At 34.7% G+C, this 144,179-nt stretch overlaps 1 protein-coding gene across 1 annotated transcript; it reads left to right on the forward strand.

Moving 5' to 3' along the window:
- The first annotated feature begins 21,526 nt into the window (after nt 1-21,526).
- ATG3 (autophagy 3 (APG3)) lies at nt 21,527-71,763 on the forward strand. Its single transcript, XM_089787512.1, has 9 exons — nt 21,527-21,715; nt 27,415-27,485; nt 53,625-53,741; nt 53,879-54,042; nt 55,488-55,573; nt 56,157-56,208; nt 62,602-62,667; nt 70,840-70,967; nt 71,309-71,763. Exons 1-9 carry the CDS (start codon nt 21,543-21,545, stop codon nt 71,406-71,408), a joined length of 957 nt encoding a protein of 318 aa, XP_089643638.1. The 5' UTR covers nt 21,527-21,542; the 3' UTR covers nt 71,409-71,763.
- The last annotated feature ends 72,416 nt before the right edge of the window (nt 71,764-144,179 follow it).

Here is a 144,179-nt window from a genome sequence, read left to right on the forward strand (position 1 = left end):
TGAGAGTTGATAAAAACACTAGCAAAATTGTATGAAAAGTCCTCCACTTCAAACAAGGTATTTCTCATGAAGTATTTATTTAATATGAAAATGGCAAAAGGTGGATCTATTTCAGATCATTTAAATGAATTTAATATTGTTGCTAGTCAATTATCTTCTGTAGGTATTAATTTTGATGAAGAAATTAGGGCTCTCTTGATTTTGTGTTCTTTGCCTAAAAGCTTGAATGGCTTGGTAATGGTTGTGAGTAATTCCATTTATGAATCTAATACTCTAAAATATGATAATGTGATTAGTGTTATTTTGAGTGAAGAAACTCATAGGAAATCCTCAGGTGGATCTACATTAGAAAGTGCTTTGAATGCACAAAGCAAAGGTAGAATGGCTGAGAGACGAAGCAATTTCAAAAATCGTGGGAAATCGAGAGGAAAGTCAAAAGGGAAGAGGTCTTAATCAAGAGGACCAAATGACTACTGGTATTGTGGGAAACCTGGGCATAAGAAGAAAGATTGTTGGACTCAAAATTAAAATGAAGGAGAAAAGCAAGATGGAGACAAGGAGGAAAATATGGTAAGTAACAAATCTGAAGAGGATGCTTTGCTTCTGTCTTTAGAAAGTGTTGATGATTCATGGGTTTTAGATTTTGGTGCTTCATTTCATGCTACACCTCATAGAGGTTATTTTATTGATTATGTCCAAGGGGATTTTGGGCTTATTTATTTGGGGGATAATGAACCCTGTTAGATTGTTGGAAAGGGAAAAGTTAAGATTAAGTTGCAAAATGGGAATCATTGGCTACTACATGAGGTAAGACATGTTCCAAGGTTGAGTAGGAATTTAATTTCAGTAGGGCAACTCGGTGATGAGGGTTGTGTAGTTACTTTTAATGATAAAAATTGGAAGGTTTCAAAAGGTTCCCTTGTAGTAGCTAGAGGTGTGAAAGTAGGCATATTATATCTTTGTACAAGTCATATTGTTCCTTCTACTTTAATTGTTTCAAAGAAAAATGAATGTTCAGGAACAATTGTTGCAGTTGAGTAGGGAGAACAAATTGTTGCTGTAGATTCTGATATAGCGTTGTGGCACAACAGACTTGGGCACATGAGTGAGAAAGGTATGAAATTACTTCATTCAAAGAAAGTTATACCAGATTTGAAATGTGTTAATATGGATTTCTATGAAAGTTGTGTGTATGAAAAACAAAAGAGAGTGAGTTTTGTGAAGATTGAGAAGGAAAATAAAAGAGAGAAATTAGAGCTTGTGCATATAGATGTATGGGGATCAGCTCAAGTATCTTCCCTCAATGGCTCTCATTATTATGTTACATTTATTGATGATGCAACTAGAAAAGTATGGGTTTTTTTTCTTAGACAAAAATCTGGTGTATTTCAAACTTTTAAGAAATAGAAATGCTTGGCTAAAAATGAGACTGATAAGAAATTAAAATGTCTCTGATCTAATAATGGTGGTGATTATTGTAGTCATGAATTTGAAGATTATTGCTCCACTAATGGTATTTGTAGATAGAAAACTATTCCAAGGACTCCACACGAAAATGGAGTGGTTGAACACATGAATAGGACTATAATGGAGCGTGCAAGGAGCGTGAGGTTGCATGTTGGGTTGCCCTTACACATGTGGGCAAAGGCTATCAATACTATTGTATATTTGATCAATAGACGTCCCTCTAATCCTTTGGTTTGTGGTATTTTAAAGGAAGCATGGACTAGTAAGAAGGTGAGTTATTCTTTTCTCACAACCTTCAGTTGTGAAGCATTTGTTATATATATTCTGAAAATAGAACCAAGTTGGAAGCTAAGTCAAAGAAATGTGTATTTGTTGGATATGGCATTGATGAATTTGGTTATAGGATTTGGAATTTTGAAAATCGTAAAATTGTAAGAAGCAGGGATATCATATTCAATGAGAAAGTGTTGTACAGAGATCTGTTGTAGCAGCATGAGAAGAAAGAAGATGATTGTGTAGTGTTGGATGATACTCCAAAAGATGATGTTCTAGCAATTTCTCATGATGTGCAACAGCCGCAACAACAAATACCACACACTAGTGAATGCTAGATGGTCAACAAAGCTAATTAGACCTCTAGAAATATTTTCTCCCTCTTTGCATTCTATTTTACTAACCAATGTTGGTGAACTTGAATGTTATGATGAAGCTGTGTAGGTGGATACTAAGATTTAGTGGGAGACTATAATGAAAGATGAAATGGACTCTTTGCTGAAAAATAAGACTTGTGATTTATGCAAGTTGCCTATAGGTAAAAGGGCTTTACAAAATAAGTGGGTTTATAGGTTAAAAGAAGAGGATGGAGGTAAGAAAAGATTTAAAGCCGGGATAGTTGTAAAAGGATTTGTACAGAAAAAAGGCATTGATTTTGATGAGATATTCTCTCTTGTTGCTAAACGACTTCTATCCATATTGTTTTAAGTATTGTGGCTGCTAAAGATTTACATTTGAAGTAGCTTGCTATTAAAATAACCTTTCTTCATGGTGATTTGGATGAAGAGATATATATGGCATAGCCATAGGATTTAAGGTCAAAGGTGAGGAGAACCTAGTGTGTAGATTGAAGAAAAGTTTATATGGCTCGAAGCAAGCACCCTGGAAATGCTATCTAAAATTTGACAGTTTTATGCATAAGTATGGATATAATAGGTGTCATTCAGATCAATATGTTTACTTTAAGAGGTTGGATGATGGTAGCTACATTATTTTATGTTTGTATGTTGATGATATGCTTGTAGCTGGGTCTAACATGGATCACATTAAGGGGCTGAAATGTTAGTTAGCACATGCATTTGCTATGAAGGATTTGGGGGTAGCAAAACAAATCCTTGGTATGAATATTTGCAGAGATAGGAAGAACAGGAAATTGACGCTATCTCTAGCTGATTATATTGAGAAGGTGTTGCAATGTTTCTCTATGGGGAATGCTAAAGTTGTTAGCACACCTTTACCTGCTCATTTGAAGTTGACTTAGGAGATGTGTCCAAAGACACAAGAAGAGGAGGATAAAATGTCCAAGCTACCCTATGCTTGAGCTATAGAAAGCTTGATGTATGTTATGGTATGTTCAAGGCCAGATATTGCACATGTAGTGGGAGTCATTAGCAGGTATATGAGTCATCCAGGAATTGAGCATTGGAATGCAATCAAATGGATTCTCAGATATTTGAGAGGAACATCCAGTAAGAGTTTACACTTTAGGGGCTCTACTACTAACTTATAAGGCTATGTTGACTCAGATTTGGTAGGGGATATTGATACCAGGTGGAGTACTACTAGTTATGTATTTACTATTGGTGGGGTAGTCGTGAGTTAGGTTTCTAGGTTATAGAAGGTTAATGCTTTATCCACTACAGAGGCAGAGTATGTTGCTGCTACAAAGGCAGCCAAGGAGATGATATGGCTTCAATTCTTCTTGGAATAATTAGGACACCCTTAGAGGGGTAATTATTTGTTTATAGATAGTCAGAGTGTCATTCATATTGCAAAGAATTCAACTTTGCATTAAAAAACAAAACACATATAGTTGCGGTACCATTTCGTTCAGTTAATTTTGGATGATGGATAGTTAAAGCTAGACAAGATACATACAAATGACAATCTAGTAGATATGTTTACAAAGGTAGTGACAAGGGAGAAATTGAATTCCTCTTCAGCTTCAGTTGGTCTTCTAGACTAAATAGGAATAAAAGAACAACAATGTCTAGGGTGGTTTGATCTAGTGGGAGCCCCATGTGGTAGTGGTATTACTACAGGATCAATCTCCAAGTGGGAGATTGTTTTCTAGTGTGGATTCTGATCAGTCCACAAGTGGGAGATTGTTAGTTTGTGGTGACTAATCAGGGAAGTATTGTACATACTTAAAAAAATTTGGGCTACTATTTGCCAATTGGCTATTGTTTATATTTGCCAATTTAAGGCCAACATGTTGTAACTAATTTTAACCCTAAAGTGGCATAAATACTTGTGTAAAAGGGCTTAGTATTAGGGATTGTTTTATAAGGTGTGATGTGAAATTGCTTCTTGCAGCGGTATTGAGTTGTAAGGGATTACGAATTATAATCAAGTTGTAATTACTGGATCACAATAATATTGGACTTGTTGTTTGGTGGACGTAGCCTAGGGTTTGGGTGAACCATGTTAAATCTTGGTGTCTTGTGTTCTTTTCTGTGTGATATATTATTTTATGATATTGTTTATATTTGCATGTAATTGTTATTTCTATCTATGGTTAAATCCTAACAATAGCTATCAAAGTTTCACTTCTTATCTTATCTTTCTCACCCGCCATAAATAGAAATGTTCTCACCTTGTTTCTCAAGTAAGGTGCTAGATTATTCAACAATCTCTTGAATTCTTCTTTATCATCAATCTTGCATATTATTCTTATCATAGACTTTTGAAGTTCTATGTCCTCTTCTCGAGTTGGTGCCTTCTTCTCAATAAGTCTATCGTAGAATTTCTAGTTTACTGTGCCTTCAATATCCTTGAGTTTCAAATTATTAGCTATTATGTATCTCATAGTTGAGATATCTATCTGATCTTTCTTAAAATTATCATACAAGTCATAAAATTTGTTCATTTGAACAAAGTTGCCTTCATTAGCAATGGTTGAATTAATCTTCTCTATCTTTGGCTTCTAGTGTTGCCAAGTTTTTCTAGTTAACTGTTTATAAGTAGTTACCTTCTCTATCTATTTACCTTCTTGTTGCTATTCTTCTTCTTCACTAGATTCAACAATTGTTAACAATGTATTTTATCTCTTTCCTAGTCTAATGGCTTGTTGCTTGACCCTTTTAGTCTTGGTGGTCACAACTTCCACTAATCTCTCTGATTTCCTCTTCGGCTCACTTGGTTTACATCTGATACTGTTGCATAAAGAATTCTTTGTTCTGAAGATGTCTCTGCAATAAATATTGATAAAGGTTGCACATTCAATATACCTTGCTTCATAGTCTACTTGACTGCTTGTGACTCACTCTCAATCATACTAGTCTCTAATAAAACTTTATTCATTATTGTTTCTATCTTCTAGTGAGATGCCCTCACCAAGGATTCCTGATGAGCTAATTGATTAATCTCATCGTAAGTTCCAAATCTATACTCATCTTGGTCCTTCTCAGATTTCAACAATAAATCAATGTATCCAATTGCTATATCATCACTCAATTCATAACCTAAGGGATCAAGGAATGTTTCCCGAGGTTCTACTACTTGAATATAAGTAAAATCTTTATCAACCATAACATGAATATCTTCTTTAAATCTATCTATAATTGTAAGTGCAATTCTAAATCTTTGTCTCATCTCATTATAAAATATTTTCATTATCAAGTTCCCACTATCCAATATTTTATCTGTTGGATGTCTTCTACACACTTATGTGATCTTCTCCATTGTACACCTCTCACTAATCATAATCTTTGTGACTGACAAATATGGAAATCTCTTAAGTACATGAAATAATATATGATTGATCAGTGATTGAAATCTAAACACACCATTCTTGGTCCTTTTGATTTTCTCTAGGTTCTCAAGTTGCATTCTTAGAATTTTACTAAGGCTAACTTGTTCCTTTTCAACACATATATTGTAGGTTGCATAGATGAATTTGATTGACAATTCATCAATCTTAGAACTTGCACATAAAGAGTAGGCAATGATTCTACATAGGAATCTTATATCATCTTGTTTAATGGTGTTGATCACCGTGGCCTTCCCATTATAAACTACTTTGGTGTAACTCTCAACTTTCTTCTTAACCAATTTCTCACCTATAGGTAGACTGCCTTGTTTGCTAAGGCTAGTAACAAAGACAATGAGGAAAAAAGAAATGTAGTTAGTGAACTTTGAGAAGAACTCAATGAGGCATTTATAAAAGGATTAGACATCTCAAAAGAAGAGCTAGAAGATGATGGGACAAGAAGATCAAAGTCAATTATTGAGTTTGATTCAATTAAGTTGAATTAAGCTTGCTCACGACACCATAATTTGAAAACTTCATCTAGAGATGGAACTAGAGGTAGCAAAGTTGGGAAAAGGTTTATTGTGATAAGTTTAGATTGTATCTAAGCTCGCTTGTAATTTGGAGCTTATCTAAACTAGTTATGAAGGAATTAAGAGTTAATGTTATTATAGGGAAAGTTAATTTTGTAGCAGAAGATGAAAACTATATTTTTACAAAGAATTTCATGGAGTGAAGTTTTGTGGAGTATTGTCATGATGGAAGGAGGCTATGATAAACTTTGGACAACATCTAAAGATCAGATAGAAGATCTTGAGTAGATATTTGATTTCAAATGTAATTGACAACTTTTTTGTGTTTGCAAAGTACACAATTAATGCAAGTTTGAATTGAAGGAATAAAATAGAGTACAAACTTGATTACCACTTCATTGTGATTATATCAGAAGCATAGAGCACCATGAAGCAACTTGATAAGGCGATTTCGAAGCAAACCCTATTTTTGGAAAGAGGTATTTTATTGTTTACCTCCAAAATTTATTTGATAAAGGTTCATATTTGATAGAAGCATGGATATGTTAGTAATTCATAATATTGAGAATGAGGAGAGATTGAAATTGAAGGTTGTTTCTATGAAATGCGTAGAAGGAAACCCTATTTCAGCATTATCCATTACTCTGAACAATGTAGTGTATTTGGGAGATATAGGAAGTTATCTTACTAGTAAGTTTGAATCTATTGGGAGTGAGTATATGAAGAAGGATATGGAACTAGTCTTTGACCACGATAGGGTAGATATGTTCCACACTTCAAAAGAATTTAATGAGTCACTTAAAACTTCATAAAAAGAATGAGGATAGGGCAACCTAGCATTCAAGTTAATAACCTCAATAATTTTCACTTTGACAGTTCTTGCACATAGTCATTTGTTGTGGCACATCACATCCCTGCCCATACCTTCAATGATGCCTTTACCTACCAATTTACCCTCAAATAGTAAGTCTACATTACCACCAATACCATAAGAGAAAATTGTTTCCTATTTGGATTGCTCATCATCATCTGCTCCCTGCATTTGTAAAATATGATTAGAGGAAACTACAGTTCTCTATCTGAACTACAATAATATAGCTGCTTGCAAAATGAAAAAAATGATACGATTGTGATATTTACTATATTTACTAATTTAGGAGGACTCTGTGACATATCCAATGAGCCAGACTTGTCATGCCCAACTTTCTCACTTTTCATTCCCATTTCCATGGGCGCATCTTCACCAATCGTGTCAACACCCAAACTGATATTTGAAAATGTTGTTTCTTGTATGCTACAATCGTATACAAAGACACCAAGTGAAGAATTTTTTAGCACACTTTGAAATATGTAGATCTCGGTATAATGTGGAAAGGGAATTACATTTTTGGGAGTATCGAGTAGTATAGATTGTGGAGTCTTCGATTAGAGGGACCTTATAGTTCCATGTAGTCTCGTCACTATGTCCTACCCCCAAAAAATAAAAAAAATGCTTTCTCAAATTACACTAACTCAAAACCAATCTTCCTTTGTGCATTAATCAAAATTACATTACATACATCTCATCTGGGGCCTCTATCATGGATGGAGTGTTAAAGGAAATCCCAGAATTGTCAACCTGCATTACATATATTGAAACAACATAGGTATTAAATGTTATGGATGTCACTATGAACGGTCCACACACTAAACTAAAGTCTCTAATAATCATTATATTTATGTAAATATACTACTTCTTCAAGATTTTGAACTGTACTTTACTCTCCTACACACCCCTAAACATCACCATTACCATTAAGAGTGGGTTATAATGAAATTCACAATACTCAATGTAGTACACTAAATACATATGTGCCAAATAATGCATAATCTACAACAACCTAATAATACTTAGCCTATCTTCAATATCATTTTTATCAACCAAATTTTCTTGTCGGTGCTTTCCTAACATTGACTTACTACCACTCCTGCATTTCACCAATGTTGATTTAACATTCTGGCATGCAAAAGCTAATAATGCAAGGACATACCCATCTTCAGAGTCAACTATTGTTACAACAATGTGTTTCTTGGTGAACGACTAACATAGAATAAAACATTTGTTCTGATTTTGTAGATATCAAACGAAAATGTTGACAACCACAAAACACATGAGTGGTAAAAATAAAAAATAACAATAATACTTTATTCAATCTTATAGAGATAAAAATATAATATTTTTTGTTACTTGTTATTCAATATTACTGAGATAGAAAAATTATATTACGTTAGTCGAGCTTACAAAGACAAAAAACTATATTTTATTGTCCTTAAAGACAATAAATTATATTTTATTGTCCTTAAAGACAATAATTATTTTAGCTCTTACAACTGTTCTTTTCCTTCTACTAGACTTATTCCATCATCCACAAGATCATTGCGTGCAACTCTTGTCACCTAAATTGAGGAAGATAGTGGCACATCTGTTAAAATTTCAACAACACCATCTACACAACTTGTATTGGTTAAAGATGGAGAACCCTGCCAGTGGTACATTTAATGAATATCAACAGATTACTCTAAAGTGGTTGAATTTTTTGAGCGGATTTTTGGCATAAAGAACAAACTATTATATCAGATTAATCATACCATGTAATCTCTTCTCTTCACCAATGCTATGACCCTTTTCAATCTCTCCTTCCTCAACTCATCACTCCTATAGTAACATATTTCCTCTTCAATCTTGGCCAGACCCTCTTCTAGAAAGATTTCAACTGAGGAGACTTTGCACAATGTTGTAAATGCCTTCTTTGGGCTTCAAACCTCATCCTCATCTGGTAATCAACACTTATTTCCCTCTTAGAGATGTATCCTATTAATTTTGACTCATAACAACATCGCTTGCTATTTCTTACAAAAGGTTGCCTAGGACCAGGTGCCTAAATAAATGAGAGACTGTGAATTTACATCCTATGCATGTTCATCCTTGCAATGTTCAAAAACTTCTTTCACCCATCAACATAACAAATTCCAACAAGGCAACAATATATCCTCCTTTGAGTAGACTTTTCAATTTTGTATTGACCCCCTCTACATGAATGAAACTGTAACACAAATATAAACATTACCATACAAACAATACTTATAGTGTGTAACTATAAAATGTATGAGTTCCATCTTTATATGAATTACATCATTTATCAACAATGAATACAACTCTTGAACCTTAGTACAAGTCTGGGACTTGTCACCACCAAAACCACTATCAAATTTGCCAATGACATCACAATCTCTGCCACTTTCAATTATAATTCTCCCCACTACCTCCAAGACCAATTGCAACATCTCCCACTACTTCCCTCAATGGAAAAATTACCGCTCTAAGTGTGTCACTTTCTATCTAAGATTAACTGTAAGTCTATGGAACTATCCACACACCATTTATTTGAACTATACGATGTCAAAATGACTATAAATGACAATGACTTTAATTGTCAGGCTCACATGGCCATCTTTGGAAAACCTGGGAGAAGTTCTCGACACAACAACCTTACCTTGCTCTCTTGAGAAGGAGAATAAAATGAATTAGACATTTTGAACACTATTTTCTGTACTCATATGATAATCTTTTTTTTGGGTGTATTCAAAGCACTACATCTTACCAGCATCTTTTTCATAACTACATGAGGCGTCACTCTTTTTCTTGGTGTAGAGAACCTCTTTTGTATCCACATAAGGCTTCACTCTTTCCTCAATGTAGGGTGCCTCAAGTGAAGCACTAATTGCTTTTAATTTATCGCTTAATTTTAACATCATATAGAGTCTGCAATAATATAACAAAATTGTTACTATAACCAAAACTTCCTAATACATTTAGCGCTCTCAGTATCCTAAAACTTTCATGATGTTGTGCTTTGAACTTAACACACTACAAATTGTTGCTTCAATACTTTTCAATTTGACAGTCCTCGCACATAGTCATTTGTTGTGGGACATCACATCCCTACCCATACCTTCAATGATGCCTTTACCTACCGATTTACCTTCACATAGTAAGTCTACATTACCACCAATACTATAAGAGAAAACCGTTTCCTTTTTGGATTGCTCATCATCATCTGTTCCTTGCATTTGTAAAATATGATTAGAGGAAATTGGGGTTCTCTGTTTTAACTACAATAATATAGCTACTCACAAAATGAAAAAGAAATGATATAACTATGACATTTACTGATTTAGGAAGACTCTATGACATATCCAATGAACCAGACTCATCATGCCCAACTTTCTCACTTTTCATTCCCATTTCCATGGGTGCATCCTCACCAATCGTGTCAACACCCAAACTAATATTTGAAAATGTTGTTTCTTGTATGCCACAATCATGTACAAAGACACCAAGTGAAGAATTTGTTGGCACACTTTGAAATATGTAGATCTCGATACAATGCGGAGAGGGAATTACATTTTTGGGAGTATCGAGTAGTACAGAATGTGGATTCTCCGATTGGAGGGACCTTGTAGTTCCATGTAGTCTCATCACTATGTCCTGCCCCCAAAATTTTTTTAAAATGCTTTCTCAACTTACACTAACTCAAAACCAATCTTCCTTTGTGCATTAATCAAAATTACATTACATACATCTCATCTGGGGCCTCTATCATGGATGGAGTGTTAAAGGAAACCCCAGGACTATCAACCTATGTTACATATAGTGAAACAACATAGGTATTAAATGTTATGGATGCCACTATGAACAATCCATACACTAAACTAAAGTCTCTACCAATCATTATATTTATGTAAATATACCGCTTCTTTGAGATGTTGAACTGTACTATGCTCTCCTCCACACCCCTAAACACCACCATTACCATTAAGAGTGGGTTATAATGAAATTCACAATACTCAATGTGGTACACTAAAAACATATGTGCCAAATAATGCATAATCTACAACAACCTAATAATACTTACCCTATCTTCAATCTCATTTTTATCAACCAACATTTCTTGTCGGTGCTTTCCTAACATTGAATTACTACCATTCCTACATTTCACCAATGTCGATTTAACATCCTAGCATGCAGAAGCTGAGAGTGCAAGGACATACCCATCTTCACAATCAACTATTGTTGCAACAATGTCTTTCTTGACAGACGAATGGCATAGAATAAAACATTTATTCTGATTTTGTAGATATCAAACCAAAATGTTGACAACCACAAAACACATTTGTGGTAAAAATAAATAATAATAATAATACTTTATTCAATCATATAGAGATAAAAATATAATATTTTTTGTTCCTAGTTATTCAATATTATAGAGACAGAAAAATAATGTTATGTTAGTCGACTTTACAAAGACAAAAAAGTACATTTTATTGTCCTTAAAGACAATATTTAGTTTAGCTCTTACAGAGGTTCTTTTCCTTCTACCAAACTTATTCCATCATCCACAAGATTGTTGCGTGCAACTCTTGTCACCTAAACTAAGGAAGATAGTGGCACATTTGTTAAAATTTCAACAACACCATCTGCACAACCTATATTGGTTAAAGATGGAGAGCCTTGCCAATGGTACATTTAATGAATATCAATAGGTTACTCTAAAGTGGTTGAATCTTTTGAGTGGATTTTTGGTGTAAAGAACAAACTATTATATCAAATTGATCATACCATGTAATCTCTTCTCTTCACCAATGCTATGACCCTTTTCAATCTCTCCTTCCTCAACTCATCACTCTTTTAGTAACACATTCCCTCTTCAATATTGGCCAATCCCTCTTCTAGAAGGACTTCAACTGAGGAGACCTTGCGCAATTTACATATGCGATGTTGTAAATGCCTTCTTTGGGCTTTAGACCTCATCCTTGTCTGGTAATCAACACTTATCCTTCTCTTAAAGATGTATCCTATTGATTTTGACTCATAGCAACGTCGCTTGCTATTTCTTACAAAAGGTCACCCAGGGCTAGGTGCCTGAATAAATGAGAGATTGTGAATTTACATCCTATGCATGTTCATCCTTGCAATGTCTGAAAACTTCTTTCACCCATCAACATAACAAATTCCAACAAGGAAACAATATATCCTCCTTTGAGCGGACTTTTGAATTCTGTATTGACCCCCCCCCCACACAAACGAAACCATAACACAAATATAAACATTACCATACAAAAAAAACTTATAGCGTATAACTATAAAGTGTACGAGTACCATCTTCGTATGGATTACATCATTTATCAACAATGAATACAAATCTTGAACCTTAGTACAAGTTTGGGACTTGTCACCACCAAAACCACTATCGAATTCGCCAATGACATCATAATCTCTGCCGCTCTCAATTATAATTCTCCCACTGTGTCCAAGACCAATTGCAACATCTCCCATTGCTTCCCTCGATGGAAAAAATACTGTTCTAAGTGTGTCACTTTCTATCTAAGATTAAATATAAGTCTATGGAACTATCCATAAACCATTTATTTGAACTATATGATATCAAAATGACTATAAATGACAATGACTTTAATTGTTAGACTCACATGGCCATCTCTGGAAAACCTGGGAGAAGTCCTCCACACAACAACCTTGCTCTCGTAAGAAGGAGAATAAAATGAATTAGACATTTTGAACACTATTTTCTGTACTCATATGATAATTTTTTTTTTGGTGTATTCAAAGCAATACATCTTACCAACATCTTTTTCATATCTACATAAGGCGCCACTCTTTCCTTAGTGTAGAGCACCTCTTTTGTATCCACATAAGGCTTCACTCTTTCCCCAGTATAGGGTGCCTCAAGTGAAGCACTGATTTTTTTTAATATATTGCTTAATTTCAACATCATATAGAGTCTGCAATAATATAACATAACTATTACTGTAACCACAACTTCCTGATACATTTAGCGCCCTCAGTATCTTAACACTTTCATGATGTTGTGCTTTGAACTTAACACACTAAAAATTATTGGTTCATTGTTTAAAACATTAAATATGGAGAGAATGGGTTGACACAAGAGTCCTCTAGTTTGTTTTTATTTTGTGATCTCATAACTACTCTATCACCGAGGATATGCAATAGAAGATCCAAATTGCTATTGATTTAAGATTAAAAGATGAACCTTTAAAGTTAAACTTTTTATAACTAGTTATATCTTCTATTTAGAAAAGGTAATATTAAGATTATAAGATGGGAATCTAATAGTTATATGAAAATATAACCAATAATTCAAATGATTAAAGTACACAAAATTAGAACAACATACATAAAGATTTAATACAATTCATCCAATTTTGAGTTACATCCACCAAATAGAGAGTCCAATATTATTATCCAACAAAGAGAAAATTATAGTTTTGATAAATTTTACATTACATCACTACTTATTTACAACCCTTTGAGTGGTCTACTAGTATCTCTTCATAATTAAATCTTAAAAATAAATTATGAGTCAACTCAGGGAAATGCTTAACGAATCAACCCAGCTTGACAAGTGTATAATACTTGCATGATCAGTTGCCACAAACCATTAGGTAATTCTAAGGATGAATCTTTGACATTTTCTTGATCTCAACAAATGACAATGATGGGGTATGGTTTGACTCATTCCTTAAACTAGGTGTCGAGTTGTTATAAATGTTTGATGAGAAAATAGGAGATAGAGATCAAGACTTAGTTTAATCCAACCTTCAAATTATCTAGTCTAAACAAAAAATTAAACAAGAAAGAAAAGGTTTCCTATGTGTTTGGAATTCAGTATAACCCTCTTATCATTTTGAGGGTGTCAAATAGAAGACTTTGTTTGTACACATTGAGATAATGAGATCATGAATTGAAAGTGAAGATCAAAGATAGATGGTAATATAAAAATAGGGCACTTGAGATCAAAATTCAACCAAGTAATTAGGCAAATATAAGAAATAGTTGTGGTAGAACGCATATACCGTTGTAGCATTTTATTTGTAATTTTGATAGGTTAATGTAGTAAGTTACAATGTTAAATGTGGTGATGCACTAGTAATTGTGATAGTGAAATAGGAAATTGTAATGGGATCTGGTGTATATTGTGGTCAAGCATAGCAAGGTACAACAAACTTTTGGTAATTGCGATAAAATACTAAGTCTCAATTTTTTGATGTTTCAAAAATCTTTCTTTTGAGATTAAGACTTCAAAAAAAATAAAATGTAAATGAAATGAAGGATGATACGAAAAGGGGACATTTATTTGATAATTTTTTATAAAAATTTCAAAGCTTCTTTTGCTAAGCTACTTAGAGATCAAGATGTTGTCACTTTTCATTTTTTGAACCTTTTTTTGAGACCAAAGATGCCATCACTTTTCAGTCTCAACCTTCTGCCAACCATTGAGGAAGGATCTTAGTGTTGATCATCTAGATCTGACACAGTGCAAGGCAAGAGAATCCCTAAAGGAGATGTTCTAGCGCCCAACAAATAACCACACATCGAAAACACAATAACAAGGCAAGATCCGATACAAAATCAGAACTCTTTATTCATAAAACAACTGATTACATGCAATATGCTCGACTGTAAGGCCTTCTGGGTTAGGGCCAAATACAAACAATAATTACAATATTAGTTCTATAAGATCCACTTACAAACCCAATCCCAACTAGTCCAGATCTACAATTGGATAAGAACACCAAGAAGAATCCACACTTGTACCCTCAAGTCCACTAAGTAATCCTCTAGTTCTCAAGTCGTAGCCCTAGCTCTTCAAAATTTGCATCCTCTTCTCCAAGCTAGATGACCACCTTTTTCCATATTGACTAGAGACTCCAGAAAACCCCTTACTTATATCCAACTAAACCACAAGTCAACTTAGTTCATTACAAACTAAATTAAATCCATTACATTAAATATATGTTGAGCCACAAGTCAGCTACAACACAAATTGAATACCCGAACATAAATTAAATGTCAAAAGTCAGCTTACAAACAACTCGACACTAAAAATTGAGTGTCAGTTAAACCAAGATGAACGCCAGTAAATTCCCAAGCATTACTGAGCTCACCGTGCAAATTGAGCACCATAGACCATGTTGAGTTCCAAAGACCATGTCGAGCTCCAAAGACCATGCCGAGAAACATAGTGTATGTTGAGATCCCAAGAATAAATTGTGCCCAATAGTGACTGAGCACCACTCCTTTGGTGACCGAGTCCACAACTTCAAAACCAAATACCTCCAACATGTAGGATTGTAAGAAAGCCTAGGATGCTCCTATATCAAAAACCCCAGGTTCAAAAAGATGTTCTAGTAGCTGGAAGAACATCTTCTGGGATTCAACACATAAATCCCAACTTGGTTCTTCACATAAATATCGTCCAAGTCTTCAACTTGTACACTCTCCCCCTTGTTCTTCTTCTGCTTCTTCACATCCATCTTTGGTGTGCTACAGGTCTAATTTCCACGTTGATCTCTACCCTTCTTAGAATCTTTCAACTCAAATTAGTTGCCAATACTTAGGTTCCTCCTATCAAGCTCTTCATTCTATAAAGGAATCAGGGAAAACTTCCTACCACCTTTGTCAATAGTAAACACGTTCTTGATACAATTATGCACAACCCTGCAATCATACTGACAAGCTCTACCAAGGAACACGTGACAACTATTCATGTCCACAATATCACACAACACTTGATCCTTGTATTGCCCAATCTAGAAATCAACAAGGCATTGCTCCCTCACTTCCAAAGCATGTTCACCATGTAACCATCCAATCCTATAAGGATAAGGATGTCTCATTCTCTTCAAACCAAGTTTACGAACCATCTCCTCAACAACAAGGTTATCAATACTACCACCATCCACAATCACCTTGTAGACTTTACCCTTAGACTTACAATAAATCCTAAACAAACTAGTCCTTTGACAAGAATCCAATATCTTTTGACCAAACAGTACTCGTGGAGCCAATAAACTCTCTCCTTGCTCAAGTTGCTTATCGTGGACTACAATCTCATTCACAACAACATCTATCCTACCATGCAAACATTCAAAAGATCTACGTCCTTCTTTCCCACATTTGAAACAATTACCTCTAAACCCACTCCACCTGTCCTCCTCTTCTGATCAACAGGTTTTGGTTTGACTTCTGTACTTGGTTTATCTTGTGCTAAGCTATCCTACTCCTTCCATTTAGCATTACCTTGACTTTTCCTCTTCAACTTATCTTCTGCCTTCAAGGAATACAGATAAGCATCCTCGATTGAAGAAATATTCCACATACCAACCTCATCCTAATATATTGAATCTCAAACCATTAATGTACCAAGCTATCTTTTCCTTTGACAATTCTTTATGACTAGATCGAATAGTCAACTTGTAGAACTCCTTGTTATAATCTTTCACAGTCATATATTTATACTTTAGATTTTGTAACCTTTTAAACAACTCAAGTTCATAATCAATAGGAATGAACTTAGCCTTCAATTTAGTCACCATCAATTTCCATCTAGAGGTCTTCATTTCACCTTCTTCCTCTCTGTCTCTTTGCAATTCTTTCCACCAAAGAGCAACAAGTCCTTTCAACTTAGTTTATGTCAACCTTACTTTGAGTGGATCTTTAATATCCTAGAGCTCAAAGTAGTCTTCCAATTCACCAATCCAATTAATTAGGTCTTCAAAAGTCAAAGTACCCTAGAAATTAGAAACCTCCATTTTATGCTTCAGCTTCAACTAAGATCTAGGTCTAGCAAATTGACCAGCCCTAGTTCTAATAGGTCTCTCCACACAATCAGTTTTGTCCTCGCCACTAGATTTAGCAACTTCAAAGTATTCAACAACTTCCTCATAGCCATCTTCAGTACCTACATGCCTAGGTACACCACCTAAAACACTCACAATTTTGACAATCATGTCACTTTTCATCAATGCAATCTTAGATCTGAATTATGCTCTAATCTTCTCTGAGATCCTTTCTTCCACAACATCACTAAGATCATCAATTGCCCTAGGGTCCAATCTTCTTGGAGGCATCTTCCAAAATTTTCACAAACCTAAAGCAATAGATCCATCAATCTAGAAGATCAATCAATTCAACTAGATCAACCTTCTTTATAGATCCTCATGTAAATTGCCCCAACTTTGGCGATCTGTCAACACACTTAGAAAAACCTAGCTCTGATACCACCTAACATAGTGCAAGGCAGAAGAATCTCCAAAGGAGATGTCATAGCCCCCAACAAATAACTGCACAATGAAAACACAACAACAAGGCAAGATCTGATACCAAATCACAACTCTTTATTCATAAAACAACTAATTACATGCAATATGCTTGACTGTAAGGCCTTTCGGATTAGGGCCACATACAAATAACAATTGCAATATTAGTTTTGCAAGATCCAACAAGATCCACTTACAAAGCTAATCCCAACTAGTCCAGATCCACAAGTGGATAAAAACACCAAGAAGAATCCATACTTGTACCCTTAGGTCCACCAAGTAATTCTCTGTTTCTCAAGCCATAACCTTAGTTCTTCAAAATTTGCATCCTCTTCTCCAAGCTAAATGACCACCTTTTCCATACTGACTAAAGACTCCACAAAATCCCTTATACCCAACTAAGCCACAAGTCAACCCAGTTCATTACAAACTAAATTAAATTTCTTACATTAAATATATGTTGAGCCATAAGTTGGCTACAACACAAATTAAATACCCAAACATAAATTAAATGCCAAAAGTTAGCTCACAGACAACTTGACACCAACATGAATCAAGACCAAATCAAGTGTCAGCAAAACCAAGCCAAACTCCAGTAAATTGTCAAGCATTTACTGAGCTCATAGTGCAAACTGAGCATCATAGACCATGCCGAGCTCCAAAGACCATGTTAAGCTCCCAAGCATAAACTGTGCCCAATAGCGTCTGATCATCACTCCTTTGGTGACTGAGTCCACAACTTCAAAATCGAATACCTCCAACATGCAGGATTGCAAGAAAGCCTAGGATGCTCTTGCATCAAGATCGATTCATTAATGTTGTATTTAGTTAATCATTTTCATACCGTTGGTTGTTTTGAAGAATTTTTTTTTGAGATTCCAATTTCAAAGAAATTAAATGAGTATAAAATTAACAATGATAATGAAAAACCACTCTTTATTTGATACTACTTTTGTTATATTTTTTCGAGACATATTTTCCATGATCTGCTAAACAAGAGAACAGAGTAACACAAAGTTCAAATAAATGATGATTTGTAACTTGAAATGCAACAATCTTTTCAAAATTTTAAAATACATTAGAAACTTTTACATACCCAAACACCCTAGGTCTTCGGGAATGCCAAAAGAACTGTCAAAGGTCTTTGATAATGCAAGGATCTGCGAGACGCCACAGGATCTTCAAGAAATCGTGCTAACAAATCATCCAAAAAACTATAACCATGAGAATTTTGCACCCTAGAAGCCCACAAACTTTTAATTTAGTGATGTGTGTTTGCTAGACCACACCTCTCGGTCGTTTATCTACTCGTCAAACTTATGATTGTTGGTCATCAACTTACCATTCAAATTAACAAACAAACAATCATAGTCACAACAATTATTCATTTAACCGCACAGTCACAACAAATAGTCACTTAACTGTTGTTAGTCAACAATTAGTTGTTTCATGTTACAGTTAAACAAGCATTTTCTCATAGATGTTGCACCATTATGAACTAACAAATAGACTGACACTAGAAAAGAACTAATGTACAATGAACTTTTTAATCCCTACCAAGGCAAGAATACTTATGCATTTGTGTCAATCCAAATTCAATCCAAATAGGACATTAACACTAACCAATCAAATTCAAGAATTTAAAAGATTATATGAGATTTCAAATGTTTATATCTTCTTTTAATTTTTCATTCTTTTATAAATCACATTTTTTATTCATTCTATTGGTACATACTATTTTTGGTGGGGGAGAAAATTAATTTTCTTCAACAAAAAATACAAATATTTTCTAACAACTTGCTCTTGCATTAATGAATGTACTAATTATAACTTTATCTTTTTCACATTTGTGACAAGTTGATAAGATTGTATTTTTTCAATCATTTTATCTTCCACCTCACACAACATGTCTTATCAATATTAATTATCACAATCTATTAAATATTTTTAATTTCTTATTTTAAATATATTTATTATTAGTTTTACATTGATGTTTATTTTTGACTATTTGATATAACTTGTTCCTAAAACTTCATGTAATGCATAAGTTCAAATTATATATATATGTCTTTTTAATATAATTTCAATATGTTATATTTTATATTTGAATTTATAATCCAAGAATTTAAAAGATTATATGAGATTTCAAATGTTTATATCTTTTTCTAATTTTTCATTATTTTATAAATCACATTTTTCATTCATTCTATTGGTACATACTATTTTTGGTGGGGGAGAAAATTAATTTTCTTCAACAAAAAATACAAATATTTTCTAACAACTTCCTCTTGCATTAATGAATGTATTAATTATAACTTTATCTTTTTCACATTTTTGACAAGTTGATAAGATTTTATTTTTCCAATCATTTTATTTTCCACCTCACACAACATGTCTAATCAATATTAATTATCACAATCTATTAAATATTTCTAATGTTAAATTATTACTATTATTTTACTTTTATAAAAATAAATTAAATAATATTATTTTTTAATTATATTTTATAATAGTGTTTGTAATATGTATAATTGATAAGTGTTACAATTTTTAAATTATATTATTTATTATTATTAATATTTTTTATTTAAACAATTTATCATTTAATTTAAATACATTTAAAACTTATATATATATTTTAAATATTAAATTAATAATTATATTTTATATCAAAAAACATACTAAAGAAATAATCACAAAATATAAATAATTCAATTCTAAAAGATATATAAATTATTATTATGTTTTTATAAACCATGTATTAAAATTAAATAGTTATATTTTATTTCTTATTTATTACATTATATTTATTCATCAACATCAAATTTCTATGTATTACATCTATTTATTATTTACAAATGTACATATTAAATTATATAGATATTATTTCATATTAAAAATTACTTAATTTTATAAAAAATTTAGAAATACAAAACATCAAATAGTAAATTTTCTCTAATTGTGTAAAATTAAACAATTAGTTTTACTTATAAAATATTTTTATATTTCAATACATTTCATTTTTTCTTATAGAAATGTGAGTTTTATATAAAAATTAAATTCTTAGTTTTGTTGATTAAAATATAATATATTTTAATTATTTATTATAACTATGATTTTATTTTGACTACTTGTTTTATTAAGAAAAATAATTATATTTAATTCTCTCTCTCTCACACACACAACTTATGTTGGTATCACTCTATATTACTATTTTATCTCTCTTCTTCTTCCTCTTTTATATTATTTGTCCTTTCTTTCCGTTGCATATATGTTTATGTTGTTATTGGTATATATCGTTATTTATCTCTATCTATATTTCTATCCTATTTTTTGTCCAATGCCAATGATTAAAAATAGTGTGAGTTTCATTTGATAATCAAGATGAGAATAATACATAGTTAGGGGAGTTATTCCAACTTCGTATGGTTGTCTAGTAGCATGCATGTTATGCTTAAAGATATAATGTGATACTCCAAATGCTTCATCACTTATTCAAATTCTATAATTCAAATATTGGTATGGATATATTTCCTCATTGCATATAATTTAAGTTGTCAATGTAGAAGGTGCAAATTTGTCTAAAGCATATGTATTGATCGTAGTATGATATTAAGTACTTAGTGCCATATTGGGGACTTTGGCCTCTTATTCTTGAGCTTAAATGCCCAAAGATATAATAATATAGCACGAAAACTTAACAAAATAATATGAGCCATCCTATCAGATCACAAGCGCATTTCTATGACGAGAATTTAACAACAAAATATGAGCAATCCTATTAGATCACAAGTGCATTTCTAGGCAAAAATTAATACATTTATAATGTTAATTTAGATTCTCACTCATCTACACCTCTACAACTATTATGCATTAGACATGAACTATGACGCATTGCATCTCTTATTTATGTATGGATATTAACACTTAGCCATAGACAATATGTCTTGGAGATTAGCTTGTCTCAATTAAAAATATCAACAATATACTTTTAAACATGTAATACCTAACATTGACAATATCATTCGAATATGATGTAGAAGACATGCTGACACCCGTTTGAGAATCTTGGATGGCAAGTTAACCGCCACATCAATAGATTCTAACCCAAAAAAATTGTTTATTTAGTTTTCCACACAAGAAAATAATAAAAGAAGAAGAAATCACACGTATGCCCGAATGTGCGGTGGAAGGCGCCAAGAAAGTAGTCTCCCGCGGTAAAAAGGAAAGTGAATTAAAGAAATATACGAAATGCTGTGCGTTCATTTCCAAGAAAGTAAAGGCAGCTGAAGCATAAAGGGCGAGGTTATGAGAGAATCGGGAGAAGGCTACCGTGTTGAATGGAAAGAAAAATGGCGCTGTCACAGAGATTACACTCGGCATTTAGGGGAGCGGTGGAAAGAATAACAGCGCCTCGTACAGTTTCGGCCTTCAAAGGGAAGGGCGTTCTTTCTGTGGATGAGTTCGTGCAGGCGGGAGACAATTTGGTCGCCAAATGCCCTACCTGGTCTTGGTATCTTCTTTCTGCCCTTAATTAACTTTTGTTTTACTGAATTTTGCATGTTCTTACTTCGGGGTATTCTATTTTCTTGGCTTAGATGCCATGGCTAAGAGGCATCTCTTCTGTTAAATACAATACCGAGTTTTCCTAGAATTTTAAATTAAGGATTACCTTTGGAAACTCCTTTCCTCTGTTTTTGGGCTGTCTCGTTCGAATGGTATTGTAAGCTACGACTTTACCACCCTACGCAGGGTTAGATTTATACCAGCTGCGCATGTTTTTCTCTTGGAAGTATTATCCACTCTCTTGACCACAAAGACACTTTTTTCTGATTCATGGGAACCCTACTACCCCAAGGGGAGTTTCAGTGAGTTCCAGCTGGTATGTGGAAAATAATTGCATCCCCACAGAAGGGCCTGGAAGTCTTGCACTTGTTTGGAATGACCGCAAGGTGGGGTTATAGCACCCAAATAACAAGGAATTGGTACAAAGACTCGTACTAATACATATGTTGGAAGCAAGCATTGGAAGCGAGGAGTTGAAAACACAAAGATGTTGGTAATAAGTGTGGAGAGTGGGATCTGCAACGATTCGTTTCAATAGGAAATTGCTGAAAATAGGGAAACAGCACGGTTTGACATTCAAAAATGATGAAAGCCTAAAAGCAGTGTCTTGGGTTATTGTGTGTCAGTAACGGTTGAGTTGGAGAGGCATTGGAAACCATTACAAGTTTGAAATCTTTTCTAGTTTGACTATGAGTTCCCGCTCTTGGTAAATAAACGGAAAAAAGTCTTATTTTGAGTACTAGAATCTTTTGCCATGTTATCATGGTGTATTAGTCTTTGTCCGAGCTGGGTTGAAATCTCTAACTACGCTCGGAAGTTCCATCCAATTTCAAACAAAAGTTTCACTCAGTTTAGACTGCGGTCTGATGGGGAAATTTTCTGTCTGGTATACAGTCAAGGTTTTTGTTCCAGAAAAAAATGTAAGAGGTCTTGACATTTATTTTAGGAATGGAAAAAGGCAAACAGGTTGTAGTCTTTATGAATTTTGGCAGATTGGTTAGCCTTCATATTTCAGTATCTTAAGTTAAAATGAAAGCTTTACCAAATAAAATTACATAACTGATCAAACATGATTATTGAAATTCTTGATCCATTACACATATTTCTTGAAAACGGTGGTATCGAAAGAAACATCACCAATTAAACAAGATTAGTTAAATCTTCTATTAACATTGAACTAATAATGAAGCTGAAAGGTAGATGTTTGATTGGTAAAGCATGCCTACATTGTTAAATGCTGCCAACGGCCTCTTCTTTCAAGCTGGTTTATTCTTCCAACTTTATTGCCTGCTCTTCCTCACGTTTTGTACTTTTCTTGTTTTCTGCAGGTGGGTTTGGCTATTTTTGTTGTTGTTGTTGTTGTGTTGAGTGTATAGATGGGTTGTTTGTGAGTTAGGTCAGGTTAGTTTTACTTCAGAAAACATATAAAACTAAATGGCAAATGACAATAGATAGTTCAGAAATAAAAATCAATAGGATAATTTGTTTTATTCGTACTATATTGTGAAATACTGACAGTGGCCTCTTGATTCAGGGCTCTTTGTTACTTCCAAATCTAGCTTTCCTCAATGATCTGTTTTTTTTTTTTTTAAAGGATGGCATGGTTAGATTGTTTTGTCCTTTCATTTTAGTGCATGATTGGGTTTACCGTTTACTATTTGATGAATTAGGTAGGTTAATATTACATTAGATAGAAATATATCCAAATGTAAAATGGTAGTAGATAATTCCATTCATTGAGTTTCAATAGCAAAATTTGTGTTTTCCTGCTACATTGACAGATTTTTTTAGGGCCCTCTTAATCCAGTGCTCCTCGATTCTTACATATTTATTGCTTACGCTTCTTAATGTTTTCTATATCTGTTTTAATGGTTACTTTAGTGCTGATTTGGTTCAGTTGGTTTGTTTTCCCATTTTTAATTCTTATTTTAGTGCTAATTTGGTTCAGCTGGTTCATTTCCCTATTCACTGAGTCAGGACAGGTTCATGTTACTTTACTGAGGGAAAAAATGCCATGCAAATGGCAATGAACAATTCATACCACAATAATAAATGGAGATTTGAGCTTTTTCCATCCTATACCTTTCTTCCTGTGCATTCTTTTGCAATTCTTGTTGATTCTTCGTACCCTACCACTTGCACTCCTTTATGTTCCCCATTGTTGTTCTTCTATTGTGCCAAGGATTTTCTGGTTGGATTTATTGCCTTTAACTTCTAATGCATAGATGGGATGTTAGGTGAGCTAAGGTGGGTTACTTGAAAGAATTAAAGCCAGATGGAAACTATCATATAGTTCAGAATAGCTTCAGTAGTAAATTATATCTTATTGCTTTGGCTAGTTCTCAGGCAAGATTGTATACCACCTTTAACACTATGTGGCCTAAGCCTGGCCACATTTTCTACAATTAAGTTCTGGTGTATACCACCTTTAACACTATATGGCCTAAGCTTGGCCACATTTTTCACAACTAAAATCTGGTTCTCTTTGAACGTACAACAGTAAATTTGATTCACACACATAAATTCACTTTGTTAAAATGGGAATCAAACATGGTCATGCTCGTATGAGTGTATTCTATCATCATGATTCATGATATTTTTTGTACCTAGAATACATCCAATTTTGTTGTTGTGTAGTGCAAATTTTCTAGTCAAATGAAAGTCATATGTTGCCTAGTGAGCTGTTTGTTGGAGCCTTGCTTCATATGGTAGCGAGTCTTGTACTTTTGAGCTTTGAGTGTCTTTGCATAGCTGATTGGAGGAGCTTTTCCATGCATAATATGAGGCAAGAACAAATCTTGGATTTAAAAGAAAAAGTTTTGTTTGTACCTGGAATACATCCAATTTTGTTGTTGTGTAGTGCAAATTTTCTAGTCAAATGAAAGTCATATGTTGCCTGGTGAGTTGTTTGTTGGAGCCTTGCTTCATATGGTAGTGAGTCTTGTACTTTTGAGCTTTGACTGTCTTTGCATAGCTGATTGGAGGAGCTTTTCCATGCATAATATGAGGCAAGAACAAATCTTGGATTTAAAAGAAAAAGTGAACGTGAGTAAAGAATGAATATGGGGATATCTAGTGCCTTGGAGTTGTGCCATAAAGGTTTATTGGAAAAAAAAATTGTTTTAAGTGAAAAAATGGCAATTTGATGGATTAAAACTTTTTTTATGGCCATAAAGTTGAAAAGATTAGAAGTGTGTGGAAAGGCCCTTGGAGGTTGTTAAGTTTTTGTAGATTTGTCGTTGCTGTAACTTGTAATAGCACTTATGACTTCTCTGTGTGTTTCAAGTTACTATTCCAATGAATATATATGTGATATAAAGAGGCATGTCTCTTGTAAAGGCATGTTTCTTGTTAATATATTAACTCACATTAGTTATTGTTTTAACATATATCACAAATAATATTTTCTCAATGTATTATTATGATTATATAATAAATAAATATATACATATATGTATTATTATGATTTAAATTTATAATAATAATCTTATATATATGTGTATATATATATTTATAGATATAAGATTATTATATAATCATAATAATACATTGAGAAAATATTATTTGTGATATATATATACACACTAATAATAGTGAAGGATAGATATCAATTGTTTAAGGCCGATAATCCATTTGATTTCATTGATTGGTAGAATTTGATCATTAACACTCCCTCTTAGCCAGGGAGGATAACCACGAGAGATATTACACCATTGGTAATATTAAGAATGATAAATTTTAAGGATATCTTTGATCAAAAGATCTCCACCATTTTGATATCAATTTTGATGTCATGAGTATTGGCGTCTTGTATCAACACATGATATTCGCCAAATACTTTGACTTATGGCCTACGGAATATCAACGTGTGATATAAGGTAATGGCCTCCTAAATATCATGTCACATGATATTCACCAAATACCTATGATATATTTGTACAAACAACTCATAGACTGTCAATTTAATGACATCTAACACTTAGTTGTTGATTTACAAGATATAATCCATCATGATTTGTTTCAACATTTATATAAAATGTATATCATGATTTAAGTTATTGTATGATTGTCACCTTCTAATTACTTTTGCAATACAAGTGATGATCATTCGAAAGTCTTCACTTCCTTATGATGTGCATAGAGGGCAGGCCCATTAACATCATGTAGTCACACATATGACATCAAAAGTTTACATGAAGTCACCACCGATACCGTCATGTAGTGTTTGTCATGACATCCACCATTAACCATATCAGAGAATAATGTTTTCACCTCAAACTTATCTCTCATAGAGAGGTTTGTATTACGAGGGATTTCAGTTGGAATTTACCCTCCACAAAGAAACACGAACCTTTCGATATCCTCATCAAGGTTACTTCTGATGAAGTGTCAAAACTCCCTCTAAACCTTGCATAAACTTTTGAGCTCCTCACTCAAAGTTACCTCTAATGAAGTTTGAGATGGCAGACACCCTCTAGTTAACTGAAACATATCCTCTAAATGCTCTCTCTCCTTGTCCGAAATTGGCTTGCTTCAAAAGACTCTCACATATGCACAACATCAAATTGTAGTTCACTCCCTCTTGCTGGGAGATCCTTCTTGTCTCAACCTTTTCCTTGTACTCTTTGATGTTACCATCACCTATGGAGACTTCACTTGAACTCAACTTGTATCATGTGTAGTATCCCCACTCTTGTAATTCAGTGTACACTTAATTTGTACCTCAAATTTCAAACCAGTCACACTAAACATTGTTGTTCAGATTTGGATCATCATTCTTATCATAGGTCTCTCAATTCCAAAGCAATAGCATGGGAGTCACATTATACAATAGTATGCATATTCTTTTTTTGTCTTTGCTTTGAACTCGAAAGCGTGAGTGTTTGATGGCTATTCAGTTTGTCTTTTTTCAAGAGGAAAGACATTGTGTCCATACGAGTGTCAAAAAGTCAGTTTTTTTTCAGTTGGTTAGATTTCCAAGATTTTTAGTTTTGTTTGTGAGGGAGCTTCTCCTTATAACTTGAAGAAGGTTTATCCTTACACACTGTTCTATTTTGTGTTGTTTTTAAGGAGATAAATTGAAGCACAAACAATACCATTAATGCAAGTTACAATAAGAAAATGTTTCTTATCTATTTTTTCATTATTTTTATTCTATCTCTTGCTTTCGTTTTTGCAAGGGATTTTTTTCTGCTTGTTCACATTTCATTGTTTTCTCTGTTAAATACAAAGAATTGAGCTCGCTAGAACTTGAAACTCCAGAAAAAAAAAGAAGATTAGCAATATGCTGGTAATTCCATCTCTAGGACGTATCCCCAATCAAGATGGTTGTTGTAATTTTTGCTGAGTAACTTTGGTATCTCAGTGCATGGAGATCAAAGTCTTTGAATTTTTGGGCCCTTTGTGTTCTCATTTCTAGGTCTATTCAAAATTTTGTTTTCACGAGTATTGCTATGAGAATTTTCTGTTTCTATTTGTGAAATTTATATTTAATGTTTAGTGTTATTATATTCCTTTTATTGGAAGCAATTTTTTTTCAAATTTATAATTCACTCATTTAGTGGCCATTTAATGTAATTTTCTTTTTTTCCTTTGTTGAATGATATCCACAATCAATTATAGAACTATGATGTTGTGGTATGACAGGGAATCAGGTGATCCAAGCAAAAGGAAGCCATTTTTACCACTTGGCAAGCAGTATTTAATAACTAGAAATGGTGAGAAATTTCTAAATAATACTTTTTGAATGATATTATTTTTCATTATCATCATACCTTAAAATATGGTTTAACATGTTTATAACTGTGGAGGAAGTGTTGGGAAATTTTGTGTAGAATAGGGACAGTATGGCAATCTCAAGGAATCAGAAACGTAATAAATTTCATCTGGAGTTCTTAAAACCTTTCAAAACTTTTGGAACAAGTTTCTCCTTTCATGAAACTAAATAGAAAAAAACAATTACCGTATTCATTTTTCTACTTTGTGTCAGCATCACTGAGCTTACTGTTACAAATTTTTCTGTGTTTGCTGCCTGCTGTTTTCTATGTGCTTATTTTCTTGTGTTAACAATGATTCAAGCGTCATACTTAAGCATTAAAGTTACATTTGGTAGGAGACCAGTACTGGCTCTGGTATGAGAGATTGGTATGAGTTCTGTACATCAATATGAGAGTGAGAGAGAGAGAGAGAGAGAGAGAGAGAGAGAGAGAGAGAGCACCTTTATAGTTTTTGACATATATAGTATGGCATTTATTATGTAGAGAGAGAGAGAGAGAGAGAGAGAGAGAGAGAGAGAGAGAGAGCACCTTTATATAATAAAATATCCTGTTCGCTTAATGTCGTTCTCTGTATCATATTATGATATATATAATATGGCATTTATTATGTAATACTTATAGTATATAATATTATTTTTATATCTCATTGTATCCATGACTGCATTATTAGAGATCCTTGTGATATTCACATTCAGCACGAGCTGAAAATTTGATCATCTAGTAGGAATACTTAAATTTTTAATATAGCTGCTTTTCCACCTGTTGCCCATTGACATTTGTTCATCTATCTCTGAGCTTGCAAAACAATGACCAGGATAAAACCTAGTGTTAGCACTATGCCATTTGAAATTTCTTCATATTTTTCATATGTACAACTGATCTTATTGCTTATGGGTCATTTTATTAAAGATTATAATGTTTTAAAATTTAAAACTTTGTTTGATTGAGTTGGCATTTGCTTCTGAGTCTTGAGTGTTAAAAAAGCTCTCATGCAACAGTGATATATGGATTTGGAAATTGTATTGAGCAGTGGAAAAATGTTCAAACCTTCACATGACATTCGGTAGGTTGTCTTTTTCCATTTCCTATTTACGAGATGCAAGGGAACACCGGTGCGATGTTTCCTCAATCAGGGACGTCTCCATCCTGTTTCTGATACAGGAAATATGTCCAATTCCTCAAGATGTATCCTAGGGGGTTGAGGATGCATCTCCTTGCGATCATGGTTAAAAGAAAACCAAGATTGCACTGAGATGGGGGTACCTGGAGATTCCAGAGACTGGTACTGGTTACATAATTTAATAATTTATAGAAAATCTGAAAATTTAATGACGTTGAACTTTAAAAACAAGGACATTGATAAAGTTTAATTTTTAACTTTAACTTCTAAGTTTAGGTAAACAAATGACAAATGTCGTACAATCATCATGTCAAAGTTTCAAACTGTTTACATATTGAAACTGAGAAGCAGCATCTTAATGCACGAACAAAAAAATACTCAGAAATCTTATTATGATATGGTCATCCATGTTAAGGTCCTCAGTCAGAGTTCCTTCACAGCTATTCCTCAAGAAGCAAAATGTCATCCAGAGGGAAGTATGGCAGTCATTATGCAACCTTCCTGGATTTCTGTTTTATTTGTGTGGGAGACAAAGGGAGTCTTCAGAAGGCCGTGTTTGAAAGTCTTCTGCAATTGAAGGTCTCTAAGCAAGGTCTCTGGTACTGGAGATGTGTCCAAGTATCCAAGATGCACCTTAGTTGGGTGGAGACGAGTCTCTGTGCAGCATAGAAGAAAACAAACTAAACATAGCATTTTATTTTTAAAATAACAGAAACAATCCTACCTTGAACCCTTTATTTTATCTCTTTAAAAAGATTTCAAGTCTTATTTGCTGCATCTCTTTTAAACTTTCTAACTTCTTATTTAATTGTTGCTCCTATTTTTAGGCCTATTGATACATGTTTTCTTACTTTCTTCCTCTTGATGTCAAATCCTTGTATCTCCAACTTCGTTTTTAGTTCTGTGTGTACTATCTTGCCTAGTCCTTTCATCACGATTTCTGCCAATTTTTCTTTTCTGGTCTGTAAAACTCAGTTTCAACTTCTTTATTTCTTGTACAGACTCTTTTATGTAATGATGCTTCTCTTCTATGTGTTTTGTCCATGTATGTCAAGCTTGTTGCTTCTCTTCTACACATTTCTTAAGAAATGTGTAGAAAGGGCAAATCAATCCTCCAAGCAAATAAGGAAGATTGAAGGAAGGGAGAATCATCAATTCAAGAATTCATCATAAAATATTAATTCCTTCAGCTATATAGAAATCCATTCAAGAATTAATTTATAAAATAATATCCCCAATCATCAAATTGATCGATCAATTTATAAAATAATCTCCCCAATCATCAAATTGATCAATCAATTAATCATACTAACATTGATCATTCAATACCAACTGCTCAACAACAATCAATCAATTAATCATACTGACATAAGTCGTTCAACAACAACAATCAATCAAACAATTATACAGACCTCAATCATTCAACAACATTCAATCTATTAAACAATTATACGAACCTCAATCATTCAACAACAGCAATCAATCAAACAATTATACAAATCTTAATTATTCAAATATAAACCATTCAAAAATCGATTATTCAAGAAATGTCAATAAGGAGAGATCAAGCAATCAACAATAATCTAGCAAAGACACCAATATATTCTTTTTAGTGTTTGTGAACTAGACAAGGTCCAATCCCATGGAGTGGGCTTAAGTTTGGAAGGGCAAAGTCTTTTCCTACCTTTTGGCAAGCTAGGGACATGGTCCTTAGTATTGTAACCAAATGGGGTCTAGGCTCACGGGGTTTGCTATGGACAAACTAGGGATGTGATACTTGGGTTGGTCACTGTTTTTTAGGGAAAAAGGTTCTTTTTTTAAAGCTAACAATTATTGTTTATATTAATATAAAAGTTTTGTACATATGTAGGGCTACCTTGATCTGGTTACACCAACAATAGTGAGCCTTAGCAAGTATAGAAAATATAATACAAATTTTGACCATAAACTCCCAAACCACAACATGAATGCTAGACATGTGGAGAAGGGGATTCAGCACCCTTGGGATTGATAGAATCCCAAGGGACAAATTGGTCTATGCCAATTCATTTTGACTGAAAGCTTTTACATGCATAAAACTACCTAGGTCTGGGCACCACCACTACCACGAATAAAAGTCTTGGCAATTATAGGCAATATAATTCAAATTCTGACCATATACTCCCAAACTACAACATCAAAGCTGCACATGTGGAAAAGGGGATTCATAAACCAATGTTGCCTCACTTTTGCTAGTACATTGGTGAGCTAGGGTGAATAATTAAGTTAAGAGAAATTAGAGAGTTAGATGCATAACAATAAATACTAAGATAACTTGATATGAAATGATGAAAATGTTTAGACAATGGAAACAAAAAGAGCATGTCATCAAGAACAATTGATTGACTTTGTGAGCTCTCTATCCAAGGCACGGGGGTGAGTTGAGGACTATAATGCAAATTTAGGATTCCAACATGGTCCATATGCATACTATATAAACAATACAAGAATTGTACCAAAAAGGTACTAGGCAACTAAATAACTAAACAAAAGGCTAACTAGACTGGGTCTATATAACATAGAGCAAAGACAAGATATGATGCAATAAGCTACAAGACAAGTGAAAGGGAAGAACTCACAACCCTCCAATAAAGAAGACTCTCAATATTCTACTCTAGTTTCCTCTTTTTGATTGTGGACAAATGTAATGTCACTTCTCTAATTAGCCATTTGTTTTTCCCTAAAATCACAATTGCACAAGATTATGGTTAGGATTTACCATGTATAGGGTTTCTTCAGTTATGTAACTCCATAACTTGAAAACTTACTACACCATTAGGGTTCATTTATAATCATAGTATCATAGTTAGATTTTTTTAGTTAAGAAATAACATATATGAGGGATAAAAATAAATTTGATAGATTGTTAGAGTTAACTTGAGGGTGACCCAACCATAGAAGTTGTAATGTAGGGTGACTTGAACAAGTGTATTAATGTTTTCAAACGGGGACATGCTAACATATAGGGACAAAAATAGTGTTGTGGTTGTTTATTTAGAGGCTTGCCGAAGTTGGACCCCTGTTTTGGTGTTTCCACTTACACGAACAACGAAAATAGATAGGATAATTGATGAAATGATAGCTATGATAATGGATAGAAGATAATGATAAAGATACAATTGATATGCTTATTTGAAATACATGAAAGTGAATGAGTATGAGATGAAAAGACAACTCACCTTTGAAGCCAAGAATTTGGAGTTCATTGGAATGAAGGTAAGAGCAAGTTGGTGTGCAATGGAGAAAATCAAGCATTGATGTAAGATGGTGGAAGAGCTGTGCAAGTTACCTAGAGAATCTCCAAATGATCAAGAAGCTGCAATGATCAATATCAAGCTTGTGAAAACAACCAAGAAAACCCAAGAGGCCAAAGGGAAGGTTTTAAGCATGGTAAAGGATTCCCAATGTCGGTGACTTGCTAAAGGAGGTGTTAGCTGCAATGGACAATAGGTGTAATACTTCGATGACCACCTCCAATTTATAGATTTGAGGACTGAGTGTGAGCTGCACATACATCTTTGTGGCACACATATCTCCTAAAAGAAAAATAGTCCACATGGTCAAGAATTTGTGCAAAAAGTTGTGATTTGGCAAGCAGGATAAGGCGGAGGCTTAGGCGGAGATTTTGATTCAACTAAAATGAAGGCGTTATGTGACTTTTCATTGCACGAGGTGTAATTTATGACTTTACATTTTGTCCTTGCTCATATCATTAGTGAGATGCAAGCTAAAGTAGAGAGATTATATTGAGATACAAAGGGGAAGCAAAATCTTCTTTCCATGTGGAGTGGCCCCTAGGGAAAAGGCTTGAACCTTTGTGAGATAGCTAAGTTGCGTTATGACATGTTAGTTGTAGGCAAACATGTTATATGGAAAATTTAAAATTTGGTACGAAGGTTAAAATGATGATTATCAAATACAAATCATCAGAGATTATGCCAGTATGGGTTGCAAGTTGTGTTATGGTAGATTGTCATACAATAGGGGAAAAGATTTGGATGATGGATTGGCCCCCACAAAGGTAGATAAAATTAGATAGTGGATTGGTCCTCACAACGACAACAAATGAAAAAAATTAAGTCTTGGAGATGCAAAAGGTATATATATGATCCCTACAATGGAGTGTTTTGCACGAAGGGGAACACTGGTCATTCTAAGGAGAAAGAGGATGTTGTGCCATGTCAACATTATGGGAAGTTTCTATGGAATGTCACTCACAATCACATAACATGTAAAGAGATAGGGGGATCCAATTATTCAGCACCAAAAGAACCTATAGCATTGACAATGATTAGTTTATATCTTAATATGAGGTATCATGGTCTCAAAGTTTTTGGATTTGAAGAAGAGGACATGAAGCCAACAAATATATATTAAGCTCAACTTGAAAGTCAAGATAAAAGAGATGGAAGAAATAGATTGCAGGGAAGTGCATGACAAATAAATCTCATATTTCCAATATTAGCGGAGAACGTGTTCCTGACATAATTGGATTTGTCCATGAAACTCGAAAATTTAGTGGTGTTAATGTTTGAGTTTTGATGATTTGTTTGCTTGAACTCATGTGAGTGCTCAATTTACATTATTTAACGTAATTGTTATATGTCAAGGTTCTTTAATGTGCATAAGCATGCATTATCCATGTTTTCATATGAATACTTAAACTTTATATATTCAATTTTTTTGGTATTTTATAGCCGACCTCCCTTACATACTTTAAAATGGTAAATAAAATTGTCTCAAAAACTTGTTTCTCGTCCTTGTCCCATTGTCCTGAAAACTTAGGGTGACAACCCATTTCCAAGTACCAATGAAGTAAGTTGCATCTCTCAGGAGAGCACAAACTTAGTGACAAGGATGAGGGAGCAAGAATAGGCACACTCTAAACTAAAGTTAAGGAGAGGTACTATCTCATTGATCCTCCACAATCAAGATAATTGTCCTCCCAATCTTGGTTATAGGGGAGGGAGGCTGAGCATGAAGATATATGACTACTAAGGCAACCCCAAACGCCTCATTAGCAACTAAGGCCAAGGATGAAGCCACCTCAACATTTTTGTCCTAGATCTCCATTGAGATAGGAATCAACGATCTTGTAAAGATAGCTAACAATGTTGGAATATCCTCTAAGTGAGTCAAATATACATGCCTCAAAGCTCGTAGGTGACTCAACTTGAGGTAAGGCAGGAGGAGATGCATCATCGATCTCTGGAAGGAGTAGTGACAAACTCCAAAGAAGGTTGAGCCTTCTCAACAATAAGCACTGATGCGAATATGATGTCACAAAAACTTGTTTTCGATGACAAGATTCGAGCACAATGCCTTGCTCAAACTTGTGCTTGAATGATGAAGAAGATTTCTTGTCCTAGCAGACTTGAGGTTCGTGGGAAAGTTGTGATTAGGGTCTAGAGAAGGGACATGTTGAGTGGACATAATTATATTGGACACAACTTGTGTATGCAACATGTTGATGGGTGGGGGGAACGATAGGATATCAATAAGTGAGTGAGGTGAGAGTTTGAGTAGACATGATTGTAATAGACACAACCTATGTATGCAACATGTTGATGGGTGGGGAGATCGATATGATATTGAGATTCAAGGTGATAATGGGTGGTTCTAAGGATGCAGATATAAAGACTTGGACTTATTTAGGGTGAGGTCCATCAATAGCCCCTGGGGTAGCGGGAAGCAAGAGAAAGGATGGAGAAGGATGAGATGTGGGTTTGACAAGAGTGGGGGTAGAAGCACATATAGATGCATGCGAAGTAGATGTAGGACTGACTTCACTCTTGGCCTCACACTCCAAAGCCCTTTTTTGCAAGCGATGCTTATGCTCATACAAGTTGAATCCACGGGTAGGAGTGTGATGAGGCTCGGTAACATCCCCATTCTATGGAAGAGACCATTAATGCTTTAATCAACAGAGAGGAAGGCCCCACCAATGAAAGCAACTACTACTAAAATGACAACTTTAGACTCAGTCACATATGCCCTTGTTCCTTTTTCTCTAGCAATAGTTAGAGGAGCATAGGGTAGCCTTTGGGGTTGAGAAATAGGTGCCACAAGAGGCGAGTGAGCATGCGATGATTGTTTACCCTTTCCATAGACAACAATGGAAGGGATGTTTGCGAGGATGGGTAGCTTAAAAGGAGGACGAGCCCGAGGCTTTGGTAGTACAAGTGCTTTTACGTTGTTCCTACTAGGCACAATTGTAAGAACAAAATGTATTGCTTGAGACTGCGTGGTCTTCAATAGACGGGGGGGTTTTCCCTAAGGAACATGCTTGGATTTAACCATTGTTGAAGAGGGAATTAAAGGCAACAATAGATTGAGATGTAGGAATGAAAGTGGGAAGGGTCACGTGTTATACATTGGATAGATTCATAGGTACTTATTATATGCTTTACGTATAGATGTTCCTGGGGAAGTGGTGTAGGAGCACCTAGTACTTTTTAGGACCTCCAATGCAATAATGAGGTCTTAGGTTGGGATTTGATTAGTTTAGTGTGGTTTCGGTCTAATAAGGTCATTTGAGACCAATTTGAGTAATCTTTGAATGTTTTGGAGTCATAATGCAAAGTTGTTGAAAAATGTCAATGTTGCAAATGTTGTCAAACATTGCACAATGTAGAATATGAAGGGTCAATATTGCATAAAGTGGAAAATGGAATGGTTGTAATTTGAAAGGTAGGTAGTGATTGTTGAGAATCTGTTGAAAAAGTTTAAAAAAGGCCTTGTACAGTCGAGGACAAACAATGGGCTGATGTTCTGTGAAGTAGCATTTTCTGAATGTTTCCTTGCTGTTTTCTTGATTGGTATGGATCTGTAAGACATTTTAATGACCTGCACGTGTAATGATTGGAAAGATAAATGAGTTACCTTTCATTTGGTTATGGTTTGGTTGAATTCCATTAAGTTTGGAGAAAGGTATGGCAATTTTACCATTAACAGCACTAGAAGACTATTTTGTCTGAAAATTGCAGGCTTTTGTAGCAATTTGTTTGAATTGTATTTTTCATATTTTGATCTGAAACAAGTGGGAAAGTTTGAGCATTGAATCTACTTTCATTTAGCTTTGGTTTGGTTCAATTTCATCAATTGGTTGAAAAGTTATAAGCAATTTGGTGCAGGTTGCCTGAAACTCTCCCTAGGATTACCAGTTTTGGGAAAAATGTCATAACTTGTCCATTGTTGAATCTTGATGCAAATCAGAGGAAATGTCTGTATTAGGCTTTTATACATTCACTGAAGTGATTCTCTTAGTTTTGTTTTGTAAAAGGTTTTGGTGACTGTTTGTATGATATGTTTATGTACTAGACCAAGAAACTACGAAAGGAGTAGTAAATTGTACAAGGATAGTTGGGGGAATGCATTGTTGGCAAGTGGAGTATGTCATGTGATATGTTAAAACCCTATCAGAGTCAAGAAGTGATTGGAAGACCTTTGGAACCCTTTTTGTGATCAAGCCCTACTGCACTAAGTCCCAAACTAGCTCTTTTAAGCTTAATTGGCAGAAGGATAGTCAAATTTTGAGGCATTTTGTACAAAGTAACCTACCTTGATTTTGAGATATATTAAATAAGGTCCAAATGGGTATTTGAAATTGTATTCACATTTTTGATATCATGCCAACCCTGGAAGATATGGTGGGAAAACCTTGTTTGAAGGGCCGCTATGAGGATTGAAGGCTTAGGAGGAAAAATCCACTATTGCATGTTTGTGAGATTGAAGGATTGGTTATTGGTGGGTGTTTTGAAGTTGCCTACCCTTGCTCTGCATTAGGAAGCAAGGGCTCTATTGGAGCGGCCTAAAACTGGTCAAGAAGGAAACCTCCATGAGATTTCAAGGGTTGATATTCATTATCTTGGATGGTATCAACCATGCCCTCATGGGAGAACTTCAAGCATCTGTAAACAGCCAAGAGGACAACTCCCATAGTAGCCATTAGATGTCTAGCTTCAAACCAATGATGTCTGAAACAAGGATGAGTACGAATGCAATTGATATTGTGTTGGGTCCCACAAGTACCATGGAGGTTGTAGATCCCATAGGGGGAATTGAAAACCCATTGTGTGTTTGGATGGTAGCCTTGCACCCATTGTACGTTGCCTGATGTAATTGGTTCAGGACTTCCATCATGACATCGACTCTACATGCAAGATCAAGCATAATGCCTTAAAGGACATTTCCATTTTTCTTTAGAAAGATGTACAGAGGAGAAGGATCTTTCTGCAATAGGGCACATTCATAGGTGTGAAGGTTAAGTCAACATTTTTAGTCCTTTGGTTTGGATGCAAGATCAGAGTTATGGTGACCATGTTCACAAGTGTACTATTGCTTGATGTATGGGAGAATATGGAGAAATGAAGTTTGATTATAAGTTTCACATTGGATTGACCAAAACTTGGAGAAGGGGATTTAATCCTAAGGGACGAATGACCCAAAACCACCTCACTTATACTATTACTCTGGTGAGCTAGGAAGATAAATTAAGTTAAAGAATCAAATTGGATGTTAACAATAAATACTAGGATAACTGAATGCAAAATAATGAAAATATTTAGATTACAGAATCCAAAAAAGCAGGTCACCGAGGCTAATTGGCATGCTTTGCGAGTTTGCCTGCATGAGTCAAGGACTTAAACACAAATTTAGGTGGCCAATGTAGTGTGCACAAGTCCTTTACAAACATGGTATTGGAACTGTACTAAAAATGTATTAGGCATCCTAATTAGTTTAGATATGAATAATAGTTAGTAAAGACAAGCTAAAATGCAACAAGTTAAAGACAAGGAAAAGGGAAGAAGATCTTACAAACGTCTAATGAAGAAGACTCCCAATATGCTACTCTAATCTCCTCTTCAAATCTATGCACATGAGACAAGAAAAATGTTGTAGTTGAATTTAGAAGCCCAATGAAGTAAGGCCCTAGTTATGGTGTTCTCGCTTCCATGAAAACTCAGATAGATTGGATGGTGGAAGTAGTGAAAGTTTCCAAGAGATCCCCCAAATGATCAAGTTGCGGCAAAGATTAATCCCAAGTTGTGAAAACAACCAAGAAGACCAAAAATGAGGCCAAAAGGAAGGTTTTAAGCAATCACAAGGATTCTCGACTTAGTGGACTACCATAGGATGCATTACATTGGTAGTGTAATATCCCAAACAAGATCTAAGAACAAAAATAGACAAATGTTAAATGATAGACCAAGAACCCAAGATTTCAATTATATTTAAACAATTGCAATTGCTTATTACAATCAACATGAAGCTCAAGAGACCTTGAACCTTGGTTTTCCAAACATAGCTCCACATTGGAAGTCACAAAGGATGGTGGCAGTTTTGAGATGATGGTGTTGCTCCACGATATCCATGTGAAATTACAATTCTGATGAAGTAATTCAATGGCTATTGTAGCTTCAATCAATGGAGATCTTTGAGATAATGACCTCACTTCTATATGTATATTTGATATGCAATGATTCCCAATGATATGCGACGATTCACTGCTATATGTGGATGTGGCAACCTCCAAATGTATATAGTTATACGGTTATCAAGCCTCGGTCCTCTATCATTGTCATGTCTGATGTTTACAATCTCTACTACCTCCAGTTGCTGCAATATGCAAATTATCACAAAGTTATGGGTTGTCTTTATGCCACGAAGGTAGACGTCAACATAGGTCACTGTATGCCACAGGGTTGTGAATGTATGCTGCAAACACAATGATTGCAGAATCTGTTGCTGACTCAAAGATGAGAGAGGAAAAATTATATCTGATTGCTGCTTCTGCTGTGAAGGGGGCCAATATGCCAGGCTGGATCACTGGTACAAAATGATGACCTCCAGATTGCAATTTATGAAATACTGATATTATTGCAAATCTATGAATCCATTTTGGTCTCGTTGAGACTTCACCAAATTGGGATCGATAGTAGACTAGAAAGGATATCTCCTCTTTGAAACTGCAATCTCCCAATGAATTTTGACGTGGAATTACAAAGATAGATGAATACAAAACTAATAGATGGTTATTGTGCTTTCGCAAAGCTGATATAAGTATGATGTTGAAGCATTACAATTCAAGCTAGTTGGCTAGCTAGAAAGTGGTGCCATAAATTCTAATTAAAGGTGGGTCCATGCCAAGGAAAGTGGCGCCACAAGCGCACCACCCAAAATGGTCCCCCTTATAATACTTGCTAGCTTAGGGGGGACCTTATAAGCTGTAACTTATGAACTAGTCTAGGCTTAAGGAGGGGACATGACAGTCTCCCCTTACCTGTCTTGCTTGCCCACAAGCAATTTCAGATTAGGATGCTCCAAGATGAGGTTACTCTCTCATGTGGCATCCTCGAATGGCAAGTCCTTCCACCTAACAAGATGCTCGATTGTATGGGACCTGAGCCTCCTCACTTTAAAATCTATGATCTCCATGAGCCACAATGCAAGCTTTCCTTCATCATCAAGTCTCATCTGAAATTGTAACTTGCTGTCCATGAGACATGAAACACATTATGTATCTTGCCAGTTTTTTGGAAGTTCCAATTCATATGCCACCTCTCCAATCTGCGTAATCACCTTATAGAGGATCTATAGAAGTGAGGCTTAAGCTTCTCTACATTGCTATTCTTCAAAGAAGATTGCATTTAGGGCTGTAAACAAAGATCATACCTCCTAGCTCAAAAATAGGCTCAATTTGATGTTGATCCGCGTACATCTTATGCTGATTCTTGGTGTGCTGTAGGTTATTCTTGAGGGATCGAATGGTATCTTGACTCTCTTGCAACTAATCCTTTTCCTTAAATGCCTTGCTATCCCTTAATGCCAAATCAACAAATGAAGTAGCCTTTTAGTTGTAAAGTGCCTTCTAGGGAAACATCCAATTGACATGTGATTGGTGGTGTTGCAGCAATACTCTCCACAATTTAGCCAACATATCCATGCCTTTTGTTGCATTGCCATGTAATTTTGCAAGTACCCCTCCAACGACTTGTTCACGATCTTAGATTGTCCATCTGTTTGGGGGTAGTAACTAGTACTCAGAAATAGCTTAGTGCTTGCCAACTTGAAAAGCTCCATCTAGATTGCACAGAAGAACCCACTTCTATATTTCTGAGTATATTCTTTGAGATCCCATGCAACCTGAAAATCTCTTGAAAGAACAACTCCACAAACTTGAATTGCTTGAAACTTTGTCGAAATGGAAAAAAAGTGAGCATGCTTGGTCAAAAGATCAACCACCAATGCAATCTTTGCCTTGAACCTCAAGAAGGTCTATGATGAAATAAATCTAAATACTCTGCTATTTTAGATCCAGAAAGGCTAATGGGTGGAGTATTCCTACTAGAAAGGTATGCTTGAACCTGTTTCTATTGGCATGTGGACACTAACAAATCACAACACATCATCCTTGAGGCCTTTCCATGAGAACCTCTTAATGCCTATATGTCTTTAGGTAATTGGGATGCCTTGCTAGTGGTGACTCATGAACCTCCTAAAGGTCTTCTCCCTCAACTTCGACTTTGGAATCTAGAAAATCCTATCCTTGTAGTCGACGACATTATCCACTACTTTGTACCTATCATCATGAATATGTCCATCCATTAATTGGCATGCAAAGATATTCTTGGAGTACACTAACAGATGAGTCCTCTAATTAGTTGGACCTTGGGACAAAGAGCATAAGACAAGTCTCTTGGATAAGGAATCAGCAACCACATTCTTCTTTCCCTTCACATAGTTGATGTAATATCCCTTGGTCTTATAGGTCTAAAATGTGCTTTGAGTGACACAAGGAATATTGTCAAATGCTACATGTGCAACCTTCCCACTTGCTGGTCTAATGTTATCAGTCTGATATGTACTTAAAAGTAACTATAGGTGGCTTCTAATGCTTGAGAATCAACACATCAAAATGTAAATTATGCTCTGATACCACTGTAATGACCCTCCTCAAATCTGCTCTCAAAAATGCTGATTGAAGGCTCGAAGAATTTTGTCAAACAATTCACATGCAAGGGACATATGATTGATATAGTATTTCAGCTTGCTTTCTTTCTTCAATTTGCATCAATGAGAATCTTGTACTAGAAGACTCAAAATGGACTACACAATGACCTAACATGAATGTGCAACATATTTTGACAATATTCAATGCATATATGTGACTGAAACTACTTGCAATATGCAGCTACAGCAACTAGTAATTTTGACAAACACTTGGGATGTAAAATTATAACATTATTTATGCCAAAAAGAGAACCTACAGCCAATTGACATTTTGTCAAACAATTAGCATGTAAACTAATAAGCTGATCATGAATGAAATGAACACCTACAGCCAACTGACATTTCTACAAACAGTTGGTATGCAAACTAACTAGTTGATAAATAATAATATTGAATTGCTCAAATGACACCAGCAACTATTATCTCTTTAATTGCAATGAAATTTCTAATACAATGCTCATGAAATATGGCCAAGACTTTTTAGGCATTTACATGGATTACAAAAATGATAATGCTGGTATAATGCACACTTACAGCTGAAACTAATAACACCTAAAAAAACAATACTAACAAAGGAACTCGGTTGTAGGTCGTTGTAATAATTTTCTTCAATGCTGCCCCTTTTGCTTTGCTTTTTCCGATCTGTTTTTTCCACTTGCTTTTTCCGAATTTGCTTTTTTCGTTTTGCTTTTTTGAACTGTTTTTTCAAATCTGCTTTTTTCGAATTGCTTTTTCGGATCCGCTTTTTCGAATTACTTTTTCGGATTGCTTTTTTCGGAACTGCTTTTTCGGACTGTTTTTTCGGCTTGCTTTTTCGGGTCCGTTTTTTTTGGAGCTGCTTTTTCGGTTCCGCTTTTTTCGGCCTGCATTTTCAGGTCCGCTTTTTTTATTAAAAAAAAAAAACCCACAATCAAATCTCTGTCCAAATTGAAAATACCAATGAAGAACAACATGAAATCGCTGTGTACCACTTACAATGTGCAACCCTTCAGAAGGTCTTTCACTTCCTCAGTTATGCAATCTCTTGAGAGGTATCGTTCTCAAGGATTATGGTGAATATTTGTAGACCTAGATGGTGCCACAAATGCTCAAGAGAAAATGTAGTAGAATTATCAAATCCCCCGTCTGTCCAAATGAGAGGCCAAGCCCTCTATTTATTCACTTTTCTAAGAAGTTACTAAGAACTTCTAGAAGCATCCATTATAAAATCCCATTATAATGCACTTTTATAATTAAATAACTTTATAAAATAAAAAGTGCAATCTCAACTTAAAATTATAATATGTAGGCTGTGTATAAAAAGTAATGATAAAATAATATCTCCAAGAGCATAATAAACCATCCAATCCTCAAATAAACGCCAAAATGACTCATCACAACCACCAGTCTACCAGAGTCCATGGTACACTGATTTGGCACGCAAAACGATGTCAGCCAAAATGGGGACATTACTGTTGATGTTGAAGTCATAGTCTTGAATCTTGTGCATGCACATCTATTACCTCTCGTTTGAACTCTTTTTCTCTAAGAAGTACCAAAGGCTATTGTGGTTAGTTCCAGTTCTAATCACGAACTTCACTCCAACCAAGTATTGCCTAAACTTGGACAACGCATGCATGATTGTGAGCATCTCTTTGTCATAGTTTGAGTACAATGGCTCAGTTTCCTTGAGTTTTGGGCTCTCAAAAGCAATAAGGTTATGATTTTGCATTGACATTGCTCTAGTGCCTTCCTCTAATGCATCACTCTTAAGAACAAATGGTTGAGAGAAGTCAGGCAACACCAAAGTTGGACAAGTACTCATAGTCTTGTTCAACTTGTTGAAAGCTTGTTGTGCCTCTTCTGTTCAACTGAACACATCCCTCTTTGTAAGGTTGGTCAATGGGATCGAAGGGGTGAGAATCCCCTCAAGAATATCCTGTAGCAGCTATACATACCAAAGAATTCTTGCAACTCTGTGAGTGTTCTCAATGTGGCCAATCAAGAATTGCTTGTATTTCTTCTAATATACTTGCATTCCATGTGAAGTAATGATGTGGTCCAAGTGTAGAATCTTTGTTGCCAAACAAACACTTAGACTTCTTTGCAAACAATAACTGTGCCTCCATGATCCCCAAAATCTCGTCCAAGTGCTTCAAGTGTTCTTCACGTCTTGTTGTATATGAGTATGTCATCAAAGAACACTAATAGAAACTTGCGCAATTGCTTGTTGAAGGCGTGATTCATGCAAGAGTTGAAAGTAGCATGTGTGTTGGTCTAACCAAAAGGCATGCACTTAGTGACCATAGTGGTGTCAAAAATTGTCTATTGAATTTGTGGTATCTAGATCTGAGACCAATCTTTGAGAAGTAGACTACCCTGTAAAGCTCATCCAACAACTTGTCTATCTGTGGGATTGGGTAACTATTCTTTTTCGTTTTCTTGTTCAAGGTCAGATAGTTGATGCGTATCTTGAGAGTCCCATCCTTCTTAATCAATACCACACAAAAAATTGAGCTAGCTCTGATGTTTCCCATGTCAAATAGCTCCTAAATTGCCTTCTCTATTTTGTCCTTGAACTTCTTGGGCTAACGGCAAGGAGTCGTGGTGTCTAGTTTGGCTTTGTAATATTTGGCTATGGGGATAGCCACCCAAGATCTAGAAGCCAAATGGAAAGCATAATAACAAGAGAGGAATAATATTATTAGAATAAATTGTATTCTCACCAAGACCACAATAGAATCATCTAGAATGGGATGTCTCATTATAGCCAAGGTGAGTACAAAGGAGTGAATGAGGCAATGACAAATATCATCTCATTATATGATAATCAACATGAAAAGGTATCACCAACCTAAGGTGGAGTCACATGTCCACTAAAGATGGATTACTCTCCAAGGTGGAAAAGTTCATCCACTATAAGTGGATATGATAAAATTTTATGATATGTCCACATAGTAGAAATGCTCCAACTACTACGTATTTCCTTCATTAAGCTCAAGTAAACTGTAATTACGACCTAGATGACAATTAACCGATGTAAAATGTCTTAATTACACCATCGGACTCTATCGTATGCTGAAAGCCTTTGTGGTGGTAGCCTTAGGGAACATCATTGAAAAGAAAACCGTGTTTGCCCAAAATTGATTGAAGCTTATGCTGACTAATCAAGGGTTTGGGGGTGCTGCCCATACCACAGCATCATGCCTAAAAATTGCCTCCGTGTGCTTGGCTGAGACCACCTTCTTCCCATCAACATTGAATGAGAACTCCAAATGCTTGAAACTCTGGGTGTGTTTGTTGAGGGCTCTCATCCATTGAATGCCCAAAATGGCATTCATATAATTCAAGTCTACCACGAAGAAGTCACCTTGTAGTTCCCCATGTCGATGCTCATTTGTGGTACCAAACATGCACAAGATAGGAGTTTGCCTCTTGACACCTTGACCTCAAATCCCTCATGTTCAACTGTGTGCAATCCTCCCTTGAAAACAAAGGTGGTGTTGATGAAATTGAGTGTAGCCTCTCTGTCAAACATAAGTATGACCTGTTGTCCCTATAGAGTACTACAAACCCAAAATATGCTACAACATGGAGTGTTGGAAAGAGCAACAATGGTACCACCTGGTGGAGCTTTAATTTTAATTTCCATTATTGATTTGTGAAGCAGCTAATAACAGAAATGTTTGGCTCATTGAACCAGGCAATTCAGGTGATAAGTAGAGATATGCTACAAAAGAACATCTTATCAATGCTAATGAAGTTTCAAGAATGATTGCTTACCTAGTTAATTTGACAGCTTTGTTTTGCTGATGACTTTCACATAGCAAAAGTGTAATAGACAAGCTCCTATAAATTTTCATTTCAACAGAAAAAGGATGAACTATCCAGATTAGTAACACTAGTGCATTATTATTAATTTGGGAGTTACAACACACCCCAATTGTGAAATCTTTTGTATACATAATGACAGGTCTATTGTTTGAGTTAAAGGCCCAATCAGCAATGGAACCACCAGCATCAATTCCCAAACTTGTCAAGGATGCATAAACAATGCATATGCTCCCAGCCTGATTAAAAGCCTCAAAAGTCCTATACAATTTATATGACAGTCCACATAAATCACCACAAACACCCTTAATCAGTCATTAAACATCTCCCAGCTCTAGAAAGGAATGACAAATGCACCCAGCTTCTTATGGCTCTACCAGGACTGCATAGGAGAGAAGTTTTCAGAACTGTTATTATTTTCTAGTCAGGCTAAGCAACTGTCAGAGTGCTGGAACAGGGCTCGAAAAGAAGCAAAATGAGATTCAATCTGAAAAGGGACACAGCAAACAAGAATACAAGTCGCAGCAGATTGTCTGTAGCAGAATTAAAAAGATGATTCTATGACTTCAAGTGTTTGTAGCAGTTAGTCATTTGAAGGCAGCACGTGAATTCCATGGAAATGGAGGAGAAGTGCAAGTGGTGTTTGAAGTTTTCATCTACGGTCCAATTACATTATGGAGGAGTGAAGTCCAGGTGAGTAGTAGATAGAGCAGTGACATTGATGATTATCGTGGGTCTACTCAGCCACAGATATTCAATAAAAAATTGCCCCACTGATATACATGACAACAATACAGAATATATTAATTTGGCATATCCAAGGAACCATGAAAGTTAGCTTCAGAAAGTCCAAACAAAATTGCAGAAATGGAAGATATGACATTCAGCATTGAATGAGTTGAATGAGGAGGCATCAAAGATTAAGCAAGGAGCAGCAGTAATAGCATTTCATTCATGCAGGAAGGAGGAGGGAGTTCACTGGAGCTGTCAAGCAAGAGTTTTCTTGAGTATCTGAAGAGAATAACAAAATTCTGAACTGCAGGCGTCAGATTATATATGGAAAAATGCCTATAGGTCACGGGAGTTCTGTAAGTCATATTCTTCAATCCAATATCAAGTATTACTCTCCGCAGTGGCCATGATGCCAGGGATTTGTACAAAGGATTGTGTATCTGGAGTTCGAACAAGAATTGGACGCTCAGCCTGTTCCAAGCTTTTACGGCAGGGTGAATTGGTATTTTATGTCAACGCTTATACAAAAACACAAACCATGTCTGGTGCCTGTGGTGTAAGGAGACTTCAGCGCCCATTGTTATATGAATCTGGAGATTAAGAAGGGCTTCCACATTCTACAACATGTCTCTACAAACCCCTGAATCAACAATATTGTCAGGCGGGAAAATCAGTTCAGAGAAGAGGGGATGCGTATGCATCAAAGATATCTTGTGCGCGAACAATAGAATTTCAGAATGGTAAATAAATTAAAAAAATCTGGAAAGGAGCATCATAAATGAATTGAAGTAGATGAAAATGAAAGATTAAGGGATTTGTCATTGGGAGCAATAAAAAATTACAATACTTTCCAGTTAATATAAACTATCGAAGGACTATTATGGGGTTAACGTAAAATAAACTACAAACTTTTAGTTTGTTTATTATAGAGACATAATTGTTTAAAAATATGATTTAATCATAAGCCTATGTTAATTACGGTGAAGAGGCATATTCTTTAAAGATATGGCTTTTGATTAGCATATAAATATGGGGTGTAAAGTAAAAAAGAAGACATATTCGATAAGAAGAAAAAAGAGGAAATATTTTACTTTTCTTGTAAGGAGGAATAAGGAGTGAAAAGATGATCTTTAAATGTTATTTTATTAATGATAAATAAAAGCCTTTTGCTTTTTGATTATTTAAAAGACATGGAGATTTAAATCACAATTGATTCGTCCTTTATAATCATCTTTAAATTCTGTAAGCAATTTAAATGTTAGATAAGTGGACACAATCATTTAGCATCTTAAATGTGATCATCATAGATATAGTGAAATATCAAATTGTTTTCGTAGTTGTGTCCAATTTGTCTCCCTACCATAGGAGTTAAAGTTCAATCTGCACTAATTTAAGATTGCATATATATTTGATCTGTTGCATCTTGATTATTAAATTGTTGACAGTATAAGTGCATAGAACTTTATAAAGTTCTATGTGAAAATCTTCATTGTAGTTGACTTTGTTGCGCGAATAAGCAAAGACACTAGTCTTTTGAATCATTGAAGTATTATTATTGGGTTTATATTTGAAGTCATAAAATCTATATTTTCCTTCTTACAAGCATCAAACCAATTGTTAAGAACCATATATAAAATATTCAATTATTTCAAGCAAGCATTCAACTTTATTTTGATCAAGTTCAAGGATTCTGCCAGCCGAAGAACTCACGAATCCTTGAACTCACAAGGCTTAAATTCTCTATAGAAAAGCCTTGAATCAAGCAGTCAACGTTTGAGGTGAGGGTTTACCCACCTAGGTGTAGCGAAGCCTAAAGTGTAGGGGAAAATCAAGGTGATTCTCGTTCATTGGTGAGAACTGATTGTGGAATCTTGTTGGAGAATTGGCAAGTTCTTGGATTTTCAATCTGTGGTTTTGGGAACCAACACCACCTTTTCTCATGAGTGTAGTTGTCCGCATGTAGTGGTTTATCATCACACTCTTTAGATTCCTTGGCCTCGCCACTATTGTACACCACTTGAATGTAATGAATCTTTCCCTTGCCAAGGCATCTATGACTTGGCTCCCATGGCTTCTTGTAGCTAAAACAAAGTTTCCTCCTTTGATCTTGATGGGTCATATCATTTGTTGGAAGTTTCTCTTGAAATGGGTTTTTGCCCTTGTCTTTGTGATGGGTACCTTAGGGTAAGTTTGATTCTTGGAGGACAATGTACACGTCACAAGTCTTCTTGATTGCTTTTGTGGGTGTGCTAGGGCTGAGGGCCTTGAACTAACCCCTCAAAGGACCTGTTAAATCATCCATGAAGAGTGCCATCAATCTCCTCTCTGAAATGTTAGTCACCAAAACAAAAAGTCTTTGGAACTTGGCAATATAACTATCCATTGATTCACCTTGCCTCGATTACGCCAACTCTTTGAACTTGAGTTTTGGGTCCTTCTCATCAAATTTATCAATGATTTATTTTGTGAAGTCGACATAGGAAGTGATTCAGTCATGTTGTAATTTAATCATCCCATGGTGCCAACATTTGTGAGCAATCCCATCAAGGTGTAGTGTTGCATACTTGATCACTTCATCTTTGGGCATAGGATTGAACTGAAAATATGTCTGCATTTTGCACCCAAGTTCATGTCATTGATCTTTTAGATCCCTCAAAAAGGGAGGTTACACTTGTCAATCTTTTGCCTTAGATCATCATTGTGGTCTCTATTACCCTTGGTGGGTAAATACCTCTCTCTCAGGTCCATTTATTCTTCAAGAGACATGTTTGGTTGTAATCATCCATTAAGCCAATCTTGCTTGAATTGATGTTGCAACTCAACCAATGAGGGGATGTGACTCTCTTGTTGGTCGGTCCTTAAAAAGAAAGTTGGCATCACTGGCCTTGAATTGGTCTGTGGTGTGTGTGATATCCCATTAATTGAAGGTTACGTGACCTTTGTTCTCTCCATTAGTTCCATCAGCCCTTGTTTCTGCCAAGTGGTTGAGTCTCATCTATTTTTCACTGTCCTTATAACAACTCGCCCAAGATGGCCATCATATCTGTGTGCACATTTGCCATTTTGTCTATAAGGAATGATGCCTTCTTCTTTGATAAACTATGTAATTTTGTCTCCTCACTCTTTAATCTTTATTCTGACTGGCTGATTGGGTCGAGTCTTGATACCGCTACAACATCCCAAACACCAAATAAGAACAAAAATAGACAAATGTGTAATGATTGACCAGCAATTTGAGATTTCAATTATATTAAGTCCTCACCAAATTGGGATCGATAGTAGACTAGGGAGGATATCTCACCTCTGAAATTGCAATCTCCTAATGAATTACCATGTGGAATTACAAAAACATGGATATGAAGCTAATCAATGATTTGATGCTCTTCCAAAGCCAATCTAAGCATGTTGCCAAAGCATTACAATCCAAGCTAGTCAACTATCCAAGAAGTAGTACCATAATTGTTAAAGATAGGTCCACAACAAGGAAAGTGGTGCCTCAAATGTGCCACCCAAAATGGGCCCCCTTGCAATACTTACTAGCTTACGGGGGATCATACGAGCTGTAAGTGTAACTTATGAAATGGTCCAGCTTAAGGAGGGGACATGACAACTAGGGATTGCAGGTGTAACTCTCCAATAACCACTTTCCATTTGCAAATTAATGGGACAATTGTGAGCTGCATCGTCATCTCGGTGGTGCACATGTGTCCTGAATTAAAATACTCCACATGATCAGGAATTTAAACAAAATATGGTAGTTAGCTAATCAAGATGAATGGAGGCCAAGGTGGAGATTTTGATTTGGCTAAAGCAAAGACCTATGGGACTTGGAATTGCATGGGCATGATTTACTATTGTACATGGCAAAATGCCAAAAAACTAGCGTATACACATAATTATATGTAAACATTAAAAGACGCATGAAGTACTACAATTCAATTTTCATGATGTGGATGGTGTTGTTTTCTTTCTCGGTCGCTGCTTCTTTATCACCTTGTGCATAAAGTCCTCCATCCACATAGTTCCAGAAATGGACTCAATATCAGTTATTTTATTCAGCAATGCACAACTCTGAACATGGCGACAATGTTCCATAACTGACATGCTTTTTAAAATTACCCAAGAAAGGATTCCACACCACCTGCAATCTACAAAGCACTTGGAGATGTGGTAGTGAGTTATTTATCAAACAATTTGAGCTACAACTATAGCAACATTGGACTAGAACCATCTGTCATAACCCCAACATATTTATACAGGAAGAAATGTTGTCAAGTCAAAAGGAGCTGACTAGGGTATTGAGAAGGGACAAACTGAATATAGCCAATCCATTTGGAGTTTGAATTAAGGTAAATTATAAAATTAATGTTGCCCTAAGACTGACCCCTACTTTATATTGGAATCAAAGACATATTTTATGTTGGCCAACTCAGAATAGGGATAGATAAAAACAATTAAGATTCTAAGGTAAATTGTAACTTGGGTGGACCAGGGCAAAATATGTAGAACATAAATATAAGATAAATTCATTAATGTCCAATAAAAGACCACAACGAGGGTCCAAGGGACTGCCAACAAACTGTAGCTAGCAGGCCATCCTCACATGTTAATCAGTAATTAATAAACCTTGTCCGGATTGACTTGACAATGGTATACTCAGGAGCAGCTGATTGAGATAAGGAAACAATTCTAGGGTTAGAGCAAGAATGGTGTGGTTTATGTTCGAACAAAAGCCAAAGGTGTTGTGGATAATGTACAAACAAAAGGCTGATAATATTCGACTTAATTAATAAGCATTCATAAGGCAGTAACTTCTAGAACAAGAAATAAATAAATTATAATCAAGTTCAAGACAACAGTTAAGAAGGAGTTGCGACTCTTACAAAAGGGGTGGAAATATTGAAGGGATAGCTTCTACCTCATATTGGAGGGTATAAAAATGAAGAATTTATTTGTAGAGGTAACAGTCAAGACATCAGGGAAGGTGATCATATAAGAGCAGTCTTAGTACAGCAGAGGCATGAATGCATGTATACAACAGACATGGATACTAAGAATTGAAAGTAGGACAATAACTGACATGAATATATGCAGCAGGCACATTAATACTATAGAATTTAAAGTAGAATAATAGCAGACATGAATATATACAGCATGCACATGAATACTAGATAATTGAAATTTGAACATGTAGATAGAATAAGAGTCTGTGTTTGATATGCAGACTAAGTTGTACAACCTTCAGAACAATTCCTGTTCAAGTAAGGTTATAGGTTGAATAATAGTCATCACATTATTGGGGGTGATTTAGCTATGAAGAGGTGCAGTGGGCAACAAGGGTCACAACCTGGTATTGATCAACAATAGAAGCAGTCATATCCACAGCAGAAATGATCATATCAACATTGGAGGTGATCATATCAACAATGGAAGGAATCTTATCCTCAACATAAGCAATCATATCCACAGTAGAAGCGATCATATCAATAGCAGAAGCAATCATGTCAACAGCAGAGGCAATCATATCTACAGCAGGGCAATGTGATCATAATCTCTTTAGTTGTTGTGCTATGACGTAGTAGTTATGGTACAAAGAAGTAGTTATGCTTATGTATATTTGTCGATTATATAGATTGTATGCTATTAATGAACAAGGGTTTGCATGATGGAGAATTGCGTAAAGCCCTCACTAGGTATGTCAACTCGTGATGATGGTTATAAGGTCCTATCCTTGGGCCTAGGGTTGTATCGTGGCTCCACAAGTAGGCCTCATAGTGATCAATTGTTGAAGTATGTCAATCACGAGAGGTTGGCACATTGGAGGAGAACAAAGGAGGTGAAAGGTTGACATGATGGAGGAGTGTATAGCGCTCAGTAGGTATGTCAGCTTACGATGATGGTTAAGGACCACAAAAGGCCACAAAGGATAAGGTGCCATTGTTTGGCCTAGAATAGATGACACTTGGGACACCTCATCGTGTCTCCCAACACAACTCTGAAAGAGATTGCAAGGAGGGAGAACGGTTAAAGGTGACCACTAGTTACGACACCTTGTAAAGATGGTTAAGGACCATTGGTTAAGGATCACAAGGCCACAACATGGTGATTGTTGAAGACCATCAGTAATGGACCACATGAGACCAGAGAGGATAAGGTCTTGGGCTTAGGGTTGAGGGTCACGGGCACAACTCCCCTATTGTTGAAGTATATCAATCATAAGAGGCGAGAGGCTGACATAATGGAGGTGAATGGTGCAAAGCCCTTACTAGGTATGCCACATCAGGATGATGGTTAATGACCATCGATTAAGGACCACATGAGGCCATAGAGGATAAGATTCTGCTGTTGAGCCTAGGGTAGAGGACACTTGGGGTACCTCGTTACGTCTACCATTACAACCCTTGTTATGATTGCCCCAACATAATGATTGAAATTTGTCATGTAAATTCATATCTATATTTCCTAAATTCATATCTATTATTGTCTAATCTGGTTGCAGGTTTCTAAAACAGGCTTATCTCATCTTATTCTTGAGTAAGGATTATATCTCTAACTACATTTTCGTCTTTGTTTCATTTTGGATTAATGAATTTAGGGAAAAATGTAAGGTGATCCCAAAAGGGAACATTGAACTAACCTCCATGCGCAAGATCTGAAATTCTCTGCGGCTTATCACATTGTATTATATAGTTGCTTAGTAGTCTATGATCAAACACTTAAGTACAAATTGAACATGTTCACACATCTATTTTCACCCAATAACTCTTTAAAGTGAGTAGCACACTAAAGATCCTACAATACAACTACCCTTACTGTCCTCTCTTCCTTTGAAGTTGGAAACAATCCCTTGACCTTGAGAAGACTAGTACTTCTCTTGCTTATTATTGATCTTTACCATTCACACAAATGCTTGATTAAAGCAAGCCATCACTCTACCTTATCTTTATGGATAAGTAATGATCAGCCACTCCTTAAATTACAAAATTGTTTAAATCTTTGCACTCGTCTAAAGAAATAATAAAATTAGCATGCACTTGGGTGTAGAAATTTCAAGGTTGTCTTCGTAACCATAACATTTTGTCACTACATCACCATGTGTTCTCATCTCATTCATCATATTTATTACTCTATGTTAAATTCTGCAACTTCTTCATTTTCTTTAATTCTCAAACTCTCAAAAATTCATTCTTAGGGTTTAAAGTGTTGCAACCATTACTTGATTGGTATCTCAATATGGACTTTCTTATACTGTCCATGCTGATTTTGATGTTTTGCAACTTGCAATTGTTGGAGAAATGCTTGGATCTATTGCACTTTGAATATAAAAAAATGTTTGATATCAATTTTTTTCAATCTTCTGTGTTCTCTATACTGCCTTATTTATTCAGTAATTCCAATCAAGAGGTTCAGAATATCTGCTTGCTATCATATCCCACACTGTTTTCCAAATCAATATATTTATCTAACTGATCTCTCCTTAATAAAAATTCACATTTTTAAACTATGGAATTGATACAGTGTTATTGATAGCTGCCATTTTAGCAAACAAAGCAAAGTTGAGATTTCGTCTTAAATATCTGATTTGTTGATTTTGGTGAGTGAGCTTCAGATATGAACTTGTCCTTTGTAATTCTTGCTTGCATTGATAAGTATGGCTTTGATATCCCTGTTGAGAAATTTTGTGTGGAACAGATATAGGATAACAACCTCAAGTAAAAAAACGTAAAATAATTTCCATCCATGGGATTTGAAGCCCTTGAAAACTTTTGGAACCATTTTCTTCTTTATTAAATCAAATTAAGTTAAAAGTTAATTACCATATTCAATCATCTACTTTGGTTCAGTATCACATTGAGTCTGTTTTCACAAAATGAAAATCTTCTCTTTATGCTGACTGCTGTCTTCAATCTGCTAAGTTTCTTTTCTTACAATGATGTAGACATCCTACTTGTAAAAAACAGAAGATTATATTCTTAAACATAGCCTCGCTTTATAAAAAACACAAAACAATTTCATCTTTAATTCCCTAGTTTTATCCTTTTTTTTGGTCTCCCCATATCATTGTATTTAACTTCTGCTGCTATTTGTAAATCTATGTAACATCAGTTCTCCTACATTAACTAGTAATGATCCTTTTCCTTTTCCAATGATTTAGACATCCAACTTGTAACAACAAAAGATCACACTCTTAAACATAGCCTTGCTTTATAAAAAACACAATCAATCTCATCTTTAATTCCCTTGTTTTTCCCTTTTCCTGGTCTGCTCATATTTCAATATTTAACTTATGCTGCTATTGGTAAATCTATTTAACATCACTTTTCCTACATCAATTAGTAATGATCCTTTTCCTTTTACATATTCAGTACCGTGCGTACGACGAGCTAGTGCAATAGAAGAAGACTACGAGGCTACTGGGGGCGAGTATATGCTTGATGATGAAGAGGATGATGGATGGTTGGCAACTCATGGTGCCCCTAAAGGTATCAGTTACTTTGCTTGAATAGAGGGCATTACATTTTTTTCTAATGCTGGAATTCCATGTGATTAAAGAGATTTATGTTAAAAAATTGGTGGAATTGGGAACTATATCTGATTTTTCAAGTTTTATGGTTCTCAGATAATATGAATGACGAGGATAATGTACCTTCAATGGACTCATTAGAAATACAGGAGAAGACGAAAATTCGTCCCATTTCTTCATACTTTGGGGGTGATGAAGAAGAAGATATCCCTGATATGGAGGAGTATGAAGAATCTAACAATGTGGCTGACCATGATGTGGTAAGTAATATGGTTCTGCAAATATGGGTACTTTGATAATGAAATGAACTTTCTGTCCGATTATTGGAGTATTTTGTTTGTGTGAACTAGTGAAGTATAATCTTCTTTTTTTTTTGGGATGAATTCATATTGGTCATTTTATCATTCAAGCATATTTTTTTATATGATAGCTTTGTTGTGTTTATAATTTTATCACATTTACTTTTTGGTACTTTATATGCACGATTTTCCTAGGTATCAACAAATGAGTTGTTTTATCCCCTTCAGTTTATTTAGAATTTGTAGGGCTAAAATTTTCTTTGTAGAAAATCATGTCCAGTTTGTTGTGACTACTCTTATATAAAGCCTCTTCCAATTCTATATTTCTTTCTTTTTGTGAAAACCTTGCATAATGCATTATTTGTTTCTTAATTTTATGCCAAACGGCGAAAAACAGAAGAAAATTGAATTGTTGAGATGCATGTGCTATTTCATGTCATTTCTTACCTCATCTGTATTTCTTATGTGCTCTTGATTATTGATTCATAATTTGAAACCCACTATATGGTGTAATTCAGGTTGCTCCTTTGTTTCATCTCAACTTTGTAATGCTTGGGAGAGAGTGCGTTGATTGTCAATCTCCTAAATAACCGATTCATTAGTTTGCCATTGCATATCAACGCCAAATTGCTTGGAAGAGTTACCCAGTTGATTCTTAATCATCGTTAATTTATTATTATTTTAAGTGTTTAAAAAAATTTAGTTAGATATTGTTTTGATAATGACTAGTTGTGTGAATTGAAAATCTTTAAGGGGCTATAATTGAAATGACATACATGTTTTTGAAGTTTCAATGTGACAAATTATCAGAAGATTGGAATTCATTTCAAAATGTTGGAGCTGCAATACAAATCTATAGATACAATTCAATGTTTGTTGGTGCTTTCTTATATGCATGTGAAAGCATTGCAGAAGCAACTTTTTGTGTGAAATATTTGCTTCATATACCTTGCTTCTTTTGTGTGAAATTCTTCTAAAAATACTTCTTAGAAATATGTATGCTAAGATCCAGGTGTAAACTTTGGTCAATGCACGGAGACAATCTTGTCATATAGATTCCACATTTGCCGGAAATTGTTGGTAATGGATAAATATATATGCGACTTAGGAAATATTATTTATTCTAACACTGAAGCCACTATTGGGTAATTATCTATTTTCTACTTTGCTAATATTCTCAATTTGATTGCATTAAAAAATTTAAAACATAACATAAATGGAGACAATATGGACAAAATGTAACAATGAGATATTTGGGAAGGAATTTGTTGTGTGTTATCTAGTATGACACTGTTTAAAATATCTTTAGATGATGATGGTATTTGGCATGGTGTTTTCTGTAACTGTTTGTATAATTGTTTTTGCAAGTTTGATCTGATGTTTTTTCAATAATTTGTTTTTGACAGGCAACATTACCACCTGATTATATGGTTGCTAACGAACCAAATGATGATAATATCCTTCGTACACGAACATATGATGTGAGCATCACGTAAGGATTCTTTCTGCATAGATCTTTATAATGGCTAATTACTTTTTTGTTACTCTATTAGTTTTGTAATTGAAAACAAGTGTTGTATCTCCACTTTTTTACACAGAAATATTTTGTAGCTATTTATTGCAAGTATGTTTCATTAGTCTGTTCTGCTATGAAACTCTAAAAAACTGTTTTTAATAAAAAAAAACTATTCAACTGCAGACAGTGTTTACAAAAGCTTTTAACAAAAAAGCAAAGTCGTCTTAATACAGATGACTGAAAATAAACTAATCAATACAACTCAAAAAGAGAGCCTAAATTAAAATGACCATTAATAAAAATAATCTAAGAGCTAGCTAAGAATAGTGAAGAGCTAAGGTACTAAAAATAATCTAATATGCTATGGTAGACTTCTTTCTGTACTCAATTTCTAGTTTGGTACTTCAATATGAACTTGTGATTTTGTGGCTTTCATAAATGATTGGACTTGGGAAAAATGTTTGGGAAAGGTTCAATGCTTTAAAGAAAGTTATTGATTCTTGTAAAAACTTACAGTGTTTTAAAAACTAGTTTGTAATTCTGGCGCTTGTCCTTACAGATATGACAAATATTACCAGACTCCAAGAGTATGGCTTACAGGATATGATGAGGTAAGTAAGAAAATAGTCGTTGTTTTCTTTCATAGAATTTCGTGGACTTCATGTTAAGAATATTTTCTTTCATAGAATTTAGTGGACTTCATGTTATATTTATGTGAGAACTGTTGTTTGGATTTTTTTTCCCCTACTTGTCACATTCCTTGTGATAATAGATCAACATTTTATGAACATCTTATAGGTTTTTGAAATTGAATTGAGGAATACTTGTTTCCTGGAGTGCAAGTGGCTTCTTATGACTTTGGGTAATTTGATTGAATTCTAACATTGCATGTCATAAAAACAATGATTAAGTATTCTAACTCTAATGTTTGCACCTATCTCATTGGCCTTTGGACATTTGATTCCATAAAAGAGCATGGTTATTTGTGTTCTTTGTTTCTTTTTTTCACAGAAATTTGGTTTGTTAATTCTGCAACAGTATTCTTGGGTGCGTTGTAATGACTTAAGCCATGTTTAGGGATTTGTCCTTCTTATAAGATTTACCACTTAAACGTTTGTGCATGCAGCGACTAGTTCTACTCTGATTGATGGATGCATGTTCTAAATGATGATTTTGTGGATATCTGGTTAGGAACATTAGCAAGGAGATATGACATATGTAAGGTTGTTTACTTTTGTGGTTTCTTTGAAGTGTGGAATCAAGTTTTTTGAAGTCTTCTTTTTCTTTAATTTCTTTAAAACTGTCATTTTGTGCCTCTGAAAGAAAAACTCAAATCTTAGCCATACTTCCTTTTGTTTCCCTTGCTGTCTTTAGCTATTCTTACTCTCATAAAATGACATTCTTCTGTGAACTTTTTTACATATTTGATCTGATTCTTAAAATTTTTGTGTAACATATATGTTACATTTCTGTAAAAGAAGACTGGTTCTTAGCTTCTTGGACCTCTGTCCAGGATTGAATTTTGGTTTTGCCAAATTTAATATTAAACATTATGTATAGAATATTCTTTTTATGACTACATTATAGAGGCTCTTTTGTAGTGATTTTGACTTTTCTCTCTCTCTCTCTCTCTCTCTCTCTCTCTCTCTCTGTTTATACCATTCACATGCCAAACTATCAATTTAAACTCTTTAGAATGTCTGGCAGATGCATGTTTATCTATTTGTTAGAAACCTACTAGAGTATGGTTATGGTTTTTTTCCTCTGGTTATCATCATATTTAGGTATTTTCTGTAATCTACATTTTTTTTGGTTGGTAAAATGGGCACACTCTCAGTTAATTCAGTCATCTCTTCTTTAAAATGTCACCTGTTGATTACATATGTTTATTGTTCCAAAAGATGTAACATATTATGACAATAGAAGCATATGTGATGGTGGTTTGCTTGCTTTTCCCTCTTTTACTTTTCCCGTTGATATAATTAAAAGACCTGTTTTCAGCCTGTTCTGTGATATCCCCATTTGACATATAGTTTAATAATAAAATAAGTATTATACATAGGGTCTATAATATTAAAAGAATAAATAATATACAGAAATAATATAATAATACTAAAATATAAATTATTATAGACCATAATAATATAAATACTATCATATAATTATATATACATATATAGTAACTAGATATTAAATAATATACTATTGAATATTAATATATATATATATATATACACACACACACACACATCCATATTATGATATAAATAAATAATATTTATATCACGAATACTATTAGAATAATGATATCACGATAGATATGTATAATTGAACTTATATAGTATACTCTATATGTTAATGTAATATATATTAATATAATTATATTATTAATATAACTATTAAATATTAAAATAATGATTATATTAATAATATATAAATATAATATGTATTGATATAATTATATTTATTATATTATATATTAATATAATTATATTATTAATATAATTGTTATATTATTATAAAAGACACAACTTTACCATTGAAATATATAAAAAGGGAATTAAAACGTTGGTAAGAGGCAGAAGAAGAAAAAAATATAAAATATATGCACAGTTAGGGTTTAAAATTTAATGGCCCTGAAACAGGTCATTACAAATGGTATCAGAGCAGTGATCCTGCCATCCTGTGAATAAAGGGTTATGGAAAATAACTGCATCTGCCTTACCAGAAAATAACAGGCAGTGACAAGGGCGAAATGGTTCATTTGAAATGACTGTGATTGACACAAGTTAGTGAACTGGTCTTTGGATACTGAAACTTAGATTTGCAGTTAAGCTATCTTATAATTCCAAACATCTGTTATTTTAAAGCTCTGCTGCTGTGAATTTTACGGGTTCGTGTAGCTACTGGAATTTTCTCCCCTTCATTTGGTGGCTGGTCCTCGACTGCATCAATTCTTCAACTTCTAGATGCGGCAGGAGAATCTTTTTGAGCCCCATTGGAACCCTCTCATGAAATTCAGAATCTATCCATCTATACATTGGATAAGAGGAGGGAGTTAAATGATTGATAGTAACTAAGCTGAAGATTGAAAATTCCTTTTAATCGTTGCAGAGAAATAGAGAAGCCACTAAATAAAGATAGTGTTTATCAATTACATGTTTGTGTATGAATTGAGGGAGTAATGAATTCAATAACTCAGGCAGATACTATTAGACTTCGAGATGCATGACATACATTTGGATGGAAAACCAACACCTGTCAAACTGTTTATAATTATCGAATCTCATATTACCATACAGCGATTGATACTCTATATGCAATTTGAGTGAATATTAGGCATCAACATCTAGGCAGCTGTATGTAACCTAGTCAGTAATGCATACAGAGCTATGAATTGGTGGTATTGTTGGATCATTGGTGAAGAGAGGACTCAGAGACTCAACCAATAGATTAATATATACAATAGAAAACAAGCGGAAGGTGCTATTTATCCACCCATTTGTAAGGCTATATATGGCATATGCATTAGTAGCAACACAGAGCAGCACCAGGAGGAAGTAGAATTATAATATAGATCAAGTCCCAATTCAAGGGACGTATAAAAAGGAAACTGGGAAACCTATAGCCTTATTTGGTGTCCATATTACTTCATAGATAATATATTAAACATATTGCTAACTATTAGTCTGTTAAACTACATTGATTATTCAAAGCTATCTATTTGGCAAAATAATTTCCTCAATAATAGCCATCACTTGATCTATATAGTCATTACACTCAAATTTGGCATCATTTATCAATTTCATATGTCTACAAGAAGTATCAAATATTGTGATTTATGGTGAACAAAGGAAATTAGAGGCAGCCTCTACATGGGGGAACATTACAAATACAGCCCGTAATTAAGAGATCTCGGCTATTTTTCAGCATGCCAGAGCTCAGAAAGTATCGATAACCTTGTCAATCTAACTCCCAAAGTATAGCCATTGGTCCAGGAAGTCATTTCAATACTAAAATTGCCATTTAGCATCAATTTTCAACTCCAAAATAGTGCCAGAATGATTATATGCGGGATTCAATTTTGCTGTTGCTGATTGATTACTTCTCATACAATATTTCCCGTAGAGGAATGCTGGTTTTTTTCCGCATTTAATTTGACAGCAAGGAAAGCTTCTAAGAATTGAGATTTTCATACAGATTCTTGCTACAAGTAATATTAAAACTTTGCCTCTATAGTGTGCAAGTTGTGGAATGAGAAAATTTGCTGATCACACGATGTATTTTTGAAAATCTTCTGAAAGAATGAGCCAACTAAACAAAGATATGCAATAAAATGGCGGATGCAATAACTCAGTTGGAGATAAATCTGAGGAGCTTGATAAGGAGGTGCTTAAGGTGGTTGAGAGACTTATTTGTCTTTTATGGATGCAGGTTTACATTTTGAATAAGAGTGACATCGCTATGCCATTGACCTTGGCTCAACATCTACAACATGTCCATTTCAAACCCTAACAAAGCACCACGAGGACAATGAAGACCTCCCAAACATAGGGCTGAAAGAATGTTTTAAATTTTACATTTTTAAGCACAATAACTCCTCATTTGTCGTCCTACTACTTATAAGGTAACATTAAAGGTAAGTGTTTAACTCTTCATTAGTACTCTTATATGAGTATAAATGTGATATTTAAATGAATATGTAGATTGGAAAACTAATCAGAGGATCATTTATTAAATTTGGAATATAGTTACTCATTATTTATCATAATTAGTTATTTGACAAGAAAATAATATATATTTTTAAAGATATATATCAAAATATGTACATAAGAGCTTGAATATATAACAATATAGATACATGGCATAGATTTAATCATTCTTAATGATTTAAAATTATTATGTATCATTTGGTTTATTATTGAAAGAAAAGTTATTTCTTGTGCATAAAATTAAAGATCTATGACAAATAAAATTGGAATTATAAAGAAATGTCTCACAAGGGGGATATTATTTGTGCTTAAATTCGTGATGGACAGGGAGTGTGCACAGGGGAAGGAGTAAGTCGGTCGCGTTGGGGCAAAATGAATTCCAATATGGACTAAGGTTTGAGGGAGCCCCAAGCTGAGCGTGTCCAAACTCAAAGCTGCATTAAATCTTCCTTTCATCATGGGACCTACTACAAGGGCAACAATTATAAAAAATCTACCATCCACGTCAAAGTCAAACATGTTCCTAGTGGGTAGGGAGTGTGCACGGGGGAGGAGTAAATCGGTCGCGTTGGGGCAAAATGAATCCCAATATGGACTAAGGTTTGAGGGAGCCCCAAGCTGAGCGTGTCCAAACTCAGAGCCGCAGTAAATCTACCATCCACTATGGAATTATACACCCTATTATAGTACTAGCTATAGAAAAGTTGTTTAAAAAATGCACTTTGGATTTTGAGATAGGACATAGGAGCGACATTCACAATCAAAGTGGTAAAACATTTCTTTACCCTTTTCTTTTTTCAATTTGTAAGCTAGATTATAACGTGTATACTATGTGTCTACATCGTGTCTTCATGCATTAATATGTCTACTTCGTGTCTTCATGCATTCGTGTGTCTACCTCGTGTTTGCATCGTGTCTTCATGCATTAAAGTGTATACTTTGTGTCTTCATTCATATGTTCTTGTACATGCTATTATATTCTAACATATTTACTTTGCAAATGCCTAACACAAATGCAGGAAAGAGAATGCATCCAGATTATGAATTAATGAGGAGCAAATCAATTGCTTGAGGACAAGCAAATTCGAGAGGGGAGGACTGTGATATCCCCATTTGACATATAGTTTAATAATAAAATAAGTATTATACATAGGGTCTATAATATTAAAAGAATAAATAATATATAGAAATAATATAATAATACTAAAATATAAATTATTATAGACCATAATAATATAAATACTATCATATAATTATAAATACCTATATAGTAATTAGATATTAAATAATATACTATTGAATATTAATAGATATATATACATCCATATTATGATATAAATAAATAATATTTATATCACTAATACGATTAGAATAATGATATCACAATAGATATGTTATGTATAATTGAACTTATATAGTATACTCTATATGTTAATATAATATATATTAATATAACTATTAAATATTAAAATAATGATTATATTAATAATATATATTAATATAATATGTATTAATATAATTATATATTAATATAATTATATTATTAATATAATTGTTATATTATTATAAAAGACACAACTCTTACCATCGAAATATATAAAAAGGGAATTAAAATGTTGGTAAGAGGCAGGAAGAAGAAAAAAAATATAAAATATATGCACAGTTAGGGTTTAAAATTTAATGGCCCTGAAACGGGTCATTACATGCTCAAATGCTTAAGAGTTGGAAGGAGAAGACTATTATGTGTTAAGAGTCACATTTTACAGCCAACATCAGTGTGGACTTTGAAGTGTGTGGTTTCAGTAGATTGATGCTTGGTAGCTTTGAAGGCTGACATTTTATTTTTTATTTTTTTATAGATATGTGACTCGTAATGATAAAAAAACAATGTCTCAGAGAATGAGACACATCTCAACCCAAACATGGATATGATATCTGCTGATGGGTATCCAAAAGTCTTGAGAAGGCAATCAGACTGAATCATAATTGCATGAAAACATACAGATGGATGCAGACTGTCTTTTTGACACCTCTCCACAGATATCCAATGTTAGGATATGTCTGTGCTAGTTTTCATTCCTGCAGTACTGCAAAAAGCTAGTGCATTGGGTGCATACAGAAATGTTTTTAATAACCTATGATATGTCTGGCATTGCATTCCTTAGTAACAGAATTTTGTTTTATACAAATGTCTGAACAGCCTTTTCAGAACTTCCTACAATAAGAGTTGAGTTTGAGCTGAAGAATTGGCTGCTTGTGTTCTTATTTCGTTGATTTTTGGTCTGAATGCAGTCACGCATGCTTTTGCGGCCAGAATTGGTGCTGGATGATGTTAGTCAAGATCATGCCCACAAAACGGTAAGTTATGCCTCTCTCTCTCTCTCTCTCTCTCTCTCTCTCTGCAAGCTAATACACACACAAACACACTAATCATCTCTCTCCTTCTCTCTCTCTGCAAGCTACTACACACACACACATGCGCTTTCTATGAAGCTGGCATGCCCTGTCCATATACCTGGGTATGATCCTGGTGTGTCCCGTTCACTTACTGGGTCCTGATCCTGGTCTGGGCTTCACTTGGGTATGTATTGGATATTCCTCTGAAATTGGAACCTACTCTGGCCGTACCTGTAATGCGTAAGGAGTTTGTCACAGCCCATAATTGAAATAAAAAAATTACTTTGAAAACAGAGAAAAACAAGACTAACTATCATTAACCAGGCAACTGCACCAATTGAGCAAATAAGACTAAGGACATTAAAACAAATTATGTTTAAACTGGTGTTCATTTTGTATATTTTGTTCAAACTAAGGCCCTTTTTTCACATTTACTATACCTGTATATGGCCATATGGGCCTACCAATTCTGGTTATAAAAATTCACACTCAGTGAACCATTGCTGGGAAGATTAGAACTGGGACTATGAAGCATGTTGGCCACAATATTTGGTTAGATGTTTATTTAAAACATTTTTGAATCTTTATGATGAATGTACCATTTATTTAATCTGTTACATGTCACCTTCTAAACTGGATGTGTAAGTCCCTGGAATGCCGTAGTCATTCAGAGGTGACAACAAGGTCAATAATTATTAAAAAGAAGCATTTTGTGTTCTCCTTTAGATAATGTTAAGGCGTTGCTCGGGATAAACAAGTATGAATAGAATATGATCCATAGTAGCCAACAAGTGATAAATAATTAGGTAGTTGTGGTTTTGTTTATCATTCTGGCCCTAGGTGCAAAACATCCCTTTTTCAGAAATGGGCTCTATGTTAGACACTCCATCTTTAATTGTGACTTATTTCTTTCGACTTTTATTGTTTAAAATCTGAAGTTCTGTATGACATTAGTAATAGACTGCATTCATCTTGTCTATTCAATGGGATATTTTCTTGAAAGTAGTTTTATCTTGTTTTCTCCTCAGTTTCTTCACTTTTTTAGTTTGAATGTATTTCATGTTTTTTCTTAGCTCTTGTTTAGTTTTAATGCAAACAGAGTCTCTGGTATAATCCAAAATTATAGTAGAAGAAGAATTTTTTGTACTTATTGTTTTCTGTCATTAGTTATGGTCATCAACAATTTCAATTACCAGTATGAAAGAAATACTTCCGCTGGTCTGGCACCTATGATGCTTAATGATATTTTAGAGGGCATGAAAGGCACATATCAACGACAGATGCAAGTTGTGTTTCTGCATGAAGAATAACCTTTACTTGCCATACATTAATGTTAATTTTAGGTATCTTTTGGTATTAAGTTTCATGCTTCCTAAAGACCATGGGTTCTCTTCATGCTGTTATGAATATATGACTTATCAATCTACGGTTAGCTCAGGTTTTCATTAGCAGAAGATTTCCAGGATTTTTTTGGTTTGATACAAAAAATAATTTGGTTTCTATGGCACATAGTAACAATGTAGTGTTTCCATCAAGATCTGGGAAAAGCATGACTGCTCAGGAATCCTGCTATAAGAAGTTGATTGCAAAATTGTTCTTCATTAGACACATTAAAGAGTACATTTCATCTGAGCAGCAGATTTGTATTAGCCCCGTAAAGCATAAATTAGTAGCATACCAGATTCAATTCTATTACTTTTACTGACACCATTCATTGCTAGAAGCAGGACTGTGCTATTAAACTTGTTGGTATTAAGTTTCATGCTTTCTAAAGACCATGGGTTCTCTTCGTGCTGGTATGAATATATGACTTATCAATCTACGGATAGCTCAGGTTTTCATTAGCAGAAGATTTCCAGGCTTTTTTTGGTTTGATACAAAAAGTAATTTGGTTTGTATCGCACATAGTAACAATGTAGTGTTTCCATCAAGATCTGGGAAAAGCATGACTGCTCAGGAATCCTGCTATAAGAAGTTGATTGCAAAATTGTTCTTCATTGGACACATTAAAGAGTACATTTCGTCTGAGCAGCAGATTTGTAAAGCATAAATTAGTAGCATACCAGATTCAATTCTATTACTTTTACTGACACCATTCATTGCTAGAAGCAGGACTCTTCTATTAAACTTGTTGGTATTAAGTTTCATGCTTCCTAAAGACCACGGGTTCTCTTCGTGCTGGTATGAATATATGACTTATCAATCTACGGTTAGCTCAGGTTTTCATTAGCAGAAGATTTCCAGGCTTTTTTTGGTTTGATACAAAAAGTAATTTGGTTTGTATGGCACATAGTAATAACGTAGTGTTTCCATCAAGATCTGGGAAAAGCATGACTGCTCAGGAATCCTGCTATAAGAAGTTGATTGCAAAATTGTTCTTCATTGGACACATTAAAGAGTACATTTCATCTGAGCAGCAGATTTGCATATGCCCCTTAAAGCATAAATTAGTAGCACACCGGATTAAATTCTATTACTTTTACCGACACCATTCATTGCTAGAAGCAGGACTCTGCTATTAAACTTGTCCGGTATTTCTTAGAGTGGGGACTTGCCTGCATGCTTTAGCTACTCAAGATGTCAAAATCTCTGACCGATATTACTTTTATTGTCATCACTTTTTGTCACTTCCACAGAAGTTTAGGCTGGCATAGGAGTAAAGTTAATTAATGACTTCTTTAATGCAACTGGATTTCATTTTTTTCATTTTGACCTTCATCTTGCTCAATAAAGTTGTTTGTTAGACCACATCCCTAACAAGTAGAGCATTTTGACATATAAACATTCCTCTCACCCTAACAGCAGTTGATTCATGGCTGTAATTTGATTGCATATAATAGTTGCCTTGTTATATTTCTCATTTTCTGGAGGATTATAAGGTTCGAGTGGAGATGTTTGTTTTATAAAAGAGCACCAAAGACTCAAAAATTATGTTTGAGAATAATAGCAAACACAAAAATTATGTTGAGGGAAATAATGGTTGTTTGATATGGTGACAAGAGATGAGAAATGGAAATTACAAGAGCGATGATTGTTGATGTTTGGTAGCTTTAGTTGGATAAACCAATGAGACTAAATTGGATATATATGTGTGTGTGTGTGTATGTATGTATATATATGTATGTATTTAGATAATAAATATTTATATTAATTAAATAATAATGATAAACATCCACATCTCATCCACAATATAAATAAGAGAGAGATCGCTGCCCTTGGAACACACATACCAAAGAGGCAGTGCTGATACATTTGCAGCAACCCTAATAAAACTAGAATGGTATCAGAGCCAGGTTGCAAATGTATGAATGAATAGTTGAACACTGAATATATTAAGGAGACAATTCAAAGATTATATGAAATGATAAAAAATTGATAGGAACGGAAGAGAAATAAGAAAGCGTACACAGACAAAGAAATAGAAAGAAACAAAAATAATATTTAGCAAAAATACAGATTGGACATCAGAGAATAAACAGCGATAAAAAAGAAAACAAAGGAGAATAGTCACCTATCTAAGAGAAGTGAACAAGGTTTAGGGAGGACATTCACTGATCATAGATCTGGGATATGCAGACTTGATACAGAAGAAATAAACATAAATCAACCAGCTCCTGCAAGAGATGTCCTTTTTTCTCTGACGTACATCCCCACCTGAAAATCCCATCACGTACTAAGCAAAATATAAAATGAAGGGCAGATGAAATGTAAACGTGGACACTGCAGATATATAGGTCAAAATCATATTTAAAAGAGTGATTGCTGATTGGCCAAATCACTGATGAAAAGTGACACATTAAAAGAGGAATTGATCTTTCAGCAGGACATAATTAAATAAGAATCGCCTAAGTCTGGAAGAAAGACACCCTAGAAAGGGCTCGGACCAATCACCGCTTCACAGCAATAACAATGCTCCAAATACCTGTTTCCAATATCACGTGCCATGTCATCGTTGTACCTTGTAAGGGGGAAGTAAGAGATTAAATAAGGAATGGAGATAGAGGAGGCGGAAAGGGAGGACGCCATTCTCCAAGGCATGGCGATGTCAGCACGAACTAGGGAGAACAAAGTGGAACACGACAAAAACAAGTATATGGAAAAGTGAATAACAAATTATCTCCTACTAATCAACAAATTGTTATTAGAAAGCATCTGAACTGACTGTTTGAATTTGTATGAGACCGTTGAAGGTGGCTGAGAAGTAATAGACCCTTCCTGCCACGTGGATACTAAAGACACCAGTTGATAAACACATGAACAATATAAAGGAATACATGGATGTAATGACCCGTGAGCTAGAAACCTGCCACCGATGACCTGCAAGGTTGACCCACCACATGGTTAGTGAAGGGAAGAAATTAGTAAGGTTCCTGACTATACATTGTTTGACATATATAATAAGTGAGCATATATTGTGACAACATAAGAGATAGAAAATAGAATAATCCATGGGTCCATTGTAGTTAACAATCAAGACACTTGCTAAGGACCATAAACTAAGTAGAGGCTCTATATTCCTCAATGCAGCATATGGAAAGAGAGGTAAAGGTAAGATCACAATTATATCTGTTAAGTACATTGAATAAGGTATGTAATTCTTTCCTTATTATTCTTTATAATCAAATTTATAATGTGTTGATTATATATGTATATGAAGTACATATATTTTCCGAACAATTACTTATGGATCTAAATATCAATGGAATTAAAGATAATATAGATGAATATTATAATCAAGTATTATTTTATCTTATTTCTATCATTGAAAATATAAAATAAAGAGTTATAATCATTGATGTGGTTATTAGTAATAGGCATGATTTAAATTACTAACATCCTAATTAATGTTAACGTTCTTATTTGTATTTCTATATGTATTATAAGAGCTATTTGCCTTGATCTTTTTCGAGGATGTTCTTGCAAGAAAAGCAAGATTGATATCAGATTCAGAGGGAGTTTGACACTTCATCAAAGAAAATATTTGATAAGGAGCTTAGGAAATTTGATATTCAGAGGTAGTCTGAAAATCCATTTGTGTGACTGCATGATTTTAATGGGTCTACCCCCTTGTACATCATGAGGAAGTGACGACTTCCAAATGATTATCACTTGTATTTGTAGAAGTTATTGAAAGGTGACGATCTTACAATAACTTAATCTTCTATTATGATAGACATCTTATGATGGTTGAAACATATCATGATAGATTATATCTTGCATGGTGGATTAAGTTCCTTAAATAGACCGTGGCCTTCTATTATGATAGACATCTTATGATGGCTGATATAGATCATGATATATTATATCTTGCATGGTGGATTAAGTTACTTAAGTAGACCATGAATGTTCCTATGGTAAGTATTATTGAGGGTATGTGTGCACATACCTTGAGCGTTTTTTGAGTTGGTGATTGCCATGCGACTTAATGTTCAAGAGGCCTATGCTCAAGAGTACTTGGTGAGTATCACACAACTTGATGTTCAGGACATCATTACTCAAGAGTACTTGGTGAATATCTTGCAACTTGACATTTAGGAGGCCATTACTCAAAGAGTTCATGGTGAAAGTCATGTGACTTGACATTTAGGAGGCCATTACTCTTGATATCATGAGATGATATGTAAATGGTGGATATCTTCAAATCAAAGATATTCTTAAAACTTGTCATTCTTGATTTTGCATTGAATTAATATCTTGTGTTTATCCTTCCTAACCTAAAGGGAGTGTTAATGTTTGGTAGCTTCAGTTGGATAAACTCATGAGATTGGATTGATGATATATATATCTGTGTGTGTGTGTATTTAAATCATTGTAACGAGACTCACCGCGAGTCAGGTGAGTCGTCCGAGTTAGTGAGTCAAGTTACCTCAACCGGGTCAAAATGACCTGTGACCTTGGCTTGGCGGGTAGGTGACTCGGCTGCTTTTTATTTATTTTTGCCTTTGTAGTTACGTAATCTACATATGTTATGTATGTGATCAAATTACCTTTTATTTGATGATGATATTGTGTCTTTAATATTTATTCAATAATGGGTGCATGAAATTAATTTAAATCTAAAAAGATCTCTACATTTCAGGGGTTTTATCACTTTGCCGAGTCACAGGAAAGTTTGAGCCGGGTCATGAGTCGAGTTACCCTTGCCGAGTCTGAGTCTCGTTACTTTGATTTAAATAATCAATGGTTATATTAATTAAATAATAATGAGTAGATATGTCCCTTCAAGGGACATGTCTCTCCATGTCTCATCCACAATATAAATAAGAGAGAGATCACTGCCCTTGGAACACACATACCGAAGAGGCAGTGCTAATACATTGTAGTGATCCTAATAAAACTAACAATGATGATGGTAACATGACAAGAAATGAGATGCTGAGAGGCTGCACATAAGAAATGTATCACACATTATATAACAATATATGCATGTTTTGTTTGAAATTTCAGATTTTTTACAAAATGCTTGTATCATACATGATTTTTTCTGTTTCTATTTATCTAAGTTGATGTTTGGTAGCTTCAGTTGGATAAACACATGAGACTGAACTGAAGATATATGTATGTATGTATTCTAATAAGTTATTTAAATTTAATAATAATGAGTACATACATCATATGAATGGGACATATCTTTCCATGTCTCATCGACAATATAAATAAGAGAGATTGCTTCCCTTGTAACACGTACCAAAGAGGCAGTGTTAATACATTTGCAGTGATCCTAATCAAACTAACAATGATGATGACAACATGACAAGAAATGAGATGCTGGGAAGCTGCACATAAGAAATATTTCACACATCATATAACAATATATGCATGCTTTTTTGAAATTTCAGATTTCCTTACAAAATTCTTGTATCATACATAATTTTTTCTATTTCTATTTATCTAAGTGACATCAGAGTTTTAGTTGGCAAGATTTTATTTAGATAAATGTAACGAGTTAAAATTATCAGACTTAGATAAATGGAACTAGTTAAAATAATCAGACTTGGAAATCAAGATGTTACAAATAAAATAAAATAAATTGACAAAAAGGGTTAATACTACTTTCACAAAATTTAAATTATTCAAGTTTCATGTTTCCTTGAAAATTTAATTTTTATCAAAATTTTAAATTCGAAATATGTATTAATTGAATTATTATAAATCAGCATGTATATTTATTTAATCACATTGTCATTGATTTAATTATTTTAAGTAGTATATATATTTAATTAAAACTCTATTTAACTAAAAGTTTTTTCTAACTAGCTGCTGAGTCAAAGGACTGTAATATTTTTTTAACTACTCAAAAGTAGCCCCCAAAAATAGGAAATAAAGCCATTAGAAACTGGAACTCCATTTATGCCATTAAAAAGGGAAATGCTGCCTGCAGGCACATTTCTGGTAACATAGTTGTATGGTCAGTGAGCTTCTACCAAAACAAATTGTCTGTGAGATGTGTTTGTCTGTTGGAGATTTATCTCAATGGGTATTGCAAAAGGTAGAGAGGACATCATTATCAAAAGGATTGAGGGACTGCAAGCCACAATTTGGATGAGAGTGCAAGGTAGGGCCCAATCCCGTTTGTGTGGTCAGGTTTGACAAGGATGAGAAGACAATGAATTTATAGAAATGTTCTATCTGCTAATCAAAGGCAAATAATGAATATTTTGATCCCTGATGAGTTATTTTCCAAATTAAAAAAATAAATTTAAACACGGAGTTCTATTGTGTACATTGGTTTAACTCTGTTATGTGCTATATTTAATTAGATGGAACATCATGTTTGAATTTTTCAGAAACATCATATGAATCTCAGGTAGAGCTTAATGAGAATGGTTTTGGGGGGCTTAAATGGAGAGAAATATTTTGGTTTTACAAAACGCTACATTTCTAGCAATCTACAAGAAAGCATAAGGAAGTGCTCAAAACTTGAATTTAGGGATATTTAATAGCAAAAGTCTTATGAAATTCTACTTTCTTTTGTGCATGGAGATGTTTGATTTCTCTCTTATCTTTGTATTTTTTGTTAGTCTCTTTTGAAGATACGATCAAATGGAACTTTTCTTATGAACAATTTTTATATTGTATGAAAAATTAAATCCAGTTGTAATACAAAATTTTTAAGGTGGCTGGTAATTTCAGGTCACCATTGAGGACCATCCTCACACGTCTGGAAAGCATGCTTCTATACATCCATGCCGCCATGGCGCTGTTATGAAGAAAATAATAGATGTGCTGATGTCCAATGGAGTTGAGCCAGAAGTTGACAAGTAATGTTTGAACCTTGGAAGCTCATCTCTGCAGATAACAACCATAATTTATATTACACAATGCTATGTCTATGTGCAAAGAATGTGATTATTGCATAGGTTTATTTAGTACCTCTATTACCTCTGCATTTGTTCGTAATAGATCATAGAGTTATTTTATTTTCTAGAATTTTGAAAAAAGAAGCCATTATTGCAGGTTTCTATTAAATATTGGATTGTTAATGAAATGAGACAATCCATGCAGCCTATTGGGATTTAAATCACAATAAATATCTTGAAATATCTCAAAATTCATAATGTTCAGGAACATCATGTTTATTTATATTTATATTCTTTTGCAGGTACCTATTTATCTTTTTGAAATTCTTGGCTTCGGTTATACCGACAATAGAGTATGATTACACTTTGGACTTTGATTTGGGTGGGGCCAAACATGATTGAAGGTATACGTGATCACAGTGGATGGTTAAGCAAAGTTCTATCTGGATAGCATGATCAGCTATAAAGCTCTCACATACTATGACTGAAGGTGGATGCTATAAACATATTCAACTGAGCAGTTGGTGTTCAATTACAGAAATCTCTTTGTCAGGGTTCATATGCTCCATCCATAAGACTGTTTCAAGTTGCATTGATGTCTGTACATGTATCTAATGTATTTAGAAACTGATATGATTTATTCATTCTACAGGATGAAACTTACTGTCCATAGTACCCCATTCTGTATGGAAATTGTGAAGATTATTTTCTGACAATGTCAATGCATGTAAATACAAAATGGTTTATGGTTGCAATATTAGGTTGCTTTGTGAGATCTATCATTCCTGCACTCGGAATAAGAATTCTCATGACTTACTTTTAGCATGTACTTCGGTTGTCATACTAATGTTTCCAATAAAGTGTTGCTAATTTTCTATTTGATTGAACCTACAGGCAAAGAGGTTAGAAAATGAGAGTAGCAATGCCTTTTTCACCCATTAAAAGATATTATGAATTGCTTATGAGATTGTTTTTTATAAATTTAAACAGAAAATCAAGTTCAATACGGGTAACAGTCATTAGTCCAATACAGGCAATAATCAACCAATCTTTTCTATCAAGCACCTAAAAATGACAAGACTCCTAAATTCCCAATGACATTGTTACAGGAATAATTACAACTTGCCTTCCAATTTTTAAATATAGCAGTTATGAATCTCTATTCATCATCATAAATGAAACTTGCATTGTGATCCTTTAGAGCTAGGATCTTGAATCTGTAAAAGGTATTAAGCATCATTTTTCACTTAAGCACCAGTGATAACTGACCAGTATCAGTCAAATCGAGTTTATTAAAACTTTAACAGACATGAGGATACTTGTTGCTTGCATTGTTGCGAATGTCTCTGCTGTAAAATAACCTACCGACCTTCATTTTCTAACAAAATATATTGTCAAATCTCTAGATCATCAAGAATCATGGTATTACCTTAGTACAGCCACATACTTCTCAAAAACATAAAAGAAAGCACAGCAAATGTTTGTTTTATCTGACTAACAGACTTGGAATCATTTAAAGGAGGAGCGCACAATTTTTATTGAAGAGTATATGTCAACCCTGAATTTGATGTATGTCAGATGCAACATACTCACCTTCAACCTGCCAAAAACACTACATTTTTATGTTTGTCTAGTGCTATTACTATGTGAGCTAGTCTACTTTTCCTAGCAGCATTCACATGTGTCTTAAATTAGTTGCAGAGAAATCCAGACTGTTGCGACTCTAGTGCAGTTGATACTGCTTAGGTGGTATATTTGGTGTATGTTATCCTTCTAGTGTTGTAATTGTATTAGTTGCACTAGTTCTTCTTATGCTGCTCAATTTCTTTTAGCATTGTGTCTGTTGGAGAAGGAGATTTATTCAGCTGATGTGTGTACATGACAGAAATATTTGTTATTGCAACATGAGAGGGTTGGTTAATTCTTGGCCATGCATTGTACTGAATATGAGGCTTAGTGAGGTCAATTCTTTGGCTTGAAAGACACTTTGAGGTGGAGAATCCTTGGCATGGCACATTATTATTATCTTTGCAAATGCCAAAAAGGTAGACCCCTTGTTTAACACAATTACTTATTTGAGACAAATAATGCTTCCATGTGTTCTGTTAATAACAAGGAAGATCTGTTGGCTGATATGATCCCTGATAAACAACAGAATTAGTCATTAGAATCATATGTAGTTAAATTTCCTGCCTTATGCATTCCCTTTAGTTCTTGCAGACGCCTGGGCTTTGAGCTTTTTCTAAGCTGCTGTGTTTTTTTCTTGATGCTGGATTGACAAAACATACTTGGTTTTGTTTCAGTTGTGTTGTTTCATCTTCCTATTGCATCACAAGGAAAGGTTCAGTGAAACGATAACGATATACAAGAACTTGAGAATGAAATGGATGCAAATACAAAATAGTAATTTGCATTCGGACCGACTTCATAATTTATCACTAGTCTATCACAACCCATAATAATGAGGAGCCTAGGCACAAAGAGGAGAGTACACACGGGTACAGGGGTGGTAAATTTAGGGTGCCTTAATTGCCTTTGGTACAGGATGTTGCAGTTCGAGGGACTTAGATCCCTTATATCTGGCGCTTTCTGAATTGCGCCTTGTAATGGCAATTGTTTATTGGAAAGAAACTCAGAGAAGTATTTCCAGACTAGCAACGTTTGCTGAACTGATATTTTTGCTTTATGACATTCAACCGGAAGGTCAACTAAAGGGAAGCAAATAGGGATAAAGTTGTAGTGTACAATACTCTGAAATGTCCCCTAGTGGTCGTCTATATATAATTCCATTATAATTAATCAATCAAGAATAATTTACTTGGTGAATTAAATTATTTTCATTACAGTTCTAAATTTGGAGAGCGTTGGTATATAGAACTCTTTGATTTCAATATCAAGGGTCAAGGGTCCTCCTCAAGGTTTCTAGGGATCAAGCCCACTTTCCCATCTTGGAATGATCTCAAGACAACTTCATCCCATCTTGGTAAATCCTCAAGGCAACAATAGGGACGCTGAGCCTACCTATCAATTGAACTTGAACAGGTCTCACTACACCCCGTTCTTCTTCTAATTCGGTATATTGATAACTATGCTATTACGTTCCAATTTAATCTAGAGGGTGTGGGAACGAACTTCAATAATTCCAAGATATTATACTGGGAATATTTATTATGTCTGTTTCCTGGTTAAACCAGTGGGAATAATGTTCGTATGATGGAATCCTCTAATTATCTTATACTGGATATTTGCTCTTCCTTCTTCCTTCGATACCTTCCCTTACACGTGGACTTCATTCGTATACCTTGTTCCTCAATTGAGAAGGCCCGATGTATGAGACACGACTCCGTCTTTCATAACATTCCAGGTTGTTGTCGTGTCTTGCCATGTTGGATTGTTTACGGGAGGGATGGCGCCGTTTGGTAACTTAAATTCTCGCCACATGTGCCCACTTACCTTGCCGCGCTTGAATGTCAGAGACCTGTGGTGATTATTATGTTCGCGCATGTTCTAATGCCAGAATTCTTAATTGTATATCAGGTTTGATATCGGGGTCTTAATCGTATATCAGGTTTAAAATCGGGATTCGGCATTCATGTATTTATCAAAATACTAGCACTTGTATCAAAAGATGCAACGCACTTGTATCAAAAGAAGATGCAATGATTACACTATAGTAAATATATTATTGGTACAAATAGGAATAGTAATAAAAAAATTAAAATCGAGAAATTGGTTGTAATAAATTCTACCTATAGACCCATAGCCTATATCACATCCTAAACTAATAGAACACACATCATCTCGAAGGAACATCCTAAACTAATAGAACGCACTTTATTTCTAAGGAACATCCTAAACTAATAGAACGCACATTATCTCTAAGGAGAATACTAACTCATTGAACTACAACTATTCATAACTAATATTTTTCTTATAATGTCAAATTAAATATTGAGGTCGGGATCGTGCCTGGGTGATTTTGACGGCATGGATGCTCTTCAGTCCTTGGCTCTAAGCCAAAGAGGTTTCAAGCATGAGTGGGCTCGTATCGGGTCCCTAAAAAGTCTCTGTGGTGGCCTTCGTTGGTTGGTAGCTCACAGGCTTCATGTCTCGTTGGGTTGCCTCGCAAGTCTAAATTCTCCACCAAAATAAAATAAAATTAGAGATTGAAATGATAAGTGGAGTGTGCTACATCCTTTTCCTATTTGCCCTAGAAATCATAGAAACACAATTGTTACAAACACTGTTATTTTTTAAATGACCAATCAATAATCTTATATACTATAAGTGAAACAATAGACCGTTTTTTTGGTTTCTAATTATTTTTGAGACCTGTTCAACTATGCATTGCACACCATGTTACAATTGCTAATACGTGATTACACAAAACATAAAATTGAAATAACATGAATAAAAAGTTCAATATGACTATTTATAAAATATGAGATTGTAAGTTTGATTGAAAAATAATACTTTGAATTCTTATAGCAATATTAAAAAGTAATTGATTACAAATTTTATTACACATTGAACAATGCAAATGACTTTAGTGCCTTTATATAATGTTAAATAAATATACACAAATTTGTATCCATTTGTGTGGGGAAAAGGATAGGGAAGAAAGTCCCTAGTATTACCCCAAAAGAAAACTAGAATACAATTGCCTTTGACTTTTTGCAAAGGTGTTGGAAGAGCATTCCCTTACAAAATTCATAGTACATCCATTTTTCTTTCTTTCTTAGTATATCTTCCTTTATCCTTAATTTTTAATAGCTTTCATCCTTTCTTGGATTGCATCTTCCTTTTTTGTTGTTTTTGATTAAGGAAAATAGGTTTTGAAGGGTGCCTGAAACCCTTTACAGATCAAATATTTTTTCAGTGAATCCTAACAAAAAATACAACATTTCTAGGGTGAAATAGGTCACCCACCAAAAAAAAGGTGACCAGGGTGGCCTTACAGATAACACAATTTACTATTATTACCTAAACAGGTTTTGAATGGGATCTTGAAACCCCATGGTTGCAAAAGAAATAGACAATTAGTCCCGAACTATGTCAAACTACAAAGAAACAAAAGGCCAAAAGGCCCAAAAGACCCAAACAAAAAGGGACAACCTCAGAAAGAACAGGCAAGAAGCCGGTTAAGAAAATCGAGTCTCAAGATTTACATTTCGGTTCCGTCTTTTGAGAACGTAAGACATATCAAGCGATGGTTTGGAGGGCTTGACCTTTTTGCCTTATACTGTTGTCCATCGATTCTCCACCTTCCCAATAGCCTTCTGCCACACAAAGGTAGCCCTCGCAACAGGAGAAGAAATACCACCACCAGATGAAATCTGTTGTTGTATTTCAGCTATCACGCAATTGTTTTTTGAGCCCTGCATTTTGTTTTACCCAAGCACTTAAATTTCAAGGTTAGTTGTTAGTGAATAATCAAAATACATTGGTATTCCTTAGCTTTAAAACTCTTGGAAAGTTTAAAAGGTGCATATTTTATTGAATCTTTGAAAGCTACCATTGTTTATAAATATAAATTAATTTTGTAATCCATCTCTAATTGTTAACTAAACTTTGGTTTTTTTTCGCTTAATCTCATATGTATATGTAAAGATTTTGTTGTTGTTAGCAAAACATACGAGTCTCTTCTTTCATTTATTCTTTTTTGTTAGATTATTATTTCTTTAGATACTGCTATTATTTATTTAAATACAAATTCTAACATGTTTACTTAAGTGCATTCACTTTGGTTTTAAAATATTGAATGCTCATGCTATTCCCATTCTTACTTTCATATAGGGCTTGAATTATAGGTAAATATCAGTATCAACTAATTGCTGATATATGTTATTAGATCATATTATAGACAAAGAAAATAGAGTTATTTGGGTATTCCTTTATTGATAATGGATATTATGGATACTAAGTTATGTACCCAATGCATTTGAATTCATAGATCGTAAATGAATATTTTCCACTGTAAGCTATTGTCGCATATCTTGTTATCTAACAATCTTATATCTAACTCTAATTTTTTTTAAAAAGTCAGCAGAATTATTCTTATCCCAACATAAGTTTAATCTCTTTTACAAGCTTGCCATTACACTTCTAATCTTTTTCATTAATCATTTATTCATTATCCCCATCCTCTTCCTCCAAGTTTTGGCTTGGCAACTCAAACATGTTGGCATCCAAAGTGGAATTGTTGTCCTAGACTTCAATCTCTTCTTCTAAGCATGTACCCATCCAATTGTTACGACTCATTGGTCAAATGTGAAAGAAGACTAACAGAAAGGCAAGATTTCTTTTGTGATAGGAAGCCATCTAATTAATGTGCTAGAGTCGAAGGATGATATGAGGGGGTACAATGGAATACGTTGTCTTTGATCTATAAGGACGTCATAATTGTTGTGGTCTCACAATGCACACCATATTTCTCTTAGAAACGGGGACTCCCTAGTAAATTCTTGTCTCCCAGACCCCTAGCCTGGGGCTTGGGTCATTTTTGGACTCCCCAAGAGTCCAAGTCAAGACTTAGTCTTTGATTGAGAAAGTCTGGGGTGTCAAACTTGGAGGAAAACTGAAGATTTTGAGTGTATTAGTGCAAAAGTGCGCACTAGCACACATGCACACCTTATCAAGGTGTGCAAGTGCGCTCAGTGTGCACCTAGGGTCTGGGTCTATATAAACCCAAGACCCCATCCTCTTTCATTCTCTTTTGCTCTCCATTCACTTTGCACAACATGCGCATAACAAGTCACCTCCGCTCCTACTTGCATCACAACACAAACAAGGTCAACACACACACACTAAGAAGGTGCGCACATGCGCAACTCCGCAAGGTGCACATGTGCACACCTTTTACTTTTCAAAACCTAACAAACTAAAAAGAACTAGTCTAAGTCTTTAAGGTGCGCATATGTACACCTTTTATACTTTCCAAATGCACAAAGGCATAAGACAAACTCTTAGGACATCCCCCTAGGACATCCCCTTAGGACCTCCCCTTAACCTCTTAGGACATCCCCTTAAGACCTCCCCTTAAGAAAACATATATTCTTTAGTGTGTTACATTCTTTATGTTCGTATGTATTGTTTAGTGATTAAAGGCTCTTATGTATTCCTTAGTGTATTCTTTATGTATTAACTTTATTGATTAAATATTGTAACATGCATTCTTTACAATACTCTTTATGTTCTTATGTACACATGTTCTTATTTATGTTCTTACCTATGCTTAATCTACTATCTTATGTATATTTTAGGACCTCCCCTGAAGACCTGCCATTTTATAGTTAATTAAACTTAGATTAAGACATCAAGATCAATAACATGTACATAAACATGAATAAAAATATGAATATTCAAAACATACACACATTCAACATGAACATGTGTAACATGTAAATATAAACATGAACATAATATACAATCCACAAAGTAACACATCTATGAAATAATATATACATGTATATATAATGAAATGTCTCTGGAGAATAATGTACCCATTTAAAATGTATCCAAAATATCATCTAAAATTTCTCCAAAATACCATATCAAATGTATCCAAATAACATATAAAACATTGAGGTCTCCATATCAAATGTATCCGAATAACATATAAAACATTGAGGTCTCCATATCAAATGCATCCAAAATAACCTATAAAATATCTCCATATCAATGAAATAGACATCTAAAATAAGGAAAGCTCACTACATATACATGTAGATCAACCACATCTCCCTCCTAATCCATGACCCCAAAAGGCTCTATGATCTAGGTCTGAACCCTTTGTCAAATGAAAGAAAATTGTTTTAAATAGAGTACACATATTATATCAGGTATATATCATATATATATATAAATTGTAACATACCTCCAATTCACACCATGTGGGTTCTGTTGGCATTTGAAGATCACCAAAATACAACATACTGTCACTAAGACCCTATAACACACATGTATACATTACAAGTTAGATCGAATCAAGAATATATGTATGTCTCTAGGTACATGTATTTACGCTCAAGTATGTGTACACGTATAAGTGTAAATCACAATAAAAAATAAATTTAAACATAGATATATTTACAGCAGCATCATGTAATGCTTTGCTAATCTGACAGATATCTAAATCATGTAGTTATTAAATAGGGCTAGTGTCTAAGTTGATCATCTCATCTGAAATCATAGTGGTAAATAGGCATTGTCGTACTATGAGGGTTTGAGTGGGGGGGGGGGGGGGGGGGGTGTTGCAGGGGCCTATGTAGGAGCAAGTACTGTAGAAGGTGCATGAATATCCTCCCGTTTCTATGAATTCTGTGATCTTGCTGTGCGTGAGAGAATATGGCTACTATGTCCACCAATTTCACTAAGAGGAATCCCTACGACCGTCGATAATGCCTGATATGAACCAAGAAGATAAGCTGCTAAATACATCCATATATGATATATAAGAAACCTTTAGTGGAGAAGGTATGTCTTCTATCCCAAATGCATCATCAAATCGTGTGCTAGAGGATGCAACTGTCAAAATGGTATCGCGAGACCGTAACATATATATACCACATCGATTAGAAGACATCTCTTGCAATTGTGTAGTAACTATGGCATTGCTAGAATAGATCTGAGTCCTGACTGTATCATCTGAAATAGTCATACCTGCAACAACCATCTATGGAGCTCTTGGCATGACCAAACTATTTGGATCCACCATTGCCCATTTATTAATGGGCACAAGGGTGTCCACAGGTCTAAATTCATCTGATAGTCTACCAAGGCCTTGCCCAACATGACCTGGAAAATATGTATAACCTACATCATACTATAAATGAAATTCTGCAAATAATTGTTTGAAAAAATAGAGAGGAAACTCATCCTTCTATGGCCATCTGTGATGTGTAACTAACCAAAAAGTATATATAAACGATGCAACAAGCTCATCTATACACTTCATAGCTGAATAACCTTTAACCCTAGGTTTGTTGGTATAAAATGGAAACATGGTCTTCACCATTGTGGTGGAGACCTCTGTATCAATTCGTCTATACTTCACAATGCCAGTGACACTGTGAGGAAGAGAAGAATAAAAAGTCTCAATACTAATATTTTCATATGGGTTGTATGACTCAATCGTCTGAATCAATATACAACACAACTCATTTCATAGAAGTAATCTTCTCCCTATTAGGGAGGGTGGTAGAAGTCAAGTGTGTAGAATCTAGGAACTTGATAGCATGAGATAGCCTAGCAACCACATCTCTAAATAAATGCCCTCTCTCCTCAGTAGATGATGTCAATCTATGTGCTTTACTAGGCTCAACACTATGACTCCCTCCTTGAACACTACCCTTGAGGATGTAGGTGCACCCCTAGTACTAGATGCCATAATGTATGATGTACAATGATGATATGTTTATAAATGGAGAACTAAGATACAAGTATATATGATAAATATCTAGATCTACACATGCATATATACACATAAACATCCTTGTCTAAAAAATAATAATTGAAAGTTAAATTTAATTTAAAACACATATGTACAACATTATGTATATGTGCTATTCAATCATATGCATTTAAGTTGAACAACTAAAAAATATAGACCATTTTATTTAATGCACATGTTATATATCAACAATGTATAGTTCATGTATGTGAACAAAAAATATGCACATGTAGATGTACCTAAGTTTTCTAACAAGTTTAGCTATAGGTTTGAACAAGTTTTCTAAGTTTGATGTAGTTGTACTAGTTTAAATATATATCTTTTGAAATTGGTTAAGTTTTAGTTCCAAGTTTGAACAACTAAGTTATCCTAGTCTAGTTCTACCTAATGTTTGGCTACATGTTAGTTCTAGATATCTTAAATGTTCAATATGTTAAACTAATGGTTTACTATGTTAATGTTTTCTAAAATGCAATTAATTAATATTAATCTATGTTAACTAAGTCTAATCTATGACTATAATTAACTAATATTAAATCTAACTATATAGTTATCTACATTTAACCTATATCTATGATTAACTAGATATTTAATTACAATACTATAGTTATCTAGATGTTAAATCTATACCTATGGTTAATTAAATTAAAATTGACTTTAGATATAATTTTCTAATTTACATACTTTGTACTCTATCTAACATATGATTTATCTATATTAAAAAAATTAACCAATCTAAATAACTAACTAATAAAACACTTAAAATATAATTAATTTAACTAATACTAACATGTAATAACTAAAAAAGCTAATTTTTTTTTAAAAATTTTAAAAAGCACCTACCTCTTACGGCCAAAAAACTCGAACCCACTCCACAAAAATCCACAAACTACTACAGTAAAAATGACGCGGAAAAAGTGATTTCGGTTTATATATATTACCTCTTACTATTTCGGCTGAAACTGTTACGGCTGAAAGGGTTTCGACTATAACCTCACTTTCCACATAGGCACGAAAACACACAACGTATGTATGTCCAATAGGGTTTCAACCGTAACCCTTTCGGCCATAACATGTTTGACCAGAACACTCCACGATATCCCAAATGTTGACACAATTTTGTGGTGGAATTCTAAAATGCAGTACAAAATAGTCACTAAGGATAAACCTTAAGAGTTCACAACATGAATTGGTTCAAGACCAAGAGAAGGGTTTTATCAATAGGCTCCATCAAGCTAAGACAATCATGACACAGAAAAAATCCACATGTAGCCAAAAACTAAAGAAGGGACCAAAGGAAACTTGAGCCCAAAGACCCACAGACAATTAATATTTCTCTTTAGTCTGAATTCTAAATGAATGAAGGGCCATATGAAAGAGGGAGAAAAATATTTTGATGTTTTATCTTTTACCATTATCCAACCCTCTTCCACCTTAGCAACACCATTTATCCAATTTAAGGAATCCAACCTTGAAACCCCATCACACATAGTGGGAGGGACATCCAACACATGACTCCCAACATCCCTAGGGGGAAAGGCCAACAACACCTTGAGAAGAACTAGGGGAGGATCCAACAACCACCTAAGAGGGTTGCCCAATGGTATCCAAAGAGGAAACCCCACCAACACTTTTAATAGTAAGAGCTTGATCATCAACCCAATCATAGGAACCATAAATATGTGAGACAATAATCAGTATTGCAAGACTTTTACTCAAACTATATATTTCAAAACTTAACCATTTGCATACAAAAATGAATAAAATGCAAAGAAATGTACACAACAATAAGAAATTCATAACACAATGATTTTTTTTTCAAGGAAATCCTGTTGAGGGAAAACCTTGGTGAAGATGATATCCATAACAATGCACTAATATGAAAGTTCTCCATTAGGAGATTTGACCCTATTAAGAGTCATTACATACATTTAGTACATTATTCCTTGTGACAGGTTTATACCTTTTTAGAGTTGTATGACAATGGAGCTCATTGCTCTACAAAGATATTAGATCTATGCAACAAGTAATAGATGCAATACCAAAATGATTGTACATATATCTTCTATATTTGATTAGTCCTTTGTATATCTTGCAATTGTTTCTTCCCATGCAATAATTGATCACATATAACAATTAAAATAGCATCATAACATCATCAATAAAGTTTTCATATCATCTACATATCACAACCATCATATACCATACCTCGAATGATCCAACTATTCTTATTATATACCTTTCTAATTATATTGTTCAGTCAAACTTGATGATGAAATGTGTAATATTCTTCAAAAATAATTATCAGAACTTTCTAACTAAGGGTTAACATCTAGGACATCATTCATACATTGCCAACTAATTGGATTGACAAGGCAATTCAATTCCTTAAGCCAAAATGCCTGATCTCTGTTTCACATTTTAAACTTTGCTATATAGTCCCACCTTCACATTAACCAACCAAACACATGCTAACTAATATATCAAATCTGATGAACATATTGATATCATATACAAACTTTGTTTTATCATTATCCAAAAATTGTGGCCAATAATACTTATCCCATGAAGCTCGATGATCAAAAGAATTAGTTTGTTGATAATTTTCTTGAAGGGTACTTAGGCAGTTTTCATATCAAACCATAACCATTTAACTAAGTGTAAGCCTAAGAAACCTTACTATCTGATAGTGTTTCCATAAATGACAATGCCCATGCCTTCATAAATGACTACTTGCCAACATAATTGATGTCAAACCAAGAGGAAGAGACACAAGGCTGCCATGTGCGACCACCTACAAGAAGCTCCTTTAGGAATAAATCTTCTCAATTGTATAATGTTATGCTGAAAAACCTTTCCACCATGAGGTAGATCTTTTCATTTTCTCTAGCTCATAATGAGGTGCCACGTGACTAGTTTTTTAGCATCTTCTACACTTGAAGGCAATGCCTTCATAGTCCAACTATTGGACTATATACCTTTATGACATATAAGTTTAATCTCCACATGAAACACCTTAAAAACACTGACATACACCAAGATACATTCAAATTCAGAGTGATATATGTAAGGAAAGTCCTCATCCACCATCAAAAATTCCCCAAGAGCCTCACCCACTATCTCTAGAAGAGAATCAACCCAAAGATGAAGGGGGGGATAAGGGAGCTTGACCCAATTAAGCATCTTATCGAATTTTTCAGAAGAGGGATAAAAATTAGGATTCCATGGTTTAACCATCAACATGAAATGATCATCCTAGCTAAAAGGATGATCACACAAAACCTTGTTTCTATCCACAACATTCTCAAAATTTCCTATAACAAATACCTAATCTATAGAAAATATATGGTCTATATTAGTAATAATAGGCTCCCATTTTTGGTAGATCCAAGAGTGTAGCTTTGGTAGACTAGACCAAAAAACCCTATATTTCCAAATCACACCATGGGAAGAGAAAACAAAAGCAACACTAGAGGAAAAGCCCCAGTAATCGATAGGGGGTCCAATGACCATAGTAGTTTTGTGATAGATCACCCCTAAAAGATTTTTTTTGAGAGCTAGTACCTACAAAACAAAAATGCCAAAAACATCATCATGAACACTCAATAACTTTTCACTATTACTCTAATAAATAAACACTTGAAACACAGAGTTATTGGTATAATAATGTTTTTGTTACTATAAGGGAGGAAATACAAATCAAGGATAGAAAACCTAGGTCCATCACATAACCTACTCACATATGAAAGTATATGATATAGAAGGAAAGAAGATAAGGAAAAAGAATCCTTTCAATCTCAATTCTAGAAAACTAGGTTTAGGGAGATTAGTGCTAACTGAATGAACAAGGAGCACTAATGCAATTTAGATTTGGGAAGAATAGGGGAAATATATCCAATTCCTTAAAAACCCTCAATGTGTGTATGCAAAAAAAGCTAGATATATGTAGATATGCTGAAAAGACAAAGGAGGAAAAGGAAGACACCTTTGAGATCTGTTTTTACTTGGTATTCTTGATCAAAATGAGTGGAAGATGTCAGATCTAAGCCTGAAACTTTACAATAGACAAAACTCATAAATATTTCGACGAATTATCAGGGGCAAACTAGATCTTTAGAGGCAAGATGGATCATTAAGAGTGTAGTGCACCCCTGATGAAAGGTGTACAAAAATGATTCTAATTTTGCAGTTTTGAAGAAAGCCAAAAAGGGTACTCCAATCTATAACTAGTTCATCAATTCAATATCCATAACGTGCAATAAAAAATGTGTTTTTTTTGTTGATGGGGGGTTTTCCTCCGTTAAACCTCAATTTAGGAATTAACCTTGAATTGAAATAATTGAAATAACATGAATGTAAAGTACAAATTCACTTTACAAAAGTTAGATCTCTTGAATCAAATGCAATGTGCTTACTTTACCAATGGATTTGGACCAAGAAGATGATGATAAATGGACATAGAAGATGCAGTACATAATATTGAATGGATTAAAGAATATCTTGAAGATGAACTCCATCAATTTCTTAAATACTTGAATCCTTGATCTTCAATGGAGGAATGCTCGAAGACTTGAAAGCTTAAAACTTGAATGCTTGAGAGCTAGAGCTTGTGGATTCTTGAGCACTTGAAAGAAAGATGTTGTAATGCTTGGATATGAAAAATGGAGAAAATGGAAGGGTTTATATAGAGATAAGGATCAACTAACTCTCACAGGTTGATTGACCTAGAAATTTACACCCAAACATCTTGGAACATGGGACTCGAAGAAGGGAGTTGATGGAGACACAACCCAGCATAGAATGGACACAACAAAAAAGGGGAAATTTTATTTACTATGTAAATATGCTATTACATGCAATACAGAGAAAATAGACTTCTACACATGCCCTATGGGCTTACAATAGCACAAATCTAGAGATAAATTCTTCTCCCAATACCTTCTCTCAAACTCCACTCCGAATTGTCTTTTACAATGCCAGAAATGTCCTTAAATAGACCCCAAAGGGTTAAAGATTAGGAATACATTCTAGAAAGTGCTAGTTGGCATCCACCGACCAAATAGAAGGTTCCAGAAGCCGCGTTAGAAGTTGGCGCAAAACTAGAAGAATCCAAAAACGGTAACTGAACTTTCAGGAGGCATAACTTTTGAATTGTAGCTCTGATTGATGAACCGTTTACATTTTTGGAAAGCTCTCAAAGTGCTGTATAGCCCTATGGACTAGCTTCGCTCATCCCCCATTTTTTGGCCCTGTGTGAGGTCATTGAATGGCTAGAATTTGACTTTGAAGCATTCTTAGGAGGTCTCCAGAAATTGAAAAACTGCAATAACTTTCAAACCGTGGAGACTTTTGACCTGATTCTTTTTCTGGAATGCTCTAAATTAAAATTACAATCATTTGGCCAATTTACACCTTCTAGTTCACCAAAATATGGCTCAATTACACACTCCTATTTTTTTTGGCATTTATGTGTATCCCAAGGTGCTCAAATACTCTAACCTAGAACACTGATAGTGGAACTGTGAGAGTTGGAACCTTTATTTGACCCAAATGGGTATCCAGAAATGAAAACACATGAAACAAAAACTAAGTCTAAGTACATTTTTTTTTGGGTGACACAAGATTGCCCTTATACCTTTGGATGCTCCTGCATCAGACACCCAGGGTAGATTGAAAAGTGATCCTGTCACTTTATGGATGGTAGAGGAAATCCCAAATGGGAAACCTTAGCTGCTAATATCCAAGTTGAGTTCTCAATCGGTTGGCCTTTCCACTTAGCCAAATACTCTTCATACTACCTATTTTTGGTACTCCTGCCCACACGATATCTCCTCCTTCTTAGAAGTAGGAATCGAACATGGCCCTAACATCAGTTCCTCATCTGCACTATCATCATGATACTTGGTTAAGTCTGCAATGTTGAAGATAGGAGAAATGTGAATTCCATCTAGTAACTCCACCTCATATGCATTTCCTGAGTCATGTTTCTTCAGAATTTTGCAGGGGCCAAATTTCTTCATCTTTTGCTTGTTGTAAGTACCTACTAGAAATCTCTCCTTTCTTAAGTGTACCATGACTAGATCCCCTACTTGGCACTCTTTATGTCTTCTCTTTTGATCAGCCCTAGCTTTATACTGTTGATTCATCTTGGTAATGTGTGCCTGGACCTCCTCATGTAGGCGCTTGATATGTTCAGCAAATTCTTATGCTTCAACACTTGTCCTCTCCCCTTGCTCTATCTTCCTCAATTTTGATGCAGTCCTTAGGCTATTTCCATATACAATTTGGAATAGTGATTTTCTAGCACTCCTATTTATAGAGTTATTGTAAGCAAATTCTTCTTGTGGTAGAATCAAATCCCATCCCTTGGGCTTTTCCCCAACTAAACATCTCAGCAAATTTCCCAGACTTATGTTTACCATTTCTGTTTGACCATCAGTCTGCAGGTGATGTGTGGAATTGAATTTCAAGTCCGTTCTCAACTTCTTCCACAATGTCCTCTAGAAATATCCCACAAATTTAGTATCTCTATCAAAAACTATACTTCTTGGGAGATCATGTAGTCTCACTACCTCTTTGAAAAATAAGTTTGCAATATGGACAACATCATGAGTTTTGTGGCAAGGAATGAAATGTGCCATTTTGGAGAACCTATCAACCACCAAAAATACTGAGTCATTATCCCTTTGTGTCCTCAGAAATCCAAGAACAAAATCCATACTTATGTCCTCCCATGGCTTTGATGGAACAGGCAATGGCTGATATAGTCCAGTATTGTGACTAAATCCCTTGGCCACTTGACAAACCTGACAACTTTGTACAAACTTCTTCACATCCTGTGATATCTGAGGCCAAAAATAATGTTCTCTAAGAATGGCAATGGTCTTTTCTCGACAAAAATGTCCTGCCATCCCTCCACTGTGCTTCTCCTTAATCATATTTTCCCTCATGGAACTCCTTGGAATGCATAATTGACTTCCCTTGAACAACATACCATCTTGAATCAAATAATCTAGCCACCTGGTTCTGTCTACAACAATAGGCTCTTTACAAGCTTTCCATGCGTTAGCAAAATCATGATCCTCAGGGTATAGATTCTTGAGTTCATCAAACCCAACTACTTCAACTTGCATTATTGTAAGCAACAACTGCCTCCTGCTTAATGCATCTGCAACCTTGTTAGATTTTCCACTTCTATGCTTCAACACAAATGTATAGCTCTGCAAGAACTCTACCCACTTCATATGCCTCTGGTTCAATTTACCTTGGCTATTTAGGTAATGTAATTCCTGGTGATTAGTATATAAAATAAATTCCTTTGGCAATAAATAATGTCTCCATTTCTTTAAGGCCTGAACTATTGCATAGAATTCTTGATCATAAACAAAATACTTCTTCTTCGCATCATTCAAATTTTCACTAAAATATGCAATAGGCTTACCTTCTTGGCTCAATACAACTCCAATAGCACTGCCACTAGCATCACAATCCACCTAGAACACCTTTCTAAAATCTGGAAGTGCCAACATAGGTTGTTCTTGTTAGAGTAAATAATTAATTGTTAATTATTTATTCTATTGCTTAAGCTTACTTAGGTCATGCATTTATTTAATATTTTATATTTAATGCATGTAGTGGTTAGTTGTTGACAACACGGGAGTTTGTTCCCTTCTAGTTGTCACACTTATCTTCTACCACCTTCCAGCTTGTTCTACAAGCTTCCATGAGCTCTTTATATTCGAGCTCTCCTCTTTGTATTATCACAATATCACATCATTTCTTACTGTAAATACATTTCTTCTTGTGTTTGCATTCATGGTGTCTCTCATGTCCGTTTAGGGCTTTGCCCGTGCTCCATGCTCCTCCCCTTCTATGGCTTCTCTTTGACAAGTTTCGCATGCAGGTGATCTTGGCGTCTTCGGAGTTGGCTTTCCTCGACTCCAACAGTTCTATCACCTTCTTCTTCAGCAATTCAAAACTTCTCGCAACTGCTGCAGTCCACTTGAACTCTTTTCTATCCCCTCTTATTGTGTTAGTCAGGGGTGCACATATGCCACTAAAACTCTTAATGAACTTTCTGTAAAAACTAACTAGACCATGACATGATCTTACCTCAGTAGTAGATCTGGGAGTAGGCCATTCCAAGATGGATTTTACCTTTTCTGGATCCATTTTAAGACCTTCAGGTGATATCACAAACCTCAAGTAGACTAACTCCCTTTTTGCAAAGATACACTTCTTCAGATTAATTAACAGTTTCTCTTCCCTTAACCTTTCAAGGATAGTACGAATATGTAATAAATTTTCTTCCAAAGTCTTGCTGAAAATTAAAATATCATCCATATAAACAATAACAAATTTTCCCAAGAACTTCTTAAGTACCTCATTCATAAGCTGCATGAAGGTGCTTGGGGCGTTTGTCAATCCAAAGGGCATGACTAACCACTCATAAAGACCCTCCTTGGTCTTGAAGGCAGTTTTCCACTCATGTCCTTCTCTTATCCGTATGGTGATAGCCACTCTTGAGATCTATCTTTGTGAAATATTGAGCTCCACTCAAGCAATCCATAAGATCATCCATTCTTGGCAAAGGAAACCGATACTTGATGGTTATCCTATTGATAGCTCGAGAGTCTGTACACATCCTCCACTCTCAATCCTTCTTTTGTGCCAATACTGCAGGTACTGCACATGGACTTAGGCTCTCCCGAATCAATCCCTTCCTCAATAACTCTTGAACCTGTCTATTTAGCTCCTCAGTTTCAGTAGGAGTCATCTTGTGAGCAGCCTTGTTAGGCAAACCAGCTCCTGGGATTAAATCTATCTGATGATTGATTTGCCTTACCGGTGGCAATTCTTCTGGAACATTATCAAAGATGATATCTCCAAACTCACTAGTAAATCTGAAACTTCAAGTGGTATTTCACTACTACCTTCCTTATCTTTCATAGGAATCAAAGCGTAACACATATGTTGATGTTTCATGCCATCTAAAAACTTCCTTCCATCAACAAGACAAATCTTAGCACTGCTACATACCTTTTCGCCTTCCTTCTCCATGGGCTTCAGTTTGTGGCGAACTCCATCCTTTGTTAGAGAGTATGTGTTTGCATGACCATCATGTACTGCATGCTTGTCAAACTGCCACGGTCTACCCACCAATAGATGGCAAAAATCCATTGGAATAATATCATAGAGAACTTCATCATGGTAAGTCCCAATTTTGAACTTCACTAAACATTGTTCACTTACCAGGACCTTATGATCATCCTTTACCCAAGTGATCTGATAGGGCTGGGGGTGTTTCTCCCTCTTGAGCTTCAGCTTAGAGACCATCTCCTCTGATACCAAGTTATCAATGCTACCACCATCAATGATCACATCACAACATTTATCCTCACACTTGCACCTAGTACGGAATAGACTCCTCCTTTGTCCTAGTTCAATCTCCCCACTTAGTAGAACTCTTTCATTTACTAAAGTCTCTCCTCTTTCTACATCCTCTGAATGTGATGATTGTGCATCCTCATCCACAAGGGCAACCCTAGCTTGGCCTTCAGCTCTCCTATCTGGCCTTCCTTGACATTGAGGGCATTCAAAGGCACAATGACCTTCTTCATTGCAATGGAAACAGGTACCATGGAAGCCTCCTCTTCCTTGTCCATGTCCTCTACCTCTTCCTCTCTGATTTTCAAAGTCTTGATCATGGGAGCGGTTAAAACCCTCGTTCCTCTGGTTCCTGCTAGTACCCACATCTTCATTTTTCTTTTGGGTCTCATTTCGACCTCCAAATGACCTACCACTACCCCTTCCTCCTTGACCGTGCCCTCTTTGTCTTCCTTCAAACTTTTTATTTAGTTTCTCTTCAACTCATAGGGAAAACTGGTATGCTTCTTCAACGCTGATCATTCTTACCAGACTTAATTCCTCCTGGATGCTAGGTCGCAACTCACTGATATAACGAGAAACTTTCTCCTTATTTGCTTTTGCATGCCCTACTCTAATGAAAAGTCGGTAAAACTCCTCTGTATATTCCTGGACTGATCTTCTTGCTTGCTTTAACCCATGCATCTTCTTAAATAGATCAAGCTCATAGTCAACATGAATGAACTGCTTCTTCAATTTGTCTACCATATGATCCCACCTTGTGATCTTATCCTTTCCTCTTCTATTTCTTTCCAATTGAACCTCTTGCCACTAGATCTTGGCATGGCCTTTTAGTTTGGCCTTTGCAAACTTAACCCTATCCGGATCCCTGATATCCTCATATTCAAAGTACTCTTCCAGTTCATTGATCTAGTCAATCAACTCATCTGGTTTCAGATTTCCTGAAAATACACCCACATCAATTGTAGGTCTTTTCCCAAACTTTAAAATGACCCTAAAAAGCCTTTCCTCTTCCTGATTCAGAACTTCACTGTCAACTTCCCCTTCTAGTCCAAATTCTTCTTCATCGTCGTCCTCACGTTCGTCACCTACAACAACATTTGCTCCCCTACGGAGCTCCTCCTGCAATGCTTAGACTTGCCTTTGGAGGGCTCTAACCTCCTTAGGATTAATAGCTCTGGTCCTTCCACCATGCTCTCTTTGTGGAGGCATCTTCAAACCCACAACCACACAGTTCTGATGCAAACTGCCTCACAGTCGGTGCTCTGTCTACACACTCAAGAAAACTCGCTCTGATACCACTTGATGGAGACACAACCCAGCACAGAATGGACACAAAAAAAAAGGGGAAATTTTATTTACTATGTCAACATGCTATTACATGCAATACAGAGAAAATAGACTTCTACACATGCCCTATGGGCTTACAATAGCACAAATCTAGAGATAAATTCTTCTCCCAGTACCTTCTCTCAAACTACACTTCGAACTATCTTTTACAATGCAATAAATGTCCTTAAATAGACCCCAAAGGGTTAAGGATTAGGAATACATTCTAGAAAGTGCTAGTTGGCATCCATCAACCAAATAGAAGGTTCCAGAAGTTGCATTAGAAGTCGGCGCAAAACTAGAAGAATCCAGAAACACTAACCGAACTTTCAGGAGGCATAACTTTTGAACCGTAGCTCCGATTGACGAACCGTTTACATTTTTGAAAAGCTCTCGAAGCGCTCTATAGCCCTATGGACCAGCTTTTCTCATCCCCATTTTTTGGCCCTATATGAGGTCATTTAATGCCCGAAATCTGAATTTGAAGCATTCTTAGGAGGTCTCCAGAAACTGAAAAACTGCAATAACTTTCAAACCATGGAGACTTTTGACCTGATTCTTTTTCTGGAATGCTCTAAATTACAATTAAAATCATCTATCCAATTTACACCTTCCAGTTCACCAAAATGATGGCTCAATTACATACTCCTATTTTTTTTGGCATTTATGTGTATCCCAAGGTGCTCAAATACTCTAACCTAGAACACTGATAGTGGAACTGTGAGAGTTGGAACCTTTATTTGACCCAAATGGGTATCCATAAATGAAAACACATGAAATAGAAACTAAGTCTAAGTACATTTTTTTTTTGGGTGACACAGGATTGCCCTTATACCTCTGGATGCTCCTGCATCAAGAGCCAAAATAAGGCTTTATTAGAGGTACACTATGCCCTTGATTGGCCCATCGGGGGCACACTATACCCCTAATTGGTTAGGGGTGCACTACGCTCTTGATGATAGGGTGCAAAAATCCTTAGGGCTGTCTCAGGACTCCAAAACAGGTCTTAGGATCCAAAAATTAGGTCCATATTATGAGGAAATCCCATTTTTGTGTGAGGAGTAGATTCCAAGTGGATAGATTGATGAAAATGAGGGACCTACGAGAAATAGATCCTATCTTGAGCTTAAAAACATGAAAATAGGATCTTTAAAGAGGATATAATAGGTTTTACCCCAATTCCACCTTGGAGAAAAGGATGCAAAATTGAAGAAGAGATGAAAGAGAGAAGGAGATTGATGATCTCACATTAAATAGGTGCTAAAACTTCATTAAATTGGAGTTCTTCCAATTCAAGAAGGTACATTTAGCCCCCACTTTAGCAAGAGGATGGACTTGATCCAAACTCTTGGTAAAATAGAGCACAAGGCATATGATACTCTTATTAAAATCTAGGAGAGAAAGCAGCAAGCCCCCAAGGGATCAAAAATTTTCTAACTCCCAAATCATCACTGATTGGAAATAAAGAGTGATTATCTCATTGAGTAGAGTGCCCACCCTACTATGAATCACTAAAAGAGCTATTGCGAAAGATGATATTGAAATAGTCTAACGGGGTGGTGACCCTCTAGTCAACCCATCAAAAGACACACCCATAGATCAATGTTCTACATATCACCATGATAAGGTTTAGTAAGGATGTGTTACCCATGTACAAGACTTAGCAAATCGTTATGCATTACTCATAGATGACATTTACCATGTGTGCATGTAAAAGAAAGAGATACCCACTGTCATGGATGCTCACTTCTTGGATTGAATTTTTGCATAGGGAATCCATTCTTTATGATTGTGCATAATCCATAAAGGTATTTGTAAGATATATGCATTCAAAGAGGAGGATGAAGTAGTAATGCATACATTTGATGCTAACTTAAGAAGAATACTAAGAAACCAAGGCCAAAGTACTCCAAGCTAGACTTAGAATCCGTATTTACTACCTCATGACTAGAATGCAAAAATGATAAAAGTGTATGCTCCCACGTTAAAGCTACTGATAATTATTTAATAGGAGCAATGAATTTAATAGAGTATATGCACAATCATCAAAGGACATTTCCACTATGAGATGCCCCCAGAAGAAGATAAATTAAGGGAAATGAAAACATAACATGTAAGAGCACAAAGTGATCTACTAACTAAGGGGTCAATATGATCATCTCATATTATGTAAGTATTATTTTAAGTATGACATGTCATCATCCCCAAAGGAAGTATAATTACAACACAATGGAAGAAAGATATGTAAGAGTTACAAAGTCTTTTTTTTGGATTGCCACCATAGAGACCAAAAAAGAATTGGTGTTGCCATGTCCCAAATCCGAGTAGAAAACACAAGGATACAAGTACAAACAATATCACATGTGTAACATAGCATAGAAAAAAATATAGAAGAAGTAATATACAAATAGAAGAATGTTACAATGAGACAATTTATTTATCACATTGCACCAACGAAGCAACAAGGGTCATTTAAAGAAATATAAACACACATTTAGCAAAAATGATATGGGTGAAGCACATAAGATGAAAAAGAAAATATACAAAAATATAGTGTACTAGGGCACTCACTTAAAACATGTTTCCCTCCTCCCCTATCTCAGTTAGTAGTAATAAGTGAAGGTGGATAACTTGCAAGAGGAGTTATGTCCAACACACTTGGAACAATAGCTAACTCCAAAAAAGGAATCTAAGGCGAGTCACTATGCTTTGGTGTAGATATAAGTGTAAGCTGTGAATAAAGCATGTTAGGTAAATCAACATCAATAACAATAATCTCATTCTCATCGTCATCTAAAGTGTCTTCTTCATCTAAATTAAAGCAATAAAATACAAAACAAGAATATGCATATCATTAACTTCCTCAACAAACATGGGTTGGTGAGAAGAATTCATATGAGCTTTAGCATGAGCGTGACAATTCTTTTGAAATTCATGAGCATGTCAATTATACTTAGTTTTATTAGAAATTTATTGAGAAGACAAAGGAGGCTCAACAAACATAGATTCCTTACCTTTTGATGAAACACAAGGAGGAACAACAAAAGGATGAGATGTAGAAGGAGGAACCAGGTACTAGAAGGATTTATACCAGGAGAAGGGTCCATACAAGCAGATGGAACCACACTAGGAAGATCAATAGATGCAAGAGGTGGTTGACCATTAGAAATAGAAGAATAAGAAGAAACAGGTGTAGAAGTTGTAGGGAAAAGACTACAAGGCATACTAAACTCAACAATATTTTGACATTTATATTATTGATATGAGAGAAACATATAGTTAACTTCCTCAACAAACATGGGTTGGTGAGAAGAATTCATATGAGCTTTAGCATGAGCATGACAATTCTTTTGATGTTCATGAGCATGTCAATTATACTTAGTTTTATTAGAAATTTATTAAGAAGACAAAGGAGGCTCAACAAACATAGATTCCTTACCTTTTGAGGAAACACAAGGAGGAACAATAGAACGATGAGATGTAGAAGGAGGAACCAGGCACTAGGAGGATTTATACTAGGAGAAGGGTCCATACTAGCAGATGGAACCACACTAGGAAGATCAATAGTTGCAGGAGGTGGTTGACCATTAGAAATAGAAGAATAAGAAGAAATAGGTGTAGAAGTTGTAGGGAAAATACTACAAGGCATACTAAACTCAAAAATATTTTGACATTTATATTATTGATATGAGAGAAACATATAGTCTAGACCAATAGGAGGAGTAGTAAGAAGTGAAGGCCAAAAGAAGTCAAGAGTAACATAATATCAAGGTCTAGAAGGATGATAAAAACTATGATTGATTATCTTAATCTCACCATTTTAGTTCATTGATGAATAAAATAAGCAATAGCTTGCATGGAAGTCAACCAAGGTAAACCAAGATTCACTTAGAACTAATCGAAAGTAGGAATGACAACAAAAGTACTATTCACCACTTTACCATATAGTTCAATAGGAAAAGAGATGGAATCTTGTGGAGGATACAAAAAACCATTACAAGTTTGCATCCAAGTATCATTTGAGTCATAGAAGTCAAGATGTTTTCTCTTATTATAAATATGTTCCTCAGTAATGAATTAACCATAGAAGTAGGATAAAAGGGACACTCGCAAGAAGGATATTTATCCTTTCAAGTAGCAATATAGAGAGTACCATATAGAGCCTTAAACCTACCAACATCAGTGAATGAGATAGTAAGGGCTCGAGTATATCTATGATTTAGTTTAGTCTTAGGCTAAGCATTAGATGAAGAGGGAATATCTTCCTTAGGTGGAGGTGGAGGTTGAACTACACGTTCCACAACATTAATGATATTGTCATTCTCTTGTCGTAAGGTATTATAAGAAACATTCACTTTAGGAGAACACAAGAAGAAGGATGTTGAACAATAGTATTAGTAGTGTTCTTAGGAAAAGGACTAGTGTAGATTTGAATATTTTGATTAGGAGGTGACAGAAACTTGTTCCCATTATCTTGATCCTCAACCAATAAGGCATTAGCATCAATGAAATCTCAAATATGTTTCAAAGAATAATAGGCCTTAGTATCATGTCCAGACTTGCAATGAAATTGAGAAATAGTTGAGAATTAAAATGCGGGCTTGATGTAGTAGAAGGAACAAGGAACTTAATATGAGAAAGTGTAATCATATTAGCACTAATCAACCTAGTCATAATATAATGTAAAGACTCAGAGACATGAGTAAACTTACAATTCATCCAAAAGATAGAGGAAGAAGTACTAACACTCTGAGATGAAACAACTACTTGATCATCTGCTATATTTGTGGCTTGGTTGATTTTGACACAATTGGTAGGTTTGTGGAATTTGTTAGAATTATGTGCAACATCAGTCTTATCAATAGGTACAAGATCCATTGGAGTGGTTCTCTCAAACTAACTCAATTGTAATTGATAATGATGAAACACTACACAAAGTTGTGAAAAAAAGGTAAATTTAGAAAGAAAAATATTATCTCTAATGTATTTTTGTAAATTTTCAATAAACATATGTTGAATATCAATATTAGAAACATGATAATAAATATGAGCACACAAATGCTTAAATCTACCAATAAAATTAGTCACTTTCTTTTTAGGACCTTGTTTACAATGCATCAAATTAGTCAAAGAAATAGAAGGAATAATATTATTCTGAAATTGTTTTATAAAAGAATTAGCAAGTTTATGAAAATAATCAATAAAATAAGGTGGAAAAGAGAAATACAATGCAAATATATGTCATGGAAAGTGTGAGCAAACAACTTAGCTAAAATCTTACAGTCATGAGCATAGTCACTACATAGAACTTGGAAAGTCTTAAGATGTGTCCTAGAATCACCTTTACCATTGTATGTGTCAAAGTGAGGCATACAAGATTGTAAAGGATTAGTAATATGGATAATGTCAAAAGACAAAGGACTACCCATATCACATCTAGGAACATTAAACTTAGATTGAGTGAAGGAAGCAAGTTGTTATTGCAAACAAGACATGGCATGAGAAAGACTAAGGATAGTGAAATCATTAAAAGGAACAAATGTAACAAGCACATTTGAAACACTAGGAAAATTATATGAATTAGCAAGAATAGAAGAAAATACCGGTGGAGCACTAAGAACCATAGTAGAAAGGTCAGGATAAGTGAAAGGGACATTGTTATATAAAAGCTGTGAAGTCAACAATGAAATAGTTGGAGTACTCACAGGAAAAGAAAAGATAATAAGGCTACTAAGAGGATTAGATACCTCAACAAAAGTAGTCACAATAGGAGGAACATAAGTGGAAATTCTAGAGACAGACACAAAAATAGGCAAAATAGGCTCAAGAGTAGAAACAGGTAGAGCCATCCCTACTTTAGAAGCAACTTGATTTAAAGGCTTAACATGAGTATGGACAAGGTGAGTAAGACCATGCAAAAAATTAAAACCATGTTCATCATTATGGCTCACTTTTTAAAAAGAATACAAAGTAACAATAATCTTAGTATTGTGATTTTCTTGTAAAAGCCAATAATGTATTTTATCAATCTTAGTAGAAAGCTTATCATCTTGTTCAAAAGGAACTATTAAAGCCTTGTCCTCATCATGAGATGAATGGGAATAGTCATTCACCATAGAAGGATTAGGAGCACGAGAAACAATAGGTTCACTAAGATTTCAAAGAAGAGGAGAAAAGGAATCTAGATCAAAAAAAGCCACGAGTCTATAACTTCTCCTAACAAGAATGCTATAAGTAGGACTAAAAGTAGTAAAGCTCATACACCAAACAAGGAAAAAAGATACTAAGAAATATAACCTTATGACATGAAATCCAAATAAATATAATTTAAATCAAGATATAAAGCATGCAAAGATAGATCAAAAGATAAAGAGCTAACTTTAAATAAAAAACTAACACCAAATCCGAAGTGGAAATGTCGTAAGTTGGGTTCACTAATAAATGTAAGGTAGGAAATGTGAATCAAGGATATAAAACCTAGAATCATCACATAATCTACTCATGTATGAAAGTATATGATATATAAGGAGAGAAGATAAGGAAAGATAATCCTTTCAATCTCAAATCTAGAAAACTAGGTCTAGAGAGATTTGTGCTAACTCAATTTGAATAAGGAGCACTAATGCAAAGTAGATCTAGAAAGAATAAAGGAAAGATATCTAATTCCCTAAAAAATGTCAATGTGTGTGTAATGAAGCTAGATATATGTAGATATGGTAAGATAATAAGGAGGAAAAGGAACACACCTTTGAGATATGTTTATACTTGTTCTTGATCAAAATGAGTAGAAGTTGTTGGATCCGGTCCTAAAACTACACAAAAAAGGAAACCCATTAATATTTTGACAAACTATCAGGGGTGGACTAGATCATCAGGGGAAAGATTGATCATTAGGGGTGCAATGCACCCTTGATTAAAGGTGTGTGAGGATGATTCTGATTTTGAAATTTTGAAGAAAGCTGAAAAGGGTAGTCTGATATGCAATCTATTCGTTGATTTAGTATCCATAGCTTGCAATAAAAAATATTTTTGTTTTTGATAGGGGGTTTTCCTTAGTCAAACCCCAATTCAGGAATCAACCTTGAATTTAAATAATTGAAATAGCATGAATGTAAAGTAAATGTACAAATTCATCTTACAAAAGTTGGATCTCTTGTATCAAATACAATGTGCTTACTTCACCAATGGATCTTGAAAAAGAAGATGAAGATGAATGGATGTAGAAGATGGAACTATTGTAGATAATCTCCAATTTATTGAACACTTGAATCCTTGATCTTTAATGGAAGAATGCTTGAAGACTTGAAAACTTGGAATTTGAATGCTTGAGAGCTAGAGCTTGTGGATTCTTGAGAAATTTAAAGCAAGATGTTGTAATGCTTGCATATGAAAAATGGAGAAAATGGAAGGGTTTTATAGATCTTGGAATCAAATAACTTCTACAAGTTGACTGACCTAGAAGTTAACACCCAAATATCCTAGAACACGAGACCCAAAGAGGGGAGCCAAAATAGGGCTTCATCAGGGGTGTACAACACACTTGATTATCCCATCAAGGGAAGACTATGCCCCTAATTGGTCAGGGGTGAATTGTGCCCTTGATGGTCATGTGCACAAACCCTAGGACTATCTTAGGGCTCTAAAAAAGGCCTCGAGATCCAAAAATCAAGTGCAAATTATGAGGGAATCATGTTTTGGTACAAGGAGTAGATTCCAAGAGGATAGATGGATGGAAAGGACAGACCTAGGGGAAATAGATCCTACCTTCACCTTAACACCATGAAAATAGGAGATTTAAGGAGGATCAATTAGGTTTTACCCCAATTCAACCTAGGAGAAAAGGACAAAAAAGGGAGAAGAGATGAAAGGGAGAGGGAGATTGACGATCTCACGTTAAACATGTGCTAAACCTTCATTAAATCATAGTGCTTCCAATTTAAGATGGTACAATTACACAACTCTTTGCACAAAAGGTGACAATTTTATTAAAAAAATATTGATGCACATATTTAAAAATTCAAATGATTGGTTGAAGAATACAAAGTGATTATATTAATGTACTTTTCATATTATATTTATGTGTACACATGCATAGTTATTGGTGCATTACATATTTGGTGAAATACAAACATGCACAACTATTAGTGCATTACCTCGGTGTGACTGAAATCTATAACCCTTCGAATCACATCCCTCATGATATTATAGGGTTTGTCCAATAGAATGAACTGGTCATGCACTCTTCTCAACAAAAACCTGACCGAGTCTTCATGGAAGAAGTAGGGGATGTCTACGACATGTAGTAATGTAATCATGTCCAAATGTCTGTGTTCTTCCTTCAAAGCCTCATTGTCATAGAACTCCACATATAGGTTGCAAATATTCTTATCACTAAGTTCTTTAAATTTGACCTTTAAGAATTCACTTACATCTTTGGTAAGTAGTACATTACCTGGGAGTGATGACAATGATCCTTCCATATCCTTCTCATCTACCTTGAACAAAAGAACCTCATACTCTAGTTGTTTGTGAGGTTTCCATCAACCAACATGACTTTGTTGATTTCTTGAGCCATTTGTTTTGAAATATCACTGGTAACTAATGATCAACTAGTACTCTTAATAACACACTACTTCAACCATCTTTCACTGTTTGCTCGAATTATCATAAAATAATTGTAGAAAGTTCACACTCTGAATGCTAGGGTTATGCAAATAGAAACAAAAGTGATTCAAATAAAAAAAGTGGAAAATAACTTTATGATAGCTTATTTACAAAAAAACGTAGTCATGTTAAGATTACAATGGTAAACAAAGTATTTAAATACTACTTAACTATTGGAATCTCTAAACATTGCTATCTATTAGTGTCAACCACTTAGTCATTTACAAGGCAGAGTCAGACAGTCATCATTGCAATCGAGCTACTCTATATAGGCCAAGTCATGTACATAAGCAAGTATGTACTAAGCTCTATAGGAGTCGAGTAAGTTTATGGTCACCAAGTATTTTCTATATGAGTTGAGCTCAATTGAGACTAAGAAAATTTCAAGAATACAAGTGCCGATATACATAGTATATGTTGAGAAAATACAAACCGAGCAACATTGATGTCGAGCATAAGAAAATAGTAAAGACTGAGCAATGCAAAATTTATGTAAAAGTCAGAAATAGAAGAAATTTTGAGGTAAAACATTATTCAAGCCAACTTGGAAAGAACATTTAATAAATGTAGAGATTGTTACAAAAAATTTAATATTGTAGAGGTTGTTATAGAGAATTTATGCATTAATGACATGGATTATATACCCTATGTTGTGTGATTAATGACTCAGATGGAGAGGCTATTATGGAAGCATCTAGAAAACTCTTTGTAAAACTCTTTAAATAATAGAGATCTCTATCTTAACCTTGATTAGACACGAGTGAGAGATAGAGAGAATATAGAGTGGAGAAGAGAAATGTATACATGTGAACAAGGAGTAATATGCAAGTGAAGGATCAAGATCAAATCAAAAGTCTGTGAAAGGGTTCTGTTATCACTTAACTGAACAAGTGACCTAATCATAGTAGTGAAGGGAAGACAAGTATTACCAAATTAGAGGAGAGGATTAGTTAGCAAGGCAAAAACTCAAAATCAGCTTACAAAGCATACCAAGAGTCAGGTTTGAGTCATTTCTAGCCAGCTTAAATAGGGTAAATCTCTTAATAGAGTGGTCTTAACAGATCTTTATAAATCTCCTAATAGAGTCCTTACTTTGTTGTAAGTGTTAAATCCTCTAACAAGGTGAGATCTAATAGTCTCTTAAGATTTTAACAAGGAAATCCCCTCACAAGGTAGATCATATCTTATGATCAAACATTGTAACCATGTAATATGTTAACTTTATTACTGTAGTAGTAAAGATTTGTGGCTGTCATCCCCACCCTAATTTTACCTTCACCTTGGAGGGTTTTTGGGTAAAAAATATTGTGTTATGTGTTTATTTTCATGCATGTGATAGATCATATTTACATGTTACAATAGGTTTACATTACAAGTTTTACATGCACAAGTTTATTGATGGATGTGAATGAATTGGTGAAAAGTTTAAAGTGTTTAAGATTTTGATTCATACCCCTCTTAGTATCTTGTTAACTTGCTTGTAACTCCATCAGTCAAAATTAACATGCAATTAATAATTATGATTCATAGATAAATGATAATAATTTTTTTCATTCACTTGTCTTACTACAAGTATACTACATTTTCTAGTGCAAAAAATACTTTTTCAACTTTGACATTATACCAAGTGACTTACTGGTTTAGATATGGGGAGGGGCATGTGATTTTCATTACGCACAGAACCCCTTAAGATATGATAGCTTAGTTTGCATCAAAGGTTTCACCATTATCTAGTGAGCTCACAACCTCAACAAGATTGGCCACTTCTGCCTCATCACTTTTCTTTGTCCAATTTTTGTAGAAGTCCTTTATAGCTTCCTCTGTGTTCATAGTCTTGCTCTTCCCTTTCCTATTAGGGTATTGGTTATTGGACTTGTTTTTTGATCTACATTCTTTGGCAAGATGTCCATTCTTGTTTTAGTTATAACATGTCATACCTATAACTCTCCAAGGTCTAGAGTTGTTTCTTTGACCCATCCCTAGCTTGCAATGAGTTGCAAGGTGTCCAAGGTTTCCACAGGTTGAGCATACCTATATGGCATCCCTCCCAATGGGAATTATTGAATTTTAGGATGAGTGTTTTGATCTTGCCTTGGATCTACGGTCTTTATCCTTATATCCATATTTGTTACAATAGTAACAATGTCCATCAATCCTTTTCCATTGAAATGAGACCTAGAATCTTGTGCTATATGACCATACCTATTGTAGTTGTGGCAATATCCATCAAATGAACATTGGATACTAGGTGATACTTGTAAAAGCCAACATACATTCAAAGTATGTCCTATTTTACTACAATAGTAATGGGTGGGTTTCTTGGGTTTCATACCTTTAGGTGATGTCTTTCCTTGCTTTTTGAAGTCCAAGTATTTTTCTCCACAAGACTCACCCTTTTCAGTCTTGCCGTCACCATCATAATCTAGACTAACTATACTAGTGGTCTTCCTTTGAACTTTGAGTTGCTCATCTATACTTTTTGGAGCTATAATTAAACTTGTTTAGTTTTTCATTCCTCTCATTTGTACTTTTCAACTCTTCAATCAATCTATGAATTTGTTCATCCAATTGCTTGTTTTCTTCAGCCAGTTGTTCAATATGCTCCTTGTGGTCATGATCATGTTCATTTAAGATATTTGTTTCTTGTCTTATGTAGTGACACTCTTCCTCTATTTGTGCCACTTATTCATCTTTATTCCTTATTTATTTCTCAACTATTTTCTTAGCCTCTAGGACTATTTGGAGTGCTTTCTCCGCTTCTTCCTTGGCCATGATAGAATTACCCTTTTCATCCTTTGCTTGACTCATTCTTACTACCGTGCCTTCCTACTCCTTTTTCCATGCAATAGTTTTTGTTAGCTTCTCATTATCATCCATGAGATCAGTTATGACCTCTTTAGATTCATTTGATCCACTTTTATCTTCAAATTATTCCGAGGTTGGATTTCACTAAGTTTCTTCGCCAACTTCTTTCTCTTAGTTAGGGAAAACCTTAGTTTGTCCTTAAAATCCTCAATGGTAGTAAGAGCATCATCCAATTTTTTTTGAAGTTTGAAAGCATCCATTTGATCTTACCTCAAGTTGTCAAGCTTGATTCTGTTAGGGTTTGAGTTTTGATACCAATTGTTGTCCCAAACTAGTATTGAGAAGGGGGGAGGGGGGTTGTGAATCAATACTAACATTTGAACTGGTTAGCTGAGCTATCTTTTTTATTACTTTAAATACCAATTGATCAAGAAACAAATTAATAATAAAAGAAACACCATAGAACCATGCAAAATCATACATGAAAGCATGCTGAGCTATCTTTTTTATTACTTTAAATACCAATTGATCAAGAAACAAAATAATAATGAAAGAAACACCATAGAACCATGTAAAATCATACATGAAAGCATACATACATAAATGACCTAGGAGTGTGGGTCTGGACTAGTAGGCTCGCTAGTCTCCCTGTAAGTCTAAATGTACCTTTTGTCCTTTACAACTTCAAATGCATATCACATCATGTAGTCTATGCATTCCTCTACTATGTCACATCAATGGTGACTCATCCTCCCTATTCATTGCCTATTACCGTTCACTTCACCTTTATGTCTATGTGACATGTCATTACCTCTTTCCTTGATCCAACTGGTGTAGGAGTCTATTGGCTGTTCATTGCCTATTACCGTTCACTTCACCTTTATGCCTATGTGACATGTCGTCACCTCTTTCCTTGATCCGATTGGTGTAGGAGTCTATTGGTGGTCATTCTGACTCCATATCTTCATCCTCCTTGTGTAACGATTCCCAATCAATGAAAACACTATGTGATGCTAAGCATTAAACATCACCAGTCTCCAATCTTCATGCCAATGTGACTGATTAGTTCAACACAAACATCTATTCTTGAGCGACAATTTCACCAACCGATAAACTCGATTGAGATTAAGATCAATTCATACAACTATTCACTTGGCATAGTTCTAAAATAACATGAGAGCTCAATGAAATTTCAATATGATAATTGACTTAACCCATTGCAATGCTCCACTGTATATGATAAATAATTATATGTCACTGTTCAAGTTGTAAAGAAAAATACTACTACATGTGGCAATGACTCTCTATCTTATTATGTATCATTTGACACATTTATTCACAAGTTTTTTTAGCCATTTGATTGTGGGTAATGAGATATGTGCTGATTTTGTGCCTAATGCAAAAATCTAGGTTTGTTCAAAATATATTAATGAATATAGGATCACAACAATTTTTTCACAATGATTTTGGGAACAATAGAGTTTTTGTACTTTGTATAGAAATATGCCGCAATACAAGTTTGAAACAGATGAAAAAGTCCCCCAAAGTATGGATACTTAACAAGTCTATCCACAACCACCAAAATTATATTGATATTATCTAACTTTTTCCTCCCAATGATTTTGGGAACAATAGAGTTTTTGTACTTTGTATAGAAATTTGCCGCAATACAAGTTTGAAAAAGATGAAAAAGTCCCCCAAAGTATGGATACTTAACAAGTCTATCCACAACCACCAAAATTATATTGATATTACCTAACTTTTTCCTCCCAACCTTGTTATGAAGACCATTGATTTTTCCTTCTAACATTGTGCTGGTATGACTAATAGTTGCGAGGAGCGTAAGATGTTTACCATTTCACCTTTATTTTTTTGGCATATAATTTTTTAAACCAAAAATACTTTTACAACCTCTTAAGATTGTTGTAAGAGAAATGTTTCTTAATACAATGATAAGCATTTAAGAACACCATATGTCCTTCTATTGACAAGTCACACATTGAAACAATATGTCAACTTAGAACTAAGAATGTTTGAATTAAAAAAGAGCTCATTATCCTATCATAAGGATTCTCCTTTCGAAACATGCTTATATCTAAATGAAACAAGTGATATTGAAGTTGTGAAATGTACTTTTTAAGACTTGATCATTTTGCCACTCTTTTTATACAAATTACATCCATTTAGATTATAATAAAGAAATAATACAAATTATCAATTAGTTCTTTAGCACTTGTAGTCGGTCTCAATTATTTGGCTGTTTCAGTCTCATGGCTACACCATAAGTATGGATGGTTAGATTCTGGATAACTTCCTTCTCTTTCTTTGGTCATTTCTCTTGTTTGAATGTAAAGATGATGAGATTGCTTAATACAATCATCTTCTTGATAGTATAAAATCTATTGATATTTGGTGAAACCTAAATAATTACAATCAACAACTTATTAATAAGTGCTAAATGTTCCATGTATTTTCATGAGAGATGAATTCATGTTGAATCACTACTCATGAAACATGGGTCAATGAGTTTGACTCAAAATCACATAGTTAAATCTTGATAACAATATCACAACTTATTAATAAGCTAACTTTTTTCACTTACCAATTATATCTCTTTATCTTCTTAAATCTAATGATCAAAACAATATCTCATTATAAATTTCATAAAATTTCTACCTTTTAAAAGTCCACACAATATAACTCTTTTATAAAAATAGAAACAATATAAAACACTTATTAATGAAATACAAAGTATAACAACTGATAATAATGATCAATGTAAACTAAATTCTCCCACAACTTGAATGTCATCAAAGTTTCTTTGTACCTTGCTCAATCATCATTATGATTTTAAGATCTTCAATACTACAAACAAATAAAATTTTAAATTAATAGAAAAGATCTATTCATGACAGAAAGATTCATTGAATGGGAATCTTGGCGTACATCTTGTATGAACAACCATCTTACGAAATCACCAATTTAAATAGAAAAAAATGAGGTCGCGTTCTCTGATTAAGAAAAAAAGAATGTGATCTTATCATTGTCAGTCGTAAGGAAAGAAGAAAATAAATGACAGTCTAATAAACATTAGTCATTGCCCAAATAACTTTTTACAGTTTAATCATATTATCCCATTTATCATGGTCAAGGAAAAACCAGTACAAACGGTAATGTATACATTTATTGACGGAGAAATAAAGCAGAGATTTAGAGGTTCAGCATTTCTTTAAGAAAGCAAAAGAAACATGCATAAGTTTTAATGGCGTCTGTAATCCCATAATCTAGAGGATCAAAAGCATAATTAGTATGAGTAAGAAACGTTTATGATTCTTTTTGGTTTCCATAATGTCAGTTTACGTGTATGAACTTGAAACGATGGAATACAGAGAGAGCACAGAAGCCATTAATGCCGCTGGCGACTGTTTCTTTTTTTCTTTTTCTTCTTGGGTTCCACTGAAAAAGTTGAAGACAAAAACAAAGAAATGACAGAATGATGTCCTACTCCCATTTCTTTAAATTTAAGGGGATTGGCATTTTGGGCCCCTCCCATATTTTCAAATTTAATGCCTTGCTCTTATGGACCTCTCTACAAATTGTATCATTGACTAAATTTAAAAAAATGAAAATATAATAATTTTAAAAAAATTTCAGTATTTAATCTTTATGATCTGTATATGTCGTGACGAAAAACAACAAAATCTTTAATATAATTTGTTGTGTTTTGCGAGTCTGAAAAAGAATCATGTTTGACTTTTAAAAAAAATAAATTAATTTAGTTGTCTTTGGTACATTTTGTCTCAAGATTAGCAGCACCCACTCCTATACCCAGTCCTTCGAACTATGGAGCCCATGAATATAATGACTTGGAGTTTCACATTGATGTTGTTTACCCGTGTTAGGGGTTTTTAATGGTGGATTATAGGTTGGAACTTATCCACTTTTCTTTTTTCACTCTTGGTTTAGATCTTAACACTTATTGGTGTTTTTTTAGCGGGTATAAATGATAAAGAAAGTTGCAATTGAAATACGTGATAATGAAGTGTTCAATCAAATACATATAAATTCAACATTTCTTACCTTAATCTAATAATCTAATCAAATATTTTTTTAATATAAAATTAAATTATTTTACTACAAAATTTGAATACAATGTCAAAATTAGTTTAGTACAATTAAAAACATTCTTAGATAAAATAATTTCAAAATCATAAATTTTAAAATTTATGAACTCTATCTTTGTTACTATAATTTTTTAAATTCATTTAACATTTCTCAAGGTCTTTTCATTACTAAGTGACAATTAGGGAGGCACTCAAGCTCTCTTAGAATTCTTATTTTTAAATTAATTTTAAATCAATAATTCCTATTTTCTGATTGGCTCAATTTTTCTAGAAGTAAAAATGATTTTTTGACACAAGAAATTGAAATAAAATAACTTCCCAAAACACAAGTAATTTGTTGGAGAATGCTACTACGCCTTCACCGTCGCAACAGTTAGCCGCCAAGATTCAGGGCTTGGAGATACTTCTGGAATTGTTGTAAATTGCGCTTCATGTTCAACTGGTGTGGCACCCAAAACCATTTGGTTGCAAGCATAGCAATGAATATTGGGAATGGGAGCTCATTTTAGAGGCAAATTGGGAATATGTATTCTTATTCCCTATTCCAATTGACAAACCAAACAAAAAATAGAAAATGTAATCCAAATTTTCTATTTCATAATGAAATAGGCCCTTGCTTTTCCAACACACATGAAGTTGGCAGCAAGAAAACCAATCACACAAACCAAAAGTTGTGATCTACATATGCACGAAGAAACTTTGAACAAAACTTACAAAAATGGGAGCATTAAGTGAGGTCGTTGAGCTCATTTCCAAAGAGCTCAATTTTGCCATGTGAAGAATTTCCCCTTTCTAGAACCTTTGACATCACCTAGAGAAGAGTAGGGGTCACTTTGTGTGAGGCCTTGCCCCGACCCATCATAGCATAGTGATACATTACTATTATTTTGTTATTCACGACTCGAGATGTCAAGACATTATCTGATGCTTAGAACATACTATATTATTTCATGTTGTGTGATGTTACTTTCAGATATATATTTGATGGTTGTCATTTAATGTTTCATGTATATGTATGTTGATGAAATCAGTAAATGTAGGATTGAGACTTTGATTTAAGAGATTTTAAATGGTTAAGAATTAAGCAGGATGAAGAAACCCTTATTGATGTATGTTTCAATTTATGTAAAATTTTGATACGTATACATATATGTACATGTGATTTTATGGGACTACTGATGTGTGCAATGAGTGTGCAGATATTTTAGCCGAGAAACCCTATGGAGGAACATAACTGATCTCTATGTGCTAATTTTGAAAACCTTGTTGTTCGTAATTCAAGTATTGTATTGTGAGATGTATGTATGTATCTCTTTATGTTCAGTGAATGTTAGTGTTCGTAACTATGTTCTTTTAGTGTCGCTTGACACTCGTAAATTGTTTATGTTCTTCAGTGTGCTAATTAGGGTTAGTTGTATAACCTTTGGACCCAAGTTGGTTTAAGTTGGTGTCAGTTTGCTTTTTGGTTCTTAGTCTAGGTTAGTCATCCCTTAATCCGGATTAGTGCTTAATCTGCAATGTTAGAGTAGTTAGATTATCCTATTTTATTCCTAGCTTTTGTTTGGCTCTAAACCTATTTCCTAAGGCTTACAACATGAAATAATTATACCCAAAGGGTATGGGTATGGGTTAGGGGTCTTTTCCAACCCCTAAGCCCCTTTTTTTTGACTTCTGATGTCACTCAAAAAGTCTCATTTTGCCTTTGTGCGAAAATGGACTATGACTGTCATGAGTTACCTCACCTCCATTTAGTGTTTAACCTTAGTGTGGGTTGAGTTAGGAGCTTCTAGATGTGTAGGTGAGTGGGTGAAGTTATTGATCCCTTTGGTGGTTGAGTTTGAGGCTTATTTAGAGGCCCTTCTTGGACTAGTGGAGGTTGTTACCCAATCTCTACATTTAGAGAGGAGTCTTGGAAGATTGGAGCAAGGAAGGGAAAAGCTCTACTCAAACTTGTTCATTTCCATTACCTCTTTGTGAAGGTAGGAATTCTCATCTCCCTTGTACAGATTTTCTTGTTTGCTTCATGCTTATGCTATCTTGTTGTTATGTGAATGTTTGTATGATTGTGGGTATGTTGGGAAGATTTGAAAACCATGTTATTTTGGATGATTTTCTTTCATGTTTTGTTTGCAATTTTGAGATTTTTCTTGCATGGGTGTTTTGGTATTACTCACCCTTGGATAGGGCAGAAGTGACCAATTTTGGGAAAGGTCTGTTTAGTTGGACTCCAACCAATGTAGAGTCTCTTCTCAGGATGAGAAGAGAGAGAGAGGGTAAGGTGTTATGGCCCCTACCCGTCAGCAAAAACCTCGTATGAGTATGGCATGTTTAAATGGCAGAACGAAAGTTCTTGGTTAATAGCCCCGATTGGGCATTTGACTTGGTGTTGTGCTTGACTTCTCCTGTTGGAAGAATCCACCTTTCCCTAGTGTTGATTCATTGTAAATCATATTTTGAAAACCTTGTATGAATATGCATGTTTGAATTGTTCTTGGTCATGCTTTTGGTCACCTGATCAGATTCTGTTCCCTCCATGGTTCTTGAATGTGTTCCAGAAATCGTTATGAATCCCATGATGAGGGTCTTGAAGAAAATTCAATTAAATTTTTGTAATTGGGATTGATATCCTATGTAATTTGCATTTCAAACTTTGTTGTAATGGCAACGAAGCTGAGTTTTCTTCCTGGTTCTTTCCCGACTGAGCCTTTGAATCAAGTTTGCCAATAAAATTGGTGTTTGAGTATAATTGGTTATCATGTGATTTAATCGCGATTTAAATTTAGATGGATGCACATCAAAAATAGGATGAAATTGATGTTGATTTAATTTGGCAAAAATTCAAGTTTCCTTATATGTTGGAAACAAAAATTATGATCATGCATGTAGATTTAGTTTTCATGATTACTAAAATCAAACAATTATTGCATTATTGGACAAAACGAATAATTCAAATTCTTGGTATGTTAAGGTAGTAACAAGTGTTTATAGATTTTCATTAAAAAGAAATTAATGACAAAGGTCAAATTATTCCAATTTAAGTCATACAGGAGATCAATTGATTTTGGTGTCATTGTGACTCAAGCTATGGTATAAATGTTTTAAGTCTGTTCAAAAAAATAAACCTTAACATATAGACCAAAAAAAAAAAAACATATACTTTGCCTTATAATCTATACTTAGAATTTTTTTCAAAAAATACTCCCAGGAGCAAAATTGCTCACTGGAATTTGTATGGGAGACCATTTTAATTTGAAGTGGAACAACATAGAATATTCTTTAAATTATCCTTTTTTATTTAAAATTTGAAATAAAACATAATAAGGGAAAACATTGATATACTTGTTAAATTTACAAAGAAAATTCAAAAAATAAAAAATAAAAAATCATATAACATCTTATTCTAAATATCTCCTCACCTATAAAACTTTTTGAGTTTATTGCTTAACCATTGGCCTTGGTGGACGTCAGTTGGATTGGATTTTTAAAGGAAGTTATGTCCAATCTTGTCAAAGTGGTCTTGATGGGAGGGTGACATCACCCTACCACCCTGTCCCATCTCCTTTTCCCTTATCTTTTTAGGCGCCCAACTTGGAAGGAAAAGCATTTAAGTGGGGAAGTTTGCAAGTTGTCTTTAATTTTGAATTTAGTTGTCTTCACCCTTCATTCCTTATTCCCCCTTGTCTGCTCACGTACTCCTCTACTTGGGATACGTTTCCTCCATCTTAGGCTGCGTGGGAAGGTGTAAGGATGCTGCCATGTCAGTGACATGACATGATATTATGGCTTTGGTTAAGTTAGAGAAAAAAAATATTGTCCAGGAAAATCCTTTTGTAAATTTTTCCCCCTCCATGATGCCAGAGTACTTTTTGCTGTGTTGAGTGGAGTGGCCTTGTATTACGTGGGGGCCTAGGGAGAGGTGTAGGGGTCAAGTCAACTTGGCTAGTGGCCAAGTGGGATGGTTAGGTGTAGGATAGTTAGTAGAGTAGGGTTTAGTGTTAGTTAGGTGCTAGTTAGTATTGAGGTTAGTGGTAGATTTAGTTAGTTTTAATTTTGGTTAGTTGTTTATTAATGTAGTTTAAGTTTCATAGATTTAGTTGATATTTAAATTAGTATTAGTTAGTATATGTTTTATTTAATTTGTTTAGATGGGTTACTTTTATAAAGTATTAATTTTAGTTAGTTTCTTTTTATAATTTAAGATTAATAGTATTTATAGTGTTAGTTAAGTTATGGGTTATTATAAGAAATCAATTAGTTTTATTTTAAAATATAGATGGAAATTAGTTTTTTTTCGATTCTTTCAATTTTAGATATTATGGATGTAACCGTTAATTTAGATTTGATTTTTAAAACTTTGAATGTATTTAGTTGGTAAGTAAAGTTAGATTTAGTTAGTTTTTATTTATTTATTGATTAAGTGTCTTTTCAACATCAGTTAGATTATAAATCGATAATTGTATAAGAGTTTTATAGTTGAACTTGGTTAGATATTTTAAATTAATTTTAAAACCGAATTCATTGACATTGTTATTTAAATAATTTTTATATATTGTTGAGAAATAAATGAAGTAACGTGATTAATGATCGATATCAACCTTTTAACGAAAGTTCAAAATCTTAGCAATGTATTCACCCTCTAGAATTTTAAACTTAAGACGTAATGTAGAGAACCTATACTTTAACTATGATCGCAAACTTATCAAACTTGAGCTTTTTAATTCTTAATTTAAAAATAGTGTGTTTTTGCCTTCGTAGTTTGGGCATGACATTTTGGTATCAGAGCCTGTGTTTCAACACTAGGAACCTTAAACCATTGTGCTTCCTAAACTTAACTCAAAATTTTAATTGTGTAGATGCCTCCTATTACTCGTAGCCGGTGAGGCAAAGGTTGTAGGGCTAGGGGTGGTAGAGCGAGACAGGAGGATGGACCACCTCCACCACCACCACCACCGAACCTGAACTAGGACATTATAGATGCACTTCAAACTTTGATCGATGTAGTTCAGCAGAGAGTAGTACCTGTAGTTCAGCCAGTTCAGCAGATTCCAGTAGTGGAAGCAGATGGACCCGGAGGAGGCGAACCCAGAGTCATAGAGAGGACTAGGAGTCCCCCACCCAGGCAGTTAGAGGGTCAGGGTGAACATGAGGAAGAATCAATACACCAGAGAGGACCCCCATTTGATAGACCTCCTAGACATGTAGGAGATGATATCAGGGAATTGATTCGACTTGGGCCACCATTATTTATCGGTTCCACTGAGGGAACAGTAGCAGAGGCATGGTTACAGAGCCTACAACGGTGGTTTGGGTTACGCCCTTATGGGAGTAATCTAAAGGCACGCCTAGTAGTTCATCAGTTGAGAGGGGATGCCTCCAACTGGTGGCATCAGGAGGAGATCATAGGTGGAGTGAGGATGGACACCCTCACATGGGAATCTTTCCTAGAAAGATTTCGAGAGAGGTACTTGTCAGAGCATTTCTAACAGAAATAGATAGAGCAGTTCCATTCTCTTTATCAGAGAGGCCTTATAGTGGCTCAGTAGGAGAGTAGGTTTCTCGAGCTCCTTCCTTATGTGGAATATATGAAGGATGAGAAACTGCAGGTGCATCACTTTATTATGGGTCTGAATTTTTCACTTCAAGGCCCAGTTTGGATGGCCTTCCCTACCACCTTCAAACAGGAAGTGGAGATAGCACTAGTTGCTGAGGATACTTGAGGTAGGCAGGAGTCACGGAATCGGTCTCAGAACTGAAACTCTTACCTGCAAAAAATCCTTTGGAAAGGGAATCAGAACTATACAACAGGGTCCTCTAAGGGCCAGCAGTCTCAGCAGCCAAAACCCTAGCAGCAGCAGCAACAAAAACCTTCTCAGGGTTATCAGGGCTCCAAGCCCAAGCAGTGGTAGTCACAAGGTCCTAGGCATGATTAGAAAGTATAGGCCCCACAGTCATAGTCAGTGAAGACTCAACAGTCTTCTAGGGATGGATACAGTGGATCCAGTAGCTCAGGAGGCCCATAGTAGTCTAGATCACAAGGTGCATGATCTTATACTCGCAGACCATGCTACACTTATGGTGGCATGGGTCATATAGCTAGGGAGTGTCTGCAGGGAGAGGCATCCAGTGGTCAGAGCAGGGCTTTTTCAGAGCCGACAGTTGGTGACATGGGTAAATCCCATAGAGTTTTTGCAGCGGTTGACAACCGCCAAGCTAAGCATCAGGCCACAGTTATCGAGGCTACAAGTATTATTTAGGGCCATATGGTTGCAGTTTTATTTGATTCCGGGTCTATTGACTCTTTTATATCTCCATTTGTGGTGGAGCATTGCGAGCTAGTGGCAGTTAGACAGGATGTTAGTTGGGAAGTAGAGTTAGCCTTAGGAGCCAGAGTGTTAGTTACTTCCATGGTGCAGAGTTGTCAGATGCAGATTGGAGACATGTCCACTAGGACTGATCTATGCATTACCCCTCTAGGTTCTTATGATGTTGTTCTTGGCATGGATTGGCTTTATGCCCACAACACCAAGATGAATTGTCGACAGAAGAGGGTGGAATGTGGGGATGATGATGGTATCTCTAGGGAGATCTTTAGAGTGAAGAGGCCGTTGTCCCTTCGTATGATTTTTGCTATGCAACTTAGACGGTGCATGCGAAAGGGTTGTCAGTTGTTTGCTATCACCATTAGTGACAGAGAGGAAGATTCAGAGAGGGAGCCATCCCTTGATGATTTTCCAATCCTATAGGAGTTTGCAGATGTGTTTCCTTCAGAGCTTCCTGGTATGCCTCCACCTAGAGCAGTGGATTTTCACATAGACCTAGTGCCAGGAGCTGAGCCAGTTTCGAGAGCACCATACAGGATGACTACTCATGAGCTTAGTGAGCTAAAAGCTCAGTTGGAGGAACTTTTAGAGAAGGGGCATATTCGACCTAGTGTGTCACCCTGGAGTACACCAGTGATCTTCGTCAAGAAGAAGGACAGATCACTTAGGTTGTGTATTGATTATCGACAATTGAGCAAAGTGACCATCAAGAACCGATATCCTCTTCCTAGAATCGATGATCTCTTTGATCAATTGTAGGGTGCCCGAGTATTTTCAAAGATTGATCTAAAGTTGGGTTATCATCAGTTGAGGATTGTGGATAGTGATATCCCCAAAACAACTTTTCGTACTAGGTATGGTCACTATGAGTTTATCGTGGTACCATTTGGCCTCACAAATGCTCCACCTATATTCATGGGCCTCATGAATGGAGTATTTCGTACCTTTTTGGATAAGTTTGTGGTTGTATTTCTTGATGACATTCTAATTTATTCTCATGATGAGAAAGAGCATGAAGAGCACCTGAGGCAGGTATTGCAAAAATTGAGAGAGAATCAGTTGTTTGGCAGCTTGTCAAAGTGTGCATTCTTCAGACCCGAGATACATTATTTGGGTCATGTCATATCAGGTGATGGTGTCTCAGTAGACCCATCAAAGATTAGGGCCATCATGGATTGGCCAACACCCACCAGTGTTACTGAAGTGAGGAGCTTTATGGGGTTAGCAGGTTATTACCGACGCTTCATTTCAGGATTCTCTAGATTGGCACACCCCATCACATCTCTTCAGAAAAAGGGGAATAAGTACGAGTGGACAGAGAAGTGTGGTAGAGCTTTTCAAGAGCTCAAGAGAGCCCTCACGAGTGCACCAATTCTTGTGCACTGATGCATCTTTAGATGGTTTAGGGGCAGTCCTTATGCAGGAAGGATGACCTATTTCCTTTGAGTCTAGGAAGTTGAAGATTCATGAACTCAATTATCCTACTCACGACCTAGAACTTGCGGCAGTGGTTCATGCCTTGGTGAGATGGCGACATTTCCTTCTGGGTCATAGATTCGAGCTTCATTTCGATCACCAGAGCTTGCAGTACATATTTTCGTAGCTGAACCTTAATGCTAGGAAAAGAAGGTGGATGGAGTTTCTGTGTGAATATGATTTTGATGTTCATTACATCAAGGGAAAGGAGAATGTGGTTGTAGATGCCTTAAGTAGAAGGTTCCATGAGTTTTCATCTGTGACTACTTGCACTGAATTGAGAGAGCAGATCTTATAGCACTTACCAGCTAATGAGCTTTATGCAGAAGTTAGTCAATTAGTACATTCTCAGAGACCCTTGGAAGGGAAGTTTTCAGAGTATTCCTTTGAGTCCAATGGAATTTTGCATTATAGGGGACATATGTATGTACCTTCCATTGGGGGTTTGCGCGAGCTCATTGTACTTGAGGCTCATAGAGCACCTTATGCAGCACACCCCAGTGTTAAGAAGTTACATGCAGATTTGAGGCAGTTGCATCATTGGCCAGGCATGAGAGTGCAGATTGCTAGCATGGTTGTGAGATGCCTCGAGTGCCAGAGGGTGAAGGCAGAGCACTGTCATCCTGGTGGGCTTCTCCAGCAGCATGAGATTGTAGAGTGGAAATGGGGTACTATATCTATGGATTTCATTGTTGGTCTTCCTATGTCATCTTGTCGCCATGATGCTATTTTGGTGATAGTTGACACATTGACCAAAGTTTCCCATTTCTCACCCATGCGTACTACATTCACAGCATGAGACATAGCTCAGGTGTTCTTGCGAGACATTTTTAGACTTCATGGTGTTCTTGGTAAGATCATCTCTGATAGAGACTCATTGTTCACTTCTTCATTTTGGAGAGAGTTACAGTCAGCTTTGGGCACTAGGCTCAATTTTAGTACATCATACCATCCTCAGACCAATGGCCAAACTGAGCGAGTAAATCAAGTTTTGGAGGACATGCTATGTATGTACGTGATGGACCATCAGGTCAAATGGTTGGAATACCTTCATCTTGTCAAGTTTTCCTATAATAATGGGCACCATTCTTCCAGAGGTATGCCGCCTTATGAGGCCTTGTATAGGAGACCGTGCAGGACACCCTTGAGTTGGGATAGGATCGAGGATCGAGTATCTATTGGTCCCCAATTAGTAAAGGAGATGGAGCAGGAGGTGACCCTGATTAGACAGCGCCTGAAGAGGCACAAGATAGGCAAAAGAAGTATGCTGATGCGAAGAGGACGGATCGAGAGTATCAGGTTGGTGATAAAGTATTTTTGAGGGTACGAACACACAAGAGTCTGATTCGATTCAAAAAGGCTCTAAGTTGGCACCCCATTTTGTTGGGCCGTTCGAGATCCTAGAGAGGATAGGACCTATTGCATACTATTTAGCTTTGCACCTAGCCTGTCACGAATCCACGTGTGTTTCATATTTCAATACTTAGAGGATACATTTATGATGAGTCTCATATTATAGATTGGGATGCTTTACAGGTGGATTCGGATGGAAAGCTAGCATTGGAGCCTATCTGCATTATTGCTTGACAGATCCTAGCACTTCGAGGCCGAGAGCTAGACTAGGTTAGGGTCCAGTGGGATTATTATGATGAGGTCACAGTGTCATGGGAGGATGCAGCGTAGATGCGATCTTAGTATCCTTATCTTTTTGATGAACTCCAGGAGGAAGTTCATGCCTAGTGGGGGAGGATGTGAGGCCTCGCCCTGACCCATTGTAGCATAGTGATACATTACTATTATTTTGTTATTCACGACTCGAGATGTCGAGACATTATCTGATGCTTACAACATACTATATTATTTCATGTTGTGTGATGTTACTTTCAAATATATATTTGATGGTTGTCATTTAATGTTTCATGTATATGTATGTTGATGAAATCAATAAATGTAGGATTGAGACTTTGATTTAAGAAATTTTAAATGGTTAAGAATTAAGCAGGATGAAGAAACCTTTATTGATGTATGTTTCAATTTATGTGAAATTGTGATACGTATACATATATGTACATGTGATTTTACGAGACTACTGATGTGTGCAATGAGTGTGCAAATATTTTAGCTGAGAAACCCTACGGAGGAACAAAAATGATCTCTATGTGCTAATTTTTGAAACCTTGTTGTTCGTAATTCAAGTATTGTATTGTGAGATGTATGTATGTATCTCTCTATGTTCAGTGAATGTTAGTGTTCCTAACTATGTTCTTTTAGTGTCGCTTGACACTCGTAAATTGCTTATGTTCTTCAGTGTGCTGATTAAGGTTAGTTGTATAACCTTTGGACCCAAGTTGGTTTAAGTTGGTGTCAGTTTGCTTTTTGGTTCTTAATCTAGGTTAGTCATCCCTTACTCTAGATTAGTGCTTAATCTGCAATGTTAGAGTAGTTAGATGGTCCTATTTTATTCCTAGCTTTTGTTTGGCTCTAAACCTATTTCCTAAGGCTTAAAACATGAAATAATTATACCCAAAGGGTATGGGTATGTGTTAGGGGTCTTTTCCAACCCCTAAGCCCCTTTTTTGGACTTTTGAGGTCACTCAAAATGTCTCATTTTTCTTTTGTGCGAAAATGGACTATGACTATCATGAGTTACCTCACCTCCATTTAGTGTTTAACCCTAGTGTGGGTTGAGTTAGGAGCTTCTAGATGTGTAGGTGGGTGGGTGAAGTTATTGATCCCTTTGGTGGTTGAGTTTGAGGCTTATTTAGAGGCCCTTCTTGGACTAGTGGAGGTTGTTACCCAATCTCTACATTTAGAGAGGAGTCTTGGAAGATTGGAGCAAGGAAGGGAAAAGCTCTACTCAAACTTGTTCATTTCCATTACCTCTTTGTGAAGGTAGGAATTCTCATCTCCCTTGTACAGATTTTCTTGTTTGCGTCATGCTTATGCTATCTTGTTGTTATGTGAATGTTTGTATGATTGTGGGTATGTTGGGAAGATTTGAAAACCATGTTATTTTGGATGATTTTCTTTCATGTTTTTGTTTGCAATTTTGAGATTTTTCTTGCATGGGTGTTTTGGTATTACTCACCCTTGGATAGGGCAGAAGTGACCAATTTTGGGAAAGGTCTGTTTAGTTGGACTCCAACCAGTGTAGAGTCTCTTCTCAGGATGAGAAGAGGGAGAGAGGGTAGGGTGTTATGGGCCCCTACCCATCATCACAAACTTCGTATGAGTATGGCATGTTTAAATGTCAGAATGGAAGTTATTGGTTAATAGCCCCGATTGGGCATCTGATTTGGGGTTGTGCTTGGCTTCTCCTATTGGAAGAATCCACCTTTCCCTAGTGTTGATTTATTGTGAATCATATTGTGAAAACCTTGTATGAATATGCATGTTTGAATTGTTCTTGGTCATGCTTTTGGTCACCTGATCAGATTCTGTTCCCTCCATGGTTCTTGAATGTGTTGCAGAAATTGTTATGAATCCCATGATGAGGGTCTTGAAGAAAATTCAATTAAATTTTTGTAATTGGGATTGATATCCTATGTAATTCTTATTTCAAACGTTTTTGTAATGGCAACGAAGTCGGGTTTTCTTCTTAGTTCTTTCCCGATTAAGCCTTTGAATCTGGTTTGCCAATAAAATTGGTGTTTGAGTATAATTGGTTATCATGTGATTTAATCGTGATTTAAATTTAGATGGATGCACATCAAAAATAGGATGAAATTGATGTTGATTTAATTTGGCAAAAATTCAAGTTTCCTTATATGTTGGAAACAAAAATTATGATCATGCATGTAGATTTAGTTTTCATGATTACTAAAATCAAACAATTATTGCATTATTGGACAAAACGAATAATTCAAATTCTTGGTATGTTAAGGTAGTAACAAGTGTTTATAGATTTTCATTAAAAAGAAATTAATGACAAAGGTCGAATTATTCCAATTTAAGTCATATAGGAGATCAATTGATTTTGGTGTCATTGTGACTCAAGCTATGGTATAAATGTTTTAAATCTATTCAAAAAAATAAACCTTAACATATAGACCAAAAAAAAAAAATACATATACTTTGCCTTGTAATCTATACTTAGAATTTTTTTCAAAAAATACTCCCAGGAGCAAAATTGCTCACTGAAATTTGTATGGGAGACCATTTTAATTTGAAGTGGAACAACAGAGAATATTCCTTAAATTATCCTTTTTTATTTAAAATTTGAAATAAAACGTAATAAGGGAAAACATTGATATACTTGTTAAATTTACAAAGAAAATTGAAAAAAAAAAAAAAATATATATCATATAACATCTTATTCTAAATATCTCCTCACCTATAAAACTTTTTGAGTTTATTGCTTAACCATTGGCCTTGGTGGATGCCAATTGGACTAGATTTTTAAAGGAAGTTATGTCCAATCTTGTCAAAGTGGTCTTGATGGGAGGGTGACGTCACCCTGCCACCCTATCCCATCTTCTTTTCCCTTACCTTTTTAGGCGCCCAGCTTGGAAGGAAAAACATTTAAGTGGGGAAGTTTGCAAGTTGTCTTTAATTTTGAATTTAGTTGTCTTCACCCTTCATTACTTATTCTCGCTTGTCTGCTCACATACTCCTCTACTTGGGATACGTTTCCTCCATGTTGGGCTGTATGGGAAGGTGTAAGGATGCTTCCATGTCAGTGACATGACATGATATTATGGCTTTGGTTTGAGTTTTGGTTAAGTTAGAGAAAAAAAAGATTTTCCAGGAAATCCTTTTGTAAATTTTTCCCCTTCAATGATGCCAGCATACTTTTTGTTGTGTTGAGTGGAGTGGCCTTGTATTACATGGGGGCCTAGGGAGAGGTGTAGGGGTCAAGTCAACTTGGCTAGTGGCCAAGTGGGATGGTTAGGTGTAGGATAGTTCGTAGAGTAGGGTTTAGTGTTAGTTAGGTGCTAGTTAGTATTGAGGTTAGTGGTAGATTTAGTTAGTTTTAATTTTGGTTAGTTGTTTATTAATGTAGTTTAAGTTTCACAGATTTAGTTGATATTTAAATTAGTATTAGTTAGTATATGTTTTATTTAATTTGTTTAGATGGGTTACTTTTATAAAGTATTAATTTTAGTTAGTTTCTTTTTATAATTTAAGATTAATAGTATTTATAGTGTTAGTTAAGTTATGGGTTATTATAAGAAATCAATTAGTTTTATTTTAAAATATAGATGGAAGTTAGTTTGTTTTCGATTCTTTCAATTTTAGATATTATGGATGTAACCGTTAATTTAGATTTGATTTTTAAAACTTTGAATGTATTTAGTTGGTAAGTAAAGTTAGATTTAGTTAGTTTTTATTTATTTATTGATTAAGTGTCTTTTCAACATCAGTTAGATTATAAATCGATAATTGTCTAAGAGTTTTATAGTTGAACTTGGTTGGATATTTTAAATTAATTTTAAAACCGAATTCATTGACATTGTTATTTAAATAATTTTTATATATTGTTGAGAAATAAATGAAGTAACGTGATTAATGATCGATATCAACCTTTTAACGAAAGTTCAAAATCTTAGCAATGTATTCACCCTCTAGAATTTTAAACTTAAGACGTAACGTAGAGAACCTATACTTTAACTGTGATCGTAAACTTATCAAACTTGAGCTTTTTATTTCTTAATTTAAAAATATTATGTGTTTTTGCATTCGTAGTTTGGGCATGACACTTTGGTTTTATGATATCCGAGACTTTGTTGACCTAGCCTGAGAATGCAAGTGGCAACAATGTCTAGCCAAAAATTAAAACACAATTTCTAGTGTTTTGCACTTTTGTATCAATCCCTATCTTGGTTTCCTCCTATCAATTTTCACGTCCAAAATTTTTTGTTCCAAGCTAAAGTTTGTACACTTTGTATTTTTAAATTCAAAAAATCCTTATTTTCTACTGACCATAGGCTTATTTTCTATTTGATATAATTTTAAAACAATATTTACATAGTAATTTAAAAAAAAAAAGTAATATAAAATATTAGCATGTAATTTTAACAAAAAAATAATATATTTTACAAATTACATTTAGAACAGACTTCAAAACTACATGTAAATTTTAAAATAATAATAAAAAAAAAAATATAATAATTATTAATTATGTTTCTTATAAAATACAAACTAATTTTAAAACTATATTTCATGAATCTATAAGAGCAAGGCACAATCTACACTCCTTGGACTCTAACCCTAAAAGAGCTCTTGTTTTGAATGAGTTTATTATGGACTTTTATTTCATCATAACTTTTTTTTGGGGGTTTTTATTGGGGACCCCATCTTAATGTTATTATATCTTATAGTCTAAAGCATGAATGCATCTCACATTTGTCTCATTCTAATCATTTTCAGTGCTTGTTAGAGTTGGTGGTATCATGCCCTCCTTATATCTTCCCATACAAAGACCACCTCAATGGTCCTCCTTATTTCTCCAACGTTGGCTGCCTCCTTTTGCCTCCCTCTCACACCTCTGCCACCAAGATACCTTATGCCTCCCACTCGGTTGGCCTAGTTCTTTATGGTTGATGATTTGAGTCTCTAAATAAAAATGTAGAGAAAGGGCTTTAAAGGTTATAGGTTTAAAGGGGAGTGACCTAGTTTTGAATGAACTTATCATGCACTATTTTTTGTCTTGCCAATCTTAAATTATAAGGGATGAAATTGGGTTTAAGTTGGACCATTGTGTATGCACCACTACAAGGCTCTATTTGTTGTAATTATTAATTAATTAAAAAATGTTATAATCATTATTTTTCAAAATTTTATTCATTAATTTTAAATTTTAATTAATCAATAGTTACAATAAATGGAACATTCTTGGTATTGTGTAGATGTTGCCTTAAGTTGGTGCCAAGTTTTTATGATAATTATGTCTTTTTATTATAGGCATGGGGTTTATGATGGTTGTCCTATTGTGGCTAATTATTCTCATTTATTGACTTATTATACTTTTTCTTCCTTTTTAGAATACCATTTTTAAATTGATTAGTGTCCATATATTTCTTCCATTAATAATATCAATTATGTGTTTGAGATTTCTTCATTTTTGTACAATTATTTTATTTATGTATGTACCTTACATTTCTTTTATTGATAGTATTAATTATTGTTGCTCACCTTTTCTTTATTGTCCTTGATGCCAAACATAATAATCAAATGCCAATGGTTGTATGACAATAATGTGGTGATGTTGTTTATATGGTGTTTACATGCTCATATTTGAGTATAGTAAGTACAAGTATCACAATACTACGATGTTTATGGTAAAGCTACCTTGATGTTTGAACATGCTATATTTACAATGTATTGAGATGCAACATATTGAAATGTTCATATCACTTTGGTAGTAATCTATAGTGATACATCTATGGTATTCTTCATAATCACCATGACAATGACAAATATTTGTTGATGTTTATATTGAAAGATGTTAAAGGATAAGTTTTTGAGTTCCAATTCATTTAAATGGTCAACATTGTAACCTTGGAACTCAACATGTTAAGTTTCTAGGTAGTCCTTTTGGTCATCCCCCTAGCCATCCTTCCTTATCAAGCTTACATGATCGATTTTTCTCTTTGATATGGTTAAAAAGTAGAAAAATGAATAATGCCTATCAACATGTAAATCACATTATTTAGATTTTATTTTGGAAAACCCTAAGCTCTGTCAAGCTAGGGAATCACAACCCATGTAGGGCATGACAATCTTTAGTACAAATTTCTTCATGATTTCCAAGGTGTTATTAGTTAAGAAAGAGGCTGTGATAGTTGGATTTGAAAATTTATGAAGAAAGATTCATTGCAAAAGTTTCTAGAAGTTTTCTAGCATGAGTTCTTTACCATGTGTTTGTTGAAAATGTAATGACAAGCAAGTGATTGCGGGGAGTTAGGGGGGGGGGGGGGGGTGGGGGTGAATCAGGAACCACTTAAACTTTTCACACTTAGATTACTTCTCCTTTACTTATTTAGATGATTTAATCTATTTTCACGCATGAACATAAACCAATAAAGAAATCAACACCAGAACACTTTGACACATGATTTCGTAACCCAAAAACCCTCCAAGGAGAAGGTAAAATTGGGGTGGGGATGATACACACAATGATTCACTACTATAGTAATAAAGTTGGCCTCTTAGGGCTTACATTTGATCACTTCTGGTGATCTACTTTGTCAGGAGTAAGAAGGATTGTTAGGTCCGCCTTGTGAAAGGATTTTACCAGACAATGAAGTATGCACTTTGTTAAGAGATTCAATAAAGAACTATTAGGTCCACCTAGTTAGAGGATTTGACTAATGCACCTGTTAGGATGAATCAACGGATTGATCTATGCTTTGCAACCCTGTTTGCTGATGTAGATCTTTTGAATAATATGATCACTTGACTCTGATAAATAAGTCTCTTTTTTCCCCTTGATACTGGCTTGCAGCTTGCTTACTTAATCTACTCCATATTCACTTCTTGCCTTCAAATATTCATATATATCACATCTTACTTAATTCACATGCATAGACAAATGAATTTGCTTTACTTATATACCCATCAATCAGTAACTTCATACCAAGTCAACTTACACAATAGATATCTTTATAATAATCAAGTTATACCTTCAAGTCGGCCCAAAAGTTGATGCTCATGCAACATTGTGCAGTTTGATGTTCTGTTAAAGCTCAAGAAAAGAAGTGAGCTCAGGTGATACTATGGTACTTAGGTAGCATTGGATGCTTGGGTACCACTTCATCACTCAAGTGACATTGGAGAAATCCTACTTGAACTAGTTAACTTGGTTCATATAGAGAACTTAGCTAACACTATGAACTCATTTTATACTAGGAACTTGGTTAATGTCAAATAACTTGGATAACTCAGTTTATACTGTGAGCTCACTTAACATAGTATATCCTTCATCTTCTCGAGCTACGTGAAAATTTGCTATCTAATGGAAAGCTCTATTGCAATATTAACTAACCTTCTTGGATAACTTAAGTGGTTTGTCACTAATTGAAAATATGTCTTACCATAGGGTAATCAATCTCCCCCTTTGGCCTTAGTGAAAAAAACACTTATTGTGAGTAGTTCTATTAGCAATCAAAAAATTTCTTAATCATAAGTTTCTTTCAAAATCCCCCTTTCCATATGTTTGGTTCTATAACTCAGTTTGAATTGAAAACTCTATGGCTCGGTTAAAATTGGTCTGAATTTGGATTTTTCAATATTATTTTTGTTTTTATGTACATCTAATCATCTGCATCATATACATATTCTTCTATACATTTCTACTGTACATTTCCTCCTTGTTTACATAGTATACTTTCCCTTTTTTACATTTTTTACCACATTAACTCCTTGCTTTTGTTACAAATGCCTTATCTCTACAAGGTTATACCAAAATGTGTGAGGAAATCATCATGCACTTTCAAAATTAAAGGCATATTTTTATCCTAATTTTCTTGCAAGACCTTCAATATGTGTAGTTGAATATGAATTTTTGCTGATAACTCCATCATGAGATCTGTAGCTAAGAAATTTGTGTCATGAACTAATGTCTTTGCATGTGCTAGATTTTTTGCATCATTTCATACTCTGAATAACTAATATTTTTTCTCGTATTCTAGCCTCCTCCCTCAATAACTCTACTTGCAAATCTATTAAAAAGATGACCTTTAAAAAATGATTTGAGTTGGAACTTGGGTCAGGTGCTAATGAATAACATTGTTCTTCAAGTATTCATCAATCTTTGTCAGTTTATCTTTTATTTCCTTAGTGAAAATTGAATTATCACATAATTTTGTGAATAAGGAAACTCCATCATTTACAACTCCTTATAGAGTTCCAATGAGAATGGATTGTTCCACTTGATCAATAGCAATTTTCTTTGCTACATTCTTCAAAAATTTATTTTCAAATTTTCCTTTTGCTATTTGTAGAAGTTTTTCCTAGACATATATATCCTTATTAAATAAATGTACAATATCAACTAATTTCTCAATAAATGGGGCCTTATTATTTACCTCTATTTGCATAATGTCCAAGACTATGTCCTTGATGTCTTCAAGAACCTTTCCTCAATCACTTTCTACTCTCAACTTTCTCTAATGTGCTCTTTTTCTCCATAGATCACTTAGGATCTCCATCCCATCGGCAGTTGGATTGGATTGATCCCAATTTGGAATCACAATCTCATTAGAGATCTTTTCCTTCTCTTTTCCTTTCGTACTAGGAGAAACTATGATTGCTTTGCCTTTATCTTCACCCTTCTTCTCTTCTCTGCTTGGTTGACTCTTGGATTCTTCCATATTTTCTTTGTCAACCTTGTCCTCATCATTTTCTATTTTTTTCTTAGTTAAGCTTGTCCCAAAGGTAGATTGAGTCTGCTGCTTGGTCACCACTTGGGTGGATGAAGGACTTGGTATCTTCTTCTTTGATTTCTCTACACTTGATGTAGCATTATCTTGACTTAGAGTGGAGGGTAGAGAGGCAATCACAATAGTTGTCATAATTTCTATATCAAAATCTTCTATAGTTTGTACATCTTTCTCTTCATATTTTTCTATTTTACCTTCTTCCTCAAAAATAGTTTTCCACAACTTTGTTGTTGACTGAACAACCTCTTCAATATTGTTAGACAAAATTTGAAATGTGTTGAATCATGGAGTCTGTCTATTTTCATGTTATTCTGTGGCCTCCTTGACTTCTTAATTTATGAAATCGGGCATGATGCTCTTCAAGGTTTTCTCTCTAACGTCCCTCTCTATTTTCACAACATTAGTCCATCTCTATATAATTGTCTTTAATAAGACATCAAGAACTTGTCTCTTTAGGTCATTAGGGTCATATTTCCACTTAGCCATTTTCTCTACAAGAGCATCTTCTATTTGCTATTGTTCCTCTTTGTCTTTGGATTCATATTTGATGTATTTGAGTCTTGCCATACTACTACCTTCCCTTAACATCTTCAATTGCTGCTCAAAGGTTAGTGGGGGCTTCTTCGATTGTATGATAGGAGTATTTTCCTCTTCATCTTCATCATCATCCTAAAGTTTTAGTTTCCTTTTGGATTTTCTTGTAGTGATCATAGGGATAGCTACCTTCTTAGGTGTAGCTTTCTTTGGTGTTATGATTGCTTTCCCCTTTTTATTTGGGGGTTCTTCTTCCTCTTCTTGTTCTTCATGTTCTTCCTATTCTTCTTCTTCCTCATCTTCTCCTTTTCCCTTAGTGAGCATGAGAGTGTCATCTTTCTTTTCCAATTTCTTCTTTATGGATTCAATCCTCTTTTTCTCTCTTTTCAGAACTTGAGGAATCTTTATCTCTAGAGATACAATGGTCTTAGCTTCATAATATGTTCCAAAATATGATGCCTTAGGGTCAACATGCTTATTTAAAAGAGCCTCTATAATATCCTTGGTATCATCTATATTCACTTCATATCCCAAAATTTTTACCCATATCGTCCTAGGTATGACTATTTGAATGTGAGTATTGTCACAAATAAATAGGAAAAAAATATCTTGTTCATACTATTCAACCAATTATTGAGGTATTATATACTTATTCTGCATCTTTTCCTTGAAATTCTCAAAGTATACATCCATGATAGCATCAAAGTTTTCTCGCAATTCATCTATAAACTCATTAATCTAATAGATTATTAGTCTATCCTTACTCTAGGCCACACTTCCATTGGGTGGAAAGAACTTTTGAACATAGAAAAATAAACATACAAGGAGAGATCCAAACTTACACACATTCTTCTTTGATGCCCGAATACTCTCCATGTTTTTGCCTAGTTGCCTCAACTGCAACATGATAAGGTTGAAGGATGGATTGTTCTCCACCACTTTATAAGCCAAATCAACTTCTTCATAGGGAACACTTTTCATCCTTCTTGAGCTATATATCTTGTGTGCAATGAAATGAATCCCAAATTTAATTTTCATGTCATTGACATTGTTTACTTTCATTCCCTAGATGTCCCATTTCGCTAGGGTCTTCAAGGTATGTTCACCATGAGCTAGGGTTTTAGTTATCTTGGGTTTGTCCAATATTAGGTAGCCTGTAACTTAATAAACCATCTTCTTGGTGATCTTCATGGGTTGTTCTAGCCAGAAGGAAAAATCATGAATCTTATCGAGCACATATCTAATCCACTTTACTCGAAAATTATGCAACATGTACATAGCATGTGTAAAACCCTTGAACTCTAGATGCTTATGCTCATCCTTAATAGTTCCATTCTCACATAATGCATTATATGATTCATTCATCTCAAATGAACTGAGTTCCTAAATTATAGAGTGATATAATTACATGATATCATTGATTAAAAATACCTTGGGAGGGATAGATGAGTGTTCTCCCAATGGATCTTTCTTCTCTACAATTGTTGGATAAAGATTGAATGTTGGTTCCTTTCCAATTGTGTTCTTCAAAAACATCTTGGATCCCTTCTTTGCCTTTGAAATGGAGTTGGATGACATATTGCTTGGCGAGAGAATATGAATCCACAACAACTAATAACTCTTCTTGTAACTTTGCACTTCAACACTTTGCTCTTAATCGCTCGGGGGCTTGAATCACTCTGTATTCAAAATTCAAGGTGAAAAATAAACCCTCGCTTCTACCTTTTATGAAAAATTCCAAAAAGTTTTAGGGCCTCTTTTAATGCATCATACAATGGTAGGTGGAATAACTATCCAATATCTTTGAATCATATGCTCAACATGAATTGATCATCACATAACTTGATTAGAACTGAATTCTAATTTATCTTTTCTCAGAGATAATAGACCACTTAGTTACAACTAGGTTGTAACTCAGTTAGAACATAGCTTCTTAGCTTAACCTTGTGCATCTGAATATGTAGATTTTGATTGTTCTTTCTTGCATATCTAGAACTGATGTAGGATCTTCTTGAATTCTCAATTTCGGTCATCTCCTAGGCTACTTAGTTGGATGTGGATGCTTCATTGAACTCATTGAATTGGATGATGATAGCTTCATTGTCTTTCCTTGGGCTTTTCTCTAATTTCCTTACCCATTTCTAATTCATTTGAGTCTTGATTTCTTCAACCTTGGCTTTTCCTTTGATTGCTTCACCACATTTTTTTGTATCTCTATTCATACACTTTCTTGCCAAATGACCTATCTTTTTACATACATAGCATCTTACATTAGTATTTATTTTCCTGAAGTGAGTCTTTACACAATTCACTCCAATGTGCCTATATTCTCCACACTGATGACATCTTCCTTATGTGGTGTAGTTCTAACCAATAAATGCTCTTTGTCTAGTTCCTTTGTGCTGATTATTAGGATTTGATCTACAATATGAAGATTTGTGACCATGTTTGTGACATGTGAAACAATTCCCTTCAAACTTTGATTCAATTCTACATTCATTAGCCTTGTGTCCATATTTGTTACAATTATAGGAATGAAATTTAAACTTGGGTTGCATAGTATTCCTCCAACAAGAATTTGATGTATGACCTACCTTTCCATAATTGTTGCATGTGGGACTTTTGTCCTTTTTTGCTCCTTGCTATGACGATTCTCCTTGATTAGTATACCCTAAGCCAATAGTGCCTTTAGGTCTATTTAATGTTTTCTCATACAATTGATTCACTCTTTCTCGTGACCTCAATCTTCTTTTATTTAGTTCCTTTTCAGCCCTTAGTTCATTCTGGATTCTATCATATTCTACTCTCAAATTGGTGATTCCTAGATTTGCATCATCTAGCTAATCTGCCATATCTGTCTGATGTTGTGATAGCTGATGGACTTCACTAGTCTTTTATTCTAATCTTGTAGCAAGTAGTCTTCTATCTTCATCTACCATTTTTTTTTATCATTTACTACTTTGTTCTTTTGTTCCATGACTTCACATAACCTGACCGAGTGACTTTCTTGTTCTCTTTTCAATTTTCTCACTTTTTCTTGTAGAGTAGCATTCCTTACTAGTAGATATTCTATGGCTATATGTACTTCTTTTGAACTTATTTCTCTACATAGGTATTCTATTCTTTCTTGAATGTAGATATTTTCATTCATCTATGTAGCCAATTCTTTTCTTCTTTCCAAAGAGTGAGTGAGTTTCTCCTTGACTTTCTTGACTTGCTCCATAGCCATGTGTAGATCAAGTTTTTCATTCTCAATAGCTTTCTCTAACTTCTACACTTCCATTTCCTTAGATTTTTACTCTCAAGATGTTAAGCCTCTAATAGGAGAACCTTTCTCTAATACCAATTGTTGAAAATGTAATGACAAGAAAGTGACTAAGAGGGTGAATCCTGAACCACTTAAACTTTTCACACCTATATTACTTCTGCTTTACTTCTTTAGATTATCTAATCTACTTTCATGCATGGACACAGAACAATAAAGAAATCAACACCATAACACTGTAGACAAGATTTGGTAACCCACAAACCCTCTAAGGAGAAGGTGAAACTGGGGTGGGGATGACACCCACAATGCTTCACTACTGTAGTAATAGAGTTGTCCTATTAGGGCTTATAATTGATCACTTCTGGTGATCTACTCTATTATGATTAAGAAGGAATATTAGGTCCACCTTGTGAAAGGATTTAACAATACAATAATGTATGCATTCTATTAAGAGATTTAGTAAAGGACTATTAGGTCCACCTGGTTAGAGGATTTGATTGATGCAGTTGTTAGTTTGAATCAAAAGGTTGATCTCTATTTTGCAACTCTATTTTTGATGTAGATATTTTGAATTGTATGATGACCCAACTGTGATAGATAAGTCTCTTCTTTTCCCTTTATACTGCTTTGTAGCTTGCTTACTTAATTTGCTCCATATTTTCTTCTTACCTTCAAATATTCATATATATAACATCTTACTTACTTCACACACTTAGACAAATTACTTTTCCTTCCTTGTATACCCATTAATCAATAACTTCATACCAAGTCGGCTTACACTATAGATATCTTCATAATAATCAAGTTATACTTTCAAGTCAGCCCAAAAGCTAATGCTTAAGCAATAATGTGCATTTTGATGTTTTGTTGATGCTCGAGCAAAGTAGTGAGCTTGGGTGATACTATGGTACTCAAGTAGCATTGGATGCTCGGGTACAACTTTATCACTCGGCTACAACTTTATCACTCGGCTGACATTGGATCAATCTGACTTGAACTAGTTAACCCAGTTCATACAGAGAACTCATCTAACACTATAAACTCAGTTTATACTAGGAACTTGGTTAACACTGAATAACATGGATAACTTGGTTTATACTGTGAGCTCGGTTAACACAATATATCCTTTATCTTCTTGGGCTACACTGAAATATGTTATCTAATGGAAAGCTTGGTTGTAGTATGAATTGACCTTCCTAGATAGCTTAAGTGGTTTATCACTAATTGACAATATTTCTTGCCATAGGATCAACAATGTTTTCTTGTAGGTTAAGTCTTACCTTAGTTTAATCTTGTCCTTAGTCTATTTGTTCTTTTTGCTAAATCATAAAATGCAAAAGTATATACAATGTAATCTTTGATATCCTATAGTTTATATGTACAATTCTTTCAATAGACAACTTAAACATCACACAATAAGGCTTGATTCCTATGTTAAAAGTGTTAAATAGTCAAAGTTGACTTAATTTTTCCAAGCTTAGTTTTTTCCTTAGTGTGTGATGTTTAAGGATATCCTTGTTTCAGAGTCTCATGCAGATTAAGTCTTGGTTTGGTAACATTATTCCATTCTTTTAAAAATGCTTATCACGGTTTCACATATGTCAAAGATTATACATTTCTTATTTTCTATATAACCCAAGTTAATAGTCTTTGCGGGTTAAGTTGATTATTTTATATCCTTGGTTGGGTCTTTGTAATCATTTTTTTAAGAGTATGATGGTCCAATCATATTTCCACACTCTATAACTATTTTGTGTGTATGACTTTTTCCATATGAGGTTTGAATGTAATAGATGCCATATTATGCAAAATATTCATATATTATATTCATATGTGTTCTTTTGGGTGTATATTCAAGCAAAGGGTTTAATGTATAATGTATAAAGTGTTGATTGTTTCATTCATATATATTTATACCATGAAGTCACATACAACTTGTTTAGATGAGTCCCATACAATAATTTGTATTTTTTTGACATTCATTTATATTTTATTGGGTCAAGTATGTTAAGTATCTTTATACATGTAGTGATCACTCTATTTCAACTCATGTTGTGCTCCTTTCTGGTCATGTTTGAAAAGTATCATCAAACATGTTATTAGATGCACAATTTATGATCAATTGATAATGATATTACATGGAAGATATTAAGGGACACTATAAAAGGTTTAGAATAATAACAACACTAATTAGAATAGTTTGGTGTATTAAACAATAAATCATTATTTTGATAAAAATATTATATAGAAGATTGAAAAATTGTTTATTATTTTAGTTTGTTGAAAAATATATATGAAAGAAAGATAATTAAGAGATGAATATATAAAATAAAGTCATGTCAATTTATGGTTAGTTAATTTTCAATTAGTCATATTGTGGATACATAATATGGTGATCAATCAATTATATTCGACTCATTTGGTTAGTTTGTGATTAGTTTTTGAGTTAGAATTATGAAACCTATTTATACTTGCAAAGAAGAAAGTTTTAGTATGCAGACAATGAGAGTATCCTATATTTGAATGAACATATATTTATGTTGTGCACACTTAGTTATGTAGTAATCACAATTCCCTGATTGAATAAATAGGGTGTATGATAACAGTTGGAGTTATAAGGTCTATGTAGAAATCATATTTTATGATTCTATAGGCATGAGAAATTGTATTGAAAATATATTATATGTCCAATGAGGCATTGTAAGTCTAGGAAATTATTGATAAATCTAAGACATTTATGTTAGTGAGATAGTTTTTTAGCCAATTAGCCACATTTGTGAGTGAGACAATTGTGTAGCTAGTGAGGCGGTATAAAAAGATATTTTAGACTAAGACAATGAGGCATTGCAAGTGACTTTTTACCCAAGAGGTTTTCAGTTAAGACATATCTTGTGTTGTGGTTTTACTATTATATTTGATATGTTTGTCTCTTATCCTAATGTTCTATCATGTGCTATTCAATCTTTAAGTTGATGTGATTTGCATGGATACCTATTCACTATATTTTAAGTACATATTCATTATAGTTGCTCATTTTAAGTTGATCACAAGATTCTTTAAGTCCTCACATTTATTGTGTTAAAAAGATTATTTAAGTTTTTGCAAAATTGACTTACCACTGATTCACCCCTCTCAGTGGCATTGTAGTCCAAAAATAATGCCTTTGAGTATAGTGATACTTATCTTTTAAAGTGTTTTTTTCACATGTGATAAGCAACAATACATCTTTTATAATGTGTACTTATGATGTCAATCCCCTTTCTAAAAATGATACTTCCCTAATTGTGCATGACCATGTTTATGTTTTATGATGTTCCTCTTTCTTAGTTTCATGGTACTCTTATTCATGTGACTTATGCTTCTTCATTAATTTTTTATGGAATAAATGTTCTTATTACTCATGAAATAAAATAATATTAGAAATATTCATTAAAAAAGGTGGCTAGAAAATATCAGAATGTAAAGTCCATATGGGGTCAAGCTTGGAATAAACACATAATGTCAAAGTTGTAAGGAGATGATAACTATACCACTAGGTGTTTTTAGAAGATGACTAAATCATTTGTATTTTTACAAACATTAAGTAAAACAAAATATTTTACTAAAAAATACCTTTTTGTAACTCTCTTTGGGTAAGTGCACAAAGACGAGAGACTGAAAAATTGCCACTTTATTTGTTTCTCCAAATTAATCTAAAGTGCAATCACACTATAGTGTGTTTGTGCAATAGGGTGCACAAGTGAGTTTCTTGAGCCTAAATTTTGAGGAATTGAAACCATATTATGTGGGTGCTACACAAATTTCCTAAATAAATACATTTACATGTAAAAATCCCTTCTAAATTAGCAAGTAAAATTTAACAAGCCTTGTTAGACCAATTTGCAGCACTAGGATTATACATAAAATGTAATATTTAAGTATAAGAAATATATTTAAGTTACATTTTATGTATATACTTTCATGATGTTTGAGAGTGGTTTCAACTTCACAGGATATAAGATAAAGATTCTAAATTTGAGGGGTTCTAAAAAAAAGACTTAACCAAATTTTAGGAATCAACACATTATCATCAACATGATTCTTAGTGGACTATTGATTGTAACCTTAAGAGATTCACTTGTGTATGATCATTACTCAATATATTGATTATTTTTTATTTTTAGTTTGGTAATTTCCATGTATGTTTAACCTTTTGGGGAGGGGGGGGGGGGGGGGGAGAGAGAGAGAGAGAGAGAGAGAGAGAGAGAGAGAGAGAGAGAGAGAGAGAGAATTAATAATTGTAGGGTAACTTTAGGGTTCTAGTGGTTTTAATGTGTAATAAGGGATCATAATGGGTCCTAGGTGGTCCTAGAACCCATTATGACCCAGATAAACTCCCTAGGAGACATTAGGACCCATTACAACACATTAGGTGTTGGCATTAAGTTATTATTACCATTAGTGACAACACTTATCTATATCAGTATAGCTACCGAGCTCAGCACTCAGTTTCCTACACTCACCGAGCATTCTAGTGTTAACTGAGCTTAGAAGTGTTCAACAGTTTACACCAAGCATCAACAGTTTACACCGAGCTTCAACATTTTACATCGAGCATCTCAATATCTACTGAGCAGTCAGACTGTGTCATGGAAATCCAGTGTAAATTGAGCATTGGAAGTTGCAATGTTTACCGAGTGATGAAAGTGTAATGTTTACCGAGTGATGGAAGTGTAGTGTTTACTGAGTGAAAGCAAGGTAAATGAAGGATTCAATTTTTACCGAGTGATACTATATCTACCAAGTCTCTAATGGTTACTAAGTTCCAAGATACGTTGTGTGATTAGTATGGACCAAGCTTCTACTTCTACCGAGTGCATGACTATACCGAGTAATGCAGTGGATGCTGAGTATCAGAAGGTTACCAAGTCAGCTTGAAGAACCTAAGTTTTCTACTGTTTGGCTGACTCAATAATATTTTGTTCGCTTGTGTTTTAGCCAACCTTGCAATTGTAATTATTGAAATGATATATATGTAATGTATTATATCATTTACAATGTATGCATGAGAGTATCAAGATAGACATGTAATGTTTTGAGAAGAATAAATGTGAATCAACAACATAGTAGAATATTCAGCAAGGTCTACAAGGAGCAACAAAGATTCAGTAGTCACAAGAGGTGATCTGTACTTCAAGGATCTAATTAGCAATCAAGTTGTAAGTAGATCCACTATTTCATCCTAATAGGTGAATTAGTTTTGTAAATCCTTTAACAGGGTAGACTTAATAGTCTTTGTATAAATCTCCTAACAGAGTGCAAACTTCATTGTATGTTTGTAAATCCTCTAACAAGGTGGACCTAGCAGTCCTTGGTGCTCCTAACAGGGTAGATCACTAGAAGTGGTCAATGTAAGCCTTAATAGGCCAACTTTATACTGTAATATTGAACTTTTGTGGGTATCATCCCCACCCCAATTTTACTTTCTATTTGGAAGGTTTTTGGGTTACCAAATCACTGTGTACATGTGTTATAAATGTTTGATCTCTCATATATGTAGTAGATTAGATGAATGAATGGTGAATAGTATATATGGTCAAAGTGCTAAATTGTTTAAAGTTTTGAAGTTACTGATTCACCCCTCCCCTCTTAGTAACCTATCATATCTTGAATATTTCCAACAATTGGTATCAGAGCTTTGTGGTTCTCATGATAAAGTTTGACAACTTGAGAAAAGATCAAGGACAATGGAGATATTCAAACTTGACAAAGCTATTGAAAATGAAAAGCTAGATCTAGAAATGGCTATGGCTCAACTCAAAGAAGCAAATGAGCATCTTTTCGAATCCCTGAAAAGAAGGAAGGAACTTGCAAGATAAATGAATGACCATCAGTATGTTGAAGAAAATATTGAAGACATTTTACCATCAAGTAGTTCAGATGAAGCTAATGAGGCAATCAAGGAACTGCAAAGAATGGCTCTCTGCAGGAAGAAGTAAGAAAGCTTAAAAGAGAACAAGAAATCCAATCAATCAGGCTATGTGAAGTTTTGGAATAGAGAAACAAGGCAAATGAAGACTTGGAGGCAAGAAATGATCAATCCAATCAACATGAAGATCTTATAGATCAACTATCTAATGCAAATGAAGAAATTATGAATCTGAGATCTGAAAATGAAAGCCCGAGGAATGATTTAATCATTGAAAGACAAATCAATGAAAGTTTGGAAAATGACTTAATCACTAAAAATTAAGTCAATGAAAGGATAATGAAATCTCAAGCAGACATGACCCAATTAATTCAACAAAGTGAGCATAATTTTCATAGACAAAAAGGTAAAGCTGGTCTTGGTTATAAGGAAGAAGGTGAAACCTCCAAACAAGGTGCCCAAAGGAATCAAAGGCCTACTTGTAATCACTATGGTAAGTTAGGTCACACATCAAAAAAATGTTGGAGTAATGGAAAAGAAAAATTCAATGGAAAATGCTACAACTACAGTCAGCATGGTCATAAAGCTAATGAATGCAAGGGGAAACCAAAATTTGAAGGCAATTGTCACAAATGCAAGAAGCATGGTCACAAGGCATTCCAATGCAGATCAAAATCATTCAATCTAGTTGAACAAATTGTTAAGGAAATCTTTGGATGGGATTACAATTCCTGCTGCAGATGTCATTATTGTGGAGAATAAGGACACATTGGCAAAGACTGCTCAAGGCATCACTTGAGAAAAAGAGATACAATAGTAAGATGTTATACATGCACTAAACTCTGTCATATAGCCAAGAATTGCATGAATATAAGAAGAATTGAAGATGAAAAGAAAGCTAAAGCTGATAACATTTAGAAGCAGATGAGGCAATAGTGGATTCCTAAATCTACCAAGCAGAACAGTTTAAATGATGGCAATGTCACTCAAGAAGTGGGTGACTCCACCATTTCCAATTAGATTCATAAAGGAGGATCTAGAACTGCATCTTCAAGTGATATCTCAAGCAGTTCCAAATGAAAGAAAGTAAATGATCAAATTAGTATTCCAGATACAAAGGGTCTCAAGAAATCAGACCATACCGAGCAAGGTCTGTCATAGACTCAACCGAGCTAGGTCGGGAGTAAAAAAAGTTTTATTTGATCTACAAAAGCTCAGTGATGATCCTGTTGAAATTAAGGATGATGATAGCAGTGACAATGATGATTTTGATAACACTCTATCTATCATAGTTAGACCAGGAGAGTTGCATGCACTAATGGAAGAAAAAGAGGAAAAAGACAAGGAGGAAGAAGCACTTGAGGAAGGAAAAGATGAAGAAGATCCAGTAAAAATTGTAGCAGAAGTTATTGCATCCCTTCCTCACTCTCCACCAAAGCCTATTACATCTACTATGGAGATAGCTTTTGCAAGTGAGACTGTGAGCACAATTGCCACATCAATTGTTCAATCTTCACTAGCCACCTCCCAGCTCCAGGTATTTGAAATAGAAGTGCCAAAAAATTTATCTACCAAGCTATCTATCACTTCTTTAGCTACCAAGTCAACCTCCTTAGCTCTTTCACCATCAGTTAGTGTAACAGTAAGTTCTACAATTTTCTCTCCATCTATTCTAGTAAGTTCTATAGTTTTGTTTTCGTCAGCATTATCTGTATCCACTTTGACTCCAATCAGTTCAGATACTACTATGGGTACTCTACAGAGTGTGATACCATTTTTGAGAAGTGTTTTAGTTTTTGATCCAGTTAGTACTTCTATTGGCATTCAATCCTTGAGTCCTATCCCATTTTTCACTGCTAGCCCTTCTATCTCCACTATTGTGTCTGTTCTAAAGGTCAAACCAGTAATCTCAGAAGTCAAACAAAAGCATCCATTAAAACTTCTGATCACTAGAAAGGAAATTGAAGAAGACATTGACTTAGACATAGAGATAGTGATACCAAAAATTGACTTTGACACTGCTACCATTGAAGAGATGAGGTTAGCAAGTCAACTCATAGAGATGAAAGCTATGTAGAAGGTTTGAAAGGGATAAGGAGTACAAAATAATTGAGAATACAAAAGATATAATTATAGAAGCTATAGGTGTTGAAGTAGATTCCACTCAACACATTTTGATTCAGTTAGAAGAGGCAGTACATAAATTCAATGAAGATCCTTCCAGAAAAGAAAAACTAATTGAAAGGACTAAAAGGAAATTTGATGACAAGGTGCTAGAGCATATTGCTCAATAGATAGCAATCAAGCAAGTTGGATTGTCCACACTTTTGGGAAAATTTGAAAATTCTTTTAATAATGCAACAACACTTTTTGTCAAACTTTGTGATGTTTCTGGTTTTACTAAAGAAATAAAGGATAAGCTAAATAAGATTGACATTGATATGCAATCAAGTGCATCTAAGCTAAAGTTGGACTCCTCCTCCGTAATCTCTCATCACACCAAAATTAGATATCTGGCAGATGTGTTGGCAGAACTATTAAGAGAGGAAGAAAGGATCTGGTCTACACTAATAGACATCCAGATTATGATCCTTCCTATCATGGATACAATGAAGAAACATATTGCTCATTGTAAAACATTGATCCAAGATCAGAACCTCTCAGTGGCTGATCACATGATTCAATTATCAGCAGAAGTTCAAATTGCTCTCTCCACCTATCAAATTTTGTAGCAAACTTGGGATAGTACTTTTTCCACCATTCTTAAGGTACATCAAGATTTTCTATCTCACTTTGGTGTAGTCATATAAACTATATATGTAGTCCTTTGGCATTATTGTCAAAAAGGGGGAGAGATTCAACATAATAAATGGGGAGAGTTATCAGTATAAGTGAAAGGGGGAGTAGCACTCAATAAATTTAGCATGTGTACATAAGTATCTTTGTACATACATCATCAAGAAGATTGTATATGCAACAGTTCTACAAAGATCAATTTTGAAAAACCAAAATTCATTGAGTCAGGTTATGTACATATGTTTTGGCTTATAAGTGTTTTGTCACTAATGCCAAAGGGGGAGATTGTTGGCATTAAGTTATTATTTCCATTAGTGACAACATTTATCTATATCAGTATAGCTACCAAGCTCAACACTCAGTTTCCTACACTCACCGAGCATTCTAGTGTTAACCGAGCTTAGAAGTGTTCAACAATTTACACTGAGCATTAGTAGTTTACACCAAGCTTCAGCAGTTTGCACCAAGCATCTCAGTATCTACCGAGCAGTTAGACTATGTCATGGAAATCTAGTGTAAACCGAGCATTGGAAGTTGCAATGTTTACTGAGTGATGAAAGTGTGATGTTTACCGAGTGATGGAAGTGTAGTGTTTACTGAGTGAAAGCAAGGTAAATGAAGGATTTAGTTTTTACTGAGTGATGCTATATCTACCAAGTCTCCAATGGTTACCAAGTTCCAAGCTACGTTGTGTGATTAGTATGGATCGAGCTTCTACTTCTACTAAGTGCATGACGATGCCAAGTAATGCAATGGATGCTGAGTATCAGAAGGTTACCAAGTCAGCTTGAAGAACTTGAGTTTTCTACTATTTGACCGACTCAGTAATATTTTGTTCACTTGTGTTTTAGCTGACCTTGTAATTGTAATTATTGGAATGATATATATGTAATGTAGTATATCATTTACTATGTATGCATGAGAGTATCAAGATAGACATGTAATGTTTTGAGAAGAATAAATGCGAATCAGCAGCAGAGCAGAATATTCAACAAGGTTTAAAAGGAGCAGTAAAGATTCATCAGTCACAAGAGGTGATCTATACTTCAAGGATTTAATTAGCAATCAAGTTGTAAGTAGATCCACTATTTCATCCTAATAGGTGAATTAGTTTTGTAAATCCTTTAACAGGGTAGACTTAATAGTCTTTGTATAAATCTCCTAACAGAGTGCATGCTTCATTGTATGTTTGTAAATCCTCTAACAAGGTGGACCTAGCAGTCCTTTGTGCTCCTAATAGGGTAGATCACCAGAAGTGGTCAATGTAAGCCTTAATAGGCCAACTTTATACTATAGTATTGAAGTTTTGTGGGTATCATCCTGACCCCAATTTTACTTTCTATTTGGAAGGTTTTTGGGTTACCAAATCACTATGTACACGTTTTATAAATGTTTGATCTCTCATATATGCAGTAGATTAGATGAATGAATGGTGAATAGTATATATGGTTAAAGTGCTGAACTGTTTAAAGTTTTGAAGTTACTGATTCACCCCTCCCCTCTCAGTAACCTGTCATATCTTGAATATTTCCAACATTAGGACCTCTTAGGACCCCTTGCAAAATAAATAATTGTAGGAAAATAATATTTATTAATGTATCCTAATATATTTTAATATTGTCTAAGGGGCATTAATGGGTCCTACGTGCTCATAAGAACCCTTAGGACCCATTGTAAACCCTTGGAACCCATTCATTCCTATTAACACACAATAGGACCCCATAAAACATACTAACAATCATAGGATATACTTTAGGGTTCTAATGTGTCCTAATCACTCCTAGTTTTTCCTAAGGGGTTGTAATGGGTTGTAAGTTGTTCTAGGAACCCTTAGAGCACATTATTGTTAGAGTATTAGATATTTCCTAAGTAGCTCTAGTTTTCTTAAGCTAAGTTTTAGGCATCTAATAATTAATTCTTTTATTAATTATTATGATACAACCTAGGTTAGACCTTTTTAGGGTTTCAATTTCTTTTATAAGGATGATCTCTCTTTTTAATTGATTAATTCATTTTTGATAATAGAAATTTCTCTTTTTTTCTCATCAAGAATGTCTCATCTATGGATTTGACAATTCCAGCCTCCATAGCTTTTGCTTCTCTTTTTCTGTGATAAGTGTTTGCATATAGGTGATTCTTGGGAGCTACGTGGTTGATCTTTTATCAACTTCAACATGGTATCATAGCTCCAGATCTTCATGCCCCTGTTTTGTTCTTGAGAGATTTGACATTGATTTTTAGATCTAAGCTTTCAACTTTAGGATTTTTTATTGGATTTGGGGAGGACTTATTTTTTGGGTCACTTTGAGCAAAAATGGACATCATTGTTGAGCTCAGAGCTATCAAAAACCCCCATTTCCCTATAAAATACATCTAGTTTGGACGTTGTTGAAATTTCAAGCAAAAGTTTTTTGTACCCAGGTCATTTTGACCTAGGTATGGAAAACAAGACAATTTTAAAATTTTTATTTTTAAAATAAGGGGAAGCATGTGCTTTTTTGGAGACCTCAGCTACTATGCACCAAGTGGACATTGAGGGTGTTTTTGGGGTCAAACTAAAGGTGATTGTGCATTGGAATTAAAAAAAAAAATTGGTTTGTTGCATGGGAGTTTGATATTTGGATCCATCACTCTTTCCTTAGCTCCCTTGCCTCTACTCTCTATCACACATTGTCCTCATCAAGCCTCTGTATTGGGTGAGAGACTCATCAATTAGCTTGCGTGCTTCAAACTAATTGTACATGAGCTTTGTCTCTTAGGGCAGTTTTGATTAGTGCCATGACATTTTTTGACTAGTATGAGGATGGTCTATAGCCTTTGAAGGTAGTTTATGGAATTCTAACTACAATTTTTTATTTTGATTGCTCACTCACTTGGTGTTTGTTGGACCTCACTCACCCATGTCTGTAGTGCCTCTCATGTTTACAGTCTATACCTTGTCTAGTTTGTTTCGAGAGATACTTGATACTCTTATTACATGTACTTTGAGATGATCTAAGAGTCAAATATTATACTTTGATTCAGTACCATAGATGCTTTACTACTATGCTGTTCAATTTATCATATTTGCATGTTGATGCTATTTTGAGATGGCAGTAGATCTATGATGATACTTGGTTATATGGATTATTGGACATATTTGTTGATTATGTTATGAGTTGGATTTTATGCTATGGTTATTTAATCCATTCATGTACCTTTATGTTTTCTATGAATGTGCATGGTGTAAATGCATTAATTAGTTATTTTAATGCATTAATTGCTTTGACGATTATATTATATGCAATTGCACTTGATTGTGTGTTTTAGTGTGCAAGATTTATATCCTTGGTAGTGGCCTATGGAGTTAGTGATTTAGCTATTCATATTTTACCAATGTCATCCTTGTATGGTTGATGTATCCTTATTTTAATTATTTAAATTAAACCTTTTGGTGATTGGTAAACCCGAACTCATCTGCATTATGTGATTAGACCAGTGAGCATGTGTGTGCATTTAGAGGTTCTCTCTGTCACAAAAGAGTTAAGTGTTTTTCTATGATTTTAGGTTTTCTAGCTTTAAATCTTTTCAAATTTAATTTCTGGCAGCTTTGCTTTAGGTGAATTCCCATTATGGAGAATAACTTGTTTTCATTTGGGTCAATTTGGAGTCTAGCTGCTATAGTTGGCTATTTTTCCTAATTGACTATTCACTCAAAAAGTGAATAAGTGTTGAAAAAGGAATTTAATTTCTCACTTTTTTTTTTAATTTGAATTTTAGAATTTGGAGAGCTCTTTTGAGAATCCTTTCCTAAAGGATTCGATTTCTATTCATTTTGGGAGCTGTGAGTGTGAGATCTTCACGAAGTTGGGCTCGTTGGATTCGGCTCGGGTAGACCTTGTTTTGTCATATTTTTGACAGATTCAGTGAGCATTTTATTTTATTGTGTCAGTTTTAGTTTTTTCCCCTTTTGTTGTCAAGTAGGGCTTTCCTATTTTATTGTTTTCACTCCGTTTCAACTTCCGTTTCTTGTAGTAGTATGTTAGAAGGTTGAGAACAAGTGTTCCCCTCCGTTTCTATTTGTTGGTTTTGGCTAGTTGGTTAGGTATGAACATTTTCCCTATTTTTAGGATGGGGATTTGGGATTTTGAGTTGTTATACTGGCTATTTTTGAATATGGTGTACAAATTCATTTATTTTTGGATTTTTTGGGTTTTTGTGCCCATAGGCCAAATGGGTTTTAATTTTGCAAATTTTTCAAATTTTTTTTACCTCATTTTGTGTGCCACCCTGTTTTCTCTAGGTTTCTTAGCACAATGTGGCTTGTGGACCTAGATGATCTATTTGGATGTTAGTTAGACCACTGTTGCACTTTTATGTTGCATTGGGATGCATGTTGCATCTGTCCTCTTGATTCTATTTTCAGTTGAGGGACTTTCTACTTTGTGCTCTCATCTAGTCCTTGTGCTTTGATCTTTGTGATGGTGGTGCACCACACATGAGTACATGCGTGTACATTTTTTGGGTGACTTGCGGGGCCTGATCTTTCATGGTATTTCTAGAAGTTATGATCATTGGGGTTGGGTTGGATTTGCATGCCTTTAGGCACTAATTGTTGGATGAGCATGGGTAGGGTAGGGTAGCATATGGAGGGGGCTTTTATCTCACAGTCTAGCAATCATGACACCACAGGTATGGAAGAGGGAGCTTTAATTAAGTGATAAGTAAAGAAAATATTAGGTGGTAATAAAATTATAGATAACAAAATGTATGTGTGAGAGCCTTTCCATTGAGGGATGTTGTATTTGCATGATTCGAGCTTGGGCTTGTTGATGCCAAGTGACTCTCCATGATGTCAGCCCCTACGTAGTGGCCTATTGAGATGTCTATCTAGGACTTGTAGTTTATGCATTGTCTATGTCTTGGATTCAATCATCATACTACTTGGCGTGTGTGTTAGCCATGGATGTTTGTTTTACGTGTGTTTGTGGTTGGATCATTATCTCCATCAGCATGGCGGGTGTAGACCTACAGGTGCCACATGGTTGGGAGGTGTAGCTACCTTCACCATTGCTAGGGATCAGTATACAAAGATGGTCTTTTATTCTAGTGCGACCATTGCTGGATGTTATCACTTGGTACTTCGAGTTCTGGAGTATGCTTTCTTATAATTTATGCTATTATTGGAATTCTTTTAGATCATGTTTAGATGATGTTATTTATTGATGCATTTCCTTACTTTGATGATTAGCATGTGATAGGTGATATTATCTACTTTGTAGGACTATCTTATGCTTTCCACTAGCATGTTATATTTCCCTATGCTTATGTTGTAGCATGTTTTAGTAGTGACTTCCCTATTACGATAGTACCAATGATCTAATGGATGGCTTGGGATGTTATGTGTGGGGGGTGGCTAGGACCTACGATGGTCTTATGATGCTATTGACAGTTGGGAGGAATTGCATACTTAGTTGTTTTGTTCATTGTGATGTTATTTCTATTACTGGGATGTTCCCTTCAGTTCTTTTCCTTCTCACTATTTGTTAGATGGTTAGTTGTTGTTTTTGTCCTTCAGTATTATATTCAAGTGTTTATGCCTCAAATCATAGTCCTGATACTCCTCAATGTGGAGGTTTTGTACTCTATTTTAACCCTTTTTGTTGTCCTTAAGTGTTTTCTTATTTTTCCTGGGTGACCATGTGTCAGCATGGTGCAATACAATAAAGTGTCAAATGCCCATTGGAACTATGTCGTGCGTTTCTTGATTGTGTCACATGCCTCTTGGAGTTTTGTTGTGTGATATTTTCTAGTATTGCACCCCTATTGAAGAATTGTCGTACGATACTTAAACAATATCGCATGCCCTTGAGAGAAGTATCAATTAGTCCCTAAAAGTGTCACGCTTCTTTTTTAGAAATGTCATGCGATACTAGAAAGTATCACCTAGAAATTGCAAAAACTTGTGCAGGCAGGCAGTGGGCACTTTTCGGTAAGACCCAAACTTTTTGAGAAGTGTTTTGGGTACCCTCTTTAGTGTTCTTCAATTCTATGGCATCACGTTTTGAATTTGGTTATGCATCTTCTGTAGTCAGTCCTTGGGGTTTAAAATATATCATTTAAGTATAAGTTGATATATGCAACGATTCTTTTGAGATAGGTTCCAGACCTCTATGAGCTAAGATAAAGATTTTATGAAATTTAAGGGCTTCAAAAATTTAGACTTAGCCAATTTTTAGGAGTTAGCATTTGTCTTTTAGCTTGGTTGGTCTCTTATGTTTTCTTCTTTGGGTTTTGTTAGTGGTGACGCTTGGAGATCTTTGGTGGTTGGTTGTTGTTCAGTCTTCCGTTGTGATCTTTATGATCCTTGTATAATGGTTGTTTTGTACTTTCATACTTATAAAAAATAACTAAATTTATTGTTTGTATTTCATCCTTGTTTCAGGGATCTCCAGGAAGGGCATTACAATGTCTATGACTATGCTTGCAACATCAACGTCCATATCAATTTTTTTTGGTACCTAAATGGTTGCAGTTCTGGTGTTAAAATCCCAACAATTTTTTGCCAAATTTTTGGGATCTTCTCCACCGGTTTCAATGATTGATGGTTTGTGGAGGTCAATTTCTTAATCCTTGATATTTTTTGTGTGTGTTATCTTTGTCTTTGGGCAATTTTTTGGTGGAATATGTGAGTTTAGGCATTATGGGCAAATTTCCATGCAAAATTGTAGTTATCACATCCAATGGAGA

The sequence above is a fragment of the Cupressus sempervirens genome, chromosome 6, assembly GCF_028749045.1.
Source record: "Cupressus sempervirens isolate cs-2001-9-10 chromosome 6, ASM2874904v1, whole genome shotgun sequence".
NCBI classification, from domain to species: Eukaryota; Viridiplantae; Streptophyta; class Pinopsida; order Cupressales; family Cupressaceae; genus Cupressus; species Cupressus sempervirens.

Bases quoted from the DNA above. Each gene is read 5' to 3' on its own strand.
- ATG3 (XM_089787512.1), top strand. From the start codon at position 21,543: ATGGAAAGAAAAATGGCGCTGTCACAGAGATTACACTCGGCATTTAGG. The intron at 62,668-70,839 runs GTAAGTTATGCC...TGGTAATTTCAG, and splicing joins AAGATCATGCCCACAAAACG to GTCACCATTGAGGACCATCC. The intron at 70,968-71,308 runs GTAATGTTTGAA...ATTCTTTTGCAG, and splicing joins GTTGAGCCAGAAGTTGACAA to GTACCTATTTATCTTTTTGA.